This window comes from Bos grunniens, chromosome 24 (assembly GCF_055505025.1).
Source record: "Bos grunniens cultivar Pamir isolate PY7600 chromosome 24, Bosgru_T2T1.0, whole genome shotgun sequence".
Taxonomy (NCBI): Eukaryota; Metazoa; Chordata; class Mammalia; order Artiodactyla; family Bovidae; genus Bos; species Bos grunniens.
The window spans coordinates 28,988,655-29,132,833 of NC_141188.1; positions in this window are offsets into that span (position 1 = coordinate 28,988,655).

The following is a 144,179-nucleotide window of genomic DNA, read 5'->3' on the forward strand; positions in this document are numbered from 1 at the left end:
TAGAAATTGAACTGGAAGTTGGCAGCTAGATCCTTATACATGTTTAAACTGAGCATTTAATCTCTTCTCTATAAATATGATAAACCACATCTTACTTTGAAAAGTATTTCCTCCTAGTCTTCTCTCCCACTAGTTCCCAATTGTAGACAAAAACAACACAATTCTCTTTTTACAAGGAAATTAATGAAAAGGAAGCTTACAACTATGTTCTGAAAAGAAGTGAGGAAATTCAGTTGGGTTTATTTCAATTTTATGTGAAGGAAGTCAGATAATCCAGCAAGAAACTTCTGAGATTGTATATGTCTTATTGAAAGAATGTTATGGTTGTTGTGCAATAAAATACTTGGATATCAAAGAAGCTTCCAAAGAGAAGTAGTATCATCTTTCTGAAAGTACTTTGTGGAAAGTTCTTTAAAAAATGAATTCCTTCTTTCATCAAATTATGAACTTAAATGTAATGCCTCTCAAAGAAAAAACAGACTTGAATGGTATTAGGCAGTCAGAAATGCATGTACCTGACGCATAAGATGTCCCCATTACCTCTTACTGTTAGGATGAATTGTGCTGATTTATCTGTGTGAGTATATTTGATGATTAAGTTCAGGATTGGAGAGAATATAATATATGTACTGAATTTAAAAAAATAAAATTATCAAAAACTGTATGGCTAGTTATTATTACTAGATGATGTGTTTACAGTTTTCAAAATCTTTTCTAGGAGACTAAGATCCGATCTTGTTCAGTTCAGTTCAGTCGCTCAGTCGTGTCCGACTCCTTGCTACCCCATGCATTGCAGCACTCCAGGCCTCCCTGTCTATCACCAAATGCTTGAGTCTACCCAAACCATGCCCATTGAGTCGGTGATGCCATCCAACCATCTCATCCTCTGTTGTCACTTTCTCCTCCTGCCCTCAATCTTCCCCAGCATCAGGATATTTTCCAATGAGTCAGCTCTTCACATCAGGTGGCCAAAGTATTGGAGTTTCAGCTTCAGCATCAGTCCTTCCAATGAACACCCAGGACTAATATCCTTTTGGATGGACTGGTTGGATCCTTGCAGTCCAAGAGACTCTCAAGAGTCTTCTCCAACACCATAGTTCAAAAGCATCAATTCTTTGGTGCTCAGCTTTTTTTTATAGTTCAACTCTCACATCCATACATGACTACTGGAAAAATCATAGCCTTGGCTAGATGGACCTTTGATGAGAAAGTAATGTCTTTGCTTTTTAATATGCTATCTAGGTTGGTCATAACTTTCCTTCCAAGGAGTAAGCATCTTTTAATTTCATGGCTGCAGTCACCATCTGCAGTGATTTTGGAGCCCCGCCAAAATAAAGTCAGCCACTGTCTCCACTGTTTCCCCATCTATTTGCCATGAAATGATGGGACCGGATGCCATGATCTTAGTTTTCTGAATGTTGAGCTTTAAGCCAACTTTGTCACTCTACTCTTTCACTTTCATCAAGATCTTGTTTAGTTTTGATTGTTTTAAAACAAATCACAATCACCTGAGAAACATTTTAAACGCCTCATTCTCCCCACCATGCTATCCTAGCCCTGTCACTATCAGTATGACCCATGGCACATGAGAGATGACAGTGTGGGGTGTGGACATATTTTTAAAGAAAAATGTTTCGGGGTGGTTTCAATATCATGAACATTTAAGAACCAGAGGTCTATTCATTCATTTAGATATACATATTGAATATATAGTGGAAACTGTTGGGGGAGGAGCCAAAAAGAGGAGATTTAAACAAGGTTTTATCACCAATCAGATCCAAACTGACTCTTGGAAGATATAAATGGGAGGGAAGGAACAAATGCAGTGCAGAGGAAATCACCTGAACAAAGGCACAGAAATAAAGCACAGTCATGTGTTCTAGGACCTCAAGCGGGTCTCTATTGCACAGTAGGAATTGTATGCATAGGATTGAAAATAGTTGAGACAGGAAGCTGTGAGTAATCAGACCATAGATGGTTTTATACACTAAATGTTACAAATCATGCTTTATTTCAATTCACAATGGAGAATCACTGATAAGTTTTAATACATGTATTGGTTATTCTGTTGGTGTCACTCTAAAAATCACTTAAAAATTATCACTCATTATCTCACCATCTGAATCTCAGTAGTATCCTCCAGTGGTTGTTTTCTCTTTTTTGGGGGGGATGGGGGTGTCTCTGAGAATGGAAGTGTGTGATTTGAATATGATTTTTAAATGATTTCAAGGAAATACTTATGTTAGGCACAGTTGAGATCCCAGATATATTTGTATGTAGCAACTGTAGTAATTCATAACAAGTAATTGAGGATATACTCCCCATAGTAACTCATAAAAAATAACTGAGGATAGAAATTTTATCAAGAAGTTTGCTAATGAGATTCTGATATTTAACTCAGAATGTCAAATGTCAATTCCATTTCTCTGTAAGGGTGCTTAACAGTTTGGGAAATTCAGTTACATATCCTGATTCTCCCATCCCAGAAAATTATCAGAATAAGATGTGCTTATTAATTAAATGAAAGTGATAAATATTTGAAACCAATAGAGTTTCAGTGGGTGGCTCTGAGGAGTAGAAAAGGATAGAGGGCTATGTCACTGCTTAATCCTAGAGAAACTTCAACTCAGACACTCGCAGAAGCATAACTAATATTCTCATATCAAAAATTGTTAAGTTTAAACTGGACAACTATCAGAGTTACTTACATACTTTTTAATCTACCTTGGTGTGTAATTCTGTATGAGGTAAACCAAGAGAAAGGTTTTTTGTTTGGTTATAAATGTAAATGTGGAATGGCATACTGTTCTGAGTCTACATCTGGGTGATCATTCATTTAACTTTCATTTATTCAAACAACATATTTATTGACATATATATGTGTTTTCATATGTATCAAAAAAAATATATATGCATATGTCTCTTCATGTGTGTTCAGACATGTATGTGGGTGTGTTCTTTCTGGAGATTAAGTTGTGACCCTAACAAGTCTGTCCCTTGTGTGAGAAATGGGAAAGGATATTTTATATCAGATGATGGAAAATTCTTTGAGGCCTAAAATGTACAGGAGTAATTTAGGATAGGACAGGGTAGGATAATAGAAGATATTGTAGAATAAGATGCAATAGAATAGAATATTTGACTGTTGTATAGAGGATAAAGAGCTTCCTGGATGACTGAGTGATAAAGAATTCACCTGCAATGCAGAAAACACAAGTTCCAACATTGGATTGGGAAGATCCTCTGGAGGAGGAAATAGCAACCCACTCCAGTAGTCTTGCCTGGAAAATCCTATGGAAGAGGAGCCTGGCGGGTTATAGTCCATATGGTCACAAAGAGTCAGATTCGGCTGAATGCACACACACACACACACACACACACACACAAATACACACACATATATACATAAAGGATAAAATATAGGGGGCAAGACGTGAAGCCAGAAACCAGTTAAAAGTTTATTTTAATAATCAAGGTAAGAGACATTGGTACCTTGGACCAGAATATAGAAATAGGAATGGTAAGATGATTTAAATCTGATTCTCTATGTTGAAGTCACAACTTATAGAATTGGCTGATATTTAGATGCAGTATTGGAGACAAAGGGATGCTGAGGTTTACCCCAAGACAACCTGAACGACTAGAAGTATGGAGTGTAATTACTGAGATGGAGAAAATTGTATGAATAGCAGATATGTGGTGAGGTTTGTGTATCAAAAGTTCAGTTTTGAGTATGTCAAGTTAGAACACCAAAATCTGCATTTTCTAAGCATACTGTGTTTGTTTTTATACATCCAAATATCTGGGTATCAGTTCAGTTCAATGACTCAGTCATGTCCAACACTTTCCAATCCCATGGACTGCAGCACACCAGGATTCCCTGTCTATCACCAACTCCTGGAGCTTGCTCAAACTCATGTCCATCAGGTTGATGATGCCATCCAACCATCTCACCCTCTGTCGTCTCCTTCTCCTCCTGCCTTCAATCTTCCCCAGCATCAGGGTTTTTTCCAAGGAGTCAGTTCTTCGCATCAGTTGGCCAAAGTATTGGAGTTTCAGCTTCAGCATCAGTCCTTCCAATGAATATTCAGGACTGATTTCCTTAGGATTGACAGGTTTGATCTCTTTGCTGTCCGAAGGACTCTCAAGAGTCCTCTCCAACACTACAGTTCAAAAGCACCAATTCTTCAGTGCTCAACCTTCTTTATGGTCCAATTCTCACATCCATACATGACTATTGGAAAAACCATAACTGACTAGATGGACCTTTTCAGCAAAGTAATGTCAATGCTTTTTAATATGTTGTCTAGGTTGGTCATAGCTTTTCTTTTAAGGAGCAAGCGTCTTTTAATTTCACAGCTGTAGTCACCATCTGCAGTAATTTTCGAGCCCAAGAAAATAAAGTTTCGCAGTGTTTCCATTGTTTCCCCATCTATTGGCCATAAAGTGATGGGACTGGATGCCATGATCTTTGTTTTTTGAATGTTGAATTTTAAGCCAATATTTTCACTCTCCTCTTTCACTTTCATTAAGAGGCTCTTTAGTTCCCCCTCACTTTCTGCCTTAAGGGTGGCTTCATCTGCATATCTGAGGTTACTCATCTTTCTCCTGGCAATCTTGATTCCAACTTGTGCTTCATCCAGTCAGCCATTTCACATGATGTACTCTGCATATAAGTTAAATAAGCAGGGTCACAACATACAGCCTTGATGTACTCCTTTCCCAATTTGGAACCAGTCTATTGTTCTATATCTGTTTCTAACTCTTGCTTCTTGACCTGCATACCTCATCAGGCAGGTATGGTGGTCTGGTCTTCTCATCTTTTTTAACAATTTTATAGTTTGTAGTGATCTACATAGTCATAGGCTTTGACGTAGTCAGTAAAACAAAAGTAGATGCTTTCTGGAAGTTTTGAATTCATGGGAAATAATGGGGCAAGACATTGGCATTTGGAAATCATTAGTATATGTAACAAGTATTGGTTTCCTGCTTGTTTTTATGACCTATGTAATTACATGAGATTACCTAAAGTGAGTGGGGAAAAGAGGCCAGAAAATAAGCCTATAGAACATTAAAACCATTTCAAGACAGGGACTGAAGAGGAAGCAAAATATACTGAGACAGATTAATAAGTGAACAAGGAGGAGAATTGATGGAGTAGTGTTCCAAGAGGCACAAAGGGGAATGAACGTTTTAGATTATTTATTGGCCTTGTTACCCTCTGCTGATGAACTAAGTTAGACAAGAAATGACCATCTTGTCTTGACCATTGGCTTTAGAAATATGGAGATCACTAAGGATCCCAAAAAGAACTGTTTCAATATCCTGGTGGATCTAAGAAGCAGGAAACAATATCATCGTTAAATTTGAACAATTATGTGTAACCTTTTGCTCTAATTGATAGCAGAGAAAAAAGAATGAAAAGGTATGATGAGCAAACAAAAAGTAACTTTTAAAGATAAGAAATATACCATCATGGGACTGATTCAGTTTGGAGTGGAAACTGTCCATGTAGGAGGGAGAGAGAAGGCTTTCTGGATTCTAAGGTGAGAAGAAATCATGAAATTCACTGAATATGTGAAAGAATTGGATTTGGATAGAACTAAAACATATGTCCATTATATGGGAGGCAAAGATAAAAATGGAAGTGGTTGAAAGTCATTGTTAGATAGTCCTTATTTTTTCTGAAATTACTACTATATTTTAGTAAAATACCAACCCTCGTCATTGGTTGAGTACTAGAGGGAAGGAGAAATATTACAGATTTGAGGTGAACATGTGGAATAGTAACCTAGATAGTAAATTGATAAAGAATATATGACAATAATAAACATAAAAGAAAGCTTGAAAGAGAAGCAAACATTGCAAATTAGAGAATATATTGTTATTTAGTCTTTTCTTACTACAAATTTAACAGGTGTCTTTTCAATAAAAGTATTTTAACTTCTAATTTTTACTTGCTTAACAGGTAAAATAGAAACACATGAATCTGGGATACACATAAAAAGGATGACAGGAGAGCAACAAAATGGGACTTTAGGAAAATATAGAGACAATTAACAAAAAAAAAGTAGATCAACAGCTGTGGTAAGAACCAAAAGAGGAAATACTGATAAATAAAATAGAGATGAACAGAAATGAAAAACAAATAAGATGGTAGAAGATGTCTCCTGCTGTCTTCAAGGTTTAATATGAAGCCTTAATGAATTAAGTCATGTAGAAACAAAAAGCAAATCAAAATCAGATGTATTTGCCAAATAATTTTAGAAATAGAAACTTAGAAGTGTAACCTATAAAGAAACTAGAAATACTTTAAGAAGAGAAAATTCTAGTGTATTAAAAGATTGTGGTCTTTTAAGTAGAGAAGATATAGTACTGCATTTATTTATTCAAATTATTTGGCTGCATTGGATTTTAGTTACACTATGCAGGATCTTTCCTTGCAGTGCACAAATTGTCTATTTGTGGCACATAGACTCAGTAGTTGTGCCACAAACACAGGTTTAGTTACTCTGTGTCATGTGGGATCTTAGTTATTCGACCAGGGATCAAACCCATGTCCCTTGCATTGCAAGGGAGATTCTTAATCACCGAACCATCAGGCAAGTCCCTAGATGTAGTATTTCTTTTAACATTTAGATATTTGTGAAAACTTTTCCAGACTGTGAATTCTGAGGACTTAAAGATTAAAGTGGGTTTTTCTGGTGGCTCAAATGGTAAAGAATCTGCCTGCAATGCAGGAGACCTGGGTTCGATCCCTGGGTCAGGAAGATTCCCTGGAGAAAGGAATGGCAACGCACTCCTGTATTCTTGCCTGGAGAATTCGATGGACAGAGGAGGCTGGCAGGCTAGAGTCCATGAACTCACAGAGAGTCAGACACAACTAAGTGACTAACATTCACTTTCTCTTTAAAGATTAAAACTATGGATTCAATAGTTTCTCTTCTCCATATGCAATACCAAAGGAGAAAATACACATATGTATGTATCTATATATACATATGTACGTATGTGAAATAATTTATAGTGGTGTTTAGGAAATTATGGTGGTCTTTGGAGGAAATTTCAGTTACAACAACCTGGAAATTTCTGTATCTGTATATTTCTCTTTTTTTAACTATAGTTAATAGATTCCTGATATTTTGGTAATTAAAAGCATTGTGTTTTAATCTGCACATCTCTATTGCCACCATATGGATTGATTGGCAGAATGAAGTAAACGCTGGACTGGAAGAAACACAAGCTGGAATCAAGATTGCCGGGAGAAATATCAATAACCTCAGATATGCAGATGACACCACCCTTATGGCAGAAAGTGAAGAGGAACTTAAAAGCCTCTTAATGAAAGTGAAAGTGGAGAGTGAAAAAGTTGGCTTAAAGCTCAACATTCAGAAAACGAAGATCATGGCATCTGGTCCCATCACTTCATGGGAAATAGATGGGGAAACAGTGGAAACAGTGTCAGACTTTATTTTTGGGGGGGCTCCAAAATCACTACAGATGGTGACTGCAGCCATGAAACTAAAAGATGCTTACTCCTTGGAAGAAAAGTTATGACTAACCTAGATACCATATTCAAAAGCAGAGACATTACTTTGCCAACAAAGGTCCGTCTAGTCAAGGCTACGTTTTTTCCTGTGGTCATGTATGGATGTGAGAGTTGGACTGTGAAGAAGGCTGAGCACCGAAGAATTGATGCTTTTGAACTGTGGTGTTGGAGAAGACTCTTGAGAGTCCCTTGGACTGCAAGGAGATCCAACCAGTCCATTCTGAAGGAGATCAGGCCTGGGATTTCTTTGGAAGGAATGATGCTAAAGCTGAAACTCCAGTACTTTGGCCACCTCATGAGAAGAGTTGACTCATTGGAAAAGACTCTGATGCTGGGAGGGATTGGGGGGCAGGAGGAGAAGGAGATGACAGAGGATGAGATGGCTGGATGACATCACTGACTCGATGGACATGAGTCTGAGTGAACTCCAGGAGTTGGTGATGGACAGGGAGGCCTGGCATGCTGCGATTCATGGGGTCGCAAAGAGTCGGACACGACTGAGCGACTGAACTGAACTGAACATACTTACTATCAAATTTGATCTTTAATTGTTTAATATACTGCTTATGCAAAAGTGCAGCTATGAAAATTGATATTGATATTTGGAAAAGATATTTTGAAGGAAATGTGAGTCCCACATATTCCTCAAGATTCTTCCATGTTCATAAACTTACTAGTCCAGATTACTATAAAGCTATACATCTGCACCATATCATTCTGACCTCAGCCAAGTTGCCTTTATAAACTACAAACTTATAATAGCTCCTTAACTTTTCTACAGCATGATTTACAAAACAACCATGACTGGAACAGCTATAGTTTGTAATGTCTCCTAATGTTACTGTCAGGGATATCTCATTACAGTACTCAACACTTGAGAATTGTCTCTCTGGAGCTATAGTGGGAGGTATATTTCTAGGACTAAGCCAAAAGGTCAGTTATTAGGAAGACAGTCTCAAAATATCTTACCCAGGGGAACACAAGCAATGAAGCAAAAAATAAATGGGGTTGTCAAGAGCTGAAAATTTAGGTCAACACAAATCCAAACCTGGAAGGTCTGTAGCAGAACTTAGCCTGGGAGGGCAACATGGCACAGAGATGATGAATTGATTGGCTAGTGAGAAAAAAGTATGGCTCATGGACAGTGATTCTGTCTTCTGTCCCTTGACCTCTAAACTAGTCTGGCTTACCCATACTCCTGAGAGAGGTAAGACCCAGATACTCCAATAACTTTTCAAGTTAGAATTTTTAAGGTGATCTGATCTTGCTCTGATTTCCATGTTAGGTTGATATGAAAATGTATGTCCTATGAGGGGCTGAGTCTTTAATTGTTTATCAGTGTAGGTATATTGTTCCACCTTGTATTCCAATGGTTTGAGCCTGCAGTCAGCTGTTCATTCCTGCTTTGTCTGAAACTTCCAGCATTATATCCCCATTGAGCTCTTGGAAATCTGGATCTAACAAAATTAATAAGAAGATCAATATGTATAATCTTATTGTTCTAGATTCCTTTCTATCATTACCTTGCAAGATGTATGAAGTCTTGGCTATTTCCCAGATCATGGTTGTTACGAATATAAAGCAATCAGACATAAGAGGCAAGAGTAGGCAAATATTAATATTTATTGTGTCTAGGGCCTTCCCTAGTGGCTCAGTGGTAAAGAATCTGCCTGCAAAGCAGGAGACCTGGGTTTCATCCCTGGATCAGGAAGATCCCCTGGAGTAGGAAATGGCAACACTCCAGCACTTTTGCCTGGGAAATCCTGTGGACAGAGGAGGCTGGTGGGCTGCAGTCCACAGGGTCACAAAGAGTTGGGCAGGACTTAGTAACTAAACAACAACGACATTGTGTCTTAAATATCAGAAACAAGTCTGTGGTTACTAACCTTAAAATCTCAAGCATATCACTGAAAGCTGCCTCAGCATAAGTAGTTTTGTCCTTTCTTCCTCTTCTAGAGAATATCATGGAGAAGGCAATGGCACCCCACTCCAGTGTTCTTGCCTGGAGAATCCCAGGGATGGGGGAGCCTGGTGGGCTGCCATCTATGGGGTCACACAGAGTCTGACAGGACTGAAGTGACTTAGCAGCAGCAGCAGAGAAACTCATATAGGCATGTTTAGTAAAATCTACAAACTGAATCTTCCTATTTTACTTCCATATGCATAGTCAGCAGTTTCTTACCTGGGGAGCAGTTGAAGGGGATATGCTTCAAGAGCCCTGGCAGTCAGAGAATATCAGACTGTAGGTTATCATAATCCTATTGCTGCTGCTGTTGTTCAGTTGATCATTTGTGTCCAACTCTGTGACCCCATGGACTGCAGCACAACAGGCCTCCCTGTCCTTCACCATCTCCTGGAACTTGCTCAAACTCATGTCCATTGAATCAGTGATACCATCCAACCATCTCATCTTCTAACACTCCCTTCTCTTCCTGCCTTCTATCTTTCCCAGCATCAGGGTCTTTTTCAATGAGTTGTCTGTTTGTATCAGGTCACCAAAATATTGGAGCTTCTGCTTCAGCATCAGTCCTTCCAATGAATGAACATCATAATCCATTGCTTCCTCTAAAGTTAATATTCACTATAGTTGGAATGCCCTTTTAACTACTTAATATGATCAGTCAGTATGTCACAGTGTTCCATAAACTAGCTCAATGATTGGATTTGGATAATCCCTCATTTTGGTGCAATGGTTAAGCATGGTGTCATGAAGAGGGCTTTATAGTATTTCAGACTGCAAGTATCATGAAACTATCTGATAGATACAAAGTCTGGAGTAAATGAACCTATCTCTCCATCCTTCCTCTTGGCAGCAGTGTTAGGGCTCTTCCAGTGTAAGGTAAGGAGAACCATAAAAACAATTAAATGCAATGATACCGGCTGTCTCTAGTGAAATGAACATTTACAGGCAAGGAAAAGATCGTTGGCTTTATATAGATTGAGAGGACACTTTTAACCAGATGGTCCTCATCTAAGCAGCCACATATCTGATATTGAGAAAAAAACCCATCTTCCTAAATTACAGGACTGAATATTCCACCTTACCTCATTGGCATTTTACTGCACTTATATAACATATACAAGTCACCTGGCCCTCAAATCATGCCAGACTGGGGAGTATTAGACAATTCTGAGGTACTACCATTTGTTTGTCTGAAGAATTCAAGGGATTTGTCTTAAGATGTTTCATGAATAAATAGAAGCAGTGGATAAACTATCTATGCATAGAGGCACTTAAAATTGGAGAATTTTTAAGAGATGGTTTTCTCATTCACTAAATGTGTATCCTACTGTTTTTTTTTTTTTTCCTTAGTTTCATGACTTGTAATCCCTTGGACTACACTAATCTGCTGTATACTGTTATCATCACTACCTTTAAAAACTTAAACTTCTGCTGTACCTGAAATTATTTTTTTCAGCCTATGAGGAAGTTTTTTGACTAAAAAGTACTCAAATATCCTCACTCACACATGTCCAACTGTTTTGTAACCCTGCTGACTTAAGCCCTCCAGGCTCCTCTTCCCATGAGATTTCTCAGGCAAGAATCCTGGAGAATCTCTTGCATCTCCTGAATTGGCATGCAGATTCTTTACCACTGCACCACCTATAAAGTAAGAGTGGCAACTGTAGTCTTTGACCCTAAAAATAGGTGTGCTTGCATGTCAGAGACAGAAGTAAAGTCATTCTTTCTACAAACACTTGGAAACCAACATGAAACTGGGTTTATTTCATGATTCTCCTCACCTGTAAGGACCTCAGTCCTTTCTATTGAGAAACAGTGTCTTTGTTGGTTTAATATTTGTCAGCATAATTAATGATTTTTGATCATCCTTTTCTAAGATATATTTATTATCATCTATGGACAACAGACTGGTTCCAAATAGGAAAAGGAGTACGTCAAGGCTGTATATTGTCACCCTGTTATTTAACTTATATGCAGAGTACATCAAGAGAAATGCTGGACTGGAAGAAACACAAGATGGAATCAAGATTGCTGGAAGAAATATCAATAACCTCAGATATGCAGATGACACCACCCTTATGGCAGAAAGTGAAGACGAACTGAAAAGCCTCTTGATGAAAGTGAAAGAGGAGAGTGAAAAAGTTAGCTTAAAACTCAACATTCAGAAAACGAAGATCATGGCATCTGGTCCCATCACTTCATGGGAAATAGATGGGGAAACAGTGGAAACAGTGTCAGACTTTATTTTTTTGGGCTCCAAAATCACTGCAGATGGTGATTGCAGCCATGAAATTAAAAGACACTTACTCCTTGGAAAGAAAGTTATGACCAACCTAGATAGCATATTCAAAAGCAGAGACATTACTTTGCCAACAAAGGTCCGTCTAGTCAAGGCTATGGTTTTTCCAGTGGTCATGTACAGATGTGAGAGTTGGACCGTGTAGAAAGCTGAGCACAGAAGAATTGATGCTTTTGAACTGTGGTGTTGGAGAACTCTTGAGAGTCCCTTGGACTGCAAGGAGATCCAACCAGTCCATTCTGAAGGAGATCAGCCCTGGGATTTCTTTGGAAGGATTGATGCTAAAGCTGAAACTCCAGTATCTTGGTCACCTCATGTGAAGAGTTGACTCATTGGAAAAGACTCTGATGCTGAGAGGGATTGAGGGCAGGAGGAGAAGGGGACGACAGAGGATGAGATGGCTGGATGGCATCGCTGACTCGATGGACGTGAGTCTGAGTGAACTCCGGGAGTTGGTGATGGACAGGGAGGCCTGGCGTGCTGCAGTTCATGGGGTCACAAGGAGTCGGACACGACTGAGTGACTGAACTGAACTGAACTGAACTGATGGATTCTTGCTAATGAAACTTTACAATGTTTACACATGCTCCTAAAAAATCACTTTGGACTGTGATTTCATTAAATTTAAATGTATAAACTAATTTGTAGAAAAAAAATCTTAAAATCTCATCTAAAACTCTCCAGACCTGAATTTTTCAGATTTTAGAATGTTCATACAGGGACTGTATTACATCAAGTCTGTGAAAAGACTGCAGTGAAATATATATTCGTTCCTAACCCCTCAGTCCAGAGCTTCAAACATGATGTTTTTGCTCTAAGAGGGAGAAAAGACTTACAAAAAGGTTGATTGATGTCAGTTTTTAGATAAGGATTTGTCGTAAAGCAGCTTTCCTAAAAGATTGGTGCTTGAGAGCTTTTTTATGACAGATGTGGTATTATGAACTAACATTTGGTTTTCTCATTCAGGATCATAGAACATCTTTCTGTTTATTCTAAGGCAGAAAAACCTACTTAAAAATTAATAACATTATAGTGTTAATATGTTTCTCATGTGTGTCTTATTAAGTTTATTTATTTACCAATTTAGTGGCAATTGTAAATGTGAAGCTTCTGAAAATATACAAACAAAATTGATTATCAGTATTACATATTATTTTCCATAATTATCCTGTATTCAGCCACAATAGTTGAATTCCTATTAGTTCTAATTGTATTTCAGTTGATTCTTCATTATTAATTTAGGTAAACAAATAACACTTTTCTCTATTTTTGAATATTGTTTCATATTTCTACTCAAATATTTATTGCAATGATCTGAACAATTTTAAGAAATAGTAGACAGTGATCTATACTTTCTTTATCCCAATTTAAATGAAATTGTATGTGTATATATATGCATATATATATATGTGTGAATATATGTAAATACATATATATTATATAAACCTAAATGAGAGTGTGTGTGTGTGCAGCTTCGAACTACTGCAGCTAATCAGTGCAGAGGAGGCATTTTGAAAAAGTTCTTACTTAATAATTGCTGTTTAAACTGGATTGACATTTTTATATTTGAAATGTTTAAACATCTAATTCCTTTGATTTCATTAATTGATGAAATACATTGCTCCATTTTAATATTAAATCATCTCATATTCTTTTTGGAAGCATTTGGCAATGGTTTGTTTTCTGTTTTTGTTTTTTTTTTGCAAATTCACTATATTTGATTCATTAAGTTTTTACACTTAAAAGTAGATACTTTTGGTCATTTATCATATTTTTTTCTGGTTTGTAAGAGCTCCATATAATAAAGTTTGAATATGTCAGTATTTTTGCCTGGAGAATGCCCATGAATGGAGGAGCCTAATGGGTACAGTCTATAGGGTCACAGAGTCAGACACAACGGAGCAAATAAGCACACTGCACTTTTTTTTTTTTTAACCACGTATCTTTTTTCTTACCACTTGAAAATTCTATATACTAAAGAAATTTTCCCTATGTGTAAAATAACTTAACAATGCTACTGTGGAACTTTAAAAGAATAATTCCTTAATCAATTTATTGCTTCTTTCCTGATTTTTATGTATCCAAAATTTTCAGTTTTCTTGTATTCGTTTGTATTATATATATTTACCAAGATATATCAATTTTGAGATTTTTTAATGTGTTTGCCTAAAGCATAATGACAATTTTTAATTTTATGTCTGTAATTATTTTAATTTTAATACTTCTGATAAACTTTGAAATATAAATTTTCAGAATAATAAGTTTATGCATAATAACTTACATATTTATACAAACATGCAAGTAAGTATATGGCTATACATTTAGTTATATAATTCCACATTTGAATACTATAAAATCCACATTTGAATATTATACATACCATATTTAATAAAGCAGTGAGGCAAAATAGCTCTGAAATAGAATTATGTATGATATCATACAATCAGATCTTATTGAACAGGTTGACTTTGTCTATAAAACAAGGATCATTTATTCAGTACTAATGTAGACTTTTTTTTAAAGATTATTGATCCCACAGATATTTGGAAGCAAAATAAATATTTTCTGAATTTTATATCACCTACGAGTATTTCCAAGAGATGATTGAACTATCGTTGGGCAGTGGGTTTATACAAGGCTAAATATGTTAGATAAAAATGATTTCCTCAGAGAAAGGAAACTCAGGTCTCAATGCAGGAAACCTGGGTTCAGTCTCTGGGTTGAGAAGACCCTCTGGAGAAGGAAATGGTAACCCACTCCAGTATTCTTGCCTGGAAAATCCCATGGACAGAGAGCCATGCATTTGCAATGAGTCGGACACAACAGAGCAACTAACACACTTAACTACCACAGTAAATTTGCCAAAGGGCAATATTGTGTTAATCTCATTTATCATCCCAATTCTAAAATGGTAAATGATGGTATCTGGAATGAGCTTAGAAATATTGACAAATCAACCTCTAACCAAGAAGCCATCATAGTGGCTTAAGAATCAATTATGTCTGTAATGCAAAGAGTCTGTGGATTCAGAATAGACTTTTAAAAAATTACACATTACTACCTTCTGGCAGAATGACTGTATAATGAACAATCTAGGGTTAATTTTACTTGAAATTCAGGTTCCTCAATGAAAAATTAAGAAGCAAGTTTTTAATCCTAGCTTCTTTGTGTTGATTTTATAATATTGCTCATATTTCCAAATAACTATCAACCTGAGCTTTTATGTAGTGCCATCTGGACCTAATGACTAGATAGTAAACATAACAAAATAGAAGACAGAGGAGATGTTCTTTTTAAGATGGGACTAGTAAAATTCAAAATTTGGCCTGATAATCTGTCACCACAGATTTCTTATGACTATGGGATTTTCCATAGTTGGAAGTCATGTCTTCTTCAATAAAAGGTTGATGCAATACAGAGATAAACTGAATTTTGGAATATAGTCATTGTCTAGTATGCACCAGACAGAGGCATTAATTTTATTCTGTGTAACTTTATTTCCATCATTTGCATACTTATAAAAGTCATCATAAATGTCATTGTTAAACATTTGATTTAGCCCCAAAATTCATCGTGAAATAACAGTATAGGTGTCAAGTGCTATACTGGGAAATAAGAAACTCAATAAACAGCTGTATAATTAGTTGGAGGGAAAGGTTTTTTGTTCTCAGCCTCTTTATTACTAAATGGGCATGTGTAATGAAGAGTCATCAAGAATTTTTACTTCCAAGTTCTAAATGTTGAACACTCTTTGAACCATAACCTATTTGATATCTTCATAAATGAAATGACTCCCATTAATTTTCATAGCTCTTTCTACTTAAAATAGGGTGTGTGGATGCAAATAATTATTAATAAAAAAGTATCCATGATCATAAGCCAATGGTGAATTAGTGGATTATGTATTAAAATTAATTACAGCAGTTGATTATATTTCTGGAAATTATAAAAATGTATTAGGGCTTCATTCTCAACTCACATCAAATTTCAAATGAAATAAGCAACTTCAATGAAAAATATAGTTATAAAATCTCCTAAGACAATATAAAACTGTAAGAAGAAGTTATTTAGAGCTTACTCTGTGATGGATAAGAGCTGAGTGAAAGAATTCCAGAATTTTGTGAGATGGTAAACATCATATTGGTTGTTTGACATGGGTTTCTCATGAGCAATAAGTAGATTTTATAGTTTTTTACACTATCAAAATTAACAAATCCACAAATCAAGAGTTTCTTTATTTTTTTCTGCAGAGAACTGGTTTTTTAAATATTTACTGGCATACCAGTGTGTGTAACTGTTCACGATAAGCTTGATAGCTAATTTGTTAGGGACTACTGATGAGGAAACTTTAGCACATAAACTGGAGATAAATTAATACCCGACTGGAAAACTATTTTTGAAAATTAAAACCACAAATGAAAGTACAAAGGGGTTATCGGTATAGTGTGCTACATACAGGAGATGACAGATACATATTATTATTTTACAGGCTAAAGAGCTCAGACAGATCATGAGGTTAACACTAAAAAAATCCAAGTACAGGAAATAAAAAAGCAAGACAGAGAAGCAATATGAAAGATCAAAATATAGGAATCAAAACATTAACAGAATGTGTAAGATTCTACTTTTACTCTTAAGTTGGCAACATAATATAAAATCTAAATATTGTAAATGACATCAAGTAAACAGAGGAGAAAACACTTACACACACAGACACCCCTTTGGTGAAGCCAAGAGTAGTGTATGTAGTAAGCAAATATTTGTGCAAAATAAGGGAACTAATATATATATCCACCTGTTTTTATGAATATACAAATTCCATGAGGATATACAGGTAACAGCAGTGATAACCTATTCTCTGGGGATACTATACAAATAAATGAAGATTGGGAGTAGTGTTAAGAGAGAATCCTTACTTTGTATAGATTGACTTTACTTTTAAACCACATGAATACTTTCTATTCAAATATTAATTAAATACATGTATAACGTTAAGAAATGTAAATTATACAACATGTGATATAGTTTGTTTTGTAAATTTTATGCTGATATACATACAGATTTAGAATGAAGATTCAAAAAAAGATATTAACATTTACCTTGGGCATCCCTCGAGGTTCAGATGGTAAAAATTCTGCTTGCATGCAGGAGGCCCAGGTCCAATCCCTAGGTCGGTAAGATCTACTGGAGAAGGGAATGGCTATCCACTCCAGTATTCTTGCCTGGAGAATTCCATGGACAGAGGAGCCTGGTGAGCCCATGGGGTCACAAAGAGTCAGACACTACTGAGCATTTATTTCTGACTGCTTCCAGTATCATATTTAGTTTGAGGTATTTCCCAAATATTCTGAAAGATGAAATTTAATAATCAGCACAAAATACATACAGTGGATGTAAGATAGTTATAGCTTTGGGAGGAGGGCCATAAACTTCTTTGATATAGGCAGGAGAATAGGGCATTTTGAATATTTCAAAAAAAACCCAGTAGGATGAAACATACACACACACATACATGGCACATGGGAAAAATTTTCTTACTTATGGAAATTGAATGAATAAGATTTCCTTGATCTGAAAATTTTGGTGCTGCTGCTTCAGTACTGAAAATATACATGGTTCAAATGATTTTGTGTGTACAAAGAATTTTTTTATATTTTATTTTATTTTTTAACTTTACAATATTATATTGGTTTTGCCATATATCAACATGAATCCGCCACAGGTATACACGTGTTCGCCATCCTGAACCCTCCTCCCTCCTCCCTCCCCATACCATCCCTCTGGGTCCTCCCAGTGCACGAGCCCCAAGCATCCAGTATCATGCATTGAACCTGGAATTATCTGAGGTGTTCATTGAGATGCAGATCCCAGAACTCCATTGCCCACATGTACTTCTTCAATTGCATGAGGTTTAAGATGTCATGGACTGAGGTACCCAGATCACATTTTCACATTGATTGAAACCATACTTTCCTTGGAATCTAACATGTTAAGAATGTATTCAAGCACTTTCAAGGTTGAAATTGGTACCATGAAGGTGTTCTTCTTTGTATAGTAATTGACTCACATTCCTCATTTTACAAATCAGAATGTTTCCCCTTATTTAAGCTGCTAGGTACTCTGTGACTAGTGCAAACAGTTAAATAGGGGTGGGTGGGGGAAAGCTGTTTAAAAAAATTCTCAGAAGTAAAGTATATTCTATATCCTAGAAGGTTCTGAATGTCAGAATAAAATAAGAAATATATGTTACAGTATTTATCAATGAATTGTGAAATTAACTATGACCCTTCTGTGATTTCTCTTTAGTTATACAGATCACAGAAGAAAATAATAGATATTAATATAAAGTATCCATGTTAAAACTCTGAGCAATAAATATATGCATAGAAGTACAGTTTAGATTAGATCTTTTATGAAACAAATGAAAAGCCATCATGAATTCTAAATGGCCATGAAAACTACCTTCAGCTATAAAAACACGAGAACATTCTGGGTAAGTGTTCTACTCAGGATAAAAACATCACATTGCCTAGAGGGATCACTTTCTTTCATAACTTTATTTCATAAGACTGTAAACAGAAAGGGTGAAAAAGGAAGAGTCTGGTAAAGCCAGAGAAAGAAACTAAGAAATCCATGACACTTGGAAAATACTCTAGAGTAAAATTCTGTGGCTGGGGAGCCAATTACAAACTAGAATAAAAGAGTCGCTCCACAAAGGAGCTACTAACAGAACTGTCACCCAGCAACTGAGATCCAGGAGATAGATTATCCATGAGGAAATAACAGAAAGCTTCATAATGACCTGTATGGACTATTTCTAAGGGACAGAGAAAAGAAAATCAAGGAAAAAAAAAACAAAACCAAAAAACAAAAAAAGGGGCAGCAGGAGACTGACCATAAATTCTGATCCAGAAGGCAATGGCACCCCACTCCAGTACTCTTGCCTGGAAAACCCCATGGATGGAGGTGCCTGGTGGGCTGCAGTCCATGGGGTCGCTAAGAGTTGGACACGACTGAGTGACTTCACTTTCACTTTTCACTTTCATGCATTGGAGAAGGAAATGGCAACCCATTCCAGTATTCTTGCCTGGAGAATCCCAGGGACGGGGGAACCTGGTGGGCTGCTGTCTGTGGGGTCACACAGAGTCAGACACGACTGAAGCAACTTAGCAGCAAACAATAAATTTTAAATACTGTTACTATGAATTAACAGGGCTTTCCTGTGGAGCAGATGGTAAAGAATCTGCCTGCAATGCAGGAGATCTGGGTTCTATCCCCAGGTCGGGAAGATCCCCTGGAGAAGGAATCTAATCCAGTATTCTTGCCTAGAGAATTCCATGGACAGAGGAGCTGCGGGAACTAAAATCCACAGGGTCTCAAAGAGTCAGACACAACTGAGTGGCTAACACACACACAATATGAATCAACATAGCAAAAGAAACTCATGGGAACATGGGAAGATTGTATTAGTAGCTTTTTTAAAGGATAGAAAAGGAACTTCTGGTTTTTATTTTTGTTGCATATACTCTTTTTGTGTGGGCAAGAACATGGGTAATAGGAGTGGTCAGCTCAGCCTGGATCTGATTTCTTCTACAACTCTCTACCTACTTCCCCATCACCACCATGTCCTATTTTGAAATTTTGAAACAATAGCAGACATTGTGTCATCTTACCTCTGTGTGTGTGTGTGTCTGTATGCTGCTGCTGCTGCTGCTGCTAAGTCACTTCAGTCGTGTCCGACTCTCTGCAACCCCATAGATGGCAGCCCACTAGGCTCCTCTGTCCCTGGGATTCTCCAGGCAAGGATACTGGAGTTAGTTGCTATTTTCTTCTCTAATGCATGTATGCATGCATGCTAAGTCGCTTCAGTCATGCCTGACTCTGTGCAGCCCTATGGACAGCAGCCCCACCAACTTCCTCTGTCCAAAGGATTCTCCAGGCAAGAATACTGGAGTGGGCTTCCATCTCCTCTCCTGTATCTGTATGAGTATATATATATATATATATATATATCAGTTCAATTGAGTTCAGTCATTCAGTCATGTCCAGCACTTTGCAACCCCATGGTCTGCAGGACACTACGCTCCCCTGTCCACCACAAACTTCCAGAGCTCACTCAAACTCAGGTCATCGAGTCAGTGATGCCATCCAACCACCTCATCCTCTGTCATCCTCTTCTCCTCCTGCCTTCAATCTTTCCCAGCATCAGGGTCTTAAATGAGTGAGTTCTTCACATCAGGAGGCCAAAGTATTGGAGCTGCAGCTTCAATATCAGTCCTTCCAATGAACACCCAGGACTGATTTCCTTTAGGATGGACTGGTTGGATCTCCTTGAAGTCCAAGGGACTCTCAAGAGTCTTCTCCAATACCAGGGTTCAAAAGCATCAATTCTTTGGCACTCAGCTTTCTTTTTTTTTTTTAATTTAGTTTTAAACTTTACAATATTGTATTGGTTTTGCCAAATATAGAAATGAATCTGCCACAGGTATACATGTGTTCCCCATTCTGAACCCTCCTCCCTCCTCCCTCCCCATACCATCCCTCTGGGTCGTCCCAGTGCACCAGCCCCAAGCATCCAATATCGTGCATCGAACCTGGACTGGCGACTCGTTCCATATATGATATTATATGTATTTCAATGCCATTCTCCCAAATCTTCCCACCCTCTCCCTCTCCCACAGAGTCCAAAAGACTGTTCTATACATCAGTGTCTCTTTTGCTGTCTCGTACACAGGGTTATTGTTACCATCTTTCTCAATTCCATATATATGCGTTATTATACTGTATTGGTGTTTTTCTTTCTGGCTTACTTCACTCTGTATAATAGGCTCCAGTTTCATCCACCTCATTAGAACTGATTCAAATATATTCTTTTTAATGGCTGAGTAATACTCCATTATGTATATGTACCACAGCTTTCTTATCCATTCATCTGCTGATGGACATCTAGGTTGCTTCCATGTCCTGGCTATTATAAACAGTGCTGCGATGAACATTGGGGTACACATGTCTCTTTCCCTTCTGGTTTCCTCAGTGTGTATGCCCAGCAGTGGGATTGCTGGATCATAAGGCAGTTCTATTTCCAGTTTTTAAGGAATCTCCACACTGTTCTCCATAGTGGCTATACTAGTTTGCATTCCCACCAACAGTGTAAGAGGGTTCCCTTTTCTCCACACCCTCTCCAGCATTTATTGCTTGTAGACTTTTGGATCGCAGCCATTCTGACTGGTGTGAAATGGTACCTCATAGTGGTTTTGATTTGCATTTCTCTGATAATGAGTGATGTTGAGCATCTTTTCATGTGTTTGTTAGCCATCTGTATGTCTTCTTTGGAGAAATGTCTATTTAGTTCTTTATTCCAACTCTCATGTCCATATGTGACCACTGGAAAAACCATAGCTTTGACTAGACAGAACCTCTGTCAGCAAAGTAATATCTCTGCTTTTTAATATGCTGTCTAGGTTGGTCATAGCTTTTCTTCCAAGGAGCAAGCGTCTTTTAATTTCATGGCTGCAGTCACCATCTGCAGTGATTTGGGAGCCCCCCAAAATAAAGTCTCTCACTGTTTCCAGTTTCCCCATCTATTTGCCATGAAGTGATGGAACTGGATGCCATGATCTTAGTTTTTTGAATGTTGAGTTTTAAGCCAGCTTTTTCATATTTCATACATAGCTATGTTTATGTATGTTTAAAACAGGTTATTTTGTTTCATTTTGGTTTAGTTTTAACCTTGTTTTTTATTGTATAAGTTTGTTTTACACTATGTAAAATATATTTCCTGATTTAAATCTACAAAATATTCTATATTGAGAGACATTTACCTTTCTTTCTACCCAGGAATTTGCAGTTTGCCATTCAGTTCCTGGTTCCTAGCTTGGGGAATGGCAGGTACGTGACGTTTTAATTTCTGTGATGTCAGATGGAAAACAGTTGGAAATGATGACAACTCTATCTCAAATATACTTTTGTCTACCTACTAAATTTATAGTAAAATATAGCAAATTTATTTCAAGCGCTTATTATATACCATAATATGTATAACATTATTATCTATTTCATCTGGTATATAATAATTACATTTTTTGCAAACAAAGTCTGAGACAAAGGGATCTTAATTTTATAAGATATTAATAATATCAGAATTTGAATTTCAATGTGTTATCTCACAAGGATACTGAAGAATACTGTGACTGGCTGCATTGAAAAATTCGTAGCACAAAGAAAAAGAGATATTGATGAGCAACATCTTTAATTAGGGAAGAAAAAGAATAAGGAAATTTCTATTGTCAAATTATTACAATAAAATTGAGTCATATTTTAAGGTAAAGTCATTGAGATGATATGTTTATAACTCCATGCAAAAATGTAGAAAATTTGAGGAGAAAAAATACTGTGAGACATGTATAAAAATGGTAAAAGAAAAAAGGTTTCAAAAAATGCATTCATGTTATTTTTTGTCACGTAATTATGAAAAGAGAACTCTGTTTTGAGATGGTACATTTGGTACAGGTTACCACTAATGCAATAGTAACCAGAAAAAATATAATTAGCAATATTTTGTCATATTTTCTCTTCTTTACTTAACTCTATCACTTAAATATTTGGTCACCCTAGTCATCTATATCTGTTTTCAGTTGATTATTCAGAATACTTTTTTTCCATTGTCCTATAATTCCTTTTCTTACAAATATTTTCTATATTCATGATTGTGTTCTTAACAGTATTTATTATTCTCCTTTCTACTACTTATATTTTACTTGTAATTTCATTTTTAACAGTTTATCAGATCCTTTTGGGTCTCTTGTCTTACACTCTTTTCTTCAATTTTCCACTTTCATGGATACTGAGTTATTTTCAAAGCAGGAGTGAGGGAACACACGCATGACTCTATGTGTGTGTGTGCATGTGTATGTGTCTGTGTGCGTAAAATGATTCTTTCCCATTTAAAAAAATACTGAATATGCATGCATTGGCACCACATGGATTCATTTCTAATCATAATTGTTCCCCTTTTTGGTTCCTTATTCATGCCAAACGTTTAATAAAAATTATTAGGCGAGAGTAGTTAGGAAGTGAGTCAGGGATGTAGCAGCTTGAAACATGGAATACTGTCCTATAACCCTTTTTTCTCATTCTGCATAGTGATACTCTGCTCCCAGCAGTCTGGATTTCTCACTCTTGAGTGATCAAAAGACTTTGATAACTTTGCATAAAGCTATGTAGACTGTAAGTTGCTCGTGTTATTGTAGTGTCCGTACACTTTCTTCCGCCTGGCGCAGTAGCCATTTATGTAGTTGCCACCCTCCCACTCTCAATCTCTCCCCAGAAATTGTTTTTTTTGTTTTTTTTTAAATGGTAACGCACTGTTGGGTCTCATTCACTCCATCTTTTCTAACTCTCCACCATTTGTAACAAAGACAAAGAAGCTTTATTTATTATTTTTTTCTTAGCTAGTAAATTTATGTATGTATTCATATTTTTCTGAGGTATTTATATTTCCTATTTTCTAAAATGATCATTAGTTTTCTTGATACTTTATTTTATTGATATCTATTTAGTTGTAAATTTCTTTGCATATTCAGTATATAAATCTGTTTCTCACAAATATTATGAATTATCCCGTTCATTATTTTCCTTTATTTTCTGTGGTTTTCTTTATATATGTTATATATATTATATTTATATTATATACATATGTTATATTTAATATATAAATATTTATATATTGTATGTATATATATATATAGCTTCTGAGTGTTAGAAACTTATGAAATCAAATATGACAATATATTAGTTTCCTATTGTCATTATGCTTCAATTCAGTTCAGTCACTAGGAAAGAATTTTTCATCTTGAAATGCAAATATATTTATTATATTTACTATTTTAAAATTTACTTTTATGCTTGTATGTTTCATCTGGATGCTGTTTAATATCTGAAGCAAAATGGGTCCACCATCCACACATTGCCCAGGTTTGTTTCAAATGTCACTGCATTTCAGAGCTATTTTGCCAAAATCATTGCTTGAAATTGGGTTCGTTTCCAAGTATGGATATGGAATTTTCTATTTTCATTTTATTTTTATGCTTAGTATATTCACAGAAAAGAGAGAGACATTGATTTTTGTTCAGATGTCTGTAAGAGTTTTGTTTTTTTTTTATTTCAATTACCCGTTGGGCCTGTATAAAATGAAACTGGAAGAGCTTCCTTTGATTTATCCTCTGAGAAGTTTTTGGTTTTGGTTTATATTGTATAATCAGAAAGCTCTGTCTGCTTTTATTCAGACCACATGCCCAGAAAAGGCAGTTTATATGCAGGATGAACGGAAGAACAGAGCACTCACCTTTCCCTGCATGTTCATTCTATTTTGCTTTATTTTTTCTATCACTGTCCTTTCTATCACTTACCTGAAAGTTCATGGCTTAAGACAGTGCTTCATTATTTTCTGAAATCTGTGCTCAGCAGTCTGGGTAGTCTTCTGCTAATCTTGCCAGGATCACTCATATGGTTGCATTCCTCTGTTAGGACTGGAGGGTTTAAGAGGTACATAGTTTGCAATTAGTGTCTTGGTTCACCACCTAGTGGATTATTACCCTTAGGCTGGACTGGACTTTGGCAATATGGTCTTCTCAAAAGAAGGTGGGAATGAACACTCTATGGCCTCTCAAGGCTTAGGCTCTAGAAAGTTATTGAAAGTGAAACTTTCCCAGTCGTGTCTGACTCTTTGTTACCCCATGGACTGTTCGATGGAATTCTCCAGGCAAGAATACTAGAGTGGGTAGCCTTTCTATTCTCAGGGGTATCTTCCCAACCCAGGGATCTAACCCAGGTCTCCTGCCTCGCAGGCAGTTTCTTTACCAGCTGAGCCAGAACTTGCATGTTATATTGTTGGTCAAAACAAATTGCAAGCAAAGCTCCGAGTCAAGAGAATTTCCATGATCTGAATGTCTAAGCTCCCCTCTCCAAGTAAAATTCATGTGTTGACTCTTAACCACCCAAGGCTATGGTGTTAGTAGGTGGAACTTTGTGGAGGTGCTTTGGTCATGAAAGTGGAGCCCTTATGAATGGGATTGTTGGTGTTTAGTCACTATGTCCAACTCTTTTGGGACCCCATGGACTGTAGCCTGCCAGGCTCCTCTCTCCAGGGGATTTTCCAGGCAAGATAGTGCAGTGGGTTGCCATCTCCTTCTCCAAGAGATCTGCCCCACCCAGGTATCTAGCCCTGTCTCCTACATTGGTAGGCAGATTCTTTACCAGTGAGCCACCTGAGAAGCCCATGAATGGGATTAGTGTCTTGCAAAAGAGGCTCCAAAGAGATCCCTAGCCCTTCCACCACGAGAGGCCATAGAGAGAAGATTTGGGTTATGAACCAGGAAGAGGCCCCTTACCTAGCTATGTTGGCACCATGACTGTGGTTGTCCAGCCTCCAGAAATGTGAGAAATGCATTTCAGTTGTTGATAAGCTACCAAGTCTATGATATTTTATTACAGCAAGCTGAACAGACTAGACAGGGGTGGATAAACTTCAACTTTTGATGCTAACAATGGTAATTTCACACTGCAGAGTCATGGACCCAGGGAGCCCTGATTCATTGGAGGTCATTAATATAAAATAAGGCAAAGCCAGAAAATTTCTAACGGGCTTAGTCATCATCACACCTAATTATAGCTTTTATATTGTACCGGAACACTTTTGGTGGATTCAGTAATCCTCTCATACTGACAAAGGAAGCAGGGTTTTTGGTTTTAATTTTCAAAAATACTTCAGAGATGAAATCATCCAATGTTGTCAATGAGAAAGGGGTGAAAGGTGATCAGTAATTCACTCCTCTGAACAAACGAGATTAATATGGCAACCATTTACTGAATGGTTATTTAGAGCTAGGTTCTCAGGTATGCACTTAAAATAATTATCATTTTTAAAATTCACAACATCTCTGTAAGTTTTATATTGTTATCCCTCCTTTGCAGTTGAGAAATATTAGACCTGGAAAGACAGGCACTCCATTTCAGGCTCAGGTCTCTGTGATTACAAGGACTTACTGTTAAAGATTATCTTGTAGTCACCAAATATCTTAATAGATTTACTAAATTCCAAATTTTCATTGATTTTATTTATTCATATCTCATTTTTTAAGATAATGAATTCATCTGTATTTCATCTGAGAAGAATAATCCATGAAAAAAAACTCATAAATATTTTCAATAAAAATTTATCCAGTAAATCTTGCCCTACAAGCAATAAAATGAACTAAAATGCTACATTAATCAAATGATTTTAGTGTTCTTACAAGTGTAGACAGATGCTCAGGGGAGTATAAGAAAGCCTAGAAGTAGATTCTTCAAAATATTTTTTTTAAATGCATGCATAATTATCTTTTGTAAGAGTGGAAAAATATATGACTATTTGATATTGTTGAATAATTTGTCCAAACACAGTTTTTAAGTGTTTTGAAAAACATAATCTTATTCATATAAAAGATGTTATCAGCATTAATTCCAAATAGATTTAGGTTTTGAATAAGTTAAGGAAAATATAAGGGAATAAATTTTAAGCTTCAGTATGAAAAAGACCTTTTTAAAAAAAAAAAACAACTAAGTGATTTCTATAAAATATTAATAGATTTATACAAGTGGTTATGTTAGAAAATATATAACCTAGTTAGCAATCAAAGGAATGCAAAATAAAATTAGGTCCCCAATTCAGATGTGAGTTTTATAAAACTATAGAAGATATTAGAATTTTCAGTAATAAGAAGAGATGGAGAACATCAATAGCAGAAAAAGCTTTATATATACCGTTATCCTCAATCATTTTTGCCTTGCAATAAACAAGAACAAAGTTTTCCTAAGAAAATTATAGCTATTTAAAATTTTTTGTACAATGAGATTCATCATAATATTATTTATAAAGCAAAGCAATACATTACTTTGATGTCTCAAAATTAAGTTTAAATAATAAACAATTATACTTTCAGAAAAAATATTATTGTTTATCTGGTAAACATGTTGATTAAAGTTATAGAGAACTGCTGGTCATAATTTATGAAAACAATAAGAAACAAATGTAGGTATAAATCTTTGTAAATTACTCTATTTCATAGATATTATGTTAAAAATATTAAAATATTTATTGTGGCGTTTCCTCACTGTGTGTGGGTTTGTACAGGTGGCTTGTCAAGGTTTCCTGGTTAGGGAAGCTTGTGTCGGTGTTCTGGTGGGTGGAGCTGTATTTCGTCTCTCTGGAGTGCAATGAGATTCTATTATTTTAGAGTGATTTTTATTTTCTTGTTTTGGGTGTGCTTTTAAACTTTTCTGTCTTCTTCAATTATTATAATATATGTGTAAGTGAGGAATATTGAAAATATTTAGGAACCAATATGGCACTGCTACCTACTAGTCAAATCAATAACATCATCCATCAGAGTGGGTACTGCTATAAGCCAATCCGAGCTCTGCCAGACTATGACAGTGGATGGCAGATCAGCTCGTGTACACACAATTCATCTCATAATCGAAAGAAAAGCAAGCAACATTATTGAGTGAAGCAGTGTAAATGAAGATACAGGTTGGATTAGGATCCATGAAATGGAAAGGAGTATTTAATCTGCTTAGAATAATGACAAAATTAAAAAGATAAAGATAAAACATAGCATGTGAAAAAAAAAAAAAAATGAGGCATTTTGGAAACCCAGTACATGCTTGCTAAGTTGCTTTAGTAGTGTTAGACTCTGTGCGACCCTATGGACTGTAGACTGACAGGCTCCTCTGTCCATTGGATTCTCCAGGCAGGGATACTAGAGTGGATTGCCACGCCCTCATCCACGGGATCATCCCAACCCAGGGATAGAACCCACGTTTCTTAGTCTCCTGCACTGGCAAGTGGGTTCTTTACTACTTGCGCTACCTGGAAACCCAGTATTCAAATCTAAAATGAGCTTTAGAGACAGAATACAACAGGAAGTGTTAGAAATTAATTATATTTACTATAAATAATAGATTAAAATTTGACATGAAATCAAGAATAAAGAGAAGTTTTATGCATATATCAGAGAGAAAATACAAAAACAAATAAGGACATAAATGAAAATGATCAGGTTAGCAGCATTCTTCACCTGCAACAGAGGATAAAGAATACAGTAGATCAATCCTGTCATATTCTGAGGAACACTTACTTGAACAGGAATTCTATACCTAACTCTAAGAAAATAAGGCTTTTTCTCTCTTGCTCAGATCAGATCAGATCAGATCAGTTGCTCAGTCGTGTCCGACTCTTTGCGACCCCATGAATCGCAGCACCCCGGGCCTCCCTGTCCATCACCAACTCCCGGAGTTCACTGAGACTCACGTCCATTAAGTCAGTGATGCCATCCAGCCATCTCATCCTCTGTCATCCCCTTCTCCTCTTGCCCCCAATCCCTCCCAGCATCAGAGTCTTTTCCAATGAGTCAACTCTTCGCATGAGGTGGCCAAAGTACTGGAGTCTCAGCTTTAGCATCATTCCTTCCAAAGAAATCCCAGGGCTGATCTCCTTCAGAATGGACTGGTTGGATTTCCTTGCAGTCCAAGGGACTCTCAAGAGTCTTCTCCAACACCACAGTTCAAAAGCATCAATTCTTCGGGGCTCAGCCTTCTTCACAGTCCAACTCTCACATCCATACATGACCACAGGAAAAACCATAGCCTTGACTAGATGGACCTTTGTTAGCAAAGTAATGTCTCTGCTTTTGAATATGCTATCTAGGTTGGTCATAACTTCCCTTCCAAGGAGTAAGCGTCTTTTAATTTCATGGCTGCAATCACCATCTGCAGTGATTTTGAAGCCCAGAAAAATAAAGTCTGCCACTGTTTCCACTGTTTCCCCATCTATTTTCCAGGAAGTGATGGGACCAGATGCCATGATCTTCGTTTTCTGAATGTTGAGCTTTAAGCCAACTTTTTCACTCTCTACTTTCACTTTCATCAAGAGGTTTTTTAATTCCTCTTCACTTTCTGCCATAAGGGTGGTGTCATCTGCATATCTGAGGTTATTGATATTTCTCCTAGAAATCTTGATTCCAGCTTGTGTTTCTTCCAGTCCAGCGTTTCTCATGATGTACTCTGCATATAAGTTAAATAAACAGAGTGACAATATACATCCTTGACGTACTCCTTTTCCTATTTGGAACCAGTCTGTTGTTCCATGTCCAGTTCTAACTGTTGCTTCCTGACCTGCATACAAATTTCTCAAGAGGCAGGTCAGGTGGTCTGGTATTCCCATCTCTTTCAGAATTTTCCACAGTTTATTATAATCCACACAGTCAAAGGCTTTGGCATAGTCAAAAAAGCAGAAATAGATGTTTTTCTGGAACTTTCTTGCTTTTTCCATGATCCAGCGGATGTTGGCAATTTGATCTCTGGTTCCTCTGCCTTTTCTAAAACCAGCTGGAACATCAGGAAGTTCACGGTTCACATATTGCTGAAGCCTGGCTTAGAGAATTTTGAGCATTACTTTACTAGCGTGTGAGATGAGTGTAATTGTGTGGTAGTTTGAGCATTCTTTGACATTGCCTTTCTTTGGGATTGGAATGCTAGAATTAAGAAAAATCAAATACCCAGAATCTTTCTGAGAAAAAAATCTGAGAATCTGTTTTAATAAATAAGAGTAAAAAAAGAAAAAATTATGAGATATGAGAATTGGTGGGAGTAAATCAGAGGTTAAATAAAAAAGAATATTGAGATCAATGAGGTACCAATTGGTACAAATCTGAACAGACACTCCACTCAAAATAAAAATGCTGTCTTCAAGAAAAATAGATTTCATGCCCTATATCAAAACAATTTAAATTTGGAAATACAATAAAGAAGATATTTATTCTTTCAAAGACAGAAAAAAATAAAAGTAAAGCATGGACAATTTAAGACAGTGAACAGAATGCAAATGAAATCAGCATTGAAAATATAAAGGTAAAGGTAACAGCTGAAAGGACTGGGAGGTGAAAGAACATCTATTAAGAAAAGGCTTTTGACATTAAAATGTTCACTTTATGTTGTGAGAGTCAATGCTGAAGGAAAAATGTTGATTCAAGCATATTATCTGCAGTTAAATCTAAAAGCCCTACAAGTTAAAGTCAATGGTGCAGGAAAATTTTTTCAGGAGGGATTGAGTGGAAGTAGAGGTTGAAGGATGTGAATTAAATTGTTTCCTTTTAAATTGTACATGAGTATTTAATCTTGAAAAAGTAATAATATAATAAACTTTGTAACTTAAAAAGTAACTGCCATTGAAACTAAAATGAGAACCAGCTAAAACTGATCTCTCTAGAAAGTGTGACTGAGAATGAAGTGGGTGTGAAGAGCTGCTGCTCTTCACTATAGGACTCTTATAATCTTCAATGTTTGTCACATATGTACTGCAGTGCATAGATAAAAGTTTCAAAGTAACATTTTGACTGAAAGCTCATGAAAGCACCTGGAACCTTGCATTCTATACTTGAATTAAAGGTTTCAAGTGTATGTGTGTTAGTCACTCAGTCTTACCTGACTCTTTGCCACTTCATGGATTGTAGCCCACCAGGTTCCTCTGTCCTTGGAATTCTCCAGGCAGAGTAATGGAGTTGGTTGCCATTTCCTCCTCCAGGGAATTCTACTGACTCAGCGATCGAACCCTGGTCTCCTGCACTGCAGGCGGATTCTTTATTGCCTAGGGGCTTCCCTCATAGCTCAGTTGGTAAAGAATCCACCTGCAATGCAGGAGACCCCAGTTTGACCCCTGTGTTGGAAAGATCCCTTGGAAAAGGGAAAGGCTACCCACTCCAGTATTCTGGCCTGGAGAATTCCATGGACTGTATAGTCCATGGTGTCACAAAGATTCAGAGTCTACTGAGCAACTTTCACTTTGTTTATCTTCTGAGGCATCAGGAAAGCTCCCAGTGGCTCAAAAGTTTTCAAATACTTACACAAATACTAGTTTGTCTTTTTCTTCCAATGAAGCTAAGTCTTAAAATTAAAATCATTTATCCTTGCCCTTTACTATTTTGTCACTTTTTATTATGCAGGTGATAATTTCAGATGTCTTTATTCTAAGCGGTTTTAACAAAGGTCACAAGAGACAAAACACGGAGGACTCTTAGGCTAAACAGAATTTAAAATCACACAGGTATATTAACATCCTTTTGTCTCTCATAAGTCTCTCTTCAATAAAAAGCCAAAATAAGGCTTACTCAGCTAGCTTGGGACGAGATAATTAGCCTATTAGTTGTAGTAGTCGGTCAGTCAGTTCAGTCGCTCAGTCACTCAGTCATGTCCGACCCCATGGACTGCAGCATGCCAGGCCTCCCTGTCCATCACCAACTCCGGGAGTCACAGGTGTTAACTCACAGGTATTAACCCCTAATAAACATTTTATACATTAGCTTCTCTTCTTTTCTCAGCTAATTGTAAGGCCTTCTCAGACAACCATTTTGCCTTTTGCATTTATTTTCCTTGGGGATGGTCCTGATTAAAGCCTCCTCTACAATGCCACAGACTTCTGTCCATAGGTCTTCAGGCACTCTATCAGATCTAATCCCTTGAATCTATTTCTCACTTCCACTGTATAATCATAAGGGATTTGATTTAGGTCACACCTGAATGGTCTAGTGGTTTTCCCTACTTTCTTCAATTTAAGTCTGAATTTGGCAATAGGAGTTCATGATCTGACCCACAGTCAGCCCCCAGTCTTGTTTTTGCTGACTGGATAGAGCTTCTCCATCTTTGGCTGCAAAGAACATAATTAACCTGATTTCGGTGTTGACCATCTGGTGATGTCCATGTGTAGAGTCTTCTCTTGTATTGTTGGAAGAGGGTGTTTGCTATGACCAATGCGTTCTCTTGGCAAAACTCTGTTAGCCTTTGCCCTGCCTCATTCCGTACTCCAAGGCCAAATCTGCCTGTTATTCCAGGTATTTCTTGACTTCCTACTTTTGCATTCCAGTCCCCTATAATGAAAAGGACATCTTTTTTTGAGTGTTAGTTCTAGAAGGTCTTGTAGGTCTTCATAGAACCATTAAACTTCAGCTTCTTCAGCATTACTGGTCAGGGCATAGACTTGGATTACTGTGATATTGAATGGTTTGACTTGGAAATGAATAGAGACCATTCTGTCATTTTTGAGATTGCATCCAAGTACTGCATTTCGGACTCTTGTTGACTCTGATGGCTACTCCATTTCTTCTAATAGATTCTTGCCCACAGTAGTAGATATAATGTAGGTGTAGTAGATTTACCAATTAATGTATTTATGATAATATATATATAATATTATATACATTAATATATGTTATATATATAACAATAATATATGTTGTTACTTATTTCTCCCTGAAAGCAAGAGCACATATAAAATTGAAAATAGAAAATATAATCAGACCTGTCTCCCTAAGAATGTAGTAGTGAATTGATCTGAAATTATTTCCAATAACAGCTCTCATTTTGAAATTTACTTCTAAGTGCAACTGTAGTTCCTCACTCTTCTCAACACATTTAGTAGACACCTTTTTTCTTTCCATGCATCATTTCTGCAATTAAATTATGACTATGAATTGTCATGATGAAGCAAAATTTCCCAAGGGGATCAATAAGTGCATAATTGAATCTCAGTGTAGTGGCAGAAACAGCCAAATGTAAAAATTATCAGCCAAATAAAGGAGCAATTAAATTCTATGTCTGTAAAAGTACAGGTGCAAAATATAATGCCACAGCTAAATCTCATGAAAAATTTGGCTCTTCATATTAAATTCAATTGGTGGTCACTGTTTCTGGTATAAAAATGAAGAGCATTATATTCTAGGAGAGAAACAACTTTGAGTTATGAATGTCTCCCCAATAGAAGCCAGCCTAAAATCTGTCCTCCATAATCACTTTTGAAAAATTCTATGCTGTCTCAAAATGATTAAGTCAATTGAAATACTTTCCATAAAGAAATACTTTGAAAAATTGCCTGGTAAGAATAAATGTAAGAAGCAATTTTGTACCTGATAATGGAAACCTGATACAAATCATCTTTCATTATCTTATTGTAAAATCTGAAGTCCCTATTATATAAACACAGATTACTATCCCATTGGCTAGACCTTTCTTTATCCATGAACATAATACAGGAACTGTTAGTGCTGAAGATAATAATAACAAAAACTTTCTTAGGACTTCTATATAGTACTGAATTATGTTTTAAATTCAATGAAATTGCTGCCTTCAATTACTTTAAAATAGGTGACAAAGCACTTATTTACAAATTTCAGACATTTTGGTCATTTTAGAGTCCCTGAGCACAAATATGCACATGCATGATCTTCCAAATAATTAGTGACACATAAATTACATGTTAATCTTCAGTTCAGTTCAGTTCAGTCGCTCAGTGGTGTCCGACTCTTTGCCACCCCATGAATCGCAGCACACCAGGCCTCCCTGTCCATCACCAACTCCTGGAGTTCACTCAGACTCAGGTCCATCGAGTCAGTGATGCCATCCAGCCATCTCATCCTCTATAGTCTCCTTCTCCTCCTGCCCCCAATCCCTCCCAGCATCAGAGTCTTTTCCAATGAGTCAACTCTTCGCATGAGGTGGCCAAAGTACTGGAGTTTCAGCTTCAGCATCATTCCTTGCAAAGAACACTCAGGGCTGATCTCCTTTAGAATGGACTGGTTGGATCTCCTTGCAGTCCAAGGGACTCTCACGAGTCTTCTCCAACACCACGGTTCAAAAACATCAATTCTTCGGCGCTCAGCCTTCTTCACAGTCCAACTCTCACATCCATACATTACTACTGGAAAAACCATAGCCTTGACTATACGGACCTTTGTTGGCAAAGTAATGTCTCTGCTTTTTCACACACTAGTAAAGTAATGCTCAAAATTCTCCAAGCCAGGCTTCAGCAATATGTGAACTGTGAACTTCCAGATGTTCAAGCTGGTTTTAGAAAAGGCAGAGGAACTAGAGACCAAATTGCTAACATCTGCTGGATCATCAAAAAAGCAAGAGATTTCCAAAAAACATCTATTTCTGCTTTACTGACTATGCCAAAGCCTTTGACTGTGTGATCACAATCAACTGTGGAAAATTCTGAAAGAGATGGGAATACCAGACCACCTGACCTGCCTCTTGAGAAACCTATATGCAGGTCAGGAGGCAACAGTTAGAACTGGACATGGAACAACAGACTGGTTCCAAATAGGAAAAGGAGTACATCAAGGCTGTATATTGTCATCCTGCTTATTTAACTTATATGCACAGTGCATCATGAGAAGAAGCACAAGCTGGAATCAAGATTTCCAGGTGAAATATCAAAAACCTCAGATATGCAGATGACACCACCCTTATGGCAGAAAGTGAAGAGGATCTAAAAAGCCTCTTGATGAAAGTGAAAGAGGAGAGTGAAAAAGTTGGCTTAAAACTCAACATTCAGAAAACGAAGATCATGGCATCTGGTCCCATCACTTCATGGGAAGTAGACGGGGAAACAGTGGAAACAGTGTCAGACTTTATTTTTTGGGGCTCCAAAATCTCTGCAGATGGTGATTGTAGCCATGAAATTAAAAGACACTTACTCCTTTGAAGGAAAGTTATGACCAACCTAGATAGCATATTAAAAAGCAGAGACATTACTTTGCCAACAAAGGTCCATATTGTTTTAGATATCAACAAATAAAACAGAATGGCTATGAGCTGAGAATTCCCACTCTCCAAGCTAATATATATTAAAATATGCTTATTTGACAAAGTGAGAATTTTAAAAAATTGAACTGTAGTTGACATTATATTAGTCTTAGGTGTACAGCATAATAATTCATTATTTGAATAGATTACATTCCAAATAAGGTTATAATATATATTGGATATGTTGCCTGTATTGTATATTACATCCTTCAAACATCTATTTTACAATTTTATACCTAGCAGTTTGTACATCTTAATCCCTCTCACCCATTTTGCCCTCCCACTCTGGCAACCACTGATCTGTTCTTTATGTCTCTGAATTTCTTACTGTTTTGTTACATTTGTTCATTTGTTTTATTTTTTTAGACTGTATATATGAATGAAAACATCCTGTATTTGACTTTGTCTGTCTGACTTATCTCACTAAGCATAATATCTTCTAGGTGTATCCATGATGTTGCAAATCACAAAATTTTATTATTTTCGGTGGCTGAGCAATGGCCTATTATCTACATCACATTTTCTTCATCCATTTATCTGTTGATGGGCACTTAAGGTTGCTTTCATTTTTTGGCTGTTGTAAATAGTGCTACTGTGAACATTGGAATGCATATATCTTTTTGAAATAGTGTTTTCATTTCCTTCAGATAAAAACCCAAATATGGGATTGTTAAATGGTGTAGTTGTTCTTTTCTTAATTTTTTGAGGAAACTCCATACTGTTTTCCACATCAGCTGTACCCATTTACCTTCTCACCAATAGAGCATCAGAGTTGCCTTTTCTCCATGTCCTCTCCAACACTTGTAATTTCTTGTTCTTTGATGATAGCCATTTTGGCAGATTTGAGGTAATGACTCATTGTGATTTTGATTTTGATTTCCCTAATGATTAGAAAATTCTTCACCAGGCAAATATATGTAGGAAACATTAATATTTTGATCCATGAAAGAGCTGAGAGCAAAGTAATATGCCAGTTGAATAGTTTATTTCTTCAGCAAGTACAATGAGATGAAATAAGAGAATTTTCTATTGCATTTCATAAATAGTGCTGATAGAGTCTATGCCATAAATCCAAGAAGCTGCCCATGATAAATCATCAGCGATTCCTTATTACATGGGTCTTTTGACAGTAAATATAAATCATTATCATTTTAAAAAGTCAGTAATATTATGTCTATATTTTCAAGTGAAGAAACTGAGGCATAGAGAAGTAATTTAACCTGGCAAAGACACAGTCAGCAAGTGACAAAAATGCCCAAGAAGGATAGTTCCAGATCCCATGAAAATCCTATTTTAAGGAACTTTTATGAAAAATAATAGTGTCCATTTAAAACATGTAATTTTCTCACTAGATATGCCATAAATATTCTTAAAATAATTTTTAAAAATCTACCCATCATATTACTATTTTTACTAAAGATATTATAGTATATTTTGAAGTTTTAATAAAGCTCCAATTTAACAGTTAAGGAGAACTAGCAAGCACACAGTAACAAACCCAGCAGGAAGCATACCTTTCTTCTTAATTATTATTATTTTGAAAGTCAGTTGAAGAGAGCTGAATTTGAGAAAAAGATTTTACAAAATCAAATATAAAATTATAGTCATATGTTGATATTTCTCTTCTATATTTTTATTCAATTATTTCAAATTTTGAAAAATAATTTTGATTTATCTTCCAGTTTGTGACATTATATTTTGTTGTTGAGTCTCATTTCTTATGACTTGTGTCTTTTATTTATATCACAGTTTACTTCTGTGCATTTTTATTCTTTTGATTCATCTTATCCTTGCCATTCAAATGTTATACATTCTTAAATGTTTCCATTTCAATAATTTTAATAGTTTGAGTGTCTAGAGATTTGAAGTATTAAATTCCCTTTGACAATGATCATTAGGTTGCCACGTTTCAGGTTGTATATAAACCATCCTTTAAGATTAGTTCTATAGACACCTCAAACCTATAGCCTTTTGAATTATTCCTTATGACTAGTCAGGAAATAAATAAAAAAGCCTACACCTGATTTTTGGATGGTTCTTCATGTTACATTGACCTCATCTGGAGACTGACTGCTGCAGCATACAAGTTCCACCAAAGAATAGGGAGAAAAAGTCTTCCTAGTAGGCAATCTATCACAAAGTACATTTGTTTTCTTACTCTGATTGGAGCCATTATAGCCAAAGATCCTGCACGAAATTATGCAAATTGGCCAACATTTTGGCCAAGTGGTCAGGCACTTGAACAAAATAGGAATATTGATGAAAAGGAAATCTGGGCAAGAGTAATGTCAGTTGGCTTTTTGGAAAGGGTACACAATGTGTGGGGTTTGTGGCTCAGTGGGTAAAGAATCTGCCTGCAATGCAGGAGACACAGGAGACATGAGTTCAATCTCTGGGTCAGGAAGATCCCTGGGAGAAAGGAGTGGCAACTCACTCCAGTATTCTGGCTTGGAAAATTCCATGGACAGAGGAGCCTGGTGGGCTACAGTCCATGGAGTCACAAAGAGTCAGACATGACTGAGCACACACATAGAATGTGTGACTATTTATTCATAATGTGAAGGTTTGCAAAGAGTAGTCACTGCAGAGGCTAGAAATGACTGAGAAGACACGATGACCCATTGTTTAGCTGTCATTCAGCTTTTTTTCCTTAACATCAGTGCTTGCACCACATAACCAGGTACAAAGAGTCAATAATATCAGGAGCGGAGGTTGCATGTATGTTTAACAATTTAGGAGTTTCTTCTCTAACAGCTATCACCTCAACATGTATCTAAACTCCACAAACCAAGGTCAGCCTAAGTCTGTGCTGTGGCCCAGTTCACCAAAGAGGCCACTCAGTCACCTAGAAGCAAAGTGCCTACGTTTATATGACCCTGGAATCATAGACAGTGATTATCATTAATAGAAAAGACATTCATTCTGAATATCTTCCTTCCTGTAATGCTATGCCAGCCATAATTTATAAATGTCTAAGAATATTCATTGTTGTGATGGCACAAAAAGTCTTTCTTCTCTCAAAGAAAATTAGTTTTCATTAAAATAACTCACATCCATGAATTTTACTGCTTTAGACATATCCCATCACCAAGAAGCCATTGGCTTCATAAAATGTGGGAGTTACCAATTGAATACTCAGTATTGTTTTTGAGTTGCTAAGTTGTGTCCAACTCTGCAACCCCATGGATGGCAGCATGCCAGGCTTCCCTGTCCTTCACCATCTCCTGGAGTTTGCTTCAGCTCATGTCCATTCAGTCAGTGATGCCATCCAACCATCTCATCCTCTATTGCCTCCTTCTCCTTCTGCTCTTAATAGCTCTAGCTAAGAGACAACATTGTAAGTTTGGTTTACTGTTCTGTGAGATGACATATATATATATATATATATATATATATATATATAAATTTTGACACATTGACTGTCTCTTGGTTCTATTTCCTTTGTTGCCAGGATACATACAACTAGAAATCAGACATGGATATATATGAAGTATTTCACTGCTTTGTGTGGGCACAATGTCAATGCACATTCCGTCACTTTTGAACTTGTTACTTGCACGTTAACAATAAATTAAAAATGGAAATGATATGTGTCACTCTTAGGCCAAAGTTTTAAGAGCCAGATTTTCACAGCACTTTTTCACTCTCATATTATGACCAGCGGTAATCTAGATGGTGGCAACTCCCTCAGTCTTTCCCACAGTAACCTTGGCAGAGTGGAGATTCAGCCACTTTGTGACATATGTACAGAATGAGCAAAAACTAAACTTTTTGTTTTAAACTACTGAGATTTTTGAGTTTGTACCACATCCTGAAAGATTAAAATACATTGTAATAATAAGTGGGCACTGACAAAAAAAAGAAAGATATCATATATGTTCATTTTTATTATATATTATTTATTCAGTGTATATTAAATATATATTGGTATTAAACAGTAGCCAACACTCTGATTGGTTGTTAAGCAGGGAGTCAGTGACTGGCAGGATGGTTTCCCTTTTAATGCAACAGTGAATCAAATATTCCCTGTGGTGATTTTGAAATTGAATTGTGTGCATAATGAATTTATATTCTAAGTCTAGAGGCCATAAGACAGAGTGCCAGTACTGTGTGTTGGCTGCTTTGGGCTAAATTGGACAAGGTAGTATAAGAAAGAGAGTCTCAGACAAGGGATAGTATACAGACAGAAATGAAATGGAGTAAAATTCAGAATTCAGGAACTTGCAGTTCTAGAGAATGTTTTTATTTCAACCCGAACTGCTAAGAGGTAAATTTAAGAAAATCTTGAACAACAACAACAACAAAATGCAAATGGAAAATAAAGGATCCAATGAAGAGTATCTGACACTCTCACTGTTAAAAATTGTATATGTATTAATATACTCTAGATTAAAGGTCCATTTAAAGGCCTACCACTAATTAAATCCATTAAATTGGACAAAATAGTTAGGAAAGAGATGAAAGATCTAATTCTCCCACTGAAGCCTGACATGACAAATGTATATTCACCTAAGTCAAGAGAGAAAGAAATTAAAAAAGAAAGAAAGGCAAAAAGAAAAAAATGGAGAAAAAAAAAAAAGAAGAAAAGAAAGTAAGTCAGGCTAAGAAGTTTATCTTAAAAACAATGTAGCCATGATGATTGCTACATGGAACTGACTCCAATAAAATATATGAGGCCAGATAAATTTTTGAGTGTCTACTGCTAAAAAGTCTATCATCTTGGATTAAAAGAAATAAGGTTTAAACCTTAGCATGAACTATTACTTTGGCCACTTAATGCCAAGAGCCAACTCCTTGGAAAAGACCCTGACACTGGGGAAGATTGAACGCAAAGACGAGAATGGGCCAGAAAAAGATGAGATGGCTAGACAGCATCACTGACTCAATGGGCATGGATTTGAGCAAACTCCAGGAGATAGTGGAGGACAGAGGAGCCTGGTGTGCTGCAATCCACTGGGTCACAAAGAGTCAGACATGACTTAGTGAATGAACAACAACAAATAAACTATTAGCTGATATGTGTCTCCAAGCCTGAAACAGAATAAGATACTGGCTCAGCACTAAAAGAAATCATGGGAAAACATGGAAAAGGTAGGACCTCCAGCAGAGGTAATTGCAAGAATGTGTATATTTTCTTCTCCAAGCAAGAAATGTGCCTCAAAGTAGCTTGCCTTATTAGTTTTCTGAGTCCAAAAAGCAATCTAGTAGAACTCTAGTGCAAACAGATTTCTTAAGACTGCTCCAAACTGCCCTGAAATGCTAGATTTTGAGCTTGATACCATGATTTTGCAGAAGTGGCAAGTTTGTATTTTACAGTGAAAGACAAAATGAACCAAAGTTCTGCTAGGGAAATTAAATAAATAGTCTTATTTCAGCTTCAGAGACAAAGCAAAGGAGACCTCTCACCTTTCTTCTAACCTGCCTGGACCCTGCCCTGACTGTGAGTGCCCTGACCCCCTGCCATGAGTGCAAGACTTGTGGCACCACAGATAATATAGGGGAATCACTATAAGATAGGGGAATCTTGAAATCGCTGAGTCCCTGAGGGGGCCCTGGCCAACCAAACCCCAGGCTTACCAACATTCCAAGCTTTACAAGACGAAACAAATAGCAGTAATATGAAAACAAGCTGCAATTTGCTCTTGGATAGATGAGGACATCACAACTAATTAAATCCCTGGTCAGGAAACTAAGATCCCACATGCCAAAGCAAAAACAAAACCAAAAATTGCCTAATGGTTATGTGTTTGTGTGTGTATATGCTAAGTCTCTTCAGCCCTGTCCAACTCTTTGCAACCCTATGGACTGTTGGCTCCTCTATCCATGGGATTCTCCAGGCAAGAAGACTGGAGTGGGTTGCCATTTCCTTCTTCAGGGGATCTTCCCCACCCAGGGCTCGAACCTGTGTCTCTTAGATCCCCTGCATTGGTAAGCAGCTTTTTACCACTAGCTCCAGCTGGGACTTGGACTCCAAATAGAACTACATCAGCAGGGACAGAAAAGGGTCACTGTACTGGCTGATAAGCTCAATCGTAAACCTGTGAGGAAATAGGATTGACTGTAATCGGTGGAGAAAGAGAGGCCCGTGCCTGGAACGTAAACGTTTTCTGGAGAGTCACTTTTTATTTTCATGTTTAGTAGCAAATAATGTAAGATGGAATCAGCTTAATAAATATCAGGACCACCAAAGATTCAAATCCTTCAAAATGAAGGCTTGGGTCACTTCATCAGGTCAAGAACTGTGATGAGCTTCAGGTAGAATTTTAGTATCTGAGGGCAAAAGAGACATGAGAAGATTAGACTTGTCACATAAATATCAACTGTTTCCTTTTTTCTAGTTACAGAAATGACGATCTTGGCAGTTATATTGATTACATTTTGGCTTCCTTGCTTCTTAGTATTGATTTGTTCTTGTTCAACTACCCAGTTGTGTCCAACTCTTTGTGACCCCATGGACTGCAGCATGCTACGCCTGCCTATCCCTCACCATCACCCAAAGTTGGCCCAAATTCACGTCCATTGCATCAGTGATGCCATCCACCCAACTATCTCATCCTCGGACATCCTCTTCTCCTTCTGCCCTCAATCTTTCCCAGCATCTGGGATTTTTCCAATTAGTCAGCTGTTCATATCAGATGACCAAAATACTGGAGTTTCAGCTTCAGCATCAGTTCTTCGAGCGAGTACTCAGGGTTGATTTCCCTTAAGATCCACTGGTTTCATCTCTGAGCTGTCCAAGGGACTCTCAGGAGTCTTCTGCACCACAGTTCAAAGGCATCGATTCTTTGGCATTCTGCCTTCTTTATGGTCCATCTCTCTGACACCATGGACTGTAGCCCACCAGGCTCCTCTGTCCGTGGGATTTCCCAGGCAAGGATACCGAAGTGGTTGCCATTTCCTTCCACAGGGGATCTTCTGGGACCAGGGATTAAACTTGCATTTCCTGCATTGGCAGGCAGGTTCTTTACCACTGAGCCATCAAGGAAGCCCTTAATATAAAATGAATAAAATTGCTTAGTAGCCAAAGATGTGGAATTTGCTGTTTATTTGCATATTGGATCTTAATCAAAATTTCTCCTTATACCCTCTACTCTCTACTTTTAAGGACAGTATAATAAGACAGTATTAGACAGTACTGGACTGGACAGTGGAGAAGGCAATGGCACCCCACTCCAGTACTCTTGCCTGGAGAATCCCATGAATGGAGGAGCCTGGTGGGCTGTAGTCCATGGAGTCGCTAAGAGTCAGACACGACTGAGCGACTTCACTTTCACTTTTCCCTTTCATGCATTGGAGAAGGAAATGGCAACTCACTCCAGTGTTCTTGCTTGGAGACCCCAGGGACAGGGGAACTTTGTGGGCTGCCGTCTATGGGGTCGCAGAGTCAGACATGACAGGACTGGACAGTATTATATTCTATAAATACTGTCTCTTAGGTTTCTGTTCTGATGTGAAGTGGCAGTTCTAAAAGCATAAACTGCAGCAGGCTCAGTCATGAGTGTGTTTATTCAACTTTAGGTAACATAGCTTTCTTGCTCTGTCCCTCACACTCTAAGGTCATTTCAGACACTTGAGGTTCTTCATGTATTTTGCTTTGCTCCTCCTATTCTTACAGCATTGTATAGCCAGTCCTCTTACCAAAGCCCCTCCATTTAAACTCCTAAGGTGATATTTATTTTTCTCCTGGGACACTAATGCTAATACAAAATGTGCAGCTGCTTTCTCCCTTTAAAATTAAAAAAGAGGTTAAGGGCTTCCCAGTATCACTACTTTTGCCAAGTCTGATTAGAAGTTTTTGCCAACATTATATGACAAAAAAGATAAAAATAATAATTATAAATAAGCCTATTATTTTTCCAAGATAATATGATTATGTAGAATTTTAATGCAAATCTACAATGAAATGGAAAATAAATAAATCTGGAAAATATTATATACAAATATCAGCATTATAGGTGTTTTTAGGTGAAATTTATATAAGATGAAATTAAATATTTAAAGTAAACAGTTCAATAAAATGAATTTTATTCTCAAGTCCCTCATTCCCTGCTCATTGGAGTCATACATGGGTGATTACAGAGCTGGGAAGAAAAAAGAATGGATTTTCCAGAAAACATGCAGAATTATATTTTCAATTTATAAAATCTTTGTAATCTTCTCTGCTTCAGACTCATGAGGTAACAGTTGTTTTCCTATAATGTGTACTGGTCACAAAATCCTATAAAATCTCTAAATAATCTTTGGAAAAAACTAACTCTTCAGCAGCATTGGTTACATTTGCAATGTGTGCAACTATTACCTCTATCTAGTTCCAAAACATTTTCATCCCTCCAAACTAAAACCCCACACCCACTGGACAGTTCCTTTCCATTTCTCCCACCCCAGCCCCTGTCAACCACCAGCCTGCTTTCCGTCTCTATGAATGTACTATATTACTATGAATATTTAATATAAATGGAATTATACCACATTTGAACATTACTGTCTCATTTATTTCACCTACCATAGTGTTAGGTTCACCTACATTGTAGTTTATATTATTACTTAATTTCTTTTTATGGATGAATAGTATGTATGTATATATCACAATTTATTTATCGATTTATATATTTTGGGACATTTGAGTTATTTCCACTTTTTGGTTACTTTGAATATGAACATGTATGTTCATAGGTTTGTTTGAACCTGTTTTAAATTATTAGCGATATATACCTAGCACTGGGGCTTCCCTGGTGGCCTGTGGTAAAGAATCTGCTTGTAATGCAGAAGACCTAGATTCAATCCCTAGATCAGGAAGATTCCCCTGGAAAAGGGAATGGTAACCCACTCCAGTATTCTTGCCTGGAGAATTCCATGGATAGAGAAGCCTGGTGGGTTATAGTTCATGGCGTCACAAAGAGTCAGACATTACTGAGCAACTAAGCACACATATGATATTAGAAATTTTTAAAACAACATAACTTTTGTAATTAGATAGTAAAATATGTTATAAAGGTATGGTATAATAAATAAACAAATTGATAAAAATGGAGATCCAACCAGTCCATCCTAAAGGAGATCAGTCCTGGGTGTTCCTTGGAAGGACTGATTTTGAAGCTGAAACTCCAGTACTTTGGCCACCTGATGCGAAGAGCTGACTCATTTGAAAAGACCCTGATGCTGAGAAAGATAGAGGGCAGGAGGAGAAGGGGACGACAGAGGATGAGATGGTTGGATGGCATCACCGACTCAATAGATATGAGTTTGGGTAGACTCTGGAAGTTGGTGATGAACAGGGAGGCCTGGCGTGCTTTGGTTCATGGGGTTGCAAAGAGTCAGACATGATTGAGTGACTCAACTGACTGACTGACTGACTGAGGTTATAAGATCAGCACTGTGTTTGGTTATAGTATTTGACAAAAGTGGTATTTTAATTCTAAGAGAAAATGAATAATTTTATGATAGGAAAATTGGAGATAGCACTGGAAAAAGTAAAGATAAATTGATTTCCCATTCAGGTCATTACAAAAATTAAAAACCAAATATTTCAAGTAAATAACTATATAAAAACCAAATAACAAAATAACAGGAAAAATAACATTAATATTAATTTAAAAATTAGGGATAGAATAATATACTTATGCCATTTAAAAATTAAAAATCATTTAAAAATACAAAATAACATACAAAAGCAAAAATAAAACATTATTCAATTTAAGCATATTATTTTTGAAATCAAATATGTGATAAAATACACTATAGATAAAGATAAGATGGGAAAAACCATTTGCATCATAGCAGGATTAATATGCCCAAATATGGAGAACTTTAATAAATCATTAAGGTCAATAACTAAATAGAAAATTAAGAAACTAATGTACAGTCTTTCCTATTGGTGTTGTTCAGTCACTAAGTCATGTCTGACACTTTGCAACCCCATGGACTGTAGCATGCCAGACTTCCTTGTTCTTCACCATCTCCCAGAGTTTGCTCAAACTCTTGTCCATTGACTCAGTGATGCCATCCAGCCAATATCTTCTATGGACTTTTCATAACAATATAAATTGATATAAAATATCAGATTTCAACTGACCAGCAATTATTTAAATTTAAAATAAACATATGCTTGTATTCAGTTTTTAATCTCTAGGGAATTAACTATAAAGACTGCTTCATGTCCTCACAGAAGTAACATTTCTGACAGATTTTTTTCCCATAATTCATTTATTTCATAATTGAAAGTATGTGCCTCCTGACCATCTTCACCCACTTCCTAACCCCCCCAAAACCCCTCCAATTTATGCTCAGTATCTGAGTTTGTCTGGTTTTATTTATTATTTATTCATTTTTTGATTTCACATGTAAGTTATATCAAAGCTCAACATTCAGAAAACTAAGATCATGGCATCTGGTCCCATCACTTCATGGGAAATAGATGGGGAAACAGTGGAAACAGTCTCAGACTTTATTTTTGGGGGCTCCAAAATCACTGCAGATGGTGACTGCAGCCATGAAATTAAAAGACACTTACTCCTTGGAAGAAAAGTTATGACCAACCTAGATAGCATATTCAAAAGCAGAGACATTACTTTGCCAACAAAGGTCCATCTAGTCAAGGCTATGGTTTTTCCTGTGGTCATGTATGGATGTGAGAGTTGGACTGTGAAGAAAGCTGAGTGCTGAAGAATTTATGCTTTTGAACTGTGATGTTGGTGAAGACTCTTGAGAGTCCCTTGGACTGCAAGGAGATCCAACCAGTCCATCCTAAAAGAGATCAGTCCTGGGTGTTCTTTGGAAGGACTGATGCTAAAGCTGAAATTCCAGTACTTTGGCCACCTCGTGCGAAGAGTTGACTCATTGGAAAAGACTCTGATGCTGGGAGGGGTTGGGGGCAGGAAGAGAAGGGGATGACAGAGGATGAGATGTCTGGATGGCATCACCGACTCAATGGACATGAGTTTGGGTGAACTCCAGGAGTTGGTGATGGACAGAGAGGCCTGGAGTGCTGCGATTCATGGGATCGCAAGGAGTCAAACACGACTGAGTGATTGAACTGAACTGAACTGAATGATATTTGACTTTCTCTGTCTGACATATCACTTAGCATAATATCCTCAAGGTTCATCTGTGTAGTTACAAATGACAAGATTTCATTCTTTGTTATGTCTGAGTAGTGCTCATATATATGAATATACATATATGTGTGTGTGATTTATATATATCACATCTTTTATCTATTCATCTATCAGTGGATGCTTGGTTTAGCTTATTTCCATATCTTGGCTATTACAAATAATGCTACAGTGAACACCAGTGGATATATCACTTTGAATTAGTATTTGATTTTCTTTACCCAGAGGTGGATAGTATGGTAGGTAGTTCTATTTTTAATTTTTTGAGGAACCTTCATACTCTTCTCCATATTGGCTATACCAATTTACATTCCCACCAACAATGATCAAAAGGACTCCCTTTTCTCCACATCCTTGACCACACTTGTTTTTTGGTGATAGACATTCCAACAAGAGTGAGATATTATCTCACTCTTTTGCATTTTATTGATAATTAGTAATGTTGAGCACCTTTTCATGTACTTGTTAACCAACTGTATGTCTTCTTTGGAAAAAAATATCTATTCAGATTCTCTGCTTATATTTTAATCAAATTATTTGTTACTGAGTTTTATGAGTTCATTGCATATTTTGTATATTAGCTTTCTTATGAAATTTATGATTTGCCAATATTTTCTCCCATTCAGAAAGTTGCCTTTTTACTTTTATTAATGGTTTCCTTTGCTGTGAAGATGCTGTTTAGTTTGATATAGTTCCACTTGTTTGTTATTGCTTCTGTTGCATTTGCTTTTGGAGTCATATCCAAAAATTTACTGCCAAGACCAATGTCAAAGAGTTTGTGTGTGCATGCTTAGTCACTTCAATCACGTCTGACTCTTTGCAACCCTATGGACTGTAGCCTACCAAGCTCCTCAGTCCATGGGATTCTCCAGGCAGGAATAGTGGAGGAGATTTCCATGCCCTCTTCCAGGGGATCTTCTTGACCCATATCTTCTTGAGGTCACATCTCCTACAATGCTGGCAGATTCTTTACCACTGAGCCATGTTTTCTTCTAGGAGTTTTGTGGTTTCTGGTGTTATGTTCAAGTCAAATTCATTTGAATTAATTTTTGTATCTGGCCTGGAGAATTCCATGGGCTGTATAGTCCATGGGGTTGCAAAGAGTGGAACATGACTGAGCGACTTTCACTTTCACTTTCATAGTGCAAGATAATGGTATAATTTCAGTCTTTTCCATGTGGCTGTCTAGTTTTCCCAACACTACTGATTGAAGAAACTATACTTTCCCCATTGTATATTCTTGGCTCTTTTGTCTTAAATTAACTGACTATGCACATGGATTTACTTCTGAGATTTCTGTTCAACTGATAGATAATTATGATTGCTAAAATGTAAGTCACTTTTCCCTAGATTGTATTTCTACAAACACAAATAGCAAAAATTAGATTGCATATAAATTTGGCTACATAAACTTTAATTTAAATATATACATACGTGTTTGCATACATATTATATATATCTATATATATCTCTCTATATATATGAATATGTGGGCTCCCCAAGTGGCATTAGTTGTAAAAATACATGTTTCAATGCAGGAGATGTAAGAGACTAAGAGACATGATTTCAACCCCTGGGTTGGGAAGACACCCTGGGGAAGAGCATGGCAACCCACTCCAGTATTCTTGCCTGGGAAACCCCATGGACAGAGAAATCTGGCGGGCTACAGTCCATAGCGTCATGAAGAGTTGGACATGACTGAAGTGACTTAGCAAGCATGCACTCGTGTACACGTATGACAGTGCTGAAGACCTATTCCAAATAATCAAATAGAACCCCTTTGTGGTAAGAAAAATAGCACTGAATGTTATAATCTACATATTTTTAACATTATAGAAAAATATTGATTACTTATATAGTAAACTTATTTTTTTGTTTTTAATCATTTTTCAAACTCTATACATTTAATGTGTAATATTTGAAAGATCATTTGAAACTACAGTAATTCAAGTCATTGTTGGCTTGAAATTTCAAAAGAAAAATAAAATGTGAAAGAAGTGTGTTATGTCTTTTCTTTCCATCATTAATTTTTTCATAACTCTTAGATAAGAGAATTTGAATTGTGCACAAGCGACCTTCCTCTGTAACTTGGGAGGTGTTCAGAAAAGAGAGAGAGGGGATCATGCTTCTAAGCATGTTTCAACCAGCTCAGTTCCATTTTTGTATTTTCATATAATGTTTTAAATAAAACTTTCATTTTTTTTATTTTTAAACTTTACATAGTTGTATTAGTTTTGCCAAATATCAAAATGAATCCATCACAGGTATACATGTGCTCCCCATCCTGAACCCTCCTCCCTCCTCCCTCCTCACACCCTCCCTCTGGGTCGTCCCAGTGCACCAGCCCCAAGCATCCAGTATCGTGCATTGAACCTGGACTGGCATCTCGTTTCATACATGATATTTTACATGTTTCAATGTCATTCTCCCAAATCTTCCCACCCTCTCCCTCTCCCACAGAGTCCATAAGACTGTTCCATACATCAGTGTCTCTTTTGCTGTCTCGTACACAGGGTTATTGTTACCATCTTTCTCAATTCCATATATATGCGTTAGTATATTGTATTGGTGTTTTTCCTTCTGGCTTACTTCACTCTGTATAATAGGCTCCAGTTTCATCCACCTCATTAGAACTGATTCAAATGAATTATTTTTAATGGCTGAGTAATACACCATTGTGTATATGTACCACAGCTTTCTTATCCATTCATCTGCTGACGGACGTCTAGGTTGCTTCCATGTCCTGGCTATTATAAACAGTGCTGCGATGAACATTGGGGTACACGTGTCTCTTTCCCTTCTGGTTTCCTCAGTGTGTATGCCCAGCAGTGGGATTGCTGGATCATAAGGCAGTTCTATTTCCAGTTTTTTAAGGAATCTCCACACTGTTCTCCATAGTGGCTGTACTAGTTTACATTCCCACCAACAGTGTAAGAGGGTTCCCTTTTCTCCACACCCTCTCCAACATTTATTATTTGTAGACTTTTGGACCGCAGCCATTCTGACTGGTGTGAAATGGTACCTCATAGTGGTCTTGATTTGCATTTCTCTGATAATGAGTGATGTTGAGCATCTTTTCATGTGTTTGTTAGCCATCTGTATGTCTTCTTTGGAGAAATATCTATTTAGTTCTTTGGCCCATTTTTTGATTGGGTCATTTATTTTTCTGGAGTTGAGCTGTAGGAGTTGCTTGTATATTTTTGAGATTAGTTGTTTGTCAGTTGCTTCATTTGCTATTATTTTCTCCCATTCTGAAGGCTGTCTTTTCACCTTGCTGATAGTTTCCTTTGATGTGCAGAAGCTTTTAAGGTTAATTAGGTCCCATTTGTTTATTTTTGCTTTTATTTCCAATATTCTGGGAGGTGGGTCATAGAGGATCCTGCTGTGATGTATGTCAGAGAGTGTTTTGCCTATGTTCTCCTCTAGAAGTTTTATAGTTTCTGGTCTTACGTTGAGATCTTTAATCCATTTTGAGTTTATTTTTGTGTATGGTGTTAGAAAGTGTTCTAGTTTCATTCTTTTACAAGTGGTTGACCAGTTTTCCCAGAGAAACCCAGGTTGAAAGGAATAGAGAGACAGTGGAAGAGAGAGGGGGAGAAAGAGAGAAAGAAAGAGGGAGATCATTTCTCTGAGTAAATTTATAAATTAAGATATTAATTGCCATTTCTGTACAATATTACTACTAAAAAGTGAATATTACAATAATCTCTAAGACTAGATTTCCTGACTATGACTGGATATAGGAAAACTTTGGACACAATTTTTGATTTAAGTTATTATAACTGGGTTAATCTTTCAAGTCAATGATGAGAATAATTTGGTAGCTAATTCCAGTATTTGAAAAAAAATCAGAACAAGTGAGAATATGAATATAGACAAATAGTTTGGAATTTGTTCTAAAGAATATGGAAAATTAAACACTGTGATATATTTTTCCTAAATAAAATAGTGGTACAATATTTGTTAATCTAGAGTCCTATTATGTGATGAGCCCATTCCTTTTATTTTTCACATAGAAAAAATGAACAATAATTTACCTTATTGTATATTAAAATAGACAGTGTTTTAAAAAGCAGAGACATCACTTTGCTTACAAAGGTCCATATAGCCAAAGCCATGATTTTCCTAATAGTCAAGCATGGATATGAGAGTTGGACCATAAAGAAGGCTAAGGACTGAAGAATTAGTGCTTTCAAACTGTGGTGCAGGAGAAAACTCTTGAGAGTCCCTTGGACAGCAAGGAGATCAAACAAGTCAACCCTAAAGGAAATTAGCCCTGAATGTTAATTGGAAGGACTGATGCTGAACTGAAGCTCCAATACTTTAGCCACCAGATGCAAAGAGCTGACTCATTGGAAAAGACTCTGATGCTGGAAAATATTAAGGACAGGAGAAGAGCGGGGCAACAGAGTATGAGATGGTTAAATGACAAGCCCTCTAACAAACATCTTGCTATATTATATCACAATTCATTGTACACGGAGGTAAGGGAGTGCCATTAGAAATAAAAAAATATATATGATAGGACTTAGAATTCTTCTGAATCTAAGTGGAATAAGGCCACTTCATAAGATCCATGGCAAATGATAAGATGCTTATGAATTACAGACAGTACACAGGAATGCAGTTTGACCAAACCAGCATGATAAAACACACAAAGACACTTTTATTTTAGATATATTCCCTGAATGCAAATCGGGAAATTCTATAATAGAATAGAAGGCACTCAGGAAAATTGCAGTCACTGTGAAAATCTCATTTACTGTATATCAGTTTTGGAATTATTTTAAAGGTTTCCTTATATCTTTAAAAAATCTAGGAAAACTTTCCCATGAAATAACTGCAAAATCAAAAAAAAGTCACCTATTTTATTTTAAATTACAGTTATGAACATACAGAGAAATTATGTAATCTATGGACCTAAAGCGCTGAGAAGAATATAAAACTTCCCCATACACTCCTCTTCTATTCATCAGTGAAATAACTACCTATTTTTAAGGTAACATAACCCACCAATTACTCTTGACAAATCGTTTATACAGAACACCTGAACACCTGTGCTAAGACATTCACTAGCAAATCATTATTCAAAGGTTATGATTTTTTAAAATCTAAATAAATACACCTTGCTGTTGTAAGAGTGCTCTTTAATTGCAGGGCTTTTTTTCCCTTAAAGTTCTGAAATAGTTTTATGGCACACCAGTCCCTTCTCTACACCCCCCAACTCCCCTGCATAATTGCTATGTTCACTGCCAACATTATAACCATTTTTTTGAGGCTAAAGTACCCATATTTAAGTGGAAGTAAAGAACAAATACTCAGCCTTTCTAAACTTGCTTTTGCAATCAAGGCTGAAAGAAAAATATTAAGTTTTCCACGTTTTTCCTCTGTAATCTTCCTGGAATAAATCTAATGTGCCTCTTGCAGTCTCAAAAACAACTGTTTATAAATAGATGATTTTGAAGGAAATAAATGACCACATGGGTATCAATCATGGCAAACAAGTTAGGAGTATAATCAAAACTAATTTACTCCACAGAAGAGCTGAAAAAATATCACATCCCCATTTCAATTGCTCGTTAGGTTTTTTTTTTTTCCCCAACTCATTTAAAAAAGTATCACTAGTATTTTATAAAACTGTGCACACAGGAGAATGAAAGCATATTTCTAACCATATAATTTAGAGAATAAGTTGACTTCTCTAGTCGTTCTTTAATCTGCCTTTGATTTATAAAATAATGTTGATACTATATCTGTAATGTGGTCAACCAATAACTTGCATGAAAATTAAGCATTAAAAATTCAGGTCCTTAGAGCTGAGTCCAGATCTATATAAACAGAAATATTTGAACAGAATTTCCAGGGTGGAGACTGTTTTTATTTTTAACAGACAGCCTATGTGATTCCTATACACAATGAAGCTTTAAAAATCTTTAGTTTGGGGATTTTCTTTCTTTCTTTTTTTTTAGATTTTGGGTTTTCAATGAAATGTAGAGTATGGCAAAGCTGCTCTTCGAAATTTCTAAAGATTAGGAATTGAGAGTTGTGATGACAAATTGAGTTATATTATAAAAATATGTTATATGATTTCTAAAATCTCCACCCACTAGCTACTTCTAACTCTTTCTACCAGCTGCTGAGGATTTAGGATACAGTGTAATGGATTTTTTCAGGGAAATGAAATCAAAGAGTTGAGAATTATCAAACTGCCAAAAGCTTAATCATAGTCTTTTAACTAAGGGAGACACTGACATCAAATAATTAAAATAGTAGGTATAGAGACACTGGAAATCAATACACACACTTTAATACCAAATGCTGCTTTACTTTTAAATTGACTGTTCTGATCTGATCTGATCTGATATTTATATTTTACAAGTATCGGTTGCATTGACATTTTTTCTTTTGGAAAAATTTACATGATTATTTGTGTTTATTTTATTTTAACATTCTATAATTAAAACTGAGGAAACAATAGTTAATACAAACCATTAGTAATGCTATAACCTGGCTACAATGAATTTATGGCATACTAACTTGTATGTAGACTTAGGATTATTTTAATGTGTGATATTGTTTAATGATTCCAGTATTCAAATAGAAAGTATAATATGTATTATATAGTTAAATAAATACACATACATTTAAAATTACCAAATGTATTTTAAATCCCACTATCTTATGTTAAATATTGTGAATATACCTATATGTAAATATAATCCTAAAATTATTGTATCTATAAATGCATCTCTACACCGTATCTCAAATGACAGCAAAGTATCTCTGTTGTTCTCTTTAGTAAATGTGCCATAATTATTTGTATCTATCACCACATTATTGATTATTAGTGTTTCATGTATTTGTTATGCTGAACAATCTTGCAGGGAGAAACAATGGCGTTGAATGTTCCCAGGAGGAATGAAGATACAAACTGTTCATTGCCTTCTATTAAAATTGTCTTTTTACCACTATTCTACAAAATTTGGATTTGTTTTTCCCAGCAAATTACAAAATAATAGAAAAGGGAAGATACCATTATAGAAATTTTATACTCTGCAACACAAAAAATGCTAAATATGATTGAGATAATATTTCAATATGTAAATCTCTGAAGAATAATCAATCATTATTAAAATTCCTTTGGACAAAAACACTATTCCTTCATTTTAAGTGTAATTCAGGGTTCCGTCAAAACAAAGTCTTTGATGTCAGTTATTTGTTTTTAATATAATAATAAAGAGTAAAGTTGAAAAGTGGCAAGAATACACAGAAGAACTGAATGAAAAATGCCTTCATGATGCTGATAGCCACGATAGCGTGGTAACTTACCTAGAGCCAGACATCCTGGGGTGTGAAGTCAAATTGTCCTTAAGAAGCATTACTACAAACAAAGCTAGTGGAGGTGATGGAATTCCACCTTTATTATTTAAAATTGTAAAAGATGATGCTGTGAAAGTGCCACATCCATATGCCAGCAAATTTGGAAAACTCAGCAGTGGCCACAAGACTGGAAAAAGTCAGTTTTCATTCCGATCCCAAAGAAGGGCAATGCCAAAGAATGCTCAAAGTACTGCTCAATTGTGCTCATTTCACATGCTAGCAAGATAGTGCTGAAAATCCTCCAAGCTAGGTTTCAACACAACATGAACCGAGAGCTTCCAGATATACAAGCTGGATTTAGAAAAGGCAAAGGAACCAGAGATCAAACTGTCAACATCCATTGGATCATAGAAAAATCAAGGGAATTCCAGAAAAACATTTACTTCTGCTTCATTGACCACACTAAATCCTTCGACTGTGTGGATCACAACAAACTGTGGGAAATTCTTCAAGAGATGGGAGTATCAGACCACCTGACCTGCCTTCTGAGAAATATGTATGCAGGTCAAGAAGCAACAGTTAGAACCAGACATGGAACAACAGATTGGTTCCAAATCAGGAAAGGTTGGAAAAGGTTGTATACGGTCATCCAACTTATTTAACTTATATGCAGAGTACATCATGTGAAATGCCAAGCTGGATGAATCACAAGCTGGAGTCAAGATTGCTGGGAGAAATATCAACAACCTCAGATATGCAGATTATACCACCCTTATGGCAGAAAGCCGGAGAAGGCAATGGCGCCCCACTCTAGTACTCTTGCCTGGAAAATCCCATGGATGGAGGGGCCTGGAAGGCTGCAGTCCATGGGGTCCCTGAGGGTCAGACACAACTGAGAGATTTCACTTTCACTTTTCACTTTCATGCATTGGAGAAGGAAATGGCAACCCACTCCAGTGTTCTTGTCTGGAGAATCCCAGGGACGGGGGAGCCTGGTGGGCTGCCATCTATGGGATCACACAGAGTCAGACACCACTGAAGTGACTTAACAGTAGCAGCAGCAGCATGGCACAAAGCAAAGAGGAGCTAAAGAGCCTTTTGATGAAGATGAAAGAGGAGAGTGGAAAATCTGGCTTAAAATTCAACATTCACAAAACTAAGATCATGGCATCCGGCCCCATCACTTCATGGCAAATAGATGGGGAAAAAATGGAAATAGTGAAAGACTTATTTTTTTGAGCTCCAAAATCACTGTGGATGGTGACTGCAGTCATGAAATTAAAAGATGATTACTGCTTGGAAGAAAAACTATGACAAATCTAGACAGTGACTTAAAAAGCAGAGACATCACTTTGCCAGCAAAGATCTTTATAGTCAAAGTTATGCTTTTCCCAGTAGTCATGTATGGATGTGAGAGCTGTATCATAAAGAAAGCTGAGTGTTGAAAGATTGATGACTCAACAACAACAACAATCTCAAATATATTAAATATACAAAAAGATTTTTGATAGATTAGTTCTCTTTGATTATTGACTAAATCATTACTTTAATAGTTCTCTTTGGTATAGTGAGGGATTTTATATACACACTTGTTTTATGTTGTTTTTTGTTCAATTGCTAAGTGGTGTGTAACCCCACAGACTGCAGCATGTCAGGCTCCCTTGTCCTTCACTATCCCCCAGAGTTTAATACCTTTTTTATACTGACACATAAATTTTATGTTTTCTTAAATAACTCATTTTGCATTTTCCAAAGTTTAAAGATATTATTTCTGCAGTGCATCAATAACTTCATGGTTTCCCTAAGTACTTAATTTTTGCATATGTGTTTTGTAGGGGGGAAAAATATTTTCTTTAAAGCAGTAGTCCCAGTGTCCCTTTTTCTGGTATAGCTTTAATAAATAAAAGTGACTCTGAAGTGAGAGGTGTAAGTTGGAGTATCACAATTGTAGTAATTACTAAGACCATCTGTCAAGGCAGGTTTCCAAGAGTGTAGGGCATTGGGTAGGTTGGCCTCACTTCACAGCAAAATCCAATTAAGGGAATTAAAGTCTGAAGCAAACCATCTCAAGATGCTGCAGCTCCAAAGATAATTTCTACCAGTGAGCTCTGTTAGGGGTCTCTTTGCCCTCTGATTATTTGCTAATCAAACAGAAAAAATGTTCTTAGAGTCTCTACCGTCACACAGGACTCTGTCTCACTGGTACATGCAGTCAAAGTAATCATAAGCTTTTCATAGATCTCCTGGAAACTAATTTTGGTGCTTGCATTTGATGTGATTATAAATCCATTAAAATATACTAAGCTTGTATTAAAGGCAGTTTACATATGAGTTGATGTGAAGTGAATAAAAATTGACAAGCGGTTCTGTTTCACAGATAAACATGTATAGGTTTTAATTATTTGGGGACATGGTACATTTTTCTGTCTCAATAACTATTTGTATTGGTTTTTTCAAAAGTTGCAGACTCAAGACCCTCGGTCTGGAGTGTACAATGCACATAACGGGTGTCTGCTGGTGTTCACAGGCCCACTCCCACGCTTACCCTTTCCTCCAGCCTCAGGACTGGAGGGAACTCAGTGGGTGGTGTTAACTGTATTGTGAGAATAAAACTAGCTCCCATTCCTTTTGCTTTCCTTTCACACTAGCTTCAGGTCAAATGCTTTCTATTTTTTTTTTTCAATTCTAAGAAATAAAATATACTGAAGAATTGATTCAGCTGTCTCTAATCTTTCCCATTTTAAGTAATTATTATATTACTTACATTTTACATATGTGAATGTTGTTTCATATAAGATTTTTGTGACTAATTTTTTTTCCAAATGTACCTAAAACTTACATTAATTTAAAATTGGGATGATTTTCAACCCTATCATAAATACCAATAAGTTGTGTATAGACTGGTAAGTATACCAAAGAACTTCACAGTTTTAGAAACAGTGAAATTTAGAATGGTCACTGTGAAAGAATCCTTTAAGAAATAAAGAGAAGTTAATTATCTATGGGTTTCCAGGTGGTGCTAGTGGTAAAGAATCTGTTTGCCAATGCAGGGGACCTAAGACACACAGGTTCAATTCTTGAGTCGGGAAGATCCCCTGGAGAAAGAAATGGCAGTCCACTCCAGTATTCTTGCCTGGAAAATCCCATGGACAGAGGAGCCTGGCAGGCTAAAGTCTATCTAACTAATTTATTGATCATTACAAATTTACATTTAGGATATGTCTGTTTATCTGTTAGGTGTTTCTCATGTACCGTGTAATGGGGCTGTTTTCTTGTCAGATTTTGAAGAATGGTTAACTAGATTCCAGTGAGTTTGTTTCTCTTTCTTAAAACTTATATGTATATTCTAACATGTGACAACCTATTTAATTTTGTAAACTCATATATATATAACCCTCTGTTTATCTCAACAGTATCTAGCATCCTATTAGTTCTATGCAAAATGATATACTGGAAGTTTAAAATTGATAATAGTAAGTGAATTTGGTTTCTGTATAAAAATATTAAGATAAGTTTTGAACAATGGACAGAATACTGTAGGCAGCAAATTAACAAAGTAGACATTGATGTTTACCTAGGAATGACGAAGTCTAAATGATTTAATAGTTACTTGAATGATTATTTTGGTAGCATGTAATTATAATCTTGTTTCTCCTTTTCTGTATTTTAACTTGATTGCTTGATTTGTTTCTATGAGAGAATGCTTGTTCCATTTGGATATAATCAAGTCAGGATCACAGATCTATAAATATTTATAATTTGAAAATACTTCATTTTGTATTTATATACGTATGGGTCTGCTATGGATATAAAATAAGTTAATGCATTTAAAATATTTTAAACTGTGTCTGGCAAATAGGAAGTGTCCTGCAAGTCCTAGATAATGAGGAGGAGTAAGAAATTGATCTCGGCCAGATATATGGAAAGCATTGTCTAAACAATTCAGCTACTTAATTGCAAAACAAGAACTAACAAAATTGTCGATGATTCTCAGTTCAGTTATTTTTCCACTATATTACACATTTACTCCTAATAATAGATCTGTTAAGCAGATTTGAAGCCTCATCATATAGAACAGGACAGTAAGGCCCAGAGAGAATAAATGACATGTTCAAGGTCTTTAGTGGTATATAGCAGTTTGATTCTAGTAACTGTTTTTCAGCTCACCAGATTGCCCAGCATAAACTCAGTCATCAACAATATAAAATATAGAATTCACTAATTAAAATACATAGGAACCAGTCACCAATTTATTTATTTTTGGACCTCAAATACTACCAATTTGTTTAGCTGTAAAAGATTTGTCCAGGCTTAGCAGACATTTCATATCTTCCCCCATCCACAGTATGTTCACTTATTTCACAGTAAGCCTATATAAAATTTCAATGTAACATTTCTGGGAGTACTATTAAAGGATCAGAACTGATATATAAACTGAAATTCTCTTTCCATGCCTACTCTCTCTATTCTTCCCAATGGCAAAATTCTAGTGTCAGCCCCATTGGAAAGGTACATATCAAATTTATTAACAACTCCCAGAAGTATCTTCAAAAATCCCCCTTGGCAGGCAGTCTTTACAAAACCTCCAGTTGCTGGCAGCAGCTCCAGTTTTAAATGTTAACTGATGCTAATGATAACTCTTCTGGGACTTTCTCATTGCAAGATTGTTCTAGGTCTTCTTAGAACATCTTCCACCTCCCAGGGTTTGTTTCCAAGCACCACATGGGGACAGAACATGAGAACAGAATACCTTGTGATATCTCTGAGTGAGTCTTTGTCTCAGTTTCATGGTATGTGGTGTATTGACTTTAGCTTTGCACTGTTCACAAGGAACTAGTTACCGAATTTAAACCTAAATGTGTGCATAATGCACACAGTGAAAACACAGTGGACTCTATTTCATAGTCAATCTCGTTTAAATTTGCTACCTTGAATGGATAAGAAATGGATGATACTAAAGCAGGAGTTCACAGAGTCACACACAGTTGCCTGGATCCATGTCTATCACCCACCACATCTGGTGAAACAAAATTTGAGAGTCACTGATTTCAGGCCATTTATGGCTTATTTATAAAGCTCTTTTTTTGAATCAAGGCCTATTTTGCTTGCTTAGTTTTGTGTGTAGGAAGATTTTTGTTAGTTATTTTTCATTATAAAGTTTTTATCTATTGATTTTAATAATTGTTGAAGGGGAATTTAGTCATTTAAAACTTAAGCAGTTTAGCACTGATTTTTTTTTTCTTTACTCTTGGGGAAAAATAAGTAATAAAGTATATTTGTTAACTACTCTTATAAAGTAATAGTTATGGCTTCTAAGTAAGTCCTTCAGAAATCTGTATGTTTATAAAAAATGAGCTTTTATACTAAAGCAATATGTGAAATATGGAGAGCTCACAGAGATTATATAAGAAATCATACCAGGTTGATGTTTAATGTTGCTTAAGTGAGGTCATAGAATTATGAGTGCCATCATCACTGCCAATCACAGAAGCAGTTTTACAAAGAGCCACAGAACACTTCTCTCTTTGAAGTGATCTACGTGGTTGTAAGAACAACCATCTGGGCCCCCTCATCATAAATATGAGACATCTAGTTATGTTCAAATATATGAAAAAGGAACTGAACTACAGGCATAAGGCTAAAATCAGTTTGGTGAAATCCAAATATTATGTAATGTTCATCTATGTAGAAAATAATGAAGTAGAACAATTGTTTGACAGTAGGTGTTAGCATCTGGAAATGTGTGTCTTATTGCCTACATATTTTAAGATAATTAAATATTAAGCTTTACTGTGATTGTGGAGACTGCTTAGTGTATTAATATTATTAAATACTCTGTGTTTCTTAGGTCCAGTTCTTACTTATTAAGTGCTGGCCCACTCCCATGTTTGAAGATGAGGCTCAGTCTGTTATCTTTTATAGATTCTGCACCGGTCACTAGTCCATTCTTCCTGAGAACTGTGGCAAAGAATCATCAATCCCTGAGTGTTAGTCAAAATAAAATAACTCATAGTGAGTGAGTGAGTGAAAGTTGCTCAGTCATGTCTGACTTCTTTGCGACCCCATGGATTACACAGTCCATGGAATTCTCCAGGCCAGAATATTGGAGTGAGTAGCCTTTCCCTTCTCCAGGGGGGATCTTCCCAACCCAGGGATCAAACCCAGGTCTCCCACATTGCAGGCAGATTCTTTACCAGCTGAGCCACAAGGGAAGCCCAAAAATAACTACAGAGAACATAGTAAAAAAAATAAAAATAAAAACAATATACATTGCTAAAAATAACCCAATTTCTTTCATGTCATATAGATGGTTTATGCAAATCAATATTCAGTATTTCTCCTTCTTATTGGCTATTAGTGATTAATTTGGATAAATTTTACTTATAAACATGAATCAACCCTGAATATTCATTAGAAGGACTGATGTTGAAGCTGAAGCTCCATCTGATGTGAAGAGCTGGGAATAATTGAGGGCAGGAGAAGAAGGGGGTGACAGAGAATGAGATGGTGGGATGGTATCACCAATTCAATGGACATCAGTTTGAACAAACTCCGGGAGATAGTGAGGGACAGAGAAGCCTGGCATGCTGCAGTCCACGTGGTTGCAAAGAGTCATACAACAGCAATCATTAAACACCTGTTTCTTCTGTTAAATACATCCCACAGATCTTGAGGAACTGGAACAACAAAACATTTTTTAAGCATAAAATACAAGATCTATGTATTCTAGTTTGGAGAGAATATATTTGTTTTTAAAAATTTTTGCCAATTTATGCATTCTAAAAAGCAGAGTGTGCATATGTATTTATTCAGAAAAATACTAAAGAGTATATTGTATCTTATGTATATTCTGATCTCAGCACTGGTCCAAGAAACAGAACTTACATTAAAGAGAATTTACTGAATGGTGGAAGAGAACTGTATTTAATTGAAATCTGGTTTTCTGGGGGAAAAACCTGTTTTCAATCATGATTTGTCTTATCTCCTGCACTTCTTTACATAATCATCTAGAAGTTTAAAAACTGTATAACATGGAATTAATTATGGAATTGATGATTATTAAAATTATCTATTTTAATAGCTGACTACAAGGGGACAAAACTACAAGATATTTGTATAAGATAGCTGACTACAATACAGACAAGCTGACTACAAGACAAGACAGAACTACAAGATATTTGTATAAGATGAAGATTCCTAATTGTTGGACAGCTGTCATCATGGGACTTTTTCAAATATCTCACCAGCCCAAACCAAAAAGCAGAAAAAGCATCTGAAAATTAACACACACACACATACACACACACACACACACACACACACACACACATGCACATTGGCATACTCTCACACATATCTGTAATAGATTATTTCAGATTACTCAAAAAGCCTATTTCCCAGACCAACTTCACATTAAAATAATAAAACAGAGCTTTTACAATAAATCAGGATATGAAATCTACCCATAACAAGTGAATTAGATTAACTAAGAGTAGGTTCCAGGAATCAGTATTTATTCAAAGCTCTCCAGTTGATTCTAGTGTCATGACAGGTTCCAAAGGCCATCAATATCAACACTATTTATTTATAATGCATTTATATGTATATATAGATACATATAGAAATATATGAATGTATATAAAATTGAAAACCTGTGTTTATGTGTCTATATATTTAAAACATATATTTATATAATAATAAATCATTAAAACATGCATTATTACTCTTTTAATCCCATCCTTTAAGCAACTAGACTAATCATTAATCTTTTTACTTCTATACACATATTCCCTAAGCTCTCTCACAATTTTTATTCCAGTATCCCATAAATATCAATAGCCTATTTTTATATGGATGGTAACCTATAGTTCTTTTTCTGAATCTATGTGAAGGGACTTTTCTATTCTCAAAAGATTTTTGATCTTGTTTTTTTTCCCCATAAAGTAAAATAACAGATATTTCATATGTTAAATTTCTTTATTACTCCTTTGATCAATAATATTATTATTAACTCACCTGATAGGAAAGATCACTGATAGGAAGCATTGGTTTAATCTTATATAAAAGTTGCTTACAGTTATGTAAAGATTTTCTTTACCATTAAGTTGTTTCAGTAAAATTATAATAATGATGATCAAACATCAAAAAATAATGCATTCCTATAATAGGACACTTGACTGGGCCATCATTTGACAAATATGCTGCCCTAAATACCTCATGTAAGAAGGAAATTAGCAAATAACACCAAAGAATATAAAGAAACAACTATAAATTCAATATTCAGTTATATGAAATTTCTGTTGCACAGATGACTATATTTCAGAATTTTACTTTTGCAAAATTATTCTGTTTAAAATGTCTTCAAAATGTATTTTGATTTATGTTGTACTGTTATGAAAGAAATTGTCCTGCCATCAGATTGTAGCTCAAAGGCTGTGCCTGTGTGTGTGTTTCATGACTTAGTAAATGTTTTAACTTTATAAAGTTTCAGTTAAGTTCAGTTGCTCAGTCGTGTCTGACTCTGCGACCCCATGGACTGCAGATAACGAGGCCTCCCTGTCCATCACCATCTCCCAGAGTTTACTCAAACTCATGTCCATTGAGTCGGTGATGCCAACTATCTCATCCTCTTTCATCCCCTTCTTCTGCCTTCAGTCTTTCCCAGCATCAGGGTCTTTTCAAATGAGTCAGCTTTTTGCATCAGGTGGCCAAAGTATTGGAGTTTCAGCTTGAGCATCAGCCCTTCCAATGACATTCAGGACTGATACCCTTTAGGATGGACTGGTTTGATCACGTTGCAGTCCAAGGGAATCTCAAGAGTCTTCTCCAAAACCACAGTTCAAAAACATCAATTCTTCGGCACTCGGCTTTCTTTATAGTCCAACTCTCACATCCATACATGACTACTGGAAAAACCATAGCTTTGACTAGCCAGACCTTTGTTGGCAATGTCTCTGCTTTTTAATATGCTGTCTAGGTTGGTCATAACTTTTCTTCCAAGGAGCAAGCATCTTTTAATTTCATGGCTCTAGTCACCATCTGTAGTGATTTTGGAGCCAAATAATAATAATAATAAAATTTGTCACTGTTTCCACTCTTTCTTCATGCCATGAAGTGATGAGACCATGTGCCATGATCTTAGTTTTCTGAAAGTTGAGTTTAAAGCCAATGTTTTCACTCTCCTCTTCCACTTTCATCAAGAGGCTCTTTAGTTCTTATTTGCTTTCTGCCATAATGGTGGTGTTATCTGCATATCTGAGGTTATGGTATTTCCCCTGGCAATTTTGATCCCAGCTTGTCCTTCATCCAGCCTGATATTTTGCATGATGTACTCTGCATATAAGTTAAATAAGCAGGGTGACAATATACTGCCTTACATACTCCTTTCCTGATTTGGAACCAGTCTGTTCAATGTCCAGTTCTAACTGTTGCTTCTTTATCTGCATACAGATTTCTCAGGAGGCAGGTCTTGTGATCTGGTATTTCCATCTCTTTAAGAAATTTTTAACAGTTCATTGTGATCCTCATAGTCAAAGACTTTGGCATAGTCAATAAAGCAGAAGTAGATGTTTTTCTGGAACTCTCTTGCTTTTTCTATGATCCAACAGATGTTGCCAATTTGATTTCTGCTTCCTCTGCCTTTTCCAAATCCAGCTTGAACATCTGGAAGTTCACAGTTCACATACCACTGAAGCCTAGTTTGGAGAATTTTGAGCATTACTTTGCTAGCATGTGAGATGAATGCAATTGTGTGCTCTTGCCTGGAAAATCCCATGGACAGAGGAGCCTGGTAGGCTGCAGTCCATGGGGTCGCTGAGGGTCGGACACGACTGAACGACTTCACTTTGACTTTTCACTTTCATGCACTGGAGAAGGAAATGGCAACCCACTCCAGTGTTCTTGCCTGGAGAATCCCAGGGACGGGGGAGCCTGGTGGGCTGCCATCTATGGGGTCGCACAGAGTTGGACACGACTGAAGCGACTTCGCAGCAGCAGCAGCAGCAGTGTGGTAGTCTGAGCATTCTTTAGTGCTGCCTTTCTTTGGCATTGGAATGAAAACTGACCTTTTCCAGTCCTGCGGCCACTGCTGAGTTTTCCAAATTTGCTGGCATACTGAGTGCAGCATTTTCACTGTATCATCTTTTAGGATTTGAAATAGCTCAACTGGAATTCCATCACTTCCAAAAGCTTTGTTCGTAGTGATGCTTCTTAAGGCCCACTTGATTTCACATTTCCAGGATATCTGGCTCTAGGTGAGTGATCACACCATTGTGATTATCTGTGTTGTGAAGATCTTTTTTGTATAGTTCCTCTGTGTATTCTTGCCACCTCTTCTTAATATCTTCTGCTTCTGTTAGGTCCATACCATTTCTGTCCTTTATCGAGCCCATCTTTGCATGAAATGTTCCCTTGATTTCTCTAATTTTCTTGAAAAGATCTCTAGTCTTTGCCATTCTATTGTTTTCCTCTATTTCATTGCACTGATTGCTGAGGAAGGCTTTCTTTTCTCTCCTTGCTATGGTTTGGAACTCTGCATTCAGATGGGTATATATTTCCTTTTCTCTTTTGCCTTTTGCTTCTCTTCTTTTCATAGCTATTTGTAAGGCTTCCTCAGACAACCATTTTCCTTTTTTGCATTTCTTTTTCTTAGGGATGGTCTTGCTCCCTGTCTTCTGTTCAATGTCACTAATTCCATCCATAGTTCTTCAGGCACTCTATCAGATCCAATCCCTTGAATCTATTTGTCACTTCCACTGTATAATTGTCAGGGATTTGATTTAGGTCATAACTGAATGGTCTGTTGGTTATAAAGTTTATCTCAGAACAAATATCTTAAAACAGTGTTTGAAATTTGGGGGTGCTAGTCACCAAATGAACTTGTCCTGTGAAGATTAAGGAAAAATTAAGAGGAAGGAAAGCATTAGAGAGATGTCAGGATGATGTAGGTAACAAGGAATAATCACATCCTTAAGGAAGACACTGGACCTTCAAACCACTGCCAGTTGACAGGACCCAGGGCAAAGGATTATTTACTACTCAGATTATGTTTCCCCCCTAAAACAAGATTGTGACACTTGCCTATATCTATAGTTGCAACTGACTTTTGTTAGCCTTTAGAAGCTTTTTCTCTTTTTACAGTAACCAGAGATAAATCTCGCTGTTATCCTGTAGCCTTTAGTATGACAAGGATTTAACATCTTCAGTCAAGGAAGCAGCCATGGATATGGATAAGACATTATTTCATTAGCATACTGTTAGAAAGCATCCCCAACTTATGATAGTTTGGCTCATGATTTTTCAACATTTCAATGGTATGAAAGCAATAAGGATTCAGTAGAAAGCATTTTGAATTTTGGTCTTTTCCCAGACTAGGGATGTGTGATAACGTGTGTGATAAGGTAAGCCCTGGTGACCCTGGGCTGGGCGTCAGCTGCTGCTCCCAGACAGCCCCATGATCACAAGGGTGAACAACCCATCCAGGTGAAACTGTTCTGCATGGTGGTTGTGTTTAGTCTCCAAGTCATTTCTGACACTTTTGCATCCCCATGGACTGTAGCCTGCCAGGCTCCTCTGTCCGTGGGATTTTCCAGGCAAGAATATTGGAGCGGGTAGCCATTTCCTTCTCCAGGTGATCTTCCCAGCCCAGGTGGATTTTTTACTGCTGAGCTACCAGAAGATAACTATTAATATTCTGTTTTTCACTTTCAGTACAGCATTCAATAAATTAAGTGAGATATTCAACACTTTATTGGAAAATAGGTTTTGTGTTAGTTTATTTGGTTCAGTTGTAAGCTAATGTGAGTGGTCTGAGCATTTTTAAATTAGGCTGAGCTAAGCTGTGATGTTCTGTAAGTTTCCAATCAGTGAGAACACTAGAGTCTTTCTTTGCAGTATGTCAGTCCTGAAAGCCCTTCTGATCTGAAATTAAAATTAATTTGTTCAGCAATTTCATGATGCCTACTCTTTCCTTCTTTTCCATATTGAGTGAGTAGCTTATTTTAGCTATTCTTATTTTACTGACAGTTGTGAGTTCTCTCAAGTAGATTCTATTCCCCATTTCTACTTTAATCATCTTTTAGCTTTCATTTCTAGCTTGCCATTTTCAGTTTTCTACCCTTCTTTTCCCCCCCTAACCTCATTATCTAATTATGGGTTTAAAGTAGAAAATAGTTCAATTGCATTGTTAGTTCATGCTATATTCAAGCAGAATTATTTTTAGAATAAGCATACCTCTTTTTTAACACTAAGTGATCATTAGGTCATCAGTTTGAAACACACATTAACATAAAAATATAAGTTTTCTTTTATGTTACCCAGGAAACTTATATTACCATAATGCTCTCAATATTTATTACAGCAATGAAATCCTTCAAGCTCTTACATGACACTGCTAGATGACATGGCCAATACATTGTCTCCACCATTTTCTTACTGATGATGAGCTTTTTAACCACCATTGTTTTGAGATCGAGTGAACTCCGGGAGTTGGTGATGGACAGGGAGGCCTGGCGTGCTGCAATTCATGGGGTCGCAGAGTCGGACACGACTGAGCAACTGAACTGAACTGACTGATTCTTGATTTTATGTTTTCAGTGTCTTCTGTAATCAGATTCAAATTATATCTACTTCAACAGAAATATCTTCCCTGGTGGCTCAGACGGTAAAGCATCTGCCTACAATGCAGGAGACCCAGGTTCACTCCCTGGGTCGGAAGATCTCCTGGAGAGGAAATGGCAACCCTTTCCAATACTATTGCCTGGAAAATCCCATGGATGGAGGAGCCTGGTAGGCTAAGGTCCATGGGGTCACAAAGAGTCGGACATGACTGAGAGACTTCGCTTCTACTTTTCACTTGCACTCTTCGACAGAAAACATATTCTCTGCAGATAATTTGTATGTTTTATTGCATTTTATTTTATTTTGCAGTAGGTTCTCACTAGTTAAATATCTATTTTATACATAGTAGTGTATATATGTCAGTCCCAATCACCCAACTCACTCCCCTCATTCTTCGCTTGATAACAATTAATTTTGTTCTCTATGTCTGTGACTGTATTTCTCCTTTGCAAATAAGTAGTGAAGTAGGTCAGAAAGAGAAATGTATTGTGAATATTTTTAAAAATTTATTTATTATTTAACTTCAAGCTTCTCATAATATCAGGGGCATTTTATAAAATCCTCATGTCATTTTCATTCAAGGAAAGCAAACATTAATGGAGCAGCTACTCTCCAAGAGAACATGTCTTCAGAATTCATAATAAAAAAAGGAAAAATTGTGCAAAATATGTTAACTACAGAATTGAAATCATAATATGAGCAAGCTGTAAATGTACTGCAGAAAATGAGAAAGTAACCTCAGATATGATGTGATGAAATTGGCACTTTCCTTTTGTGATATTCTTACCCTCCATCCCCAAAAAAACACTACACATATACAATCATAATTAAAATATCAGACAAGCCCCCCACTGAGGGATATTTTAGGAAAAAAAAAAAAGAACCTGCCCAGCACTTCTCAAAAATGTCAAGGTGATCAATTCAAGGACAGTCTGTGCAGCTGTTATAGTCAATGCAGCATAGCAGTGGCAGAGAAATAAAAGTTCTAAAAAAAAATAATTCTTAAGTTATATTTTTAAAGAAAAATAAAAGTTATGCAGGCAGACAAATAGGAAGTGGGAAAAAAAGGTATTTAGGCCAAGGCCAAAGAATTAGCAATGTTCTAAGCATATGGGAGAACACAGCATGTTTGTGGGATTTAAAATAGTTCCCCATGGCTAAAGAAAATGTGCCTGGATATATATGTTAAAATATAACACTGGAAAATTACACTGGGACCAGATGATAGAAAACCTCTGTGTCAGGGTATGAGATTTCAATTATTCTTGAGCACCATGGAGAAATTTCACTCGGAAACACCAGGGAACCCACATGCAAAGATATAATTTATTTCTATGAAGAATGCATCGGTTATATGGAAGAGATTAAAGACAGAGAGACCAAGAGGGAAGTTATTGGTATGATTCAGGAAAAAGAATTATAACCTCAAATTTGGCAGTAGTATGGGATGGATGGGAGAATGTAGAACAGGCAGGTATTTGAGGGAATAGGTGACTTTTTTTTCAGCAGTCAGTTTTGAAAGAAAGAAAAGAGAATGATCTTGGCCATTTTCAGGCTTAACTGACTGGGTTGGGGAAGATGCTATTAATTGAAATATGAAATGGAGGAGGAACTAAAAGTTAATAATAATCCAATGTCTTCTATTTAGGATGTAGTATGACACCACCAAAAGACTGAGGGCTTTGAAGGCAGATGTATCTGACTTCTGGGCTTCCCTGGTGGCTCAGATGGTAAAGAATATGCCTGTAATGTGGGATACCTGAACTTGAAGCCTGGGTCAGGAAGATCCCCTGGAGAAGGGAATAGCTACACATTCCATGATTCTTGCCTGGAAAATCCCATGGACAGAGGAGCCTGGAGGGCTACAGTCCATGGGGTTGCAAAGAATCTGATACAACTGAGCAACTAACACACTTTCAAGCTACTTGAGCATTTAAGAAGTTTCCAGAGTGAGGTTAAGACTGGAGATACACTTTTTTTACACCTCAGCATGTAATCTTAAGGATTCCCTGTTAGCTCAGTGGTAAAGAATCTGCCTGCCAAAGCAGGAGATGTGGGTTTGATACCAGAGTGGGGAAGATGCCCTGGAGTAAGAAATGGCAACCCACTCCAGTATTCTTGCCTGGGAAATCCCATGAACAGAGGAGTCTGGAGCACTACAGTCCATAGGGTCACAAAAGAACTGAACATGACTTAACAGCTAAACAACAACAGTCTCACCATGAGTCATCTGGTTGACATCCTTCCCATTTCACCATCATTCTGCCAAAATGGCTCTTATCAGCCGTTTGTAGCTTACTCCAATGAACAATTTTTTCAGTCTTTTATTAACTTGAATTCGTAATAGTAGCTGCTACTATTAACTAGTTCCTCCTTATAACATTCTTTTATTAATATCTTTTCCTCTGGGACAACAAGCCATTCTGGTTTTCCATTATCCACTCTTTCCTCTCTTCCTCCCATTTCTTGGAAGGATCAGTACAGGCATTAAATTGTAGAATTACTAATGCTTACTCCTAAACTCTCTACCTAACTTGGGTATAGGAGTTTCAAACTTATATTTCCCATAGAAACTAGCTATTTAGCATCTCCATTTAACAAGTCCAGTCACACATGAAATCTGGCAAGACAATTAAATTTATACTTTTTTGCCCAAAGTAGAAAACCCAATTTATATTTCCTCTAATATACAATATATACCAACAGATCCTGCTGATCTTTATTTCTTATGCACAAAATCCATATGCTTCTTTTTATATCCACTGCATTCTCCTTAGTTTAGAAAAATGTCTGAAATATTTAAATAACTTAAAAATAGCAAGTTCCCAGTTATCCTACACTCAACCTCCCCTATTATTAAAATATTACATTAGCATGGTATATTTGTCACAGTCAATGAGCCAATATTGACACATTATAATTAAGTAAAGTCTATACTTTATTTAGATTTCCTTTTTTTTCTCCAAATGTCCTTTTTTTCTCTTTCAGGATACTCTGTTATATTTCACATCCTTAGGCTGCTCTTGACTGTGATACTTTCTCCAAATTTCTTTGTTTTTCATCACCTAGATAGTTTTGAGGAGAACTTGTCATGTATTTTATGATGTTTAAAGTACATCATACACATAAATTTCCACAAATACATATACAATTCCATCAGTTTGATTAATAAAACTTTAAATTTAGATAATGCTTTGGTCTTTATGACAAAAGGAAATTTACATAACAAATTCTTTCCCTTGCTTCTTTTGAAAATCTAAACATAAGGAAACCAAAAAGAATAGTTGGGAAATTATTTTATTATAATATTTTAATCAAATACTTCTAAGTAAATAGTGTCTTTACTGTACTATTTTGCAATATTTTTCAAGTATTATGGGAAATAAATCAATTCCCTCAGGGAGAACTCGTTGTACATTTTCATTTCAAATCATAATATTCTGTAAAGATTCCATCATATAAAATATCTATAATTTTCCTAGAGAATAGAGTTTTTTTCTGGTACTCTATGACTGGCATAAATAGATAATAAAATCAGAAGATAAGCACTTGAGGATTTCATGAACAATCAAGGATTAAATGATGCTAACCCTAATTCTGGGTCATTATTATAAATTACCACTTTTCACAAAGTGCATTACAGTGACACTGTGGGTGTGCTATATAATAATTCATGAATGATTCTGGCCATGCATGTAGTAGTCACAAGCAAATCAATTAGCTATCCTAGTAAAATTAATAATAATGGAAAATATTATTTAATATAAACCTAGTAGAACAATCTAGAGAAAATAAAACATTTTTATATGGGAAATCTAAATGAGTATAATTTAGTCTTTAACACTATCTTGTTAACTTTCTCATAAACAAAAGTTCTAAGAATGCCTTATAGACAAATTACTTGGGAACAGACAAGAAAGGTTTAGTCATTTAACAGAAAAAGATTACTACTAGTATCATGATTTAGTTGAGATAAAAATATGTATAGTTAATTTCTAATTAATAGAGACTGATAATTTCAGGTGTGCCATAAAAACATAGAAATAATTTCAAGTATATCTGAAAATTTCAAAGATTCAATTATAGAGGGTAATATGTGAGAAATATACATATATATATATATAAAGCATTAGAAGTTCAATGCAGTGTAGCTCTTGGCTTTCTCTTACGTTATTATTCATATGGTATTCATTATTATTCATATTTACTACATCATACTTATTAGAGTGCATATCTAAATGAAAGAGGTTAGAAAAGTCAGAAATAACTTTTATTTATTAAATGGACCTGAAAGTAAAATATTTAATAGTAAGAGGACCCCATTTTATTTCTCACAATGCTACTTAAGAATCAAACAGTATAGCCTAGAAGTAGATGTTAGATTAAGAACCAGTAAATCAGCAAACACAAGCTGATCCAACCACTAAAGAATCCTAAATAAAGCTCAAAAATTATGCCTGTCTGAATGTTTTATTACTTTGTTGTGGAAAGTTGAGACAGAATCTTTTAAGTGAGAATCACCAGACAGTTGGTTAAGAGAGGCCAAGTGTGGAGTGACTGAGTGAAGATAGATTATCCTATCAGAAATATTTCCTTACTATTTTGTTTGGTCCACATGTAGAATTGCATATGGATGTGTATATAAAAATATGTGGTACATTGTTTGGGGCGGTAAAAACTCTATAGCGAAAAACAAAAGGAAATTTTACAGTATTGTTATTTTCTTAAAAAAAGATTTTCTTTTTTACTATGTTTCACTGTCTTACATACATTTCTGCTAAGAGTGAGGCCTCATGAATGAGAAATGAGGACGTTCATGAGAATCATTGAAAATCATCTGGCGTGCTGGTGGTGAGAGTAGTTGCCATTTTCAGCTACGTGCACCTCTTCCCTGTTGCATAACTGTCAAAAAATTAATTGGGAAAGTCTTATGAGCTTCCCTGATAGCTCAGTTGGTAAAGAATTTGCCTGCGTTTCTGAGTCAGAAAGATCTCCTGGAGAAGGGGTAGGCTACCCACTCCAGTATTCTTGGGCTTTCCCGGTGGTTCAGCTGGTAAAGAATCTCCTGTAATGCAGGAGACCTGGGTTCTATCCCTGGGTTGGGAAGATCCCTTGGAGATCTGGACCTCCAAATCTGGAGCTGGAGCTGCACACTCCAGTATTCTGGCCTGGAGAACTCCATGGACTGTATAGTCATGGGGTCACAAAGAGTCAGACACGACTGAGCGACTTTCTTTTTCACACTTAAGAGAACAAAGCAAATAGAATAATGGCAGGAAATATGTGGGCTTCCCTGGTGGCTCAGATGGTAAAGAATCTGCCTGCAATGCAGGAAGCCAGGTTCCATCACTGGGTTGGGAAGATCCCCTGGAGAAGGAAATGGCAACATTCCAGGATTCTTGCCTGGAGAACTCCATGGACAGAGGAGCCGGGAGGGCTACAGTCCATGGGGTCGCAAAGAGTCTGACATGACTGAGTGACTAACATAATAACATAACCATGACTCTTTGCACATATTTCAGTGTAAACAATATCTTTCTCAGTTATTCTCATCCCTAGAATTATAATTAGTTAAAAGAAAACTTTACTGATTCTAATGTGTTTAATTGAAATGAATCATTTCAAGAATCACTCTTTTTTCCCTTCTGTTTTGCAGTAGATAAAACCTGCAGATAACATTTCATATGCTTTCTTATAGAGTCTCTGTGCATTATTTAATATAGAAATTAAAATATGTCTGATCAAACCATATCATAAAACATGTATTCTAATTCCAGTTAATCTTTGTTTTCTTTCATCTTAAAAATATTAAACATTTTCTACCCACTGTTAACTAAAAATGAAATTGCAGGCTAACCATTGGACCAATTCATTTTAGAGGCATGAGTTTTTTAGAGAAAACTGAATAATGACAATGAGAATTTAGTGAAGTTGTTTATTATTTTTATAAGTGATTAGCACTTAACTATTCCTCCCAAAGGAAAATAACATATTTCTACATATTATAGCTACCACACATTTTTACATTTTATTTCATAGATAACATAATTTTGGTGAAACATTAGGTTTGGTGAAACATTATTCATTAAATGAGAAAGACTGGTGATTATCTTCTTATAACAATGTAAATGAATATATTAATTACATTATCTCGACATCATTTTGGTGCCAGTCTTTCTTAAAAGGTTTAATCATTTCTTTCTGAGTGTTTTTCATAATATGCCACTAAATGTATACTGATATATTTACCCAAACTGAAGAAAATGAAATTATACTGTTTTTGAGAAAATGTCTGAATTTTCTGATTAATTTGACAGTGAGAAAACACTGCTAGTCAATTTGTACAGCAAACATATTTCTATAAATTGGATGAACTAAGCTTGAAATTCAATATTGTTGACTTAACATATTAAAGTCAGTGAAATTTTATGAAAAACATTGTATTGACAGAAATGTATTGAAATGAGCAATGTGTTCCATTTTCTTTGAACTGTTTCCTAAGATATTCAGTCAAAAAATGCCTTTGCTTTAAACAAACAACAACAAAAAAAGCAGGTATAATTACACTTGTTTGTCAAGTCTTGGTAAAGCAATTTTATATCTTTTTAAAAACCTATACAAATAAATGACTCTAAATGAGTAGATAAAATATTTTGCATGTTGTTTCTTTATGAACCCTTTAAAAATATAAATCAAAGTCCAATTGAAATATCAAATTATAGATTTTTCAAAATAATTCTTTAGCAATATATTTTCATGTCATTTTGAGCATATAAACTCAAAGAGAATTCAAAGAAATAAGTGAGATTGATTTAACAAAGCACACTTTTTGTAAATAAACTTTCCTCTGAAAATAATAAGCATTAAAAGATCTCTGAGGCAAATGTGACAATATCCTAGCAATAGGATTCACAAATCATCAGTCAGGATACCAAGAATTGTCTAAATCTCAGGTGGCAAATGACTGAGATACTTGATTCCTATTCAGTAATTACACCTAGAATGCTGTTCATAAGCACACATGCTCTAGAGCCCACTAGGAATTTATATCTTGTCCGTGCTAGGATGAAGGACTGGCTCATGAATATTCTAAACCAATTTATACATTGTAAGTAATTGATTTCCAAATGATTAATTTATAAAACATTTTTAAGGAATAAGTTATTTTATTTTGTATAATTTCACATTTGCAAAACTGTTGCAAAGACTTCCCATATTCCCATCCTTAATCCATTCTTTATAATGTTAACATAACACATGTAATGGTACAATTATCACAACGAAGAAACCAATTTTTGTACATTACTACTATTAACTGAACTCCAGACTTTAGATTATGCCAATTTTCCATTAATCTTTTAACTTTCCATGACCCCATATTGTATTTAATAATCATATCCTCTCATTCATGTCTTGTTTATCATAGTTCTCAATAATATCTCAGTCTTCTTTTTTTCATTTTATATTTTTTTAATTTTTAAAAATGATCTTGACAATTTTGAGCAGTACTGGTTATCACATGAATATGCCTGAATTTCAGTACATTTGGTACGTATCTCATGATTGTCGTTGTTATTCAGTTGCCCAGTCATTTCTGACTCTTTTGTGACCCCATGGACTGCAGCACATCAGGCCTCCCTGTCCCTCACCATCTCCTGGAGTTTGCCCAAGTTCATGTCCATTGCATCAGTCATGCCATCTGGCCATCTTATCCTTGGACACCCTCTTCTCCTTCCGTCTCCAGTCTTTCCCATCATCAGGGACTTTTCCAGTAAGTCAGTTGTTCCCATCAGATGACCAAAATACTGGAGTTTCAGCTTCTGCATCATGATTATCCTGGGCTTATTTATAGGCTTTGTGGAAAAATACCTAAGAGATGAAGCTCCCTTCTCAACTCATCATATCAGGAGCATGTCATAGCCACATGTCTTATTATTGGTGGCATCTACTTTGATTGTTATGGGTAGATTTTGTCAGATTTCTCTCTGTCAAGTTGCAAGTTACATATGTCCCTTTTCATATTCTCTTCCTCCACAGCAAGCCCCTATGTCCAGCTCAGGTATGGTCAGTCAGTTGAGTTGCTCAGTCATGTCCAACTCTTTGCAACCCCATGGACTGCAGCACACCAGGCTTCCCTGTCATTCACCACGTCCTGGAGCTTGCTCAAACTCATGTCCATTGAGTCGGTGATGCCATCCAACCATCTCATCCTCTGTCCTCCCCTTCTCCTCCTGCCTTCAATCTTTCCCAGCATCAGGGTCTTTTCAAATGAGTCAGCTCTTTGCATCAGGTGGCCAAAGTATTGGAGTTTCAGCTTCAGCATCAGTCCTTCCAATGAATATTCAGGACTGATTTCCTTAGGATTGACTGGTTTGATCTCCTTGCAGCCCAAGGGACTCTCAAGAGTTTTCTCCAACACCATAGTTCAAAAGCATCAATTCTTCAGTGCTCAACTTTATTTATAGTCCAACTCTCACATCCATACATGACTACTGGAAAAACCATAGCTTTAACTAGACAGACTTTTGTTGGTAAAGTAATGCCTCTGCTTTTTAACATACTGTCTAGTTTGGTCATAGCTTTTCTTCCAAGGAGCCAGGGTCTTTTAAGGAGCAGGCATGGTAGAAATGCAATAAGTTCCTCCTGCTTAAGGGCAGAGTATCAACATATATTGTTTGGATCACTTTGTAAAAGATGTGTTCCTTCTACTCCATATATTTATCCAAATAAGAATGCTTAATTTTATATAGAACCTCACTCAGGGCCAGCTTCATCAATGTGTGACCTCTGCACACACAAATAATCTCATGCTCAGAAAGACCCCATGCTTGATATAATGTCCTAATATTCAATACTCTGGAAATTCTTAATTGTTGAATAGCAGGCCCTGTTTTTCCATTTTGCACTCTTCCCCACAAATTATGTAGCCAGTTCTAATATCATAAAGGAAAATCCATTTTGATCATGTATAATTCTGAGTAGCAAAACTCCAGGTGTTGGTGAGAAATGAAAACATAGGTAGGATTTAGAGCACCCGTCCTTGTAGTAGAGGCTTCCCTGGTGGCTCAGACAGTAAAGTATCTGCCTGCAATGCAGGACACCCAGGTTCAATCCCTTTGTAGGGAAGATTGCTTGGCGAAGGGAATGGCTACTCACTCCAGTATTTTTGCCTGGAGAATTCCAATTTTTAATCAAAAGCTAACTGAACTCAATTCCTGGATTTCATCCCAGATGAGTTTATAACAAGTATCAGATTTAATATAGTATAATGTTGTCTATCTATATCAAAAGAGTTTAAATTAAAACACAAATGTCAAATCCCAATCATCATGATCCAATTTAACATTTTAATCATGTCTATTTTTCAGTGTGGAAGCCTCTATAACAATAACTTGATATGTCTCATTTCCAACATCTTTTTTGCCCAGTTTCTGTCAAAGATGGTTTTCAGGTGGAGGGCTTGAGTGGTGTGGTATGACTTTGATGTGGTGGGGTGGGTAGTGTTCTTCAGTGTCATTTGGAAGTATACTGCAGGGAAAACATCCCTCATTTGCTGGGATGTTCTGTGTTGCTTGTTAAATTCTGAAAGCCTCCATCTCTTGTATAGCCCACATGGAGTAGAGCCACATCACCCATCTGTATTGGGCACCTCCTACTTGCCAACTGTTTCTCAAGTATGCTACTTTCTGATCATTTCTACATAGGAGAGGAGGTATCGCAGGAAGTCCTGAAGCTATCCAGGCCTCATGGGAAGCAAGAGTGATCCTAGAAGATCAATCTCAAGGTACAGCTTGTACCACTGTGCTCTAGGTGGTTTAGCACCAGCGGTCTAAAGTGAGAACAGGGATGAGGGCAGAAAGCCTGGTCTTTTCCTCAGCATTACCCTCACTCATCTACCACAATGCCAGCCACACTCCTCTCTTCCTTTTCCTCAGCCTCAATGTCTCAGAACCTTAAAGACTGACACTTAATCTTGTAGCACTCTCTCTTTTGTTGACCTTAGTCTTCAAACGTGTGCCTTAATGGCACAAAAGGGAATTCTATGAGCTGAGTCTTCCAGATTTAGCTCTTACTGTGTTATTTGGACTCTGAGAGAATGTAGGAAACCTCTCCACACAAAGTTTGAATTTCAAGCTTTTCCAGACTTTAAGAGTTGAATACTTTCTTTCCTGTACTGGGGTAATCTACTCCTTGAGTAGAATTGCCTTAAAACTAGAGTTTATGAGTTTAATATATTTAATATATTAATATTATCTTTCTACCTATAATGTTAGTGACAACCATACATGTGACTCTGTGAAATACTTAAGTATAATATACTCTGTTATGTTCAACCTGGAGACAACCTGGAAGCAAGAAAAAAATAGAATTTGAGGGATTCTCAAAGTTCCTTTTTAAAATGTAGTGGCCTAGGAAAAGCTGCTCCTCACCCCCAACCATCATTTGATCCCTTTTCCTTCCACTTTAATAGGATAATACACCACAGGGACCCTGCCCACTATCTCAGCCCACATGTAAAAGCGCTGTCTGTATCTCCTCACATGGAGCTGGGGCCCTGCGGACTCTGCTTTCTGGAATGAGACAGAGTTGAAGGCCAAAATAAGGTCTGCTGAAACATCAATCAGGGTCTTCTTTGTTCTGGGGCATATTGATGAAAATATAATCTTATAAAAATAAAATATAATCACTATCCCAAAAACTTCTGGAGATAACCAGTGTTAATAATTTGAAATAGACTCTCTTAGTTTATTTATATATATGTATGCATGCATGCAAAGTCACTTCAGTCGGGTCTGACTCTGGGAACCTATGTACTGTAGCCTGCCAGGCTCCTCTATCCATGGGATTCTTTAGGCAAGAATACTAGAGTGAGCAGACATGCCCTCCTCCAGGGGATCTTCATGATGCAAGGATAGAGCCTGCATCCCTTATGTGCCCTGTACTGGCAGGCAGGTTCTTTACCACTAGCGCCACCACACATATAAATAAATGCAGACCTATGCATAAATATATGCACCCACATTAACTCAGAGACTGAGGAAGAGTTTTGTGGAGTACTTTTCTGATTTAACAGAATGTTATAAGCTTTTCCTTGTCATTTACTAGCGGCCTTCAAAATATTTAATTTTATTGATATTTATAATTTATCAAATGATTCTATGATTGGTGAGCATTTATTCCATTGAAACTTTTAAGCTATTATAACCAATCATCTCCCTAGTTCAGTGTGGTAGGGAGAATCATACTGCACCAAAACATATGAACGTTTCTAAGAATTATATACTGAAGCCTGTATTCATAAGAATTGTACTATGCTATTACTTCTACCGATACAGTATATGTATCTATTTTACCCACTCTTTGCCAGTCACATAAATAATTTTACTAATTAAAAAATTATTTTCTCTCTTTGATAATTATTGAGGTTAAATATGCTCTCAAATATTCACTGAACATCTACATTTCTCTATTCATGTCTTTTTGTTGAACTAATATCTTAAATTTCTCATAATATTTTCTCAGATTGAAGATTGTTTCATGATTATTTCCATCTTTTACCAAAGCAGCAGTCTTTTGAATAGCGTGGACGCTAACTCTAATCATAAACATTTAACTGGAGGAAACTTAAAAATAGAAAATATGAAGTATAATTATTTATTCTAAGAAAGTCATATCCATGTCAGTTATATAATGCTTGTATGTTATTTGAGCTATTTTATGAGGATGAAAAACCGTCAAGGCCAATTTTGGATTCATTGTTGTTTAATAGAATACGTGCTGTGAGAAAATCATATAAATTATTATATGTATTATTCTTACATAATTTTATTTTATGAGTAACATTTGTGTAGTCTTACAACTAGGCATATAGAGGGTGCACTGGAGAAATTAGTTTCAGATTTATAGACAAGATTTCCTTCACTGGCGAGTCATTGTGTTTTCACGAAAGATGGCTCTTAATGAGAACACATATGTTTATGCTAAATAACCTGTAATGCCAACTGAGGTGGCACAGTCACCTAACCATTAGGAAGATTGATTTGGCCTCAGTGTATCGCTTTACAACAGAAGTACCTTTCTGTAAGTTGAAAAAGTTATCAAGCATGTAGTTTAAATGAGCAGTGACAATTTTAAGGGAGGGAGAATTGTAACTTGCCCCTGAAAAAGCATTTCAATTCTCAAGAAGATAAGCAATCATCTGTCAAAAAAAAAAAAAAAAACAATTTGCCTACATTTTTTGACTTTTGTTTTCCTTTTCCTTAAGCTTTTTAACTTTTTAATAACATTTTCTAAGTAAAAGATGCTTTTATTTTATTTCTTTTAAACATAAAATATTTTATCAAGCCAGCCTATACTATATAAGTGCTCTGTGGTGGAAAGAGTACTTAATTATCATTTTCACAGTAATGAGAGTATACTCAAGAAGTTCTGAATGTTCTTCAAGTGCAAATGATTTCAAAACTAGCATTTTAAGTTATATTAGTTACAGCAACATGAAGGCCTTCCCATTGTCTCTTTTCTGCAAGCTGATTGGTTCATAGACTTCATTTACTGAGCCCTTTACATCCCTCAGCAAAATTCCATATTTTTCATAGGAATGAGTCCTATTTTGATCACTACCTCTACTGTTTCTGATATTTATTCAATTTCCATTTTTAGGACCTTTGCAAATAAATTGGAAATACTACTTTTCATTTCTTTAAATAAAAATACATCAGTTTTCCTGAATGAATTCTGACAATAATTCTATAGTTAGCCATTTTTAGCATAGTCTGGTGGACTTTTCATAAAGAATAAACTTTTATGTAAAGAAAATAGGACAAGAGTAACAGCCTGAAATTTTTGAAGTAAGTTGTCCAAGAATAAATTCCTCTTACCCTATATGTTGGATCTATGAGCTCTTTCTTCCATCAATGTGATCTAGAAAATTTTCTTTCTAAATATGATTTAGGAAATTAAAAAATAAATGAAAAGCCAGATGAAAGGGAGTGAGGGAGAGAGATGGAGAGAGAAGAAAGAGGAGAAAACTGTATTTTTTTTTTTCTTTTAATCTCACCTAGAAGACACACAGAGTTACTTCCACTGGATTTTTTATTTTATATAATCACAAAGGCTGGCCCAGATCAAGGAGAGGAGAATTAAATTATAAAATCCCATCATTGAGAGCTAGCTAAACAATTAAGGTAAATCTACAATCTGGAATTCTATGCAGCTGTTAAAATTGAGAATGGACTCAAATATAGTATTAGTGAAAAGCAGGCTTCTCTGGTGGCTCAGTAGTAAAGAATCTGCCTGCCAATACAGGAGACACATAGATATGAATTCAACCCCTGGACTGGGAAGATCCAGTGGAGGGGAAATGGAAACCTACTCCAGTATTCTTGCCTGGGAAATCCAATGGACAGAGGAGCCTGGCAAGCTTGTAGTCCTTGGGGTTGCAAAAGAGAAGGACACGGCTTAGCAACTAAACAACAACAGTGAAAAACTAGGGAATAGAAGAGTGTATATAATATACTCGTAAGAGGGGAAAAAGAATATTTTCATGTACTTATATTTTCCTGAAAAAATTTGAATGTGGTATTACAGAGAGAACTGGGTAGATAAAGAATGGAGAAAAGGGGTGTTTAAATGGCATATTTTAGACAGTTTAGATTTTAATTTTCTTAATTCATTAGTTATTTAGCAATAGTTTATATAAAATAATATATAAAGCCAGCCAGATGAGTAATAATCATGTAAATCAGTTATTTGTGCATAGGAATACTCTCGCACTAAGTGTTTGAACGTTTGGAAGGCAGTGATAACAGTGTAACATATAAACCATCCTTCATAAAGCTTTGGAATATATTACTGTTTACGGATGCCCATAAACACAAAGATATTGTATGCTAACACTTGGCAAGATATGTACTTCCACCTATTTCATTTCCATGATTTTGAAATACAAACTGTTCTGCTCCTTAAATGTATAGTGTGCATTATATTTTGAAGAAGATTCAAAGAATGAATAGGTATCTATGAATATTTCCTTCTAGTAAATGGACTAATATATGAGTTTGGGACAAACATTTTAAAGTTTGAGTTTGGAAGACATTTTGTTATGACAGTAAATTTGCCTACCAGATACAAGGCTTCAATCTGTATCCTACTTTTATTATAATTATCTCATGAAGTCAATGTCAAGGATTTAGTTAGAAGCAATGTTTATAAAGGATTAAAGAAACATTTTGTTTCAGCAAGCACTTTATGTTTTAAAATATTTAATTGCCTATTAACATACTTGCCTATTTCTGAAAATTTTGTTTAGGATAATAATGCAAAGAGTCGGGCATGACAGCAAGTAAACGGCAGCAGCAGAATAGGTTTTGTATGTAGGTTTAAAATCATTCTTATTTTTCAGAGCAAGTGTGGCAATTTAAAATTGTTCTCATATTGCTAAAATAATATTATTTTAAATTGCTGACTACAGTACACTTGCTTTACCTCAATTATGCTTTTATTTGACTCTTTACTTTCATAATCAAGTACTAAATTTCTCAAAATGATTTTTAGGATATGTGCAAAATTGATATTAATATTTAATTTGTACTATTTTAATTTTACCTCTAACTTATTATTGTTTAAAATATAAAACACTGTGGAATTCTCAAAGTTTTCTATATATTTTAATAGTTCTTTAGTAAAAATAATGTTTAAATTTGCCACCAGACATGTTGTATGCTGGATACAGTATTGTAGACATAAAACGAATTATAGAGTGACAAAGTACTGCTAAAATATTTTAATTGAAGCAGAATATATATTAAGGGTAAAGAGGAAGGAAATTGAATTTTCATACTGCTTGCTGGAGGCAAGAAAGAGAGGCTATGTGACATATAGATCATAACATAAGCACATATATGCTTTAGACAAATTTGCTGCTAAAAGTAATTGTTATTTAGAAGAGTTAATGTCATTGTACTCAGTTTCCTTTTTGCAACCATAAATGAAAGCACTGAGATTTCCCTGGTGGTCCAGTGGCTAAGACTGCACTCCCAGTGCAGGGGGGCCCAGGTTCAATCCCTGGTCAGGGAACTAGATCCCACATGCTGCAGGTAAGACCCGGAGCAGCCAAATAACTCAACAAATATTTAAAAATAAATAAATGAAAGCATTATACTAGAATGCCTCTAAATGGCTTTCCATATTCTCTTTTTCTGCCTAGTAAAGGAATCAAAATGGAGAAAATAAATGAAAAGAAAGAATAAAATAAGGTGGCATCAATGTTAACATACCTATATAATAAAATAGTACTAGTTTTTAATGTAGAGTTTATTAACAATCAACTGTTTCATTCATGATGTGCTGATTTTCACTGCAATAAACAAGGTAATGCATATTTGCACACCGCTTATAAATATTTCTTAAACTGATGGATACCTGTGAGTGTCAATAAAAAGATTGGAGTCCCTGGGCAAGGTTACATGGTAGCTATTTCTACTGTCTTCTCAACTGCTCTTCTATCACATAAATTTTTCATCAAACCCTATTGATGGAACACAGTACTTGTCCCAAGAGATTCAACATAAAATATATTACAGAAGATAAAAATGTTAAAATGAGGAGTGTTTAAAACAAGAGTAAATGACTTATACACTATATTCTTGAAAAGTTAACCAGAGGAAGGGAATCTACCCAATTCATTTCTGTCCCCTGAAGTGATGTATATAGTGAAATATATTAATTTGTCTAGAGACTTTATACAAGGTAATTTGAAGTTTTATTTAAATTGGGGAAAGATTTAGCAATGTGGAAATGAAGAAAGTAGCTGAAAACAAAATTATTGATTGGATTTGAGGAACTGATTTAGGAGATGGGAAGGTTAGGGAGAAATTTTCAGTGATCAATAATAGATTAAGGGCAATTAGCACAGAACAGGCTAGAGAAAGAGGCAACATAATATCACATCAAGATTTAATTACCAAGCCTAAAGCAAAGCTGCTATTTAGCTAAGAATTCTTACTAGTAAAAAAACTAATTCATCCTTTTTAACCCATTTTTCAGAAAACATTGTGATTACAACCTGAATACTAAATTAGATAATTAGCATAAAACAAAATTTCCAGGTTTATCAACGACACTCATTTTATTTTTATAAATTAAACTGGGAAATTTTCCAATAACATCCTTCTGAGGGTTTAAGGTTTAGTAATGAAAAATAAATGGTTTGACTCAATATAATCCCCAACCCTATATATTACTGATTTCTCTATAAGTGAAAGAGGCTAACCACTGCATTCACTTGGACAACAATTCAGTGTTATGTTCATAAAACACTCTCTTCACATATTCTAATCCCTTAATCACTCAGAAATACCCCCTTTGGACTCAGTCAACATATTCGTTTGTCATGAATTTGTTGCATTTGTTTATGTGGCAGAAACTGTCTTAGATACTAGAGATGAAACAGTGAATAAACACACAGTAATCTCTCCTGGCCAAAAAAAAAAAAATCATATTCTTGTGAAGAGAATATATATTTACATAATCAATAAAATGTATGTTATTTCACAATGTGATAAGAGCTATAGAAAAAAAAATTAAGCATAAAAGCATAATTGGGAGTGTGAAGAATATTGTGTGTGTGTTAAGTCACTTCAGTCTGACTGCAACCCCATGGACTGTAGCCCGCCAGGCTCCTCTGTCCTTGGGATTCTCCAGGCAAGAATACTGGATTGGGTGGCCAGTGGAGACTATTGCAGTTGTATAAAGGGTCCTTAGGGGAGGTCTCTCATGGAAAGTGATGTTTGATTAACATCGCAGAGGGCATAGGCAAGCTATGAGGGTATACTAGGAGACTCTTCTAGGCAGGAGAGAGAGCAGCCAAGAGCCAGGAAGTGGGAGAATACTGCTTGGTTATGAGAAACAAATTCTTACAAAGTAATTTGAAATGTTATTTTAATTTTAGGAAAGGCTTATCAAAGGGGAAGTACATATGAAAGCAGAATTATTGATTAGGTTTGAAGAATTCATTTAGGAGTTAGGAAGTTTAGGAAAGAATAGTGTTTGAGGAATAGGTCAGTATGACTGGAGCTAAATGGCCAGTAGGGGGAGCAGTGAAGATGAAATAAGAGAAGCTGGTTTCTCTAGGGCCCAAAGTTTGCACCAACTTTGATTTTATTCTGAGGGTTTGAGAAAAGGAGAAAGATGATCCAACTTGGCTGCTTTATTGAGTGTAAAGTGTAAGGGGATGAGAGTGGAAGCTATTGCAATAACCCAGGCAAGAAATAACAATGACTTGAGGGCAGAGAGGTAGAACAGGAAGTAAAGTGATCAGAGTCTGAAGAGAGAGCCTAGAGAATTTTCTGCAATAATAGGTATGAGGAATGGGGGGGGAAAATGTGAATCAAGAAGGATACTAAATTTTCTCATCTGAGCACCTTCAAAACATCTGCCAAGACTGCTGATGAAGTAAGTTTCTGAAGGAAAATAAAGAGTTTGGTTTTGGACCTGTTAAGTTCAATGTTAAGTTCAAGTCAAGTCTGTTAAATAATCAAATGGAGTTTTCAAGTAGGCAGCAGGGATACATATACGTGGAGTTCAGCAGAAATGGCCCAATTAGAGAGAGAAATTTGGAGCCATAAGGCTTTATATTTCTTTTAAATGGGTTTGGATGAGATCACCTAGAGAGTGAAAGTAGATGAAAATAAGAACCCATGGCGAACTGAGTCACATGAAACAGTGACGTGAAGAACCCAGGGGTAGGGGGAGAAACCAGAAAAAAACACTGTTGGGGGTAGAAAGTTATGAGTATGGAGTCATGTCCCAACCTTGGAATTTGTTTCTTCAGAGTAACTTGCCTCAGATTCCAAAGCTGAATGTTTTTTTCACTGTCTTTTTAAAAATAAATTTCCACTGGAAAATGGCTGATTTTACACGGCAAGTTGAAAAGAGGAACCTTAAGTGAACTGTTATTCTGCAGGCTATGAAACCTTCAGTTGCTCAGTCGTGTCTGACTCTTTGCAACCCCATGGATCCCAGCATGCCAGGCTTCCCTGTCCATCACCAACTCCTGGAGCTTGCTCAAACTCATATCCATCAAGTCAGTGATGCCTTCCAATCATCTCATCCTCTGTCGTCCCTTTCTCCTCCTGCCTTCAATCTTTCCCAGCATCAAGGTCTTTTCCAGTGAGTCAGTTCTTTGCATCAGGTGACCAAGGTATTGGAGTTTCAACTTCAACATCAGTCCTTCCAATGAATATTCACAACTGATTTCCTTTAGGATTGACTGATTTGATCTCCTTGCAGTCCAAGGGCCTCTCAAGAATCTTCTCCAACACCACAGTTCAAAGGCATCAATTCTTCAGCACTCAGTTTTCTTTTCTTTTATTCTTTTATGTATAGAAAGAGAGCCTATTACTTCTGCAAAAAGAGCCTATTTATTCCAGGTAATTCTAAGGAAGCATCAATTTCCAACATTATATTTTTCCTATAAACTATCAGTATTTCACAGAAATTCCAATAAAGAGGTATCAAAAATGCATTTTCCAGACTTTCTTTCAGACCTAGCTGTTGCATAAAAGCTTCTTGCTCCAACTATGTATGCTGCACTGAATAAGTACATGTGAATTTGTATTCCTGTATATGAAAATCATATACCACGAGGCAGGACCATGTCTATATTTTTAAAATGCTCAAATAACTTTGTTTCAGTTGTATTGAATATTTTGTTTTTTAGGTATTCTCTCATTCTCTCTCATAAGTCTGTATACACACACCCACACTATGCTTATCTAATCAAGAAGAAATTAACTATATTGGGAGAACAAAATAGTCAATAATTTATTAGCCTGTATTTTAAAAATCTTCACACTTTGGGAAACCTTTCTGTCAAATAACTTTTCAAGTGCTTGCTTACTTAATGGTTCTCTAGAAAGTAAAGTGACATGTTTCCAATATATTTTCTAAGAAACAAGAAATTACGGATATGAACTCAAATAATCATCCTAATTTTCTAATGCGTATAAATCATAATCTGCTTCATAAGTACATTTCTCTATAGCTGCAAAATATTTATGTGCTATAAGACAATAAAGTAAATATTTTTATTTTCTAAATACTTATGAATAAGTACATTATGAGCATATCAAACTTTTCTATATAATTAATTTTGATTATTCAGTGCATATGTTAATGACTGGACTCATTATCACTGGAATGTTTCACAAAATGAATAAAGATAGGAAGGGCTTTAGAAAATAGCTAATTCTTATATTTTCACATTTAATTTATGCAAAAAAAAAAAGACAGGAATATACAGATAACATTTATGCCCAAGTTGACATAAAAACAGACAGGTTTTATATGTCTAGCCTTTACTGATTTTACCATCAACTTTTAAAAATTCAACTGTCTATAAACCCAAAGGATTATGTTATGTTTACATGCAAAACAAATTCAAGTTGCCTTTCAAAATAAGAATTTGACTATATATAAGAATTTAAAATTTTTAAATTCTAAAATAGCTGTTTCTTTTTAATGACATTTATTCAGAGTCATGATCAGACTATTACCTTTAGCAATCAACAGCATGGGTGCAAAAAAAAAATCTACATTAAAACCCTTTGTTGGAATGTTTTATACTTCCACAGAACAGAAACTAAGGTAACCTATTATAAAATTAGTCACAAATGCAGTGCTTGAGTTTTTTCCCCCAAGCACACATGTGTGTTCAGTTGCTCAGTCATGTCTGACTCTGCTGCCCTTGTCTATGGCATTTTTCAGACAAGAATACTAGAGTGGGTTGCCATTTCCTTCCTCAGAGAATCTTCCTAACCCAGGGATCGAACTCATGTCTCCTGTGTCTCCTGTATTGCAGGCAGATTCTCTACCACTGGCTCCATTTGGGAAGCACATGAATAGTGTCTAAAACATTTTGTAGCTGCTAGGCCCCGCCACCACCACGCTTGGCTGAATTTATACATTTGTTTTAACCTGTAGCTTCTCTGTCACTTTTCTGGCTCTCCTCTCCTGCTAAGCTTTGTTTCCTGGTAGTAATTTAAACTTTCTGCCACTTCCATAGCTACTGCTGCTGCTGGAACCACCCATAGCCACCCTGGTTCTATGGTTTCCAAAGTGTTGGCCTCCACCACCACAGGGGCCAGAGCTTGTGCCTCCAAATTTTCCTCAGAAGAGTTTCAGATTTAAAAAAAAATTTAGTCCAGAGTTTTCATATACCCTTGACTCAGTTTCAACCTTTTATATTAGCAGTAGACATTTATCAAAACTGGTAAAGCAATCGTGTATTATCATAAAATATCCTCCAGATTTTATTTGGATTTCACCATTTTCCACCTGTGCCAGAATCCAGTCCAGAATACTACACTGAGTTTAGTCAGCATGTCTCCTTATTTTTCATGACTTTGCTAGTTTTAAGCATTACCATTTTGTACAAGAACCTAGAATCTGTTTTCCTCTGAATTTTTAAATGACGAGGCAAAGGTTATGGATTTTGGCGAATATCACAGAGTAAAGTACCCTTCTTATCACAACATTTCATTCAATCAAGTGATTTATCCCTGGTGATGTTTAAATTAATTACCTGGCTCAGGCAGCTTCACACTAAATTACTTTGGTCCTCCTTTCCACATTACTATTTGGAAATCTGTCACCAAGTGCTGCATTGTCTCTTGGAGCGAGGAGTTTAGAAGTTATGCAGTGCTACCCATTTACTTGGGTAATAATTTATTATATCAGTATGGACGTATTTATATTAATTTATGTACTGTGCAGCGCTAAATCGCTTCAGTCATGTCCAACTCTTTGTGATCCTACGGACTGTAGCTCACCAGGCTCCTTTGTCCATGGGGTTCTCCAGGCAAGAATACTGGAGTGGGTTGTCATGCCCTCCTCCAGAGAAATCTTCCCCACCCAGGGATCAGACCCATGACTCCTGCAGCTCATGCACTGCAGGCCGATAACCGCTGAGCCACCGGGGAAGCCCATATTAATTTATATTTTGCCTTATAATCCCAAAAGACACTTTATTAACTTCTTGTCCAAACTGTTCCAATTTTGTCCATTGGGAGCTTGTTCAGAGTGGCTCTGGGTTTCTCTGATGTACACTGATCCTTTTGCTTTTTAGTACTCCATGATTCTCTGGTGCTAAAAGATGTCCAGTGTCCTTTTCCATTTTCCCCACCCCAGCTACAGAATCAGATATTTCTCAAAAGAGCTCTGGTTCCTTTCATTAGAGAATGATAGTCAGAAACCAGTATCAGGGCTCTGGGTATGTTTTTGTTTATAAGGATGTCACTGCTTCTAGCCCTTCGAAGAATCTATACGTCTGGATCTATGTTAAGCTAAATAAATGTGAGGCATCCGACTCTAATCCAGTACCACATAGTTATTTCTAGCTTCCCTGGATATTTGTAACTCCTAAAGCCTTTGACTGTGTGGATCACAATAAACTGTGAAAAATTCTAAAAAAGATGGAAATACCAGACCACCTGAACTGCCTGTTGAGAAACCTATATGCAAGTCAGGAAGCAACAGTTAGAACTGGACGAGGAACAACAGACTGGTTCCAAATAGGAAAAGGAGTAGGTCAAAGCTGTGTATTGCCACCCTACTTATTTAACTTATATGCAGAGTACATCATGAGAAATGCTGGGCTGGAAGAAGCACAAGCTGGAATCAAGATTGCCAGGAGAAATATCAGTAACCTCAGATATGCAGATGACACCACCCTTATGGCAGAAAGTGAAGAGGAACTAGAAAGCCTCTTGATTAAAGTAAAAGAGAGAGTGAAAAAATTGGCTTAAAGCTCAATATTCAGAAAACAAAGATCATGGCATCCAATCCTGTCCCTTCATGGGAAATAGATCGGAAAACAGTGGAAACAGTCTCAGACTTTATTTTGGGGGCTCCAGATCACTGCAGATGGCGACTGCAGCCATGAAATTAAAAGACGCTTACTCCTTGTAAGGAAAGTTGTGACCAACCTAGATAGCATATTCAAAAGCAGAGACATTACTTTGCCAACAAAGTCCATCTAGTCAAGGCTATGGTTTTTCCAGTGGTCATGTATGGATGTCAGAGTTGGACTGTGAAGAAAGCTGAGTGCTGAAGAATTGATGCTTTTGAATTGTGGTGTTGGAGAAGACTCTTGAGAGTCCGTTGGACTGCAAGGAGGTCCAACCAGTCCATTCTAAAGGAGATCAGTCCTGGGTGTTCATTGGAAGGACTGATGCTAAAGCTGAAACTCCAATACTTTGGCCACCTCATGCGAAGAGTTGACTCATTGGAAAAGACCTTGATCCTGGGAGGGATTGGGGGCAGGAGGAGAAGGGGACGACAGAGGATAAGACCGCTGGATGCCATCACCGACTTGATGGACGTGAGTTTGAGTACACTTCGGGAGTGGTGATGGACAGGGAGGCCTGGCATGCTGCGATTCATGGGGTCGCAAAGAGTCGGACACGACTGAGTGACTGAACTGAAAGTGTAAAAATGAAAGTGTTAGTTGTTCAGACGTGTCTAACTCTTTGCTACCCCATTGACTGTAGCCCAACAGGCTCCTCTGTCCTTGGAATTCTTCAGATAAGAATAGTGAGTGGATAGTCATTCCCTTCTCTAGAGGATCTTCCCTTGATGATCAATACTTCTTTGTTGCCCGGAACCGGGCGTTTTCTAGTAAATAGACTTTGGTACTAATGCCGTTGCAATCCCAAGCAAATTGGAATGGTTGTTGACTCCATTTAATAAACTACTATCTGCCATGTTGTTGTGTAATATTAATAAATATCCACAATGATCTGAAATGGTTAGTAAAATACTTTTTCCTTTTCTAGCTATTTTTCTTAAGCTAAATTTTCTTACATACTTCAGTCAACACAACATATCACAGCACACTAAAAGCAGATGTAAAGATTAAAACCTTATCTGTCAACTGTTAAACAGATGAATATTAAACTGTCTATTAAAATAACTTTTAAAAATTAAAATGACATATTTTACAATAATTTTTCTTTTTTGTTTTAAAAAAGAGTTTTTATTTTTTATAACATTTATTATGATACCAGGTAGGGAATTATTAATTTAATCAAGTTATAAATAATGTTTTCAACTTTGTTTGAATTCCTAATAGGGTAAATACTGATAAATATTATCTGCATAACATAAGCTCTTGGAATCCTTAATAACTTTTAAGAATGCAGAGAGAGTCCCAATATAAAAGTGTTTTAGTCTTAAACAAATATTTTAAAGAAGAATTTTATCTGAATACTACCAAGCAAAAGTGAGAAATTTTTCAAAATATAAAAATAGACTTGAAACTTGTGCTTCTCAGCTAACTACAACTAACTACAATAATAATAATGGTTCTGTTTAGTTTTCTTAAGCTCATTAAGCCTGTACCTTCTCATATGAGTTGCTCATTGCTCAGCATGCTCAGTCACTCATTGTTTCCGTATCTTTGTGACCCTGTGGACTGCAGCCCACCAAGTTCAGACAGTGAAAAATCTGCCTGCAGTGAGGGAGATCCTGGTTTGATCCCTGGATGGGGAAGATCCGCTGGAGAAGGGAATGGCTACCCACTCCAGTATTCTTGCCTGGGGTTGCAAAGAGTCAGACATGACTAAGCAACTAACATTTTCACTGCTTTTCACTTCCATTCTGTTATTCATTTAATACTCAATTCTAGTAAAATAATATGTTTCTTGGGGACATAAGCCTTAAATTAATGTCCCTGCCTACTTTAGTGTCTGAAGAGGAGATCATGAATAAAAGCATAATGATCCCACTCATTGTTAATTATAGGTAAGTATTTGCAAAGAGTTGGACACGACTAAGGGGCTGAGTGCACAAACATTTGCAGAATGACACGATCTGTATTTTCTTCTCCTTTATGGGGAAAAGAGGGGATGAGTGATAACAGAAAGTTAACGAAGATGCAAAAGCATTGTTGCTGTGTTGAGAAAGGAATGAGAGTCTCTCTGCCTCTTCTCCTAATTTAAATTTCTTTAAACTAATTGGTTTAATGATTAAATACATGGTCCAACATGGATAGAGTTTACAATTCACAGAAAAGAGCAACTAACTATCAAGGAAAAATTATTACAGTCATATATGGTTCTTTGATGCTTTTGAACTGTGGTGTTGGAGAAGACTCTTGAGAGTCCCTTGGACTGCAAGGAGATCCAACCAGTCCATTCTGAAGGAGATCAGCCCTGGGATTTCTTTGGAAGGAATGATGCTAAAGCTGAAACTCCAGTACTTTGGCCACCTCATGCCAAGAGTTGACTCATTGGAAAAGACTCTGATGCTGGGAGGGATTTGGGGCAGGAGGAGAAGGGGACGACAGAGGATGAGATGGCTGGATGGCATCACTGACTCGATGGATGTGAGTCTGAGTGAACTCCGGGAGTTGGTGATGGACAGGGAGGCCTGGGGTGCTGCGATTCATGGGGTCGCAAAGAGTCGGACACGACTGAGCGACTGATCTGATCTGATCTGATGGTTCTTTGGGCTTTCCTGGTGGCTCAGTGGTAAAGAACCCACCACCAATGCAGGAGACGGGGGTTGAATTCCTGAGTGGGGAAGTTCCCTTGGAGAAGGAACTTCTGGCAACCCACTCTAGTATTCTTGCTTGGGAAATCCCATGGAAATAAGGAGCCTGGTGGGGCCTTGGGGTTTGCAAAAGAGTCAGACTTGACTTAGAAACTAAACAATAATAACAATACGGTTCCTTATTTTGTAAACACCATTGTTTCTTTGTAGATGCTTGGAACCAGGGTACATGACTCATTAGCTGTCCCTTTAAACAAGATGTTCATTTACTTCAAGACCAAGGATCCAGTCTGATTCCATTTCCTAAATTGTATTCTATTCCATTGCTCACACATCATTATAAAATTTCATAAACCTTATATGGATGATAGTTTAATGCAATGAAAAAGGTGCCTTGTATATGAAAAATATGAATGACTTCCTGTTGGTAAGTTTTCCCAAAAAGTTTTGAGTTCTAAAATAAGCAAATCCCCTCAATCACAAAACATATGCTATAATAAATTAATATTCATTTATCTTATCTCCAAAGGTGACATCAGATTATCACTAAGGATCTAAGTCCTTCGAGTCCTAAGCTGTCACCCATTTTTATGGCCACCTTGGTTATCTCAAAAATTAAATAAGCTTAATTCTAATCTCTCATGAGATTCATTTTCCAACCCTCTCAAAAGTCAGTTCATTCCAATAATGTACCCTAATATACCGTGTAATTTAGGACATGATGTTGCTTCATCAGTAGTAACATTTTCTAAGCAACTAGAGTGTTTTCATATCGTAAGTATCTACTCTGAAGCAGAGCAGGCGTTTACTTTGTTGTAAGTGGTAAAATGGGTCTTCCCTGGTGGCTCAGTGGTAAAGAATCCACCTGCAATGTGGGAGACACAAGTTCAATCTCTGTGTTGGGAAGATCCCCTGGAGAACAACAGCAATGAAGCTTTGCAGATATTTACTGTTGTAAATGCTAAGATAACAGGAAAGGGGGGAAAAATCTTATTTTTAGATCATTCAGTGCTCAATTTAGTCCACATTAGAGTAAAAGGAGAAATCAGTGAAAAAGGATATCTAGTGCTTAACTGAACTCAGCTGCTTATACTGAGGTATAGCAGCTTCATATAAGATAATAAGCTAACTCTTACCTAAAAATAATGGACCTTCTAGTTATATAACATGAGTGAAGAAAGCAAAAATGCAAGTGAAGAATTTTATCACACAGTGATAATCCCCACAAATAACTGTGCTTGAATTAATATGTCCTAAGAAGAACAACGGAGAAGGCAATGGCACTCCACTCCAGTACTGTTGCCTGGAAAATCCCATGGACAGAGGAGCCTGGTGGGCTGCAATCCATGGGGTCGCTAAGATTCAGACACGACTGAGCGACTTCACTTTCACTTTTCACTTTCATGCATTGGAGGAGGAAATGGCAACCCACTCCAGTATTCTTGCCTGGAGAATCCCAGGGACGGGGGAGCCTGGTGGGCTGCCGTCTCTGGGGTCACACAGAGTTGGACGTGACTGAAGTGACTTAGCAGCAGCAGCAGCAGCAAGAAGAACAAATGAATTAATAGTCTCTTTAAATTAGAAAACATGGAAAGAGTAGGGGAGGTCAGCAGAGGGCAGGAAATATTCTCACACAAGGCTTATTAGAGGCCTGAGAAACTTCTCACTTTCACTTACCTTAACTATTTTTTTACTTAAAGCATATAGTCAAAATGGTAGAAATAATTTTCATAAGTCTGTGTAAGCAAACTAGAAAAAGAAGCCGGTAACTATATACTAATAAGGGCCAAATAGTTGGATAACAGCAGTTTTAATGCCTTAGAGGAGGAAATTTGCATAAATGGAAAAAAGAAAACAGTTTGCACACCTATTGCACACACCATATATATTTGCTGAAATATGAAATAAAAGTTGAATAGTTATTATTGTTGTTTGCCTTTCTGTGATTGCAGAAATCCCCAGTAATTTTAATCATTAATTTTTGCTTGTTTTCAATATACTTTAAGACCCAATTCTTTATTTGCTTGCTAAGGGAAAAATAGCAAAACGATCATATACAAAAGTGTCTATGTGATACCTACTTAAGCTTTATACGTGGGGATAATTTTCCACCTAATTATTTTTAGTGAAGAACTTTTTCAGAATTGAATTGCAAATTGTACATATACATACTGAGCTTGATTTTCTCATTTAGAATACAGTCATTTTAATAGGAGACATAATTAAGGTAAAACATTCAGAGGTTTAAGAATAGATCCCAGCTCATGGATATTTGTTAGATGAATCCATTAATTTTGTGTTTTGCATCATAAAAGTTGAGCCATTAAAGTTATCTGAAGATTTACTCAAAGACATGTTCAAACCGTGATTTTTTTGTCCCATTCATCTCTAAAAAAAAAATTTTTTTTCCAGAGATACTCTTCACATTTGTTTCTTATTGTGACACAATAATTTGCAGGTAGACACAGTCAATAGTTGTTGTTGTTTAGTCGCTAAGTTGTGTCTGACTCTTTTGCGACCCCACGGACTATATATGGCCCCCCACGCTTTTCAGTCCATGGGATTTCCCAAGCAAGAATACCGGAGTTGGTTGCCATTTCCTTCTCCAGGAGATCTTCCTGACCCAGGAATCAAACCCAAGCCTCCTGCTTGGCAGGCAGATTCTTTACCACTGAGCCACCTGTGAAGCCTTTAGTCAATAGTAGATTTGGCAAAATTGCTCCCATAATTTCAGATCTCTATTTGTTTTAGAATATTGAATCTAGTCTGGCACTGTCAGCCAGATAGAGTGATTGTTTTATTACATTTAATAAGAACTGATTCTATGGCTCTGTTATCTCACACCCATATAACATTTAACTTTGGTATGTATGCACTTTTCTCTGTGTTAACATAGCAATGTCAACTATGTAGGTATTCTGTATCTGCTCTCCATTCATCTAAAAGATAACATGAATTAAGAGTTACAAAATTTAAAATAAAAAAGAGTATAATGAATTAGAAATTATTTGATTAGAAAACTGAACTTATATGTTACACTTTAATGATAATCAGAACTATGATAGTTTATATACATTATACCATTTAAACTTCTACCAATTCCCTTGGTAGATTGAATGTTTCATAGAGTTCAGAAAATTTGTTCAAGGTAACTAAGTCACGGTTTCAAGGAACCGAGATTGAATTTTCAACATATTATCCAATTAAATTAAATATAATACTTCTATTGAGGGGGTATCAGGCTTTGGGGCCACAGTTCCAAAAATTAAAGAAATTCTAGTTTGTAAAAATCCTCAATTTTTTTTTTTTTTTACACACTGATGCTATTTTTGTGTATGCTGTGATGTGCTGGGCTTAGTTGTTCACTCATGTGCGACTCTTTGTGATATATTTTGTACAGAAGCATAGACAGTGAGCAGTATCAAGAGTTTCTGGTGAGATTATTGCATTATTAATTCTGATTTATGTTTTTTATTGCTGATTTAATATTTTCAAACTATATATATCAGAAGAGTCAATTATTTGTTTTAATATTTTAGATAGTATTCACGTGCCATGTGCTGTGCTTAGTCACCTCTGACTCTTTGCAACCCCATGTCTTGTGCCCCACCAGGCTCCTCTGTCTATGGGGATTCTCCAGGCAAGAATACTGGAGTGGGTTGCCATGCCCTCCTCCAGGGGATATTCCCAACCCAGGGATCAAACCCAGGTCTTCTGCATCGCAGGTGGATTCTTTACCCTCTGAACCTCCATGGAAACCCAAAAATACTGGAGTGGGTAGCCTGTCCTTTCTCTAGGGGACCTTCCCGACACAGGAATTGAACTGGGGTCTCTTGCATTGCAGATGGATTCTTTACCAGCTGAGCTACCTAGGAAGCCCATTTTTGTGTATCCTATCTTGCAAATCTTCTTTTAGCATTGTTAAGAGATATAGACAATTATTATCTTTGTCACTTTACTCCTGTAGTCTAATTTGATTATTTTTTTCTGATTACATTCAATACGGTGTTTTTATGTTCAATTTCCATTGGTTTTTCGGCATCACCAAAGTTTACAATGATGTGTCTAGCAACGCTTTTTCCTGTACTTATTGTATTTCTATTTCTGGGTAAATATTATATTCTATTGCACAAATTTGATTTTTATTATAGAGGCATGAGTAGCTAGCAATATTTTTAATATTACAACTGTTGTTTTAAGTGGCTAATATTATAAGTAGTGAATATGTTGTAAGCAATGAATATATCTTTGTGCTTAATATTTGAAATGAAGAAAAATTCATTAAATATCCACTTCTGGTTGTACTTCCCTTTATGAAGAGAATGTTGTATATTGCTGCCTGGTGACATTTGTCTTAACCAGGAAAATATTATAGAGGTGGTTAGCAGTATTAAGAGGTTTCTAGGATACCATGAGAAAGGATTGTTTCTAAGAGTAGCTTAGATCACTAAAGTAACTTCAGAGTAGGCTTCTGAATTTGATTCCCTTTGAATAGTTTTTCTTTTGATAATCTATGCATTAGAGGAGAGGCCAATTTTAAAACTGCATAAATATTATGGTTTTTTACTTTAAAATATAACAAAAGATAAGGACAGGCATTTCACAAAGCAAAAAATAAAAAATCATTAACCAACTTTTGAAGAATGTCCAATTTAATCATTTCACTAATATCCTTTTGGATATTATTTTTCAACATCAGCATATAATTAAAGGCTAATGTTGTTAAATATTGATAGTAGGGATACAGAGGTTTTTTTTTATTTTCCCCAGGTTTCTTTGAATTTTATATTAAAAAATTGGTGTTACTTTTATGATTAAAATATGCATGTCAACTACCTTTATTGAATTTATTTTAGTGGAAATCATGGGAACAGTGCATTTAAAATGCTTATTTTTAACCCTATTATACATTATAGCAATAGACTCAGATATAAAATATCATATATGAGTGATTATAAGAAGGCAAGAAAAATAATTAAAAATCATCAAAGTGTAAAAGAGAAAATAAAATGCCCAATTTACAGATGATATAACTTTCAGCACAGAAAATTCTAAGGAATCTATAAGCAAACTCCTAGAAATGATAAATGAGTTCAGAAAGATGACAGGCTACAAGATCAACACACAAAATAATCATTTTTTTGTGTTATAAAACATCTATTGCAATGGCTATTTTACAAAAAATAGTGACAACCCCAAATGATGAGGAGGATGCAGAAAAACTAGGTAACATGCATTGCTAGTGAAATATTAAATTGTATAACCACTTTGGAAATAGTTTGGTGGTTCTTTATTTCCATAAATTAACATATGCAATTATTATAGTGCTCAACAGTTATATCCCTAGATATTTTACCTCAGAGAAAACACATTTACCCAAAAGCCTGTGTACTAATGATCATATCCTATGAATTAATGGTCATATGCATTTAAAAAATTTTAAATTAAAGACAGTAGATACACTTCAACTGGTGAATGGCTTATATTATGGTTATAATATATTGATTCAATGGAATACAATTCAGCAATAGAAAAGAAAGGGCTGTTGATAACATACCAACTATGGTGAAACTCCTGTGAATTTTGCTTAGTGAAATAAACTAATCCAATAGTTACTTATTGTAAGATTCTATTTATACATTTTAAAATGAAAAAAAAATATATTAAATGAAGAACAGAATAGTGATTGCTATGGGTTGGATATGGAGCAGGAAGTAGGGGGTCATGATGGAAGTGTTCTATATCTTATGGCAGTGGGTATACAAACTTTTACATATTATGCAATTGTTTTGAACTAAATACACATGCATGCAAATCACACGCACAGATACACACCCCCCCCCCCAACTTTGAGTGCAGTTAAAACTGGGGATTTTGAGTAAGGTCAGTAGTTCGCACTGCTGTCAATATCCTGGCTTTGCAAGATGTTATCACTGAAGGAAACTGTACACGATCTCTTATGGTTTAAAAACCATTTTGTTTAGTCATTAAGTCGTGTCCAACTCTTTGTGACCCCACAGACTGTAGCCAGCCAGGCCCCTCTGTCCATGGGATTTCCCAGGCAAGAATACTGGAGTGGGTTGCCATTTTCTTCTCCAGGGGATCTCCTGACCCAGAGATCCAACCAGCATCTTTTGCATTGGCTAGTGGGTTCTTTATCACTGAGGCACCAAGGAAGCCCATATATGAATCTATAAATTAGCTCAATAAAAATTCAATCAAAAAATTTTAATGATGGAGTTTTTCCTATCACCCCAAAGAAACAAGGACGTCTTCTATCTTTTCCTCTAAATTTAGAGCAACATTTCATCTAAGCTAAACTTAGATTATCTAGTTAGTTTTTATTTGGGTACATATTGAAACATAATTAAGAATTTTTCTAATCCATTTTACTTTGAGATTTAGCTGATGGACTATACATGAGTCTGAGCAAACTCCAGAAAATGGTGAAGGGCAGGGAGGACTGGCGTGCTGCAGTCCATGGGGTCACAAAGAATCAGATATGACCTAGCTCCTGAAAAATGATGTTTCCATTTAAGTAATTATAATGAAAAATAATTTAAACTCCCATGTATTAAAGGTACTCAGTAAATTTTTAATTATTAAATAAAATTATACACAGAAAGTCTATTTAAGTCTTATTGGCTACTTTTAAAACTCTATAAAATAGAGAAAGCTTTAAATATGTATTTCTGTAGGTAACTGTTCATAATATTGTAAGTCTCATAGGTAAAAAAAAAAAAATGGTGGAAATTTCTGCAGGATGTATGTGAAGTAGATGGGAACCTTTGCTTTGCTGGCTTTATGCAAATCCAGATCTGTAATCTCTTTCAAATCACTGTTGCAGCCTATTAAAATGTTGAATTTGCATTTTACTTGTGTTTTCCACTGAAAGGAAATGACTAAAACTCCTCTGTTTTCTAAGCATCATTTAATTTTGATTCTATAAATATACAAAAAGACATAGGACAATACCAGTAACATGTATTTTGTTCATCCACCCACCCATAATCATTTTGTCAATCAGAATTTTCCCCATAGACATCTGAAATTAATTGCAAGGAAGAGCACTTACAAATGATAATTTCCTTTACAGTCATCATTCTACAGTCTGTCTATTATTGCATTATACTGTCAAATAAATACATCATGTCACAAACCTATTTTCAAGTTGTTGACAAATTGCTGTTTTTGGACAACCTCAGAAATCCCATTGCCCAAAGAGATGACTATTCCAGAAACATCTGAAAAAATGACTACATTTCAGGCTGCTTTTTTTCTGGGTCCAAAAAAGCCATGACATTGTAGCTGTGACAAGTGACCTGTGAACACTGGGATTGAAGTTTAACCACTATTTTGATGTTCTGCCTATTATGTGTGTCATTTAAAACAAATACCAACTGTTACTCTTTTGTGCTTATTCAACACTCTACATTTATAAGCCAAAATCTATGCCAAAAATGCTCCCGATCCATTCAGCACAGTTGAATAATATATGGTTTTTACTAAGGTGGTAAAACAACTTTGGTACTATAAATATGTATATCAAAATATGACTTGTTTAAACTCCAGATGTTCATAGCATTTATAAAACAATCTTAAAAGTTTTAAATATACTGCAAAAATAGTAGGAAAAAATAACCACAAGTCTGTAATGACAACTTTTAAGGAATATTGCTGCTGCTAAGTCACTTCAGTCGTGTCCGACTGTGCGACCCCATGGACTGCAGCCTACCAGGCTTCTCCGTCCATGGGATTCTCCAGGCAAGAACACTGGAGTGGGGTGCCATTGCCTTCTCCATTTAAGGAATATTAGGAGCTAATTTATTTAAATCAAAAGCACTCAGACCCAATGCATAGTAACTGGAGACCATTCAACCAAAAAACTGAAACTGCAAAGAACAAAGAGACAAAGTTTTCTTTGTTTTTAATCTGTTTTATGTTTCAAGAAGAGGGACAGGAAGGAAATTTCCAATTTACTGGGTTTTAGACCTTGCCTTTTGGAAAATGTATGGATCCCAGTAGTTAAGTCTTCATATATATATATATATATATATATATATATAATGTTCTTCCAACAGTTTTAAATGAGCATACGTGAATTCCCCTTGGCATTGATTGTCTTAGTCAACTGACTGGTTTGGCTGTGGCTATTTATAATTACTAATTATTTTCAAGGACAAAAGAAATTATTACAAATAAATATAAGTAGAAAAAAACTACCTGGTCCAGCAACAGATAGTTCTATTAGTAGTTTTAGTTAGTTCTATCAGTAAGAATTAAAACTTTTGTTCTACTGGGAAAGAAGTAACAATCTCAGTCTCCAGTGAGCCTAAATTCCTGTGATGATCTAAATTTCAAAGAAAATTGTAGACTTCTGGCCATTGTCATACTGTAATAGCATCAAATCAAAGTTGACTAATATTTTATGTACAATAAATCTGGTGACAGACAAAAAATCCTGATTATGTACTGCCACTTCCCCATGCTATGACTGAGCTACCAGAAAACCTGTGATTATATATAGGTACATTGTATTTAATTTCATATTAATTTTCGCTTGGGTGCCCTTGGAGACTTGAGTCTGACTGCACTCCAAACTGTTTTCATCATTTTCCTCATACATATTCTTGCTTCTACATTTCCTCTCTTTCTACTTGGGCTCTTCATTTACCAACCAGCCATGTCAGAAATCTGGAAATTATGTTTGAGTCTAGTATTAAAGATCCCTTACATTTAATCTCAGACCATATCCTGTTTCTCCTAACTTCATAACATCTCTAATATTCATAATCTTTCTTATCAGTTTCTACTCCTTTATTACTTGCAATAATCATCTCATTGGTCTCTGTATCAGAACTTTTGCTCTATCTTCCCCAAAGTACCTGTGTCAATCTTCCTCAGTTGCAAATGTTTCATATTTCTCCTCAATTTAAGACACTTCACAAAGCCCAATTTTATACAGGATGAGATCCAAATTTCTTAATTTCTTCTTTACTTACCATAAGGTCTTATAACTTCTCATAGGTGTTGCATTGCCTCAGATTAGTTATTTAATTTACCACTTTATATTCAGTGTATTTACTAATACCTGACACATAGTAGATGCTTAAAAATATTTATTGGATGAAACAAAATATCTTTTACTTTGCTTTTCTCACTGCCTATGCTCAAACTAAGCTTTTTGCTAATGTAGCTTTCTCTGAAATGAATGCCCTTCTTTTGCCATGTTTGATATTTATTGATTGTCAGTTATTTGAAATCAAAGGCTAGTTTTTTTTTTTAATTTCCAATGCCATTTACTAGTTCAATGCTTCATTTTTTAAAAGATTAACGTATTTTTTGATTAAAAATATAGAGTCATTCATATATTTATTTTCTTCAGCACTTTTATTCCTAAATTAAAAAAAATTAAATTAGTAAAGAAGATGTAAAAGTGACTTGTGGGGAAAAGTGTTTTATAAGACAAGCAATGGATATGGAGAACAGTGTGTTGCACTTTGTAGTTCAAACAAAGCAAGCCGTGGGAAGCAACTAAAAGGGTTTCAAACAAGGAAGCAATATGATTATGTTTTGAAAATATGGCTTTGACAGACTGGAAAATTCAGTAGAAAGATATAAAATTGGAAGCTAAGAAAACAGTTAGGAGGGTATATCTAAGGGAGTAGACCAGAGGGGATGATGATTTGTACTTGTGATTTTGCCAAGGCATGAAATTTGAAACAAGAAAGGGAATGCATGAAATAAAAATGGGAAAATTTCAAAACATCAAAAATGATTCCCAGTTTTCAACTTGAACAACTAGACTGATTGAGGTCTTGTGCTAACAGCAAATATTATAGATAGATTAAGTCAATGGCATAGATTATTATAAGCCATGAATTTATAAAGGAAACCATGACAAATTAATGGAGAGTAAAATGAGTATTCAATATATGGTATTGGGGCAATTTGTTAATTATTTGTGTTAAAGGCACCTAATATTTTTAACTTCCCATATCATATCATATTTTTAAAACCTTGTTAAACAAATGAAGATACAATTGAAAATGGGTAAAAATGAAAGAAAATTAAACTAAGTGTCAAACTTTTTGAAGAAAAATACTAAAATTCAAAGTGATAAGAAGTATCACAATTAAAGGTAGACATACTTGGTTGCAACATAAGAACCAAAATATTTAGCGTATAGTATGTAATCCAAGTTGATTTTCAAAAAATCTATTTGTAGAATGTGGCCAAGGGATAATACAGTAAAAGTGCATTAGTAGAAATTAGGAAAATAAATAAAATTAATGTTCAAAAATAGGCAAATAATTTGGTCATAATTCACACACACACAAAAAGAAAACATAACAAATATGTTCATGCTTTCTAAAAATTAATATAAATTGAGTATAGATATATGTTTGACCATAAATTACCATACCAGAAACAAAACTAGTGGCCATTCTAGTGAAAAAGCAACTTTCATATAGTAACAATGACACTTATACATTTATCATTAATTTGATCATAGGCTATGTTTGTAACACCTGAACCTGAAACTGATAATACACCATTAAGTGCTGACATATATAAGACCATGGTCATTTGATGGGCTATGATCATTGTTAAGATATTCTTAAAAGGGAAAAGCCTATGGTATACAGATGACACAGAAGTTTATGCACAATACTAGTGAATTATACTTTAAAATACTCTATATTCAAAAACTTTAATGTGGTAAAAAGATGCATTCCAATTCCTGAACTTAAGGCAGACTAGATATTTTTAAATGGTCTACCACTACAAAATTAATTACTTCTTTCATGGCTCATCATTTGGTTTCACTGTTTATAAAAGAATCAGCAGCACCCCTCCTCAATTTTTTAAAAAGATTAATAAATATTTAAGGAATTTTTAAGTGGCATAAAAAATAAGCAACCAAGAAAACACATTCTGAAATGATCATTTGAAAATTAATAAAAATAAAACATTGAGGAATAGAAATAAAATAATTGACATCAAAAACTCAATGAGTAAAAAAGAAAATTAGACACAGCTAAAGAAAAACTTAATAACTCAACAGACATTTTTAAACTATTCAAAATGTAGCCTCAAAAGATAAAAATTTTAAAATATTTGTAAGTGAGGTTAAGAAATATGAGTACCTACTGGGAAAGTTTACATGTCTAATGAGCATCACCAAGAAAACATAGAAAGAAGATAAGAAAAGGCAATATGAACAAATAATACATGAATAAAAACAAAAACTGATGATGAATCTACAGAAACAAGTATAATGTATATTAAGCATGATAAACTAAAAGAAAACTATGATGTAAACCCATTGTACTGGAACTGAAGAACACTGAAGTAAAAAATTTCCTGTAAATAAATGGCAGTTAGGTGATTAGCACACTTTAAAACAGAAAAAGTCAGAAATCAGCCCTGTAATCTCTTCAAAAAGAAACTGGTCATAAAACCTGAAATTTTTGCACTAAAAATCATCTTTCAAGAACAAAGGAAAAACAAACACATCAGTTCAGTTCAGTTCAATCGCTCAGTCATGTCCAACTGTTTGCGACCCCTGGACTTGACTGGTTGGAAGGGACTCTCAAGAGTCTTCTCCAACACCACAGTTCAAAAGCATCAATTCTTTGGGGCTCAGCTTTCTTTATAGTCCAACTCTCACATCCATATATGACTACTGGATAAACCATAGCTTTGACTAGATGTACCTTTGTTGGCAATATTTTCCATCAAACACATAAATATTTTCCATTAAAAATTGTACTTCATAGCACACGTGGTGCTAGTCAGAACAAACCCACCTGCCAATGCAGGAGACATGAGACATAGGTTCAATCCTCAGTCAGGAAGATCCTCTGGAGGAGGAAATGGCAACCCACTCCAGTATTCTTGCCTAGAGAATCCCATGGACAAAGAAGTATGGCAAGCTATAGTTCATAGGGTCACACAGAGTCAGACCCGACTGAAGGGACTTAGCAAGCACTATGAAAATTACACAAAGAAAGCATCTAATGGACAAACTTTCAAAGAACCTAAGTGATATCTAAAAGTTTTAAATGAGAGAAGAAATTCTGAGCATGTAGTTCAGTTCAGTTCAGTTCAGTTCAGTCAGTTGAGTCGCTCAGTTGTGTCCGACTTTTTGTGACCCCATGAATCACAGCACACCAGGCCTCCCTGTCCATCACCAATTCCCAGAGTTCACTCAGACTCACGGCCATCGAGTCAGTGATGCCATCCAGCCATCTCATCCTCTGTCGTCCCCTTCTCCTCCTGCCCCCAATCCCTCCCAGCGTCAGAGTCTTTTCCAATGAGTCAACTCTTCGCATGAGGTAGCCAAAGTACTGGAGTTTCAGCTTTAGCATCATTCCTTCCAAAGAAATCCCAGGGCTGACCTCGTTCATAATGGACTGGTTGGATCTCCTTGCAGTGCAAGGGACTCTCAAGAGTCTTCTTCAACACCACAATTCAAAAGCATCAATTCTTCAGCACTCAGCTTTCTTCACAGTCCAACTCTCACAAGGCTACGAAAAACCATAGCCTTGACTAGACGGACCTTCGTTGGCAAAGTAATGTCTCTGCTTTTCAATATGCTCTCCGGGTTGGTCATAACTTTCCTTCCAAGGAGTAAGTGTCTTTTAATTTCATGGCTGCAATCACCATCTGCAGTGATTTTGGAGCCCAAAAAAATAAAGTCTGACACTGTTTCCACTGTTTCCCCATCTATTTCCCATGAAGTGAGGGGACCAGATGCCATGATCTTTGTTTTCTGACTGTTGAGCTTTAAGCCAACTTTTTCACTCTCCACTTTCACTTTAACCAAGAAGCTTTTTAGTTCCTCTTCACTTTCTGCCATAAGGGTGGTGTGATCTGCATATCTGAGGTTATTGATATTTCTCCCAGCAAACTTGATTCCAGCTTGTCATTAATCCAGCCTGGCATTTCACATGATGTACTCTGCCTATAAGTTGAATAAGTAGGATGACAGTATTTAGCCTTGATGCACTCCTTTCCCAATTTGGAACCAGTCTGTTGTTCCATGTCCGGCTCTAACAGTTGCTTCTTGACCTGCATACAGATTTCTCAGGAGGCAGGTAAGGTGGTCTGGTATTCCCATTCCTTAAAGAATTTTCCACAGTAAGTTGTGATCCACACAGTCAAAAAATTTAGCTTAGAAAGATTTAGCTCAATGAAGCAGAAGTAGATGGTTTTCTTGAATTCTCTTGCTTTTTCTATGATTCAATGGATGTTGGCAATTTGATCTCTGGTTCCTCTACCTTTTTTAATTCCAGTTTGTATACCTGGAAGTTCTTGGTTCACATACTGTTGAGGCCTATCTTGGAAGCCTATCTCGGAGGATTTTTGAGCATGACCTTGTTAGCTTGTGGTGTTGGAGAATACCCTTGAGAGTCCCTTGGGTTGCAAGGGGATCAAACCAGTCAATCCTAGAAGAAATTAATCCCGAATATTCATTGGAAGGACTGATACTGAAGCTCAAACTCCAATACTTTGCCCACCTGATGCAAAGAAGTGATGCTTGGAAAAGACACTGATGCTGGGAAACATTGAAGGTAGGAGGAGAAGGGGTCAACAGAGGATGAAATGGTTGGATTGCATCACCAACTCGATGGACATGAGTTTAAGCACACTCCGGGAGTTGGTGATGGATAGCTCCAGGAGTGGGTTTTGGACAGGGAGGCCTGGAGTGCTGCAGTCAATGTGGTCACAGAGAGTAGGACACAACTGAGGGGCTGAACTGAATTTGCTAGCATGTGAAAAGAGTGCAGTTGTTCAGTAGTTTGAGCATTCTTTGCACTGCCCTTTTTTGTGAATGGAATGAAAACTGGCCTTTTCCAGTCCTGTGGCCACTGCTGAGTTTTCCAAATTTGCTCCAAATTGAGGTCAGCACTTTTACAGTGTCATCTTTTAAGATATGAAATAGCTCAACTGGAATTCCATCACCTCCACTAGCTTTGTTTGCAGTGATGCTTCCTAAGGCCTACTTGACTTTGCACTCCAAGATGCCCGGCTCTAGGTGAGTGATTACATCATTGTGGTTATCTGAATCATTGAGATCTTTTTTGTACAGTCCTTCTGTGTATTCTTGTCACCACGATAATTGCTAAATAATATTTTTTAATGATTTTCATACTTTTTACAAGAGATTCATTTAAAATATAACAAAAAGATTAAAAGAGAAAATATCAGTAAAATACTAATAGAAAGATTTCTGTATTTATATTATTCAAAATATAATTTGGGGTTAAAAGTATTAAGAATAAAGAGGGCTCCTATGTAATAAGAAAACATTAACTCCCCAAGAAGCTTTATGAAGTCAAAATTTTCATGCACTGAATAAATTTTCACAAGATATAGAAAACAAATTTTGTTTAAATGACAAAAAACTTTTAAAATCTACCATTTGGGTGGGCAATATCAAAACGGCGCTCTTTGTTATTGATAGGTCAAAACATAATTCAAACAATAAAGTTGTAGATGATTTAAACTACTTAACAATATGCTTGATTGGTAGTGAGGGGCACTTGAAACACACCACCATCAAATCTAATGGATCCACATTCTTCTTGTATATCCAAAGAATATTTAAAAATGAATAATTACATATTTTTCAGAAACACTGCAAAAGTTTTTTAAAATAATTAGAAACCACATCTTACCATTACAGAAATAAAATTAATAATCAATAATAAAAAGGCAAAAGAAGTAATTTGGATCAAAAAATAGAAAAAACTTAAATCATCAGTTTCTTAAAATGATGACGATTAAAAGATTGGGCTAAAGATCAGGACAGACAACTCCCAAAGAAAATATGTGTGTGTGTGTTAGTAGCTCTGTTGTTTCCAGCTCTTTGTGACCCTGTAAATGGAAGCCCGCCAGGTTCCTCTGTCCATGGGATTCTCCAGGAAAGAGTACTGGAGTGAGTTGCCATTTCCTTCTCCAGGGGATCTTCCTGACCCAGTGATCAAACCTGAGTCTCCTGCTCTGCAAGCAGATTCTTTACCATCTGAGTCACTAGGGAAGCCCAAAGAAGATATAAGAATGGAAAATGTGTTATCTTTATGAAAGATGCTCTGTTTTTCATAGAATGAAATTAAATACAACAACAAAGGAATACCACTAATCATCTATTAAAAATGGCAACAATCCAGTACACCAAATGCTGGCCTAGATATGGAGCTATAGGAAATCTCATTCATTGATGGTGGAACCCAAAATAGAACAGCCATTTTGGAAGACAGTTTGGGCTTCCTTTCAAAACTAAATATACTTTAACCCTAGAATCCAGAAATCATACTCCTTGGCATTAACCCAAAGGACTTAGAAAACTTATGTCCATACAAACATCTTCATGTGGATGTTTATAGTAGCTTTATTCATAATTGCCAGTACTTGGAAGCAACCAAGATGTCCATCAATAGGTAAATGGAAAAATAAGCTATGGTACATCCAGATAATGAAATATTATTTAATGCTAAGAATAAATGAGCTGTAAAGGCAGAAAAAGACATGGTGGAAACTTAAATGCATATTACTGAGAGAAGTCAATCAGAGAAATTTCTATACTGTATGATTCTAATTATATGACATAAGAGCAAAGCCATTGGAACAATAATATTAGTAGATACAGAGGATATGAGGAGAGAGGCATAGGCAGGGCAAAGAGGATTTTCAGAGCAGCAAAAATACTACGTATGAAAATATGATGATGAACATTTGTCAGTATGCATTTATCCAAATTCATAGAGTATATGTGCAGATACGTTACTGGATATATATTTATTTATATAAAATGTATATACGCGTGAATGCATATAATTTCAGAAACTAGATTATTAGGAGTTAGATTCACAGTTTTACACCTGAAGTCAAGAACCTTAAATGCCTAAATGTTTTCTTATTCAATGTTGTTGTTCAACTGCTAAGTCTTTGGGACCCCATAAACTGCAGCAGGTCCGGCTACCCTGACTTTTACTATCTCCCACACTTGGCTCAAATTTATGTCCATTGGGTTGATGATGTTGTCTAACCATGTTATCCTCTGCTTCCTTCAGTCTTTCCCATGTGGGAAAGGGTTTTTTTTCCAGTGAGTCAGCTCTTTGCATCAGGCAACCAAAGTATTGGAGCTTCAGCTTCAGCATCAATCCTTCCAAAGAATATTCAGGGTTGATTTCCTTTAGGATTGACTGGTTTGATCTCCTTGCAATACAAGAGACTCTCAAGAGTCTTCTCCAACACCACAGTTCAAAAGCATCAGTTCTTCAGCACTCAGCCTTCTTTATGGTCCAACTATCACATCCATACATGACTATTGGATAAACCATAGCTTTGACTACACAGACCTTTATTGGAAAAGTAATGTCTCTGCTTTTTAGTATTCCCATTTTATGACACAAAAATGAAAGTGAGCTATTAAAATTCACACAGCAAATGATTTAGACTAGAACTAATTAGTTATTTATATAAGAACTAATTGAGTATTTTGGCCTGAAAGTCTTATCTATCTGCTATATATCTCTATCTCTCTGTTTCTCTCCCTATACTAATACCATTAATACCTATATCTATACAAATATCTAGATCATCTATTTACCATCATCAATATTATGAGATTTTCTAGAAATGACAGCTGGTACTCTTTTCTGGATTGAATAGGGTGTTTTTCCATGTGTTACATAAGTAATTAATTGCACAACAGACTTTACTGAACAAAAATTTTGCCTTCAAAATTAAGCACCCTTTCAAAATTATACTCTTTTAAACCTTTATGCTGCCTATAATGAGTTAAATAATTAGTAAAACATTGGTTCAATTTTAAATGATTATGAATTGGTAAAATTAATATAGGTACATGCTAACAGAAACATTTGTATTTTAAAAACACTATTGTATTTCATAGATCAAATATTAGGTCTTTTATTCCTCAGAAGAAACAGAATCTCTTTCCAAAATCCTGCTGCTGCTAAGTCACTTCAGTCGTGTCCAACTCTGTGTGACCCCACAGACAGCAGCCCACCAGGCTTCCCCGTCCCTGGGATTCTCCAGGCAAGAACACTGGAGTGGGTTGCCATTTCCTTCTCCAATGTATGAAAGTGAAAAGTGAAAGTGAAGTTGCTCAGTCATGTCCGACTCTGTCCGACTCCACAGACTGCTACCTACCAGGCTCCTCCATCCATGGGATTTTCCAGGCAAGAGTACTGGAGTTGGGTGCCACTGCCTTCTCCATCCAAAATCCTAATACATCTCAAAACCCTAATCTTTTATATATTGTTTTATAAACTAACTAATCCAATGCATCCACCGATTTTATTTTTAAGTATTTCTTAACACATAGAGGGGAGCACTAGAAGACCATCTGATACTGACTTAACTATGCAAAAAGAAGTATAAATATGTATCTATCCACATTAACATCAAATGACTAAAAAATGGTTTCAACAATTCAAGTCACACTTCAGGAAAATAAAACAAACCAGGGCTAGTAAACTGAGCACCAATTTTCTGGCCCACTTGATTATAAAAGACTGAGACATTAAACTGTGCAAACTAGAGAAGAGCTGACACTACCTTAATTAAATTGATACAACTAGTGACACCCTGATAGTGTACTTGTCAGGGTATAAATTCTTGTAACATCAAATAAAAGTGACAAACTTCCCCAAGGACCTAATATAAGTTCTTCTAGAGGGGATTAGCTTACACAATTACTCCTGAGATATATTTCATTTAAATTACTTAGAGCCAAAGTGAACGGGGGCTAAGCTAAACCACGTGTCCCTCCTGCTGCATAGGCAGAAAACAAAAAGAGTCCTGGGAAATCTCATTGTACAACACTGACCAGATACAGAATTGTGGAGCAATTTCTTTTTACAATATTTAAATATTATAATTTAAGAAATCTTCAGGGGACTTCCCTGGCAGTCCAGCGGTTAAGACTTCAACTTCCAATGCAAGGGGTACAGGTTCAACATCTTGCGTTAGAAGCCGGAATCCCACATGCCTCACAGCCAAAAAACCAAAACATAAAACAGAAGCAGTATTGTAGCAAATTCAATAAAGACTTTTTAAAAGGTCCACATCAAAAAATATACAATATTGTAAAGTAATTATCCTCCAATTAAATAAATTTAAGTTTAAAAAAATCTTTAAAAAATAAGCTTCAGAGATACTATGGACATAGACATCGAAGGTCACTTTTATGGGAATGAATAGTTTTAGAATAGAGAAAGCTGTTGTGGTCATTTGCATCTCACTGCAAGCTCTTCATCTTGAGAAAGACTATTACGTGACTCCTACGGGAAGATCCCCTAGCAAAGGAAATGGCAACCCACTCCAGTATTCTTGCCTGGAGAATTCCACGGACACAGCTGCCTGGTGGGCTGCAGTCCATGGGGTCGCATAGAGTTGGACATGACTGAACAACTGAGCACTTGTGCACCCAAGTGAAGAATTTTAGTTTTCAAGTATACTTTCAACTTTCATTTCCAAGTCTCTGTGAAATGAAGTCTCACCTTGACAAAGCAGAACATGTGTCAACCGAAATCATGAAGGTTCCTGAGCTACCTGGATGGTGATTCTTATGAAACCAAGTGTTACTGTAACACTTGTCTCTCACCACTGAGATGCGATGGCCTTGCTGGTAGCGTGAAGACAGTGATCACCAGTACACAGTGAGAGGACGAAACACTGCCAGGCAGAGAGGCTTTCAGACTTCAGAAATTTACACTGAACAAAGCTGACAGCTTTGAAGAAGCATGCTAAAATTTGGCTGCTTTCCTCTGAGCTAGCATGCTCATACCTTTCAAAGATCAGGGCAATGCTGAGAGTTTACCTAGAAAAACATACTTCGGTGGCCAATTCAAAGAGCTGTAAGGTATAAAACATTAAATATTTATATGATAAACCGGGACTATGTGACATTATTTAAGAAGATGCACTAGGCTCCATCTGCTCTTAGAGTGTGAGGTCCCTTAACTTTTCAAGTTGCTTGTAATATATGACTATTTGGTGTGATTTCTATGTAGCTAATGTTTCCCTAAGACTTCTTTACTATGCACACTGATAGATGGAACCATAGCAGGCACCTATCAATATTATTTTCTAGGATTGACTAGTTAGACCTTATCCAGACACCAGGTTGTATAATAGAGAAGAGAAAAAAAGTGAAATAGACATGGACACTTTACAAAACATCTAGAATACTATTGGGTCTAGTCAGTACGGCCCCTCTTTGTACAGGATCCCCTACCATAGAAAAGTCTCTGTATCTACGCTTTTGTCCATCAATGTTTCTACTAAAGATGAAAAGGTCAAGAGGATATTGTTGAAGAGTTTCCCAAGACTCTATGGAAATAAGCTTCCTCTTAAACCACAGAAAGAACTTTAGCCTCTACCTCCCTCATAAAATGCATGACAGTTAGATCTGGAAAGAATTGAAGAACTCCTTGAGGTGGGCAAGTGGAAGAGAATGTTGGTTAAGTGCCATGGAACAAGTATAAGGTTATGGATTATTTTTTAAACAAATATCTGTACTTTAAATTTTTTCTTTATTTATTTTTATATTTTTGGCTGTGCTGGGCCCTCCTTGTTGCATGGGCTTTTCTCTAGTTGCAGCAAGTGGGGCTACTGTAGAGTTGCAAGGCAGAGAATTCTCATTGCAGTGGCTTCTCTTGTTGCAGAGCATGGGCTCTCGGGCCTGCGGGCTTCAGTAGTTGCAGCACAAGGGCTCAAAAGTTGCAGCTCTTGGGCTCCAGAGCACAGGCTCAATAGTTGTGGCACACAGGCTTTGTTGCTCCATGGCATGTGGGATCTTCCAGGACCAGGGATTGAACCCATGTCTCCTGCATTGGCAGGCTGATTCTGTACCACTGAGCCATGAGGGAAGCTGGTTTCTGGATTATTGATTCAATATGGTGTAACATCAGGATTCCTCACCTTGAACAGGGCCTTTCTGAGAGCATCTGTACTATTCCAGTGGCATAGAATCCCTCTGGTTATTCATGCTTTCCAAAGTTCATACTGAAATTTTACTGAAAGGTATATAGAAATGTGAGAAATAAACCCTTCTCTCAGTGGGCTCTTGTTTTATTTTATTTATTTCTCAAGAAGTCTAGACTCAGTGTCTCCTTTTTGATTGCATGGTGTTTTTAAAGCCAAAGAAAACAAATAGATCTATGTTGTATCGAGTAAAGTAAAACATACATCACACCTCTGCCACTACCCTGTTTTCTCTGAATTAAGAGATGATTGAAGTCATCTAGTATGGACATCTCTTCATTTTCCTCCTATCTTCCTTTTAAGCTCTCTGTATCTTCATTGTTTAAGGATGTGTCCTTTTTAAGAAAGTATGCATGTGTGCATGCTAAACTGCTTCAGTTGTGTCCAACTCTTTGCAACCCTACTGACTGTAGCCCTCCAGGCAACTCTGTCCATGGTATGCTCCAGGTAGGACTACGGGTATGGGTTGCCATGCCCTCCTCCAGGAGATCTTCCTGACCCAGGGATCAACCCCACAGCTGCTGCAGCTCCTGCATGGCAGGCAGATTCTTTACTACTGAGGTACCAGGAAAGCCCCTTAAGAAAATGTCCCTTCCTTTAAAGTTAGCTTTTCCACTTAACTTTTCTTTCTTTCTCCAAACTCACAGTTGTAAAATAATATCGTACCGATTATTTCCTTATATTTCATTTTCAAGATTTCTCTGTCCAGTGTGTCCTTCCTTCTCAGTCTTTACTTATGGTTGGGTCTCCATCTTCTAGAAAAAGTAATCTAGCCAACAACAAAAAAAAGACTTATTTTTCCCTCATGTATTCTTTCCCACTAGCATGTTTAAAACAATCTCTCTCCCCTCTCACTCACATACAACTCCATTACTAAATCCTACCACAATCTATCGCTTTGTTGACTATTTCTTGGTACCTCCATGACTACCACCCCAACCCAAGTCAAGTCTTCCTCCTGGTGGATTAAGATTTGCTCACTGGTCTCCCTGCTGTTGCCTTTTCTTTCCAAAGCAGCCTTAGGAGACAAGAAGACATATGCTGAATGTCTCTATTCAGCAGATAGTTATTCTTTTAAAACAAAAGTAATTCATGTACTTTTACTCTTAAGGAATGTTTAAAAAGTAGCTCTTTCACTAACCTTTGCCCTTAATATTAACCAATGTGAGTGGGCATCATTCGATCTCCTGGGGGCCCAAATGGAACTAAAAAAGAACAAAGAAAGGGAGAGCTCTCTGACTATTCCCTTGAATGGGGATATCTACTCCTGTCCTTGGACATCAGAGCTACTAGTTCTGGGGGCCTTGAATTCCATCTGTGGGATAAACCACTGACTCCTCTTTTTCTTAGGTCTTTGTACTGAGACTGAATTATACTGTGGCTTTCCTGGTTCTCCACTTGTGGATAATAGATTGTAGGACTTCTTGGCTTCCATTTTCCAATTCCAGTTCCTTGGCTTCCAATTCCAAAATATACGAAATCTTTATATATATATATACATATATACATATATATATATATATATATATATATATATATATATATATAAACCCCTTTTGTTCTTTTTTATTTTTTTTCCTGGAGAACACTGCTGTATTTACCCCTGCTGCTGCTGCTGCTACTAAGCCACTTCAGTCATGTCCAACTTTGTGCTATCCCATAGACAGCAGCCCACCAGGCTCCTCTGTCCCTGGGATTCTCCAGGCAAGAATACTGGAGTGGGTTGCCATTTCTTTCTCCAAATTTTCCCCTACAATTGCTTAACTTTTCTTCATAACCTATACCACCTCTGGATAATACCTACCTGTTTATAGTCTTTCATGAGATTTGAGTCAGTGTTAACAGGCTTTATTTACTGCTGTATCAAAAACAATGAGTAATGCCTGGCACATGGTAGGATCTCAAATATATTTGTAGCAAAAATTAATCACTCTTTTGAGGTTTGCTTTAGCATTATCTATATTCTTAACGACAAATGATAAACCACTTTCTGCCAGGAAAACTGAATTATCTGGGGGGAGAAAAACAGTCACTTTAGGTGAATTCATTTAAAATGTGAAACAATTTTCAAAGTATAAATAATGAGAAATGAGTTGTATTGGGAGGCTATCTTGAGAAATTAAACACATAAAATAGTTTGTTTTGTATTATATTATATTTGGGATTATAATAGCAGCTATACTCCAGAATCTAGAACCACATAATTCAATCATTAATATTCACAGAGGATATATTTTGTCACTGTATATTATGTGCAGTATTTCATACACACTTTACCATTCACTTAGCATTTTGAGGGTGACTTTTTGGGCAGACAAAGGTAAAGAAAAATGTGAAGGTCCATTGGTTTTCAAAAGATCCTATCAATAATCTTGTACTTAATTCACTCACAGTGGAAACTTCTCTCTTTTTTTTTTTTTTTTGAGTATTAACAGGTCAAACTGTCAGATTCTAAGTAGTCAATGAGCTTGAGTGCAATTTTAAAGCTATTCCAAAATCACCAAATAAAATAATGAATATTTTTAAATGATTTGTTTGTTCACTTTGCTAAATACAGTATAGTATTGTATTTATAATACAAATATACATGAAATCAACAAATATTTTGACACCATTAGAAAGAATATGCCCTAAGCTAGTAGTAAGTGGCAAAAAATTTTTGAGAGATCACTTTATTATTAGATGCTTGTATGTTATAATGACTTTTGTTGGAAATTGGGGTGACTTTTTTTCCCACACACTTCAGGTTGTAAGATTCAAAGAAGTACACCATAATGCTCAGTAATTGTTTTGCAAATATTGATCATTTTCACTTGGAAAATATGGTTGGACATTTAGGTCTGAGTTCCATCTATGTTCTTCACTGCTAATAATATTTGTAGATAGTGACTTAATATACAAAGTTATCACCTGAGCACCTAATTAAGCTTGGCAAAATATATATCTCTGAGCTGTTTTTATGCCCTGAATGAATCATTTTATATCAATGTGACTAAAATTATACCAGTGAGGTACTGACTATGGAATTTAGCATGGAATTAGTATATGGTAATGTGTTATTTGGTTCAGAAGACCTAAGTAATAGATGTCCTTTGAGTTGAATGGGGAGATCATAGTTTAGAAAAAGACAATGAGAAAAACAAGAAGAGTGTCAGCAGTTGTTATATCTAACTGATGAGTGTGAGACAAACATCAAACTATGAAAAGCACACTTATTCCTGAAATAGGTATTCAGATAAAGAAAAGGAAGAAAGAAGAAATAAAATTCAAAGTACATGAACATGAGTCTTAAAGACTTATTAATCTAGTTTCTTGGATCTGAGTGTACTAATAAATGGGCACAATATTTTATTATCTATATCTTGCTCTCTTGTGGTAGATTATTTCTATACAGGTGATTGTATCTGATGAATCTCTGTAAGACAGAACTTCCCAAAAATCAAAGTGTTTTCAGGACATTAATAGATTTTGCCTAAAAAGTCCATGATCCTTTAAATATAAGAAACCATGAATTGAACAAAAGCAATAGAGTATTTGTTTTGCTTGCTTTGTTTTGTCATTGTTGATAGTGATTTTGGTGATGGTGAAGATGGAGTCAGGCATGAAAAAAATTGGTTTGATTTCTCTTTGCACAAACAAATGTATGTTTAAATTTCTTAATGGGGAAAATGAAATATGGAGTTACTAAAATTTATTTATCTATATAATACTTTAAAAGTTAAAATTATACTTTATGAAGAACTGCATTAAGGTTATTAAACTCCTGTTGTTGTGCCTATGTAGTTACCAAGTAGTGGTCTGAAAATAAACTGGTTTCTTGCACTTCCATAAAAATAGAACACGTTAGCCAATCACAGTGTATTATAGTCTAATCTCCCTCAGTTCAGTTTAGTTCAGTCATTCAGTCATGTCCGACTCTTTGCGACCCCATGAATCGCAGCACACCAGGCCTCCCTGTCCATCACCAACTCCCGTAGTTCACCCAGACTCACGTCCATCAAGTCAGTGATGCCATCCAGCCATCTCATCCTCTGTCATCCCCTTCTCCTCCTGCCCCAAATCCCTTCCAGCATCAGGGTCTTTTCCAATGAATCAACTCTTCGCATGAGGTGGCCAAAGTATTGGAGTTTCAGCTTTAGCATCGTTCCTTCCAAAGAAATCCCAGGGCTGATCTCCTTCAGAATGGACTGGTTGGATCTCCTTGCAGTCCAAGGGACTCTCAGGAGTCTTCTCCAACACCACAGTTCAAAAACATCAATTCTTCAGTGCTCAGCTTTCTTCACAGTCCAACTCTCACATCCATACATGACCACAGGAAAACCATAGCCTTGACTAGACAGACCTTTGTTGGCGAAGTAATGTCTCTGCTTTTGAATATGCTATCTAGGTTGGTCATAAGTTTCCTTTCAAGGAGTAAGCGTCTTTTAATTTCATGGCTGCAGTCACCATCTGCAGTAATTTTGGAGCCCCAAAAACTAAAGTCTGACACTGTTTCCACTGTTTCCCCATCTATTTGCCATGAAGTGAGGGGACTAGATGGCATGATCTTCATTTTCTGAATGTTAAGCTTTAAGCCAACTTTTTCACTCTCCTCTTTCATCAAGAGGTTTTGAGTTCCTCTTCACTTTCTGCCACAAGGGTGGTGTCATCTGCATATCTGAGGTTATTGATATTTCTCCCTGCAATCTTGATTCCAGCTTGTGTTTCTTCCAGTCCAGCATTTCTCATGATGTACTCTGCATATAAGTTAAATAAGCAGGGTGACAATACACAGCCTTGACGTACTCCTTTTCCTATTTGGAACCAGTCTGTTGTTCCATGTCCAGTTCTAACTGTTGCTTCCTGACCTGCATATAGATTTCTCAAGAGGCAGATCAGGTGGTCTGGTATTCCCATCTCTTGAAGAATTTTCCACAGTTTATTGTGATCCACACAGTCAAAGGCTTTGGCATAGTCAATAAAGCAGAAATAGATGTTTTTCTGGAACTCTCTTGCTTTTTCCATGATCCAGTGGATGTTGGCAATTTGATCTCTGGTTCCTCTGCCTTTTCTAAAACCAGCTTGAACATCAGGAATTTCACGATTCACATATTGCTGAAGCCTGGCTTGGAGAATTTTGAGCATTACTTTACTAGCGTGTGAGATGAGTGCTAATCTCCCTAGAAAATCTTTTTTTTTCCCCTAGGTTGTTAGTCCATCATTAGCAAACACTGAGTGCTCAGTAAATATGAGTGTGTTTTTAGACACAGAAAACTGAAGTCCCAATAACATGAACTTCTGCATTGTGTCTAGCCATCCCCTCTTTAGAGCTTATGTTTCATTAGTAACACAGACATTCCAAATGAGCTCTACTAAAGGATGTGAACTGGAGAAGAGAATGGCTACCCATCCCAGTATTCTTCCCTGAAGAATTCCATGGACAGAGGAGTCTGGTGGGCTACAGTTCATGGGGTCGCAAAGAATCAGGACTGAGAAGTGAACACTTTCACTTTCACTTTCAATGATGTGGATGAGGTAGTGTAGCCTAGCTCTAATTTAAAAAGGAAAATACACATGTATACCTATGGCGGATTCATTTTGATATATGGCAAAACCAATACAATATTGTAAAGTTTAAAAATAAAATAATAAAAAAAGTAAAAAAAAAAAAATAAAATAAAAAGGAAAATACAGCCATCTCTCTTGGAAAATTGTGTTAATGTAAAGATTACTGTGGTAACCATCTTCCTTGCAACTATCAAAAGCTATTAGGTACAAATCAAGAAAATCTATCGACTCCCACTGGCTGGTGAGCTAATTCAGGGGGAAGTTTTATGACCTCATTTTGAACTTAACTATTGTTTCTTTTATGTGTAATGATTAAGCCAGAATTGCCAAAAATTATCCAACCTTCGTAAATGAATGTCCTTGAAGTACTCAAAATTACTTCAACACTGGGAATAAAAAATATATAGATCATAGAATAACTCCCTACTTAACAGAAAATTGCTTCCAAGTAATGAGCAGTAAAGTTGAATTTAGTGTATTCTTATCTCAAATCCAGCGATTCAGAAAAAAAAAATGAAAATGTGTCTTATATTGAAAATAGCCACTTTGGGAATCTTCAGTTCCTTAAATGCATAGCATATTCCATTCCTTACTGAGAGAAAAAGAGAGACAGAGAATTCTTTGATGTGAATTATTCAGCAATTTGCTAACCTGTTTCTTTAAAGATGCATGTGAACAACTTTATAAAATGCACATATTCACCGATCTAAGCATGAAGCTGCTAGACTATTTTAGTTTCCAGTGTCTTCCTGTAATGGCTCTTATTTTACATCATTAGTATTAAGAAACTATGAAAAGAAAACACTAAAATTAGTGAACAAGTTGACAGAAGTTCTACTCTATGAATCACAAACCTGCCAAGAAATGTATTCTTATCACATACGACATAAAAATAGTATGTATGTGTCAGACTCTTTTGGACTTTGACAAAAATGGATTAATATAGATATATACTAATAATATAGAGTCCTAGCACTATAGTTTCTCCAGCTTGCTCCCAAGTGTCCTATCTAATTTAAATCTTTCCTCTGGCCATCCATAAGGTCTAGGACAAACATAATCCAGTAAGAAGAGGCAGAAGGGGCACAGTGCCAGCAAAACTAGTGTTGAAACCAGAACATGGAAATAAGCAGTGGAAAGAGACCAGGTTTTGGAGACTCCGTTGGTCTGACTGAGTTTGAGAATCATGCCTTAGAGTGACATTCACCATCACATTATATTTCTTAATACTGAGTGAACAATAAGCTACTCTGATCCAGAGATGACTTGAGCAAGTCAGGCTTAAAAGTATTATAATAGTCATCCCTGGAAATCTGAAGGACTTGCATCCCCATAGCAGAGCTCTCAGGAGGGATCATTCAAGCCACTAGTCCTGGATCGAATATGGGACAAAAATCTAATAAGATGTTTATGCTGATCCAGGGCAAATCCCTATTTTAAAAGAAAAAAAAACAAAAACAAAAAACAGAGATGACAAGGGCATCAGAAGCTTTAAAATTCAAGGGAAATATTTTGCAGAATTAGCAATATTCAGAAGGAAATGAAGAGCTATAAATGCTCATATTAAAAAAATAAACATTTTAAATCAATAGCTGAGGTCAACTTTAAAAAAAAAGGAAAGCAAATGAAACACAAAGAAAGTAGAAAAAAAGAAATAATAAAGGCATATACAAAACATAAATGAAATTAGAAATAGAAAATTAATAGAGAATTTTTTTCAAATAATAATTCTTTAAAAATTATAAAAAATTGAAAAACTTTACTTGGGATAACCAAGAAAAAATAAAAACAAACACAAATTTCTAAAATAGAATGAAAGAGTGTCATCGATAAGACTTTACAGAAATAAGAGAGAATACCATGTACAACTATATACTGATAAATTAGACAACTTGGATTAAATTGAAAAAATTCCTTCAAAAAAACGTAAATTACTGAAAGCTAATTAGGAAGAAGTAGAAAGTCAGAATAGACCTATAACAAAAGCAGAGATTCAATTTAATTTCAAAATTCCTACAAAGAAAACCCAGATTCAGACAGCATCAATGGTAACCTCCACCAAATTAAAAAAGTAATAATCTATTCTTATCTCCCTCAAATTCTTGCCAAAAATACAAGCAGAGTGTATTGCTCAGCTTAGGCTACCATAATAATATACCATAGACTAGGTAATTTAAACACCAGAAAGATTATTCTCAAGTTCTGGAAACTGGGACTTCCATGAACAAGGCTGCAGAAATGTAGGCTATTCTAACGCCTCTTTACTTGGCTTGGAGGCAGCTGTCGTGGCACTGTTTGCTCACGTGACCTTTCTTGGCACATGCAAGGAGGGAGACATTGAAGTTTCTGGTGCACCTTCTTATATCTCTACACCACTCCCATCAGGCCAAGGCCCTGTGTTTATTTTACCTTGATTCTCCATCAGAGGCGTATCCCCATATACAGTCACACTAGAGGTTAGGGTTTAAACAAACTGATTAGGGAAACAGAAACACTTTATGGAAAGAATAAATTTCAACTCACTCTTAAACCAGTGAAAGCCTGATTTTAATATGAGACAAAGACAGCTCAGGTGGAGATATCTGCAGATCAATATTTCAAATGTAAATAGATACAGTTCCCTCAGTAAAATACTAACAGTCAAAATCCAACCATCTATAAAAAGAATTACAAGCTAAGATGAAGAAGTTTGTTACAGAAATACAGTGTTGCTTAAGCATCTCAAAATCAATTGATATAGTGTACCATATTAATGCAATGGATAAGAAAACCTTATGGGCATCTCAATAGATGCATATATAATTTTGACAGACTCCTACACACATTCATGATACAAATTTTCAACAAACTAGAATTGGAAGGGAAATTCCACAAACTGTTAAAGGGCATCTATGAAAAACCCACAACTAACATTATAATAAAAGGTGAAAAATGAGATCTTCCCCTCCAAGATTGGAAGATCAAGAAGTCTTCTCTTGACATTTCCATTTAACATTGTACTGAAGGTTCTAGCATAGATAATTACGTAAGAAAAATAAATGTGTTGAGATTAGAAAGCAAAAAGCAAAACTATTTCTATTAACACAACATGATCTTGTCATAGAAAATCCTAAATAATCCGTGAAAAATATTAGAAGTAAAAAAACAAGTTCAGCAAATTTGTACTACATACTACCGATACACAAACATTAATCTCACTTCTATATAGTAGCACTGAATCATCTAAAAACAAAATTAAGGAAACAATTCCATTTATAATAGCACCAGAAAAGCACCAAATACTTAACAATAAATTTAACCAGAGAGGTGTAAGTCTTATACACTCAAACCACCAAGCATTATTGAAAGACATTAAATAATACCTAAATAAATTCATGTTCATGTATCAATATTTTTAACACAATACTCCCAAAATTGATCTACAAATTCAATAAAAAACATATAGATTTAAAAAATGAGTATACAAATAATTAGACAAACTTTATTCATAATAATCAAAATTGGTAAACAAACCAAATGTTAATCAACTGATGAATAGATAAATGAAATATATTTTAGCTGTATACTATTATTCAGCATTAAAAGATAAGTACTGATACATGCCTCAACTTGAATGTAGTATACTAAAATATACAGTATTTATTGTGAAAGAAGACTTTTAAAGAAGATTGCATATTGCATGATTATATTTACTTAAAATGTCCAGAATAGGCAATTCTATAAAGATAAACAGGTGCTTAAGATTAGATGTGTTCAGTTTATAGTAAAATGAGAAGTGACAGCTAATGGGTAAGATTTTCCTTTTGGAAAATAAAGGAAAATATTCTGAAACTGGATTGTGTTGATAGTTGTACCGTTTAATGAATATACTAAGATACATACAATTGGATACTTTGAATGGATGAATTGTATGTTATGTGAACTTTTTAAAATAAAGTCGATTAATAAGTATATAGTGAAAAGAAGGAAGAAAGGAAGGATTTTGAAATATACTCAGATTTTTCTCATATGTGCTTAAAATACCATTGAGAGAGGAATGTTGAGGAGAAAAAAAAAGAAAAATGGGAAGAAACAAAATATTTGACTTAAGTTACGTGTGATATCAACCTTGAAAGATAAGATAGGCCTTTGCTTTGTTCTAGTTAGAAAGCTTTATGATATTTTGCAATCCCTCAGGCTCAAATTATTTTTTGTAGAGGACAAACAAAAATGAGGTATAAAGGATTTTCTCTTTTCATGTAATGGAAGTCTAGTATTATTTCCATTCAGATATGAAATAAAAATAAGCTTATTGACCATTTATTATTTTATTAAAACAACTATTTTGTTCTGTATTTGCAGAATTTCTTATTAACCACACTATGGAATTAAGATGGAGAAGGCAATGGCAACCCACTCTAGTACTCTTGCCTGGAAAATCCCATGGTCAGAGGAGCCTGGAAGGCTGCAGTCCATGGGGTTGTGAAGAGTTGGACACAACTGAGTGATTTCACTTTCACTTTTCACTTTCATGCATTGGAGAAGGAAATGGCAGCCCACTCCAGTGTTCTTGCCTGGAGAATCCCAGGGACGGGGGAGCCTGGTGGGCTGCCGTCTATGGGGTCGCACAGTCGGACACTACTGAAGCGACTTAGCAGCAGCAGCAGCATGGAGTTAAGATATTTAGCACTATTCACTGCATAAAACTCATTTGTCTTGTCCAAGAATGGACAGTATACTATCTCAGCCGCTATGTTAATTTTTGCATCTGAGTTCTATTTACCATCATTGTTACATCAAATGTAAGAAAACATTTTTCAGGATTTTTTGGATTTAAAACTACCTGCTTCTCAATTATTTTCAGTTTTGGAAAGCTGCTGTTTCCTACAACTTCACTTGCTTTATTCCCAAGAAAGATTTTCCCACTTGTAAATACCCAGCATAAGTGCCAATTATCTTCAACCGCTAAGTTTCAGTCACGCCCTGCACTCATTTCTAAATCAAAACTACATGTGCAAACATTTTATGCAAACCACTAACCAAAATTATGACTTTCATCATGGAAGTGTGAGTGCCCAATTAAGATCAAAGGTCAAGATTTCCATAATGATGTAGCCAGATAAAATGTGTGCCAAGATGCCTTTGGGAATCTGGCGACTTTGTCACAGATTAATGCTTATTAGATGAAAATAAGTTTCACTGTCCAAATTAGCTGTTGAAAGCTATTTCTCCTCACTTTCAAGCTGATTTCTATCAAAGATTAGCTTGCTTCAATAGTATTTATTCAATAAATCTGATAGTTATATTTTATTAATTAACTCCAATCAATTTAAATGTAAATATTATTAATGAATGCATGTGTGCTCACTCAGCCATGTATGATTCTTTTGCAACCCAATGGACTGTAGCCCGCCAGGCTCCTCCATCCAGGGGATTTCCCAAGCAAGAATACTGGAGTGGGTAGCCATTTCCTTCTCCAGGGGATCTTCCTGACCCAAGAATCAAATCTGTTCTATTGTCTATTGCATTGGCAGGCGGATTCTTTACCACTGAGCCACCTGGCAAACCCAAATATTATTAATATTATACTACAGAAATAGATGAAGAAAGTCCTTAAAGCAAATTGGTTATGATTTTTTAAAAATGCATTATGATAAATGTTAATTTCTTGATAATTGCATTAGGAAATTGCATGTATATATTTTGCATGTATATATTACAAGTGTCGGAGAAGGCAATGGCACCCCACTCCAGTACTCTTGCCTGGAAAATCCCATGGACGGAGGAGCCGGGTAGACTGCAGTCCATGGGGTGGCTAGGAGTTGGACACGACTGAGCGACTTCACTTTCACTTTTCAGTTTCATGCGTAGGAGAAGGAAATGGCAGCCCACTCCAGTGTTCTTGCCTGGAGAATCCCAGGGACGGGGGAGCCTGGTGGGCTGCCGTCTATGGGGTTGCACAGAGTTGGACACCACTGAAGCGACTTAGCAGCAGCAGCAGCAGCATTACAAGTGTAAATTTGTGTATGTACATGTATGTGTTTACATGCTAAGCCTCTTCAATTGTGTTCAACTCTGTGCACCCTATGGACTGTAGCCCACCAGGCTGCTCTGTCCACAGGATTCTTCAGGCAAGAATCTGGAGTGGATTGCAGTGCCCTCCTCCAGGGATATTCCCAACCCAGTGATCGAACCAAGTCTCTTTTGTCTACCTGCATTAGCAGATGGGCTCTTTACCACCATCGCCACCTTGCGGGGGGGCCAGGAATTATCCTATTATCCAGCAATTCCACTTCTGGGAAAATATCTAGAGGAAATAAAATTTGTATCTTGAAGAGATATCGGTACTCTCATATTCACTGCAGCATTATTCACAATAGTCAAGATATGGAAGCTAGTTAAGTGTCCACTGTTGGATATACACATAAGGAAAATGTGAGACTGACCACACAATGGAGTATTATTTAGTCTCAAAAGAAAGACATCCTGCCATTCACAACAATGTAGTGATAACTGAATCTGGAGGATATTATGGTAAGTGAAATAAACTAGACACAAAGATAAATCCTGCAGAATCTCAAGTATAAATGGAGTCTTAAAAAGCTAGACTCATAGAATCAGAGAGTAGAATGGTGATTGCCAGGGGCTGAAGGAGGTGAAGAAAATGAGGGAGATGTTGGCTAAATGGTACAAAGTTTCCAGTTAAACAGGACGAATAAGTTATGGAGACTCTAATGTACAGCATAGTGACTATCGTTAACGTTATCTGCTTGAAATTTGCTGTAGGTGTTCTCACTACATGCACATGTAGAAGGTAGCTATGTGAGTGACGGATATATGAATTAGCTTGAATGTGGTAATCATTTGATAATATACACAAATATCAAATATACACTTCAGATACTGTCATTTTATTCCCCTATTATATCTCAATAAAACTGAAAAAGTATAAGTAAAATAAAGGCATCAATGCAATTAAATTAATGCCATTATCTCTAATACAGTTTTTTTTTAATTTGAGTTTATTATCTTATATTCAAAGATTATTTTATCAAGTGGCAACTGTAACAATGATCACCTAGCAATAAGAAAAAAGATGCTAACCAGTTTAACTTGATTGATATAGGCCAAATCTATATTTGTTTAGAGAAAATTGTATCAAAACTAGCTTTTTTAACAGTTAGATGTACTTCATGGCAATCTAAAATAATTTTCTTCACTTTGTGCCATGAGTGAAATGTATTTACAGAAATATTCGCCTATTCTTACGAGTCCTAATGGAAATGAGTAAACTATTTCAGCCCACATATCACCTAAATCTTCCCTGTTGGTTCAGGTGGTAAAGAATCCACCAGCAATGCAGAAGACCTGGGTTTGACCCCTAAGTCAAGAAGATCGCCCAGAAAAGGGAATGGCTACCTACTCCAGTATTCTTGCCTGGATAATTCCAAGAACAGAGGAGTTGATGGGCTGTAGTCCACAGGGTTGCAAATAGCTGAGTACGACTGAGTGACTAACACTTTCACTTTAGAGCTTTAAAATCACCTCAATCAAGTGAGATCAATTGTGTTGTATATGGTAGCACAACACTCTGCCCTTCCACCCAAGCTAATATATGATGTGCTACATTAGTTTTTATTCAAAAATTAACATGATTTTAATGTCTTTTCAGTGTTTCTAGAATGAAAAAAATTATATATTTTTAAGTTTGAAAGAAAGAAATGTGTCAGGTAGTTCATTGTGGTCAAAGACATTCAACTCTAATAAGGATAAGCATAAGCCATTTCATTTAAAAAATAAAAAATGATTTTAATTGTAAATTACTGATATGTTTTATTTGCATACATTCCCAATAAATACCAATGTGTAGTCAATTTCCTATCAGTATGTTTTATAATAGAAATTGCATTTTTTTTCACTGAAACAAAATCCTCCTGATAAAAAGCATGCTCTGATGTTTGCATGCCTGGCAGAGCATGAGTGGGATCATGCTGCTTTGCATTTGTTGCGGAGTTTGCCAAGGGTGACTCTGTCATTGGCAGCAATCTTAATACAATGTTTACTAATAGCCCTGTAGAGGAGCAGTATTTCCATAGCAACAAATGAACAATACAGGAGAGATTAATCGCTTCTACATTAATGGTGTACAGTTTGCTGTAAAGCAATGTTTTGTAGTCTGATAATTGCAAGTCTAGAATGATTGTACATTATGAGTTGATTAGCATAAACACTTAAGATGAAGAATGTCTCTTTTGAAAAGGGGAGAGCATTGCAAAATAGGCAGGACTATATAATAAATATGGCCACGGTTCAAAGACTGTGTGTAGAGCTATTAAATTGTAGCATCAGTCATATAAATGGACATTGGTCATTTGATATGGGCCACTCATGGAGAGCTCTTTACCGGCAACACATATATACACACGGACACACACGTGCGCTCTGTCACCTGAAAGGGAAACATTAGAGTTTTTAGTCGAGAATCCCTCATGAAATTATCTCCACAGAGCAGCATTAGAAGATCTCTAGAAACTGCAACCTTGACTCTAAGTAGAAGCTATATGAGCCCTGCATCCAGGCTTTCTTTTTATGAACACCTGTGTTTCATTTAAAAGTTACGAGTATAGTATAGATTGGACTATCATGGACTACCTTAGATTATTACACTATCTAGGTAATGTCCTTAATTTTACAAAAGAATGTATTCTAGTCAAAAACCTTGTGTCCCCTTAGAAGCACAATGGCTATTTCATATGTACACAGGCAGAAAGTGTTGCATTTTCTTATTTTTTACTACTAATACAAAAAAAAAAAAAAACCTGAATTACCTTTTGTTTTTTTTGAATTCAGTCCCTTTGATAGTTCTATTATTTCATTTGTTAAAAACAAACAGTTCCATAAGGATGAATGCTATAAAGTCAGAAGGCAAAATAATTTAGTTTAAATCTACTAAAATTGGAACTGATGTGTGGGTTTCCTTATATTAGTACTATGTTTTTTGACAAATAGTGGCAACATAATTAGTGGAAAGGATTAAAATGATGAGCTTCCCTGGTGGATCTGTGGTAGAGAATCCACCTGCCAAGTCAGGAGACACAGGTTCCATCTCTGGGTCAGGAAGATCCTCTGGGGAAGGAAATGCCAACCCAGTCCAGTATTCTTGCCTGGAAAACCCCATAGACAGAGGAACCTGGTGGGCTACTTCAGTTCATGGAGTCACCAAGAGTTAGACACAACCCAGTGACTGAACAACAAGAATAACAAATTAAGATGATACCTATAACTTGTCATTAAGTAGTATAATACAAAGCTTACCATAAGCAACAATCTCAGCATTTTTGGATACCATAACATTGCTAGTGTTTATTTTAATTATATACATATAAGGGCTATTTATTTTAAAAGGAATAAGAGGACATAATATATAACAAGTGGAAAACATTCACTGCAGCTGTTCTGTAATCAGAATATCATTGACTGAACAATACTTGAAGATTTCATTCATGTCAAATATAATTAGCATATAGGGAGTACTGCCCAATTTAGGCAGTAAATATTGTCCATATGATTCCATTAAATCACAGTTCAGAATGATTGTAAAGGAAGCCACCACCGCCAGTGCACCTGGGACCTATGTAGTTAGCATCTTTGGAACGAACCCAGTAAATAAGTTTTTGTTTTTGTTTTTGTTTTTTTCTCCCAGTGAGCAGACCAGCTGTTCTCTCCATGGTTTCTCCAACAGCTACTTCCCCATGCACTATGGATTAACTAGCAAATTGATCAATTCCTTCATTAGCCCATGGTTATTCTCACAGATTGTATTGAGGAGGCTCAATTGAATTTGAAGCACAAAATTTTAAACAATTCTTATGTGAGGAATAGCAAAATTAGAATCAAATGACTATACCTTATTGATTTATTCTATGTATAGATTCTATATTGTTATTTTCATTTAAGATTTTACTCTATACAATAAGTGCATTCCTAAAAATTTATGCCAATTGTTTTATAATAAAAGTGTTTTGCAAATTAACTCTAGATATTAAATTTTATAGCTTATTGCATTGATATATGATTAATTCCCAATAAAGAGTACACAAAAAGCTCTATAACTGTCTCTGACAGTGTTTACTAGTCTACAAATAAACAGATAAAACTAGTAAAATTTCCACCAAAAATCTTTTTTGAAAATCTTTACAAAAATCTTTGTAGTTTTTACATTCAGATTTTATATACCTGACTTTATTAAGGCAAAATAGAAAAATGGTGAAATATGTAAACAGTACAAGATTCTTTTCAGTTCAGTTCAGTTCAGTTCAGTTCAGTTGCTCAGTCATGTCCAACTCTTTGCAACCCCATGAATCACAGCACGCCAGCCCTCCCTGTCTATCACCAACTCCCGGAGTTCATTCAGACTCACGTCCATCGAGTCGGTGATGCCATCCAGTCATCTCATCCTCTGTCGTCCCCTTCTCCTCCTGCTCCCAATCCCTCCCAGCATCAGAGTCTTTTCCAATGAGTCAACTCTTCGCATGAGGTGGCCAAAGTATTGGAGTTTCAGCTTCAGCATCATTCCTCCCAAAGAAATCCCAGGGCTGATCTCCTTCAGAATGGACTGGTTGGATCTCTTTGCAGTCCAAGGGACTCTCAAGAGTCTTCTCCAACACCACAGTTCAAAAACATCAATTCTTCGGTGCTCAGCTTTCTTCACAGTCCAACTCTCACATCCACACATGACCACAGGAAAAACCATAGCCTTGACTAGACGGACCTTTGTTGGCAAAGTAATGTCTCTGCTTTTGAATATGCTATCTAAGATTCTTTTAGTTATTTAATAATAGTCTACTTGAATAACAAGTTTTCCTTTTCTTTTTATAATAAATATTATCCACATATTACATATATATGCTCTGCTGTAGTAGAACATAAAATGCATGAATTTAGATCAAAACCCAAACTAAGACACTGAATACAAGTGCAAATCACAAGATACTAATATTCAAATTAGTTTTTCCTAAAAGTGCTCTCCACCTCATCTTGGCAGAAGCTAGTTGTGATTAACTGTGTATGTGTGTGTGTGTGTTAGGAGTAGGAGGAGAGGGTGATTGCTGCAGCCTGTGATGGATGGCACCTTTTCCTTCTCCACTTACTGTTTTGAAGACTGGAGATACATACAGTAGGACTTTGAATAAATAGAAGAGTATTAAGAAAATATAATACATATATTCTAGATATAACATACTGCTTTAAATTGGGAGAAATATATTTACAAAATATCTTTTTCTTTGGAATTCCTTAAAATTACAGCATTCTTAATACATAATAAAATTATAAAAGTATCATATATGTGGTGTGGGCTTCCCTGATGGCTCAGTGGTAAAGAATCCACCTCCAGTGCAAGAGACACAGGTTTGATCCCTGACTCCAGAAGATCTTCTGGAGAAGGGAATGCCAACCTAATCCAGTATTTTTACCTGGAGAATTCCAAGGACAGAGAAGTTTGGCGGGCTACAGTCCATGGGGTTGCAAAGAGTTGGACATGACTGAGTGACTAACACACACATATGCGGTATAGAAACATCTGAAAACTTACACAAGTACATGTAAAAAGGTCTGACTATGTAAAGTTTGGTGTTTAGTTTTTTTTAATAAATTTTTCAAATGAGAATTTTGTCAAGTTCTCAAAAAATTAAAGCATGAGTTTTAGTACTTGCAAAGTAACATGACATCAATATGTCTTATTATTCTATAGCATTAATATTTAGATTTTTTCTCCTTTTGATGTTACAAAAGTAAGAAAATATTCCCTTAATGCACATAAATTACTTCTACATACATCTTTGATTAATTGCTTAAGATTGTGTATTAGGTATAAGGTTAATATTTTTAAACATGTATAGCACATTTTTATTATATTTAAATTCAGACTTTTTATTTTTTTAAAGCAGTTTAAGGTCTAAGGAAAAATTGAAGGGAGGATACAGTGATTTCTTATATCCCCCATACATACAATTCCCCTTAACAGTGTCTCTCACCAGAGTGGTCCATTCATTACAGTTGATATACGTTAACACACCACAAAGTCTATAATTTACATTACAGTACATTCTTGGTGTTGTACATTCAACAGGTTTGAACAAATGTATCATGACATATATCCATCATTATGGTATCCTACAGAGTATTTTCACTGCCCTAAAAATCCTCTTTCCTCTGCCTCTCCAATTCCCCACACATCCAAACCTTGGTAACCATTCATCATTTTACTGTCTCCATTTTACTGTCTTTTGCCTTTTCCATAACGTCATATAGTTGGAGTTATAGGTGGCACTAGTGGTAAAGTACCTGCCTGCCAATGCAGAAGACATAAGAGATGTGGGTTCAATCCCTGGGTCAGGAAGATCCCCTGGAGAAGGGAATGGTAACCCACTCTAGTATTATTAGCTGGAAAATCCCATGGACAGAGGAACCTGGTGGGCTACAGTCCATATGGTCACAAAAAGTCAAAACAGCTTAGCATTATAGTATGGAGCCTTTTCAGATTGACTTTTTTCACTTATTAGTACACATCTAAGTTTCCATCATGTCTTTTTATGACTTTAGAGCCCTCTTTCAGTTCAGTTCAGTCCTCAGCCATGTCCGACTCTTTGCAACCCCATGAATCGCAGCACGCTAGGCCTCCCTGTCCATCACCAACTCCCAGAGTTCACTCAGACTCATGTCCATCGAGTCAGTGATGCCATCCAGCCATCTCATCCTCTGTTGTCCCCTTCTCCTCCTGCCCCCAATCCTTCCCAGCATCAAAGTCTTTTCCAATGAGTCAACTCTTTGCATGAGGTGGCCAAAGTACTGGAGTTTCAGCTTTAGCATCATTCCTTCCAAAGAAATCCCAGGGCTGATCTCCTTCAGAATGGACTGGTTGGATCTCCTTGCAGTCCAAGGGACTCTCAAGAGTCTTCTCCAACACCACAATTCAAAAGCATCAATTCTTTGGCACTCAGCCTTCTTCATGGTCCAACTCTCACATCCATACATGACCATAGGAAAAACCATAGCCTTGACTAGCCGGACCTTTGTTGGCAAAGTAATGTCTCTGCTTTTGAATATGCTGTCTAGGTTGGTCATAACTTTCCTTCCAAGGAGTAAGTGTCTTTTATTTATTTTTTTTAAGCTTTTTTTTTTTTTAATTTTATTTTATTTTTAAACTTTACATACTTGTATTAGTTTTGCCAAATATCAAAATGAATCCACCACAGGTATACATGTGTTCCCCATCCTGAACCCTCCTCCCTCCTCCCTCCCCATACCATCCCTCTGGGTCGTCCCAGTGCACTAGCCCCAAGCATCCAGTATCGTGCTTCGAACCTGGACTGGCATCTCGTTTCATACATGATATTTTACATGTTTCAATGCTATTCTCCCAAATCTTCCCACCCTCTCCCTCTCCCTCAGAGTCCAAGCGTCTTTTAATTTCATGGCTGCAGTCACCATCTGCCCTCTTAGTGCCGAATAATATTCCACTGTCTGGATGTACCACAGTTTATTTATTCATCTGCTGTAGGACATCTTAATTGCTTGGCAATTATGAATAAAGCTGCTGTAAACAGTCATGTGCAGGTTCCTGTGTGAACAAAAGTGCTCAGGTTCTTTGGGTCAACACTAAGGAGCTCAATTACTAGATCATGTGGTACACGTATCTTTGGTTTGGCAAGAAATTTCCAAATTATCTTTCAAAGTGTCTGTACCATTTAGCATTTCCACCCACAATGAACAAGAGTTCCTCTTGTTCCATGGCCTCAACAGCATTTGATATTATCAGTATTCCAAAACTGGGGCATTTTAATAGGTCGGTAGTGTTACCTCATTGTTGTTTTAACTGAATTTCCCCGAAAACATATGATACAGACCACCTTTACATATGCTTATTTTCTCGGGCATACATTAAGGTTTCTGGTTTTTTTTTTTTCCTTCTTCTTCTGTACCTTGCAGCTTGCAGGTCCTAGTTGCCCAATCAGGAATGAACCCAGGCCCTCAGCAGTGAAAACACAGAGTCCTACACTAGGGACCACCAGGAAATTCCCTCATTCTTAAAAGGAGATTGTTTGTTTTCTTATTGCTGAGTTTTAAGAGTTCTTTTTATATTTTGGATAAAATTAGAGTTATGCTTTACATCCCTCTCTAATGAATTGGTCTTCAGTTCAGTTCAGTTCAGGTGCTCAGTCGTGTCTGACTCTTTGCGACCCCCATGGACTATAGCCCATCAGGCTCCCCCAGCCATGGAATTTTCTAGGCAAGAGTACTGGAGTAAGTTGCCATTAACCATTATTAAAAGTTAGACTAATTGAAGGAATCCTGGTAATATAATTTTATTTTCCAATTCTACAGCTATAGAAACCATTTTTAAAATTTATGTTGAAATAATCTCAACAATGTAATTTTGTTTTTCAATATGACAACTATGGAAATGATGAATCTTTTAAATTACTTGTATTAAATATTTTGAAGTCAGAAATATTGAATTCATAGATGATATTTTAAAAATCTGCATGTATAATCTCCACATATTTAATTGTGAACTCAGTGAAAATTATCCATGAGCTGAAACTAACTTTTAATAGAGTTTTTCCTTGATTATTAGTCAGCTATTAAGGAAAATCATTTAAAAAATATTTTTGTGGATTTCCATCCTTGAATATATTTCAGTGCATAGCAATTCAATGTTAAGAATCTCTATCAATATATATTTAGTTTACAGATTTAGCTTCTCTAAGTTTACATGGGAAACTAGAAACACAGTCTTATCTGCAAACTACAATTGTAAGAATGTATTCATTCTGAGCATATGGGGTATAAAAGCTTCAACCAAGTAACTACTTTAGTCATTTAGCACACAGAAAGCATTTTGGCTGTTAGGCATTTTCAGGACTGGTATCTGGAATCATTTTTCTAGAGAGGCTAATGCAATAAAGAAGTAAGGAACGGATCAGGAAAAAGGAGAAGAATGTATTGAAAAGCTAATTCAGGGTAGGGCAGAATTGAGAGCTCTAAAAGGAAGGAAGAAAGGGGGAAAACATCACTGGCAGTGCTGTTGTAGCTTAGCTTTTTCCTGAAACCAAGTTAACCTGAGAATAAGAGATTATGCTTCTTGTTTATAAGTTATTTTGGTATTTAACAAAATGCAAGATCTTACTACATTTAAAAAATTGTTCTTGATGAGCTTGGATATTAGATATTTTGATTGAAAAATGAAGACTGTTTCCAGCAGGCCATCCTGTGTTGGTCACAGATCCAAGAAAACATGTTTTAGTTATTGTGTGTTTGTGCTCAGTAGCTCAGTCGTGTCCAACTCTCTGCAGATCCCTGGACTATAGCCTGACAGGTTCCCCTGCCCATGGAATCTTCCAGGCCAGGATAATGGAGCATGTTGCCATTTCCTACTCCAGGAAACTTTTTGATGCAGGGATCGAACCTGTGTCTCTTGCTTTGGTAAATTTCCTGACATACAATGTCAGTTAAATAATTCTCAATAGCTTATTCTTTACTTCTATCATATTAAGGCTGATTTGCTTCAGAATGTGAGTGAAAACTACTGAGTGAGATAGTATTAATATGTGATCTGAAATGAATTAATCAAGGAATTTGTTCATTGTTTACCTGTCAATTTTAGACACATAACTTAGCAGCTGTTGAATTTATTTTTCAAGAGGTAAACAATTTCTCATCAGATTAATATTACTATTGCTTTAAATTAATGTACAGTTAAATAAATAGGATATTTAAAGTAAAATATATTCCACTGTTCATCAAATTTATTTCACTCTCACTTCTATTGCTAGAGTAATAATTTTTGTATGTAATTATTTGACCATAAAATAATGTAATGAAGAGAATGTAATAGAACCTCTTGAGAATTTTAGGGTAAATTATTCAGCTTGAAGATACTTTGGAGATTTGCTTGCTGATATGGGTGATCCAGGGTTAATCTTCTAGATCTCTGTCATATGATTCCATCATATAGAGAATACATTAAGCAAGGCTGAACACACTTTACAATCTAATGTCTGATATATTTGTAAATTCCTATTGCAGTAAACTTTTCCACTTAACCGGATCATCTTTAGTGATGAGTATTTTATTCATTTTTAGAAAATGTCCCTGACAAACATATTAATCACATATGAAATATCCAAGCTTTTTAAAGGAAATATCAATATGTATAGAATAATCTTTTTTAGGGTGATGAATTTTGGCAAATGTTATTATTAATAACAAAAATTTACTAGTCTAATAGTTCTAATGTGATTTAAAATATTAAAATAAAGAATGTTTAACAAATTTAGAAAATATTAAATAAAATTTGGAAACAAGGGTAATATCAGTCAGCATATCAGATTGAGACCCATTCCTTTCTTTTATCATTTCTGGCATCCAAAATTATCTATTTTGTTTAATTTTATATTTTTCATGATGAATTTATAGTTAAGGAAATAATAAAAGGAGTATCCATGAAAACTACATCTCATTTAAGAAAGAAAATATTACTAAGTACTAATTCAAAGACCTCTGTATACTCCTGGTAGATGTCATAGCACTTCTTCCCCTGATGGAAACTTGTATCTTATTATTTTCTGTAATCATTTTATAGTCATTCCAAAAATAGATTTACATACTTGCTGCTACTGCTGCTAAGGTGCTTCAGTCGTGTCTGACTCTGTGCGACTCCATAGACAGCAGCCCACCAGGCTCCTCCGTCCGTGGGATTTTCCAGGCAAGAGTACTGGAGTGGGTTGCCATTGCCTTCTCCATTACATACTTGACTGTATACTAAAGATATATATATTAGTCTTGATTTTTGGAGATTAAAGAAGTAAAATTATTTGTGACTTGCTTTGTTTGTTCAATATTCTGTTTTTCAGTTTCACCCATATTGTGTGTATGTATATATATATTTCCTTTGTTGACTTTCACTGCCATATAATATGTGTACATAAAAATAATTTATTTTTCTATTCAACTGTTGATTGAATTTTTTCCCTATGTTTTGTGTTATTAGTTGCTATTGTGATAGTATTTTAAACCATCACTACATAAGGATCTACTAGTGCATATTTTTAACTATTCCTTTAGAGCATGTTTATAAGAGAAGGTTATTTTTTCCCCACAGATTCAAAGAAGTTATGTATTTTGGTGTAACTCCTTCATAAACTGTGTATATTGCACACATCTTCTCCCAATTTGTTAATTATACTTTCATTATCTTTATGATGTCTTCTGAATAAGAGAAATCCTTAATTTCAATGCATTCAAATGTATCAGTCTTTTCACTTGTGGTAAATGCCATCTGGTCTTAAGAACACATCCTTAATCCAAGTTATAAATATATGCATCTATGTTTGTTTACTTTTGATTTTGAAGTTATTTTTTAAAATTTGAGTTCTTAATCCATTTGGAATTGATTTGCATGTAAGTTGTCAGATAAGAATCCATTACTATATATATAATATTTTAATTTACATGTTTTTTCAACACCGTTTTCTGACTAGGTTGTTTTCTCCATTGATTCTCGGTGCCATCTCTGTCACAGCGCAGGTTCTTGTACCTGTGTGAGTTTGTTCTGAACTCTCTGCTGTTCCACTGGTCTGTCTATTCTCTGCCCCCAAACTCACAGGTTTATTACCATACCTTCCTAAAACATCTTCATCATTATAAAGACTCCACAATATTATTCTTCAGGAGTTTCTTGGCTATTTACTCTTGAACTTTTTATTCTTCTGTCAACTTATTTTCAAAGTTCTAATGGGATTTTTATTGCAATTAGGTTAAATATATAGATCAATTTGGGGGCATTACTGGACAGTATTAAGTTACTTAATGTATATTTTGTGAAAGTATATTTAGATATTTTTGATGTCTTACATAATGAATTTGGCTTCCCTTGTGTTTCGGCTGGTAAAGAATCCACCTGCAATGCGGGAGACCTGGGTTCAATTCCTGGGTTGGGAAGATAACCTGGAGATGGAAAAGGTTACCCACTCTAGCATTCTGGCCTGGAGAATTCCATGGACTGTAGAGTCTATGCGGTTGCAAAGAGTCAGACACAACTGAGCGACTTTCACTTCACTTCACTTCATATAATGAATTCTTACACAAGGATGTTAAAATCTTGTCACATTTTATTGCATATATTATTTATTGCTAGTAAAAATGGTCACAGTTAAATTTCTCTTTTACAAAATTATAATTGATATTTGAATATCCTACAATGTTTCTATACTACTTGTTATAGTTGCTTATTTTGAACAAATAAATTCTTACTAGATTTTTCAATATTTTATGAATATTTTCTCTAACAGCTGGGAAAGATTGAGGGCAGGAGGAGAAGGGGACAACAGAGAGTGAGATGGTTGGATGGCATCACTGACTCGATGGACATGGGTTTGGGTGGACTCCAGGAGTTGGTGATGGACAGGGAGGCCTGGATGGAGTGCTGTGTTTCATCGGGTTGCGAAGAGTTGGACATGACTGAGTGACTGAACTAAACTTAACAGCTTTTTGATGGATTCTATATATCTGTAATGACTTAGTGACTAAACCACCACCACCATATGGCTATGAACAGAAACTATGTTACTTCTTTTATTCCAGTTTAGATGACTTTTTATTTCATCTTCTTGCTTAATTGTTCTGGTTAGAACTTCCTGGGTGCCTAGGTTAAGAGTGGCCATCCTTATCTCGTTCCTTAATCTTAAAGGGCAAGTTTTCTACCTTTTTAGTCAATCATACCTTGATTGTTGTGAATAATGCTGCAATGAACATAGAGGGGCTAGTATCTCTTCAAGATAGTGATTTCATTTCCTTTGGATACAAACCTGGAAGTGGGGCTGCTAGATCTTATGGTCAGTTCAATTCAGTCCCACAGTCTTGTCTGACTCTTTGTGACCCCATGGACTGCAGCATGCCAGGCTTCCCTGTCCATCACCAACTCCCAGAGCTTGTTCAAACTCATGTCACTGGACATGGAACAACAGGCTGGTTCCAAATTAGGGAAGGAGTACATCAAGGCTGTATTTTGTCACCCTGCTTATTTAACTTAAAGGCAGAGTACATCATGCAAAATGCCAGGCTGGATGAAGCACAAGCTGGAATCAAGGTTGCCAGGAGAAATATCAATAACCTCAGATACGCAGATGACACCACCCTTATGGCAGAATGTGAAGAACTAAAAAGTCTCTTGATGAAAGTGAAAGAAGAAAGTGAAAAAGTTGGCTTGAAACTCAACGTTCAGAAAACTAAGATCATGGTATCTGGTTCCATCACTTCATGGCAAATAGATAGGGAAACAATGGAAACAGTGAGAGACTTTATTTCTGGGGGCTCAAGATCACTGCAGATGGTGACTGCAGCCATGAAATTAAAAGACACTTGCTCCTTGGAAGAAAAGCTATGACCAATGTAGACAGCATATTAAAAAGCAGATCTTATGGTAGTTCTATTTTTAATTTCCTGAAGAACCTACATACTGTTTTTCATAGTGGCTATACCAAATCACATTTCACCAACAGGACATTTGTTCCCTTTTCTCCACACCCTCCCAAGCCCTAACCAAATTTACACACTGCCTAAAATCCCATTGTTGATAAGTCCTGTACTTAGAGGTAATTTCCTTCTAGTTAATCAGAGTAAAGTTTATTACACCAAAGAAAAAATTTAATAGTATCTTAAGGAATGTGGTCAAGTTAATGAGGTTTGAACTTGCTTAATTTAAAGCCAATGTAGAATTTGATCATAGACAATTTACATTGTGGCATCTTTCATAAGCAATATAATAAATTTGGATTAAAATTGCAATGTTTTAAGTTTATTAAACTCAGAGAGTTTATTTACCTCTATAAACTTTGTCATAGTGAAATGCATAGTCAACTTAATATAGAATTAAAGACATCTTGTCAAATTCATATGCCATCACTAATGATGTAAAGCAAAACTATGTCATGGCACTTGCTTTATTCAATCCACTTTGCATGGCAATGTTGAATTATATAACTGATAATGTGACATTAAACACAAAGAGGTATTTGTAATCATCTAGGATGTTCATTTACCTTCATCAACTGACAATGTCCCAACATTTAATGCAGCATTTCATGCTCCAATATTATCTGACAGCTGTAGCTGTCTGTGTTGAATTAAATTATTTTAAAAAACAAATTTAATTTTATAGGCCATAATGTTGTGCTTCCCAGCAAAAATGGAAGGTTCCCATCATATTAAAGAAGTTCAACAGGCAAGTTCATAAAATATGTTATTTCAAATCTCCATCCTTCCCTTTCTGGATTAGGCAATATGTTTGTTACCTGACCCCAAAAAGAGAAGAAGAAGAAAACAAAAGGAAGAAGGTATCCAAGACTTGAAATTCAGATTGAAACAACTGTTCTTCATAGAGCAACATATTGATTTAAATACATGTACTACTTGAGAGTCGTGAGTTAAATTTTATCTGGGCTAAATGAGGACCATAGCTTGGGAGACAGCATCTAAGATAGTTCTGAAGAACTGCTCCAAAGAAGTAGAGGAGAAGTTCAGTTTATATGTGATTTTGTGAAGGGGAAGTACATGCAATTAAGCACATTTTTTTTTTTTCTAAAACGTGTCTTTTGCAAAAAAAAAAAAAAAACGTGTCATGAAGGTTCCTGCTAGTCATGAGGAGCAGATGTGAGCATGAAGTATTATAGTGCTTTTCTAGATACGAGGAGATACAAGAATTGGGTTTGTAAAATCATCTCCTGAAAATATCAAACTATCTGGAGATCTATTCTTCCAGTTTTTCTCAGTGAACAGAGTGTCTCATTTCTGCTTTCTACCCTGAATGCCTTTCAGGTGGTGTTGAAAGGCAGCCGCTACCGCAGTTCATGGTTTAATCTATGCAGAGGTAGATGGCAACTGCTAATGGCAAGTGACAGTTTGTAGTTGATAAACATGTGATTAACTTCCCTCAAGCCATCCCTATACTGCTCCTCAGAGTTAGGAAAACTTGCAAAATATTCAATGTCATATAGTTCAGTTGAAAGTACCTGAATTTGAACCCAAGATATATAGGTCCAAATTTTTATTTTTTAAATATTATTCTATATGATGATAGCTATCAAAGCAAACATTATAAATTCATGAAGCCCATAGTATGTGTGTTATGTTTTGCAAATATTGAAATGAAGCTTGGTATAGTGGAGAAAATGCTCCCTTTGCCATATGACGACTACTGACTACTTTCCCATGCTTCATGTTACTGACCTGTCATCTTGGAAAAAAATAATTTAAATGTAAACATTCAAGCCCAAGCTTCATCTTGGATATTTGTCACTATCTGTTCAAATTCACTCATTTTCTATTGTGGTATCTACTCTGATGTTAAATTTGAGTAAATTTTCCCTTTCAGAAATAATATATTTCTCTCTATAATTTCAGTGTGATCCATTTCCTTATATCATCAATTTATCTCATGGCCATTTTATTGTTTTAAAAAAATATATTTGTTAATTTATTTGGCTGTGCCAGGTCTTAATTGCAGCATGTGAGATCTAGTGCCCTGACGAGGGTTGAACCTGGGCCCCCTGCATTGGGAGTGTAATGTTTAAGCCACTGGGCCACCAGGGAAGTCCCTAATGCTTTTCTTAAAATTGCCTATCATGTTTATAGCTTTAATAACTACTTATATATCCCCATTTGTCAGTAAATGTAATAGAAATCAAATAATTTCTGGAATTACACCTAAAGAGTGATTTTCTTTCTGATTATGTGTTTCAGTTTTTCACATGATGTAATAGTCAAGAATGCTACCACTAGCCCCAATTCATATCCTGTCTGGAATCTGTAACTATGTTACATTAAATAGTAAAGGAGACTTTGTCATTAAGGTTATAGACCTTGAGATAAGGAAATTATTCTGGATTATCTGGGTGGACCCAGTCTAATTACAAGAGTCTTTGAAAATGGAAAAATTTTCCCAATTGAGGTCAGAGAGATACCACCTTAGAAAGAATCTACTTCTAAGTTCTGACTTTTAAGATGGAAAAGGGAGATGGGGAGGTGGTATGTGCCAAGGAATGCTATAGCTTCTTGAAACTGGGAATTACCCTGAATTTACAGCCAATAAGACTGTAAACAGGGTTTATGGGGTCCTCAGTCCTAAAACTAATGAAAACTGAATTCTGCCAACCACTTAAATAAGCAGGGAACAATTTCTCCCACAGAGCCTCCAGCAAGGAATATATACTGCTAATATTTTGATTTCAGCCTAATGGCACCCCACTCCAGTACTCTTGCCTGGAAAATCCCATGGACGGAGGAGCCTGGTAGGCTGCAGTCCATGGGGTCGCTAAGAGTCAGATAAGACTGAGCGACTTCACTTTCACTTTTCACTTTCATGCATTGGAGAAGGAAATGGCAACCCACTCCAGTGTTCTTGCCTGGAGAATCCCAGGGATGGCGGAGACTTGGTGGACTGCTGTTTATGGGGTCGCACAGAGTTGGACACGACTAAAGTGACTTAGCAGCAGCAGCAGTGAGCCTCTTGCCATACTTTTGACCTATAGCACTGTAGATAATAAATTTGTGTACTGCAAATCACTAAATTTGTACAAATTTGTTATGGAAGCAATAAAAAAACTGCTATATATTTCTGTAAAATTTCATCCATTGCCATACATTGTGAATATTATATCTTTGAATATTTGGACTTAGTTTTCTCTTTGTTAAAGAGTGCTGGATTTATTTGGCAGGTAGTTATGTTACTTGCAGAGGAGGTTGATCTTTTCAAAGCATGTTTTAAAATTCCTTTAACTGTTATCAAACCTACTCTAATTACTAAGGCATGGCCCTTTTGTTGCCTCTATTGGTTGTGCAAGGTATTCAAGTAAATATCTGCACTCTGGCCTGATGGAATTCAAATTTGTGTTGCTCTGGGAATTGTTCATTTTGCAGCTTCCCAACAATTGTTACTTTCCTCTATCTCATGATTTCTCAGTCTCTGCAAGTGCACATTAATATTTAGCTAAAGTTTCAGGGATACCTCTGAAACAGGAGGGAAGGGAGCAGGGCACAATTTTTTAAAGAATGACATACTCTAAACATGACATAAACTGATTAGAACCAAATGGGCCCAATACGGCAGATGAGTCAACTTCCACTAAATCTTGAGCCTTCATATACATTCATTGCAACACATCAGCAAGCTAAATGACACACTCACAGGCACCTGGACAGTCCATAAAGGTCAAAAAGTGGGTGGTGGCCCAGTTTCCGGAAATCCCCACCCCATCCCCTCTTCCCCAAGATGGCTGTAATACTCTTCCCACTCAAGAGCCTCTGAAATTACCCATCCCTATAAAAACTGACAACCCCATACCCTAGTGCCTCTGTCGCCTTCTGAGATGGCCCACACTCTGTGGAGTGTATTTCTCTCGAAATAAATGCACTTCTTACCTATCATTTTGTTTCCCTCTCAATTCTTCCTGCAATGAGACATCAAGAACATGAACTTCATTAAGTCCTGAGACCTTGTGTGTGATCTCAGTTAATAGATCTTGGTTCAAGTGCCAATCTGAGCTGCTTGGTTTCACATCTAAGCAAATTTCTGAAGCTGTTTTTCAAAGTTGTTCCTATCTCTCCTGTATCAACCCCATCTACCCAAAGCCTGATGTCTACTTCCTTACATTGGCAGAGTGCAATGTCTTACATTTTCCTTTCTGGGAAGTGCCTCCAGACAGAAAGCCAGAGCTGCTGTAGGAATCATCTCATTTGTCTCCTTTTCTAAATGATCAGAGTTCAGCTCTGAGTGATATACATTATAGGAAAACAGTTTTATAAATTATCATACTTTCTGTCCAGTATTCCCTTTGTTTACAGCTTTGATTTGGTGATAGGATAAGTTACACTCTCCTGGCTATAAACACAGTTTGGGTCTGCTTTTTTTTTTTTTTTTAGCTTTTTTGTCTAAGACAAATTCAGTTCCGTGATAATGGTTTGAAAAGGCACACACACACACACACACTCACATGTGCACATGTGCATAATATTAACAGTTAGCTCAAATAGATTTTAGTGTAATCATGCATCTTCCAGGGATTATTCCCTAAGCTGCATTATACAATATTTAACTATTTTTAGACACTATAATTCCAACAAGAAATTGTCAAGTGGGAGAAACAAAAGAATTTTTGTTTTTTTTTTGTTTGTTTGTTTGTTTGTTTTCACATCATCAGGATTTTTTTTTTTCTCCTAGAATCAAGAGTTAACAGTATCTGAGGGGCAAAGACCTAGAGCAGGAGGAAGCCGGCCCCCAGGCGGCTAGTGGTGGGGGCTCGGGGGTCGAGAAGGGCCGGCTCAAAAGTCCTTCCTGCACCTGAGGCCGTGGCTCTGCTGCTGCTAAGTCACTCAGTCATGTCTGACTCTTCTCAACCCCATGGACTGCAGCCCACCAGGCTCCTCCGTCCATGGGATTTTCCAGGCAAGAGTACTGGAGTGGGGTGCCATTGCCTTCTCCGACAAAAGAATTTTTTAAAAAAATAATTATTTGATGAAATGATCATTTGGGGACATTAACGATACATAGTGAAAGTGCACTCAGTAAGTGCAGTAGAAGCAAGAAGGTGATCAGGGAGAACTGATTTAATAAGATTAACCACACTGAGGAGTGTACCTTGTAGGGGAGACAGGGGAATCTAGAGCTAAAGATACCAATTAGGAAACTACTGTCTTAATCTTGAGGTAAACTTGATAAGGACTTGAAGTATGGTAGCAGTAATTAACTGCATAGATAAAGGTCCCTAATTACAAAAAAAAAAAAAAAATTTACATTAAAAAAATGTACGGATATCTGTCAGTACTATCACCAAAAACTTTATCATCTCAAAGAAGGTATTCAAATTAATGGATTTGTAGAGCAGTTAACTAGTTTACACTTCAAAGGGAAGAGAAATGAGCTAAGATCATGAATTTTCCTCCCGGAATGTCTTGTAGCAAATCCATTAGAAAACCATTTGTATCTAATTGTCTAATCACAGCAGAAGACTAAGAGTGACATAACTCTAAATGGGATGAAAGTAGATTATGGTTCACTATCCTGTGCTCTGATACAGTCCGCATATAGCAATAACCTTGGAGGCCATTTCATTTAATTTACTCAGAATTTAAGAAGAAGGAGGGAAATTTTTATTAAATGGACTCATAATAATTAAATAGACTCATGTTAAGTGGAATTTTATTACATAGGACTCACGATGGTTTGATTGTACCTTTAAAATATAAAGTTAAATTTGGGCTTAGTTATAGCATTGCCCTTCAACCACAAAGAAGAAATTCAATTTGAAACTCTAAAAAGAAGTCAGCTGAAACTCCTTGAGTAAACAAGGAGCTAAGTGAAAACTAAGTAGATTCTATGTTAGATAAGAAAATAATATCATTGCACATGGTAACTATGTTGCCAAACCTCTATAGCCCCTCTTTGTTCTGTCACAATTTTTTTTTTTTATCCTTTCCTGAAAGAAACAATATTAAGTTAAATGGAAGACAATTCTATTTTAACTCTGAAATTGATGACTCATTTTATTTCATATTTTAGGATATACTTTCCTTCAATTTTTCTATGTAGTTTATAAATTAGGTTTTCAGCCCACTAACCCATAAAAAAGTGTTTTGTTCCAAACTAGTAATAACTGCAGTGACTATTAAATTGCCAAATTCAATAGTCTGTTTTCAGTTTTTGTTGTTATTTGTTTGTTTTCATTGTGCTATATGGCATTGGATCTGAGTCCCCCAACCAGGGATCAAAGTGCAGAATCCTAACCACCTTATTGCCCATGAAGTCCTGCAAGAGTCTGTTTTCAGTTTTAAAACTGAAAACTTCCTTCCCATCAGTCCTCTGCACCCCACTACTTCTTTGGCCTCATCTTGTGCCGTCCCTTCTGTTTACTTCACTCAGGAGCACAGACTCCTTTCCTGGTGGTTTCTGCCTTGCTAAGCCCCTCACTACTGTAAGTATTTGCTCAAAAGGCACCTTCTCAGTGACCACTATCCTAACCATTCATTTTGTGTCTGTGTGAAAAACAACACATAGCATAAAATTTAGCATTTTAACCATTCTTATATAAACAGTTCATTGGAGTTAAGTACACTCACATTTTTGTGCAGCCATCACCACCATCCATTTCTAGAACTATTTCATCTTTCCCAGCTGAAAGTCTGTGCCCATTAAATACTAATTCCCTTCCCTCCTCCTGTAGGCCCTGCTAGGCTTCCCTGATGGCTCAGTGGTAAAGAATCTACCTGCCAATGTATGAGATGCAGATTCAATGCCTGGGTTGGAAAGATTCCCTGGAGAAGAAAATGGTAACCAACTCCAGTATTCTTGCCTGGGAGATCCCATGGATAGAGGAGCCTGTTGGGCTGCAGTCCCTGGGGTCGCAAAGACTCAGACGCTACTGAGAGACTCAACAACAACAATAAGCAGGCCCTGCCAACCAACATTCTACTTTTTGTCTCTATAATTTTGCTATGCAAGGAACCTCGTATAGGTGGAAACACAAAATATCTCTCCTTTTGTGACTCATTTATTTCACTTAGCATAATGTCCTTAAGGTTCATCCATATTCTAGACTGTGTCAGAATTTTCTTCCTTTTTAAAACTGCATGATATTATCTTGTGTGTATATATCATCTTTTATTGCTTCATTCATTCATCAGAGGACACTCAACTATTGTGAAATGCCGCTATGAACATGAATATACAAATATCACTTCAGGCTCCTGATTTACTTTCTTTGGGGTATATCCATGGAAGTGAAATTTCTGGATTATAGAGTAATTCTGTGTTTAATTTTTTGAGGAATTTCCATACTATTTTCCACAACAGCTGCATCCTTTATATTCTCTCTAATAATGCACAAGTGTTCCAATTTCTCCACATCCTCCAGAACACTTATTTTCTGGGAGATTTTGTTCTTTAGTACCTTTTTTTTTCCCCATCCTCCTCCCCTCCTCCTTTTCCTCCTTCTCCTCCTCATACTTCTTCTTTTCACATTCCATCTAATTGTAAAATGTGAGCTCCATGTGAAAGGAAATCCCTTGTGCTTTTTTTTTATTATATATTTAACATGCCTAAAATACTACTTGTCATATTATAGGCATTCGATAAAACAGTTGTTGAATTTATAGTAATGTAAGGAGGGGGGGATAAGATGGGTTTGCTTATATATATATATATATGTTTTTTATATATAATACTTATAAAGCATAATGAGATTTCAGAAGAGAACCCAAAAGAGGCATACAGATTTAGATAAACATGATGGATTGTATATAAATTTTTTATCACTGCTTCAACTGCAACCTCCATAAAATGAGAGTAAATGAATAAAAATAATAATAATAAGTCAGCCAGGACAAAGAAAAAAGAGAAGAAAGGACAATTTGTTGCTTGATGGAATAATGGACAGCAGCTATGGAACTAAACAGATGGAGAATGTTTAACCTATGCTGAGTAAGAAAAGCACAAAAATCAGTGATGTTCACTGAAGATCCTGAAGATCAGCACAAAACACCAAGAAGGGGGACTTCAGGTATCTCATAAAATGGGGTATGAAATGTGGCTGAAAACAGTAGAAATTTTTATAGACTTAACTCCTGCAGATCTCTTCACAGAAGCACTTTTGTCCTGGAGAACATAGGCTCAGCACATGGTGGGGTACCATCCTCCAAACAGTGGAATGAATGAAAGGTATTGTTTTCAGTCGCTAGGTCCTTTCCTTCTCTTTGCCACCCCTTCTACCGCAGCATGCCAGCCTTCTCTGTCCATCACTGTCTCCTGGAGTTTCCTCAAACTCATGTCCATTGAGTCAGTGATGCAATGAGATAATAAAATGCTATCAGATATATGAAAAGATACTGCATTTACAATCCAAGAATAAAAGTTTATAAGGAAAAGAACATTCAGAGACAAAACAGGTCTCATAAAATAAAAACATGACATCAAAGCTGAGAACAAAATCACAACGATTGAATGTCAAACTTAAGAGTGCTCCCAAAAAGTGGAACAAAAATATAAAGATTAAAAGTAGGAAAAAAAAAAGAAAAGTAGGGCCTCCCTGGTGGCTCAAGGGCAAAGAATCTGCCTGCCAATGCAGGAGACACAAGTTTGATCCCTGGTCTGGGAAAATCCCCCGTGCTACGGAGTATGCACCACCACTATGGAGCCAGTGTTCTGGAGCCCAGGAGCCACAACTCTGAGCTCATGTGCCATGGCTACTGAAGCCCACGCACCCTAGAGACTGTGCTCCAAAAAAGAGGGGAAGCTGATGCAATGAGAAGTCCAAAATCACAACTGGAAAGTTGCCCCTGCTTGCCACAGCTAGAGAAAAGCCTGCACAGCAACAAAGACCCAGCACAGCCAAAAATACATAAATAAAAGTATGGGTGAAAATGATGAAAAGTAAAAGGTAAGAAAATTAATGGAGGAAGTTACAAAGTGAGTGCAAAGTCAAATTTCTTAGAAGT